This window comes from Schistocerca americana, chromosome X (assembly GCF_021461395.2).
Source record: "Schistocerca americana isolate TAMUIC-IGC-003095 chromosome X, iqSchAmer2.1, whole genome shotgun sequence".
Lineage (NCBI taxonomy): Eukaryota > Metazoa > Arthropoda > Insecta > Orthoptera > Acrididae > Schistocerca > Schistocerca americana.
In genome coordinates, this window is record NC_060130.1 from 377,149,575 (window position 1) to 377,293,753 (window position 144,179).

A 144,179-nucleotide genomic window follows, 5' to 3' on the forward strand; every position below is an offset into this window, starting at 1 on the left:
TCGGTGCAGTGACGGTGGATCATGCTGGCATGGGCCTAAGGACTGTAAGAGTTTTTGAGCTCCCCTTCGAGGTCCCGGAGGAAGTTGTCAAGGACGCCTTCCGACCATATGGCAATGTTATCAGCCACGTTGCAGAAAAGTGGCAAACTTTCTCGACGTATAAGGTCTACAATGGTGTGCGCCAAATTAAACTTGAGCTCAAGAAACATGTGCCGTCCTATTTGAACATCGGTGGCTGTCGTGCAATCATCATGTACGACGGTCAACCGCGTACCTGTTCCGGATGTGGGCAGGAAGGCCACGTTCGATCGAGCTGCTTACAACGTAGAATTACGCAGATACCAGTGGGAGACTCCGTTTCCCCGACGGGGACGGCAATCCTGCCCCTCACGTACGCTCAGACGACGATGCGCACCATAGTTGAGAACGAAACGGGCGATCAGCCACATCCATCGACGCCAGAAGTACCACGGGAGGAAGAGGAAGGACCCTCGGTGCCAACCCATATGTCGCCCCCTCCACAGCAACAACAGCAGCAACAGTCGCAAGGACTCCAGACGCAAGATAACATTCAGAACGCGATGGACGTGGACGCGAACATTGTCCCGACCGCGGCTTTCCTAGCGGAAGGTGATCCGACGCTGGATTGCCTCCCACATTCGGATACGGATGTCCACGTTCGAAAGCAACGTTCGCCCCGACGACGCAAGCGACGTCGGCGGACCCCTTCTGACGATTGCCTCCTACACACGGCCGGTCAAGAAGGTGACATCTCATCAGACAGCATGGATGCTGCGCCTGGTGAGGATCTAAGTGGTGTAGACGGTTCACTTGCCCATACTACGAGTGCCCAGTTACTTCTTGCACCACAAACGCGGCAGGTCGCGTCGATGGATGGCGATCCGTCTACCTCTACCAAAGACGACGTACGTGAGAGAGATTTAGGTGCCGATCAGCCACACAGCATCGTGTTGCACCCACTGTGGTCGGACGATGTTGAGGAACTTCCTGAAGAGGGCACGGGTGACAGGGGAGGGGGCGGCATTGGGGATGCCACTACTAGCGTGAACGACTCATAATTTGTAACGGGTTTGGTGGGTCCGGCATCTCTTGCGGTTAGCTTTTATTGCCATGGCGTCTACCCTAGGTGAAGAGGCTAGGCAGCACACCTTTCGCCTTGCCACAATCAATATCAACGCGATAAGGGCACCACACAAACTGACAATGCTACAACGCATGCTTGATGCGGCGGACATCGACGTGGCCCTCTTACAGGAAGTATGTGTCGCTAGTTTCCCTGACTTCTACGGATATACCGCCCACATCTCCCACGCCTCTTCTACCGATTGTGGTGTGGCTGTTCTGTTACGGGACGGTTTGGCGGCTACGGACGTACTGTACTTACCGAGTGCAAGAGCCATGGCGGTAACTGTCAACGGTGTACGACTCATCAATGTATATGCCCCTTCAGGATCAGGGAGACGGAGAGATCGGGCCCGCTTTTTTTCGGAAGATATTACGCGTCTATTTATGGGCCACATAGACGATATGGTGATCGGAGGAGATTTTAACTGTACATTATCTCCATATGATCAGCAGCCACATCACGTCCCGTGTGCGGAATTGGAAATGCTAGTGCGTGACCTCCACCTGATTGACACGTGGCGCCACATCCATGGCCCAGCTCCTGGTTACACCCATTATACAAGCCATTCATCAAGTCGGTTGGACAGGATTTACGTCACAAGCACCCTTTCGACGGCGACGAGAGGAGCAGAGCTCTGGCCCACTGCATTCACCGACCACACAGCCTATATTTGCACCATTGCCCTCCAACCTGCACGTGTGTGGCGCAGTAGGCCCCCCTGGAAAATGAACGTCGCCCATCTGGACGAGCCGGCATGTAAAGGTGCTGTCGAAGAGTCGTGGACCGCGTCCTTACGGCGTCGTGGTCGGTACCGATCGACCCTCAGTTGGTGGATTGAATGTGCGAAGCCTGCTCTTAGACGCACCTTCATGGCTTACGGCCGGGAAGCAGCGACATGGAGGAGGAGCACGGAAAACTTTTATTACACCGTCCTACGGGAATGTCTTGCTATGGAGCCCTCACCTGACAGGCAGATCATAGTCAATCGCGCGAAAGCGCAGCTCGTCTCCTTAGCACGCCATCATTTACAAGGCGCTGTTATAAGGTCGCGTGCTCCAGCCATGATACAATCAGAAAGGCCATCTATGCACCACGTGCTCATAGAACGCAGGAGGCGCCGCAGGGCACTGGTAACCGACATGATAACCGACGACGGTCGACATGTGGTAGAACAAGCAGATATAGCAGAAGCCTTCTATGGGCATTACGCTCAACTTTATTCAGCAGTGCTCCCTGATATGGCGACGGTAGACACCGTTTCAGCACATGTCCACGGTACAGTTCCACCAGACATGGTACCGAATTTACTGGGAGAAGTGACAGAAGAGGAAGTGCTCGACGCCATTGGTAAAGGTGCTCCCCATAAATCACCAGGAATCGATGGGTTACCATTAGAGTTCTATCGAGCCTATACACAACTGTTGCTACCGTGTTTCACTGAAATTTGCCAGGAATTGATGTCCCCGGATATAACATTGCCTGCACCATTCTTGGAAGGTCTGATTGTCCCCATCCATAAGCCGAAGGGACGGAATCATGTCCGCGACTATCGTCCCTTAACGTTATTGAACAGCGACTTCAAGATCTTTTCGAGGCTGCTATCAGAACGTATCCGCGGCACACTATCGCACGTCTTGTCCGGCGATCAGACGTCCTTGGGGGGACCCAACAACATCAGAACTGCGTTATGTCGTTACCGAGATCTCATCTCCCTTGCACGGGTGAGACGTTGGCCGGCAGCCCTCGCGTCTATCGACTTTAGCCAGGCTTTTGACCGTGTGGGCCACACTTTCCTCACGGCCGTTCTACGGCGCATGGAATACCCCGACCCCTTTATCACAGTGTTGACACGCCTACTACATGGTGCAACTTCTCGAGTTCTTGTCAATGGAAGACTGACAGCACCCATGCCGATCCGCCGATCAGTACGACAGGGATGTCCATTATCAACATTGTTATTTGCATTGGCCTTAGAACCCTTGTTGTGTGGTCTCCGAGACAGGCTCACTGGGATACAGTTCGGCGGCTCCATCTATCGCTGCACCGCCTATGCGGATGATTTGATGATCGTCATACGAGGAGCTGACGATATGGCCGCGGCTTTGGACTGGATTGCAACCTACGGTACAGCTTCTGGTAGCCAAATCAACGTTGACAAGTCCGTCGCCTTGAGCATCGGGATTGGGCTACCGCAGGAACACATTGCCCCCTTACGCTTCAGTGATACTGTACGCTGCTTGGGTTTAGATTTCATGAACGACATGCGACGCGCGACAACGCTCAATTATCGACGCCTTCTTAACCAAATTAGGGCCGGAATTGCAAATCAGCGCTTGCGATCCCTCAACATCGTTCAGCGGGCGTATTATGCCAATGTATACCTTGCGTCCCGTATACCGCATGTCGCCCAAACGCTACCCATTCCGAAGCCCTTGGCTCGTAGCATTATGGCAGCGCTGGGATACTTCGTCACCGCTGGTATGTTACTGAAGATCAGATACGTATCTCTTACCCTCCCCAAGGAAAAAGGTGGTCTCGGCCTAGTTAACGTCCATGATAGGGCCATTGCCCTCTATGTTAGCTCACATTTAAGTCTGCTGCGCCGTTGTTCTACGAGCCTCACGAGTCTGCTTCTGACGGCGCTACGTCCTGCTTCACTAAGAGCGCCGGTGCCACTACAGGACATCCCAGCGCCCCTCTTTTATATAGGACGTTTCTATTTAGAACAAAGTTATTGCAGTGTCGCGCTCACGACACCACAAATGGCCACAACTCGACGCCTATATCATGACATGCTGCAACGCCGCCCCCTAAATGTGGTCGAACTAAAATATCCTGACGTACGGTGGCGCGTGGTGTGGAAGACTGTACACGATGCCATGCTTGATTCCGATGTTGTTTCTCAATGGTACGTCGTCGTGAATGGGAAGCTCGTGACTCAAGAACGTCTCTACAATATCCACATGACAGAATCTCCCAATTGTGTGGGTTGTAATACAGTAGATTCTGACGAGCACCGCCTCAGCTGTGGAGAGGCGGAACCGGTTTGGCACCTAGTGCGGCAGATGCTGGCTTATCTCTTGCGAGTTAGGCCGGAGCATATATCTGCACGCACGTTATTGTTTCCGGATGAGACATTTTACCCCAAGACTCGAACCAACTCTGTCACCTGGATACGTGGACATGCCGTCCATTACCTCTGTCGTGACGGACACAAGGATTTCCTTGACTTCTGGCTCTATTTGCAAGAAAGACATCATGCTATTTCCGGGCATACCATATATCGACAGTGCTTCGCAAACTACCTATGGAGTGCCTTTCACAGCCCGCCGTGTAGCTGGAATGTTCCAGGCAGTGGCAGATGAGGTCAGAACGAACTGCAAACGACCATATATTGAACAATCTTATCAGTGGGCGCAGTCGCTGGGAAGCCTCACTACGACGTGGTAGCTTTCTTTTCATGCTATTTATGTCTCATATCTTCGATGGCGTCTTCATTCTGTTTTAGTTTTCCAGGCTTGGTGAACTGTGACTGTTCGCACATTGACGATAAAAAAAAAAAAAAAAACAAAAAAAAAAAAAAAACGTGGGCAGGAGACCTGCTTTCAAATCCAAATAAATACACAAGAACAAAATAAGAACAAAATGAACAACAAATAAAATTTAATAAAGTATTATACCCTTTCCTTTCTTCTTTTATTTTTTTTTTTTTTTTATACAAAGTTCAGAGGCATATTTAATTTTTGTTCGTTGGCGGAACCTGAAGTGGCGGCGAACGGCCGTCCTAGTTAGCTTCAGGATGAAAGTGGCGGTGGCACTAGTTTTGTTTTTGTTTTTAGGCTAGATAGGTTTTTGGGTGGTAGTATGGGTGATAGGGGCCAACGCCTGAAGTGGAAGAGGTAATTTTCTAAAGTGGAAGAGGTAATTTACTAAAAAAAAAAAAAAAAAAAAAAAAAAGGTTCAAATCTACCCTCGACTGAAAATTTTACTTTCTTTATTTTCGCAAAAAAAAAAAAAAAAAAAAAAACGTTGGAGCTCCCTATAACTGATAGGCCCGCCCTCTGTGACTGTCGGGACCTTGACAATGACTTGGATTGTTTATGCAGAGGAAATCAGTGTAGTCTAATAAAATACTAGGGTCACTCGAGAAGAAATTCAATCTATTTTTTTAAAATCCGTCTTTTATTCGATATGTTTGAAAGTTTTACAGTGTGTAGATACATCATTTAGGAACAATATAAAAAAAAAAAAAAAAAAAAAAAAAAAAAAAAAAAAAAAAAAGGAGATATCTAAAGCACTTACAAAACCCGATGAAGATGATGAATACAGTTTTGAAAACCCTGATGGAGCTAAAGGTAGCCACGAGAAAAGTAATCCCGGAATCATGAAGTAGACTGACAACATGATTTTTTAGTTAGCCAGTAGACAGGAAGCGTGATGCCATTTACTACATTAGATTTCAGTCAACATAAAGAGTACGGATGGTTGGTGATTTACCGATAGATGTGGAAGGACTTGATTTAATAATTCAAATATGAGACACCTGGGATAAAGAGGATTATACAATCTGTTGTGTAGAATTAGGCCTCCTAAAACGATATCTTCAAACCTACGGTAAAATACTCAAGGCTAGCAACACCCATCAGCATAGCTACCTCTCTCAAAAACAAATTGCAACTGAGGCCATAAAATCACTCAAATCGTTAAGCTTGCATTCATCAAAGTTTGTGGACCAGCAGTAAAAGTTGACGACATACATATCGGCAAGAGAGTGAAAATGCACTTGCAGTTCACCATTGATTGACAGCCCCCACTGAATCAGCAACAAATAACGATTTTATAGAATGAAACTTTAATTCTGCAGCGGAGGGTGTGGTGATATGAAACTTTGTGGTACATTACAACTGTGTGCCAGAACGAAACTCGAACTCGGGTTGTGAGACGCGCCTAGGTACTTCAGTTGGTAATCTGATCCTAGCGGCCGTCGGGAGAGTACGTACCGTACTTCTGCCTACGGAGCGCGTGAGCTCGTGTTTTTTACATTGCGACCTGGCGTGCACGCGGGCTTCGCGCACTGAGAGCATGGTAAATAAGTTCGGGAAACCTAATTTACGTTTCAACTTTTGCCCGGAATTTGCACGACCGAAAGCCTTACATGTGGAACGCCTCCTCTGTGAGGAGGCAAAGATTCCTCCATCGGCATTTCTGAGTATCTACCTCTCGACTCTCAGTAACACCGTTTACCTTAAAATGATCGATGAGGCTGCGTGTGAGCGCGTTTTAAGCGCGATAAAGCAGGGACTCCGTTTCTGTGATGCTGACGGTAACGTAGGCGTGACAAAGTCGAACATGCGGGATGAGGCATCAGAGCTATTCACATGTTCGAACTGGCATTTGAGGTACCTTCAGAGGACGTCATATGGGCTTTCCGGTCATACAGCACCGTTCATGATCATAAAGCAGAACGTTGGGCCCAGGTCCATACATATCGTATTCTTACCGGGATGGGTCAGATCAGAGATGATCTGCGCACCCATAGTCCGTTTTATGATGTGTACAGTTGATGGACAGTGTTCCGCTCCTTCCTGAACTGGATGTGGACGAGATGTCTGACGAAGCTACTTCAATTGTGGAGGTTGCCACGGCTTTGCTCGTGGCCGACGCTGATGTCAAACGTCAGTCCTCGGTCGACTCTCTGGTTGTCCTGACGGCGGCCTTTATGCCTGACCGGAGCAACTCCCTCTCGTCTTTGGACACTGAAGGATGTTTGCGTAAACAACGCTCCCCTAAGCGACCCAAAAGGAGGCACCCTACGACGTCGGAACCGGACTCTTTCCCTGTCCGGATGATACACTACCTGTTGAGCAAAATAACTTTTCAGCTTCTAAGACTGTGGACGACGGCGACATCAGTACGTCTGAGGAACGGCAGCCGTCAGTGGCTCTCTCCCCGACGAAACGCAATGTCTCTGGCTTTGAAGTTCCTACCGAAAAAGAAAGTACACCAGCCGACATGTCGCTATCGGCCGGCAGCGGAGTCACTCTGGCGTGTAGAGAAGATATTGAAGAAACAGCAGACTCTGTACAGGAATCTCCGCTGTTGAGGAGGCGACCTACTGATGTCAACTTCTGGGCTGTGCGAGAGGCGCCGGCAGCACCTGCAGCGGGGTGTTCCCGTCTCTTCACTGCAGCTACCTGTATTCCCCCACGGGCTCATCTCCACGCATACCGTATCGCGACATTGAATGTCGTGAGCCCGTCTAGATCGATTTTCTGAAAGAAATTATATAAGCTTTGTTACTAGATATTGCACTGCTGTAGCAGGTGCATTTAGCAGCGCTGCCGCGAGTATCAAGTTATGACTTCTGTCCCTCTCATGGCGTTCACGTTGGCCGTGGAGTGACGGTGCATGTACAAGAAAGTATCCTGATTGACGACATAATGTACCTCCCGTCTTCTAGGGGTATCAAGTATACGATTCACCCCACGCATATCATTAATGTCTATGGGCCTTCTGGTACTGGGCGTCGGCGTGAAAGGACACGATTTTATGCGGAGGAGATTGCCACATTGTTCTTAGGTCGACATGATCACCTAGTCTTTCGAAGGCATTTTAACTGCGTACTGTGTATGAAAGACCAATACCCGAAATATACCACGTACCAGGAGCTGCGTCTCATATTTCGCGAGCCAGCCCTATGCGACATATGGGAGGTCGACTCACAGACGATCCGGGATTCACGTTTCCGAGCCATTTGTCATGTCGGTTAGATCACCTTTATGTCTTCTGTGGGCTGGTTGATGCGGTGCTCGATGTAGAGCGCTGGCCATTGGTGTTCTCTGACCACTGCACGTACGAGCGTACACTGCGCCTTCCCCACCAGGAGGTTTGGAGGAGTCTGGCGCATGGAAATTCAACACTCAACATCTGCAGCATCCTGATTGTCACCAACGTATCACTCGGACCGAGACAAGGTGCAAACGTTGTCTCAGATCCTACACATCAACGGAGGACTGGTAGCTGTAATCTTTAAAACAGATACTCCGGCACACATTCATCATCTACACCAATATGGTGGTCGGCACAGGAACACAAGACTTCTACTTCAGCACCCTCCATGACCTTGATGGCAGGCCACCTTCCCCAGAAGCACAAACTGAACTCATCGTGGTTAAGGCGAAGCTACTAGCGATTGCTAGATGGAAACTACAGATGGCCATGGTGCGTGCACGCAGACCTGACGGGGTGTGGCGGGAGAATCCCTCAATGCATCATATTACCACGGCCACAGACACTGCAGAAAAACTTAGTCACCGACCTCGTGCGCAGAGGGTCACCTGCCAGTCGGACATAATCAATAGCTTTGTCGAACAATATCGACGAGTGTATGGTGCCATTGATGGGACTGTCCTGGACTTCGATCCTATCGCCGTGGACGTACCACGCCCCCTCTCGCTTTAAAGGGGGGGGAGGAGGGGGAAGGGGGTTACATTAATGGAACCTTTCACGTATGAGGACATCACTGCCGCTATCTTCAGGCGTGCGCTGTGCAGGTCGCCAGGCGTCGACGGACTCCCTACTGAATTTTATCGGGCATTTTGTGGTCTCATATCTACCCAATGGACAGAGAGATATAATGAACTAATCACGTCTGTAGCTGCGGACCCGCAAGCTTTTGTCAAGGGTATTATTGTTCCTGTTCAGAAACCGACATCCGTCATTACTACGGTCCACTACCGTCATATCACCTTCTTAAATACTGATTTATAGATTTTTGCGCCGTTATTAGCGGCGAGTTGCAGATCCCTCTTACCATGTGTCCTGTCCACCGACAAAATTACGCTAGATGGCACCGTTAACAACGAGACAGCCACTGGAGACTGTCGTGACGTGACTGCGCTGACAGAGGCGTGCAGACTTCGTGTGGCGATTGTAGCCATATATTTTGACAGCATGTTTGACAGTGCGCGCCATGTATTTCTATATTCTGTCTTACAACGAATGGGCTTCCCTGCCTGGTTCATCACTCTCCTTCGGCGGCTCCTTAGCGGCGCGCATCCGTTGGACCAGGTCAATGAGCGTGTGGCAGGTCTGATACCGATTCAATGGTCGGTCTGTCAAGGCTGCCCCTATTCGTGTACCTTTATGCAGTGGCGCTGGAGATGCTCATAGACCTGCTGTCGACGCAGTTGTAAGGACTCTCCTTACGGTGTTACGAGTATCGATATCGCGCATACGCAGATGGCCTCCTGCTGCTGGTTAGCTCTCGGGAGGAGATTGCACAGATCCTCGACACCATTACAGCTACTGTGAGGGCAGCTGGAAGTGTGATGAATGTGCGAAATCAACGCCTCTATTGGTCGCGGGCTACTCCCGGAAGATCTAGCACCCCTGTCCTATGTTCGACGTTTCTGATATCTTGGCATCACCTTTACGTCGTCAACGCACCGTACATTGGCGGTTAACTTCATCTAGTTTTGAGACTTACCCGTATGATGATCAGTCACAACTCCCCAAGCATCCTCGACACTTTGCAATGCTTTGTCTATCGGAATGCCTATGTGGGGTGCAAAATGGTTAATACTGCACGTGTTCTACCGATGCCGATTACAGTAGGAGGTTCTATTCCAGCAGAATTCTTCAACGTATTCTGTGACCTACTTACTTGCCCCCCACGTGCAGGAAGGCTTGGTCTTATGAACGTACTCTATCGTGCGGCGGAACTTCACATGACCAAGATGTATAAACAATGGTGCTGTATCGAGGGCTCTATTATAGACCATTGCCGTCGTTGTGCCAATGTCTTTTTCCCCTCCGGTCCCGAACGGAAGCATCATGCCCGCATCTGCACACATCGCGGTGTTCATTGCGGAGCTCAGTTATGCTCCGAACTCCCACGAAAGCGTTAGCAGCGGAAAGAGGATACCTATGTCCTTTTCCTGCGTAGTGTCACCTGTAACGCCGTAGAATGCAAGTTTCTATTGTTGCGGTGGACTATTATTTGGCGGGACATTTATCAGAGTTTCTTTCCGACACATATGGGATAGACCCGGTATTATGCGACCCGTGAGGAATATCGAACTGATCAGCGTCTCCATGCCATAGGACTGGCGGGCTCTCCCCTCTGCGCCACCTGTAGTAGTGTCGTCGATGATTATTACCGATTAAAACTGTGTAGCCATTGCAGATAGCTGGTTGTTGCAGCATCAAATGGTCTCGTGTTTTCTACGAGTAACGCCGCATGTTATTCACCAAAAGTTCTTTCTTTCCCCAGCTTTGGAATATTTCCCTGCTACAAAGTCTCGGACGTTTTGAATAAAGGGCTGGACTTTGGCGTATCTACACTCCTGGAAATGGAAAAAAGAACACATTGACACCGCTGTGTCAGACCCACCATACTTGCTCCGGACACTGCGAGAGGGCTGTACAAGCAATGATCACACGCACGGCACAGCGGACACACCAGGAACCGCGGTGTTGGCCGTCGAATGGCGCTAGCTGCGCAGCATTTATGCACCGCCGCCGTCAGTGTCAGCCAGTTTGCCGTGGCATACGGAGCTCCATCGCAGTCTTTAACACTGGTAGCATGCCGCGACAGCATGGACGTGAACCGTACGTGCAGTTGACGGACTTTGAGCGAGGGCATATAGTGGGCATGCGGGAGGCCGGGTGGACGTACCGCCGAATTGCTCAACACGTGGTGCGTGAGGTCTCCACAGTACATCGATGTTGTCGCCAGTGGTCGGCGGAAGGTGCACGTGCCCGTCGACCTGGGACCGGACCGCAGCGACGCACGGATGCACGCCAAGACCGTAGGATCCTACGCAGTGCCGTAGGGGACCGCACCGCCACTTCCCAGCAAATTAGGGACACTGCTGCTCCTGCGGTATCGGCGAGGACCATTCGCAACCGTCTCCATGAAGCTGGGCTACGGTCCCGCACACCGTTAGGCCATCTTCCGCTCACGCCCCAACATCGTGCAGCCCGCCTCCAGTGGTGTCGCGACAGGCGTGAATGGAGGGACGAATGGAGACGTGTCGTCTTCAGCGATGAGAGTCGCTTCTGCCTTGGTGCCAATGATGGTCGTATGCGTGTTTGGCGCCCTGCAGGTGAGCGCCACAATCAGGACTGCATACGACCGAGGCACACAGGGCCAACACCCGGCATCATGGTGTGGGGAGCGATCTCCTACACTGGCCGTACACCACTGGTGATCGTCGAGGGGACACTGAATAGTGCACGGTACATCCAAACTGTCATCGAACCCATCGTTCTACCATTCCTAGACCAGCAAGGGAACTTGCTGTTCCAACAGGACAATGCACGTCCGCATGTATCCCGTGCCACCCAACATGCTCTAGAAGGTGTAAGTCAACTACCCTGGCCAGCAAGATCTCCGGATCTGTCCCCCATTGAGCATGTTTGGGACTGGATGAAGCGTCGTCTCACGCGGTCTGCACGTCCAGCACGAACGCTGGTCCAACTGAGGCGCCAGGTGGAAATGCATGGCAAGCCGTTCTACAGGACTACATCCAGCATCTCTACGATCGTCTCCATGGGAGAATAGCAGCCTGTATTGCTGCGAAAGGTGGATATACACTGTACTAGTGCCGACAATGTGCATGCTCTGTTGCCTGTGTCTATGTGCCTGTGGTTCTGTCAGTGTGATCATGTGATGTATCTGACCCCAGGAATGTCTCAATTAAGTTTCCCCTTCCTGGGACAATGAATTCACGGTGTTCTTATTTCAATTTCCAGGAGTGTATATGGAGATGCTCATCACTAGCACCTTGAACTTTGGCAGTACTTGCAGACTGAACATGCAGAGATTGAGATCTGTTCCTGTTATCGTGCGTATTTTGCCAATTATTTTAACAGTGTTTCATCACGGTCCCACTAAGTTGACGTGTTCCGGCGTGGCAGGCGCCCGTCGTATTCGCAACGAAAGATGACACGCCTAAACTTGGACTCGGCCCGCCTGCCATCCTTCATCATCTTGCTCCCTGCCGCCGTTGGATAAGCAGCTGCAGCAGCAAGTCGTATACTCTTAGCTCACTTATTTGTTACATAGTATAATTCCTAATTTCTTTGTGTGTTTTTGGTATTTGCATTGTTTAATTCATAAATTTCGGGCGTATTATAGTATTTGAGAGTTGTAGCATCGCGTTTTAGTACCTGAATAGTTTAAAATCGCGTAGTCTCATTCCGCCGCCGAGCAGTGTGTCAGCAGTGCGCAAGTAGCAGCATTACTACATTTACTAGGCAATCTTGTATTTTAATAACCGTTTAAATTTTGTGTCAAATTGTTTGTGCTCTCTGTAGATTAGTTCAGACGTTCTTTGCACAACAGTTTTTAGCATGGATAGGGACTGCAACTGCTGTGTTCGAATGCGGGCTCAGTTGGCATCCCTTCGCTCCCAGCTTCAGGCAGTGTTGGCTTCGGTCACACAGCTTGAGGCTGTTGCCAATGGGCATCACTGTGGGGGTCCGGATGGGGGTTTGTCGGGGATGGCCAGCTCGTCCCACGCATCCCCCGATTGGACTACGACTGTGGCTGCCCGGGATACTGCCCACATTGAGGCTGATCCCTCACCTGTGGTAGAGTGGGAGGTCGTCTCGAGGTGTGGCAGGGGGCGAAAGACATTCCGGAGGGCTGAACGGAAGGCCTCTCCAGTTTGTCTGACGAACCGGTTTCGGGCTCTGTCTCAGGCTGATACTGATCTTCGGCCGGACATGGCTGCTTTTCCTGTTCCAGAGGTTGCCCCTCAGTCTGCAAGATCCGGGCGGTCGCAGACGGTGCGCTTACTGGTAGTTGGGAGCTCCAACGTCAGGCGCGTAATTGGGCCCCTTAGGGATATGGCAGTAAGAGAGGGGAAGAAAACCAATGTACACTCCGTGTGCATACCGGGGAGAGTCATTCCAGATGTGGAAAGGGTCCTTCCGGATGCCATGAAGGGTACAGGGTGCACCCATCTGCAGGTGGTCTCTCATGTCGGCACCAATGATGTGTGTCGCTATGGATCGGAGGAAATCCTCTCTGGCTTCCGGCGGCTATCTGATTTGGTGAATACTGCCAGTCTCGCTAGCGGGATGAAAGCAGAGCTCACCATCTGCAGCATCGTCGACAGGACTGACTGCGGACCTTTGGTACAGAGCCGAGTGAAGTGTCTGAATCAGAGGCTGAGACGGTTCTGCGACCGTGTGGGCTGCAGATTCCTCGACTTGCGCCATAGGGTGGTGGGGTTTCGGGTTCCGCTGGATAGACCAGGAGTCCACTACACGCAGCAAGCGGCTACACGGGTCGCAGGGGTTGTGTGGCGCGGAATGGGCGGTTTTTTAGGTTAGATGGCCTTGGGCAAGTACAGAAAGGGCAACAGCCTCAACGGGTGCAGGGCAAAGGCAGGACATGCGGGGGCCAATCAGCAATCGGTATTGTAATTGTAAACTGTCGAAGCTGCATTGGTAAAGTACCGGAACTTGAAGCGCTGATAGAAAGCACCGAAGCTGAAATCGTTATAGGTACAGAAAGCTGGCTGAAGCCAGAGATAAAATCTGCCGAAATTTTTACAAAGGCACAAACGGTGTTTAGAAAGGATAGATTGCATGCAACCGGTGGTGGCGTGTTTGTCGCAGTTAGTAGTAGTTTATCCTGTAGTGAAGTAGAAGTGGATAGTTCCTGTGAATTATTATGGGTGGAGGTTACACTCAACAACCGAGCTAGGTTAATAGTTGGCTCCTTTTACCGACCTCCCGACTCAGCAGCATTAGTGGCGGAACAACTGAGAGAAAATTTGGAATACATTTCACATAAATCTTCTCAGCATGTTATAGTCTTAGGTGGAGATTTCAATTTACCAGATATAGACTGGGACACTCAAATGTTTAGGACGGGTGGTAGGAACAAAGCATCGAGTGACATTATACTGAGTGCACTATCCGAAAATTACCTCGAGCAATTAAACAGAGAACCGACTCGTTGAGATAACATCTTGGACCTACTGATAACAAACAGACCCGAACTTTTCGACTCTGTAAGTGCAGAACAGGGAATCAGTGATCATAAGGCCGTTGCAGCATCCCTGAATATAGAAGTTAATAGGAATATAAAAAAAGGGAGGAAGGTTTATCTGTTCAGCAAGAGTAATAGAAGGCAGATTTCACACTACGTAAGAGATCAAAACGAAAATTTCTGTTCCGACACTGACAATGTTGAGTGTTTATGGAAAAAGTTCAAGGCAATCGTAAAATGCGTTTTAGACAGGTACGTGCCGAGTAAAACTGTGAGGGACGGGAAAAACCCACCGTTGTTCAACAGCAAAGTTAGGAAACTACTGCGAAAACAAAGAGAGCTTCACTCCAAGCGTAAACGCAGCCACAACCCCTCAGACAAACAGAAGCTAAACGATGTCAAAGTTAGCATAGGGAGGGCTATGCGTGAAGCGATCAGTGAATTCGAAAGTAAAATTCTATGTACCGACTTGACAGAAAATCCTAGGAAGTTCTGGTATTACGTTAAATCAGTAAGTGGCTCGAAACAGTATATCCAGACACTCCGGGATGATGATGGCATTGAAACAGAGGATGACACGCGTAAAGCTGAAATACTAAACACATTTTTCCAAAGCTGTTTCACAGAGGAAGACCGCACTGCAGCTCCTTCTCTAAATCCTCGCACAAACGAAAAAATGACTGACATCGAAATAAGTGTCCAAGGAATAGAAAAGCAATTGTAATCACTCAACAGAGGAAAGTCCACTGGACCTGAAGGGATACCAATTCGATTCTAGACAGAGTACGCGAAATAACTTGCCCCCCTTCTAACAGCCGTGTACCGCAAGTCTCTAGAGGAACGGAAGGTTCCAAATGATTGGAAAAGAGCACAGGTAGTCCCAATCTTCAAGAAGGGTCGTCGAGCAGATGCGCAAAACTATAGACCTATATCTCTGACGTCGATCTGTTGTAGAATTTTAGAACATGTTTTTTGCTCGCGTATCATGTCGTTTTTGGAAACCCAGAATCTGCTCTGTAGGAATCAACATGGATTCCGGAAACAGCGATCGTGTGAGACCCAACTCGCTTTATTTGTTCATGAGACCCAGAAAATATTAGATACGGGCTCCCAGGTAGATGCTATTTTTCTTGACTTCCGGAAGGCGTTCGATACAGTTCCGCACTGTCGCCTGATAAACAAAGTAAGAGCCTACGGAATATCAGACCAGCTGTGTGGCTGGATTGAAGAGTTTTTAGCAAACAGAACACAGCATGTTGTTATCAATGGAGAGACGTCTACAGACGTTAAAGTAACCTCTGGCGTGCCACAGGGGAGTGTTATGGGACCATTGTTTTTCACAATTTATATAAATGACCTAGTAGTTAGTGTCGGACGTTCCATGCGGCTTTTCGCGGATGATGCTGTAGTATACAGAGAAGTTGCAGCATTGGAAAATTGCAGCGAAATTCAGGAAGATCTGCAGCGGATAGGCACTTGGTGCAGGGAGTGGCAACTGACCCTTAACATAGACAAATGTAATGTATTGCGAATACATAGAAAGAAGGATCCTTTATTGTATGATTATATGATAGCGGAACAAACACTGCTAGCAGTCACTTCTGTAAAATATCTGGGAGTTGAGATTCACTGGGAGAGTCCTTAGAAAATGTAGTCCATCAACAAAGGAGGTAGCTTACAAAACACTCGTTCGACCTATACTTGAGTATTGCTCATCAGTGTGGGATCCGTACCAGATCGGGTAGACGGAGGAGATAGAGAAGATCCAAAGAAGAGCGGCGCGTTTCGCCACAGGGTTATTTGGTAACCGTGATAGCTTTACGGAGATGTTTATCAAACTCAAGTGGCAGACTCTGTAAGAGAGGCGCTCTGCATCGCGGTGTAGCTTGTTGTCCAGGTTTCGAGAGGGTGCGTTTCTGGATGAGGTATCGAATATATTGCTTCCCCCTACTTATACCTCCCGAGGAGATCACGAATGTAAAATTAGAGAGATTCGAGCGCGCACAGAGGCTTTCAGACAGTCGTTCTTCCCGCGAACCATACGCGACTGGAACAGAAAAGGGAGGTAATGACAGTGGCACGTAAAGTGCCCTCCGCCACACACCGTTGGGTGGCTTGTGGAGTATAAATGTAGATGTAGATGTAGATGTGGGGTTCCCAGGGTTCCAGGTGGGTCGATTAGTTTTTTAATTATTTTTCCACTCTACGTATGTACAGAAAATCACTAAATAAAAAAGTGAAATAGAAATGAGCAGTGAAAGGGTGCAACACAGCAATGGCGCACGAAAGTATTGCCAGTTGTCGGGATTCGACCCTTGCCCACCTTACCTCCACCAGCTTGTAGATGGCTGTGAGCCAAATAGAAAAACTTCAAAAATTAAAAAAAAATTAAAAATTAAAAATTAGTTAGAAAGACAGATGTTTTCTTTGTTTCAAAGCATTGAGAAATTGTAATGTATTTTTCAAATTAAAAAAATACAAGAAAGTTGCCAGCTTGTCTGACTGCCATGCAACGGAAGCAGGTTAAACAAAAAAAACTTACGAAGACAAAAAAGTGGCCAGAGCATTAAAAAGAAAAGTAGGTACAGCACTTGCTCGTAAAAGGCAAGGTTCCCGAGTTCGAACTTCGGTCCACCACATAGTTTTAATCTACCAGGAAGTTTCACATTACGATTTTGTTCACTAGAATAATCAAAATGAGTTGGTGGAGTGATTATTATGCTTATTAGTTTCGAAATGAGCGGGATATAATGTTATGATAATGAAATAGTATCTATTGAATGAGAATTTCAGAAAGCAATTATTATTGTCTAACAATTTACGAGGTCTGGCGAGAATAATAGAGTGAAAAACTAGATTCGTAAACAGATTACGTAATTACTGATTTTTTTGACTAAACAGCTCACACTGGATTATCGGCTTCTATAGAAGAATTTAAAAAAACTAGAGTTCGTAGTACTGAGAGTGAGCAAGCGAAAGAAACAAGTTCAGTCTAGAAAACTCTATGCAAGATAACAGTTACACAGAATCCTATTTCTCTTGCCAGGACGCTGCCTTGTCTACTGGCTTTGCTCGGACGTGAGCTGTAGCATGGAATCATTACGTGGAGAATTCTCCCTTAGTAGTATAAATAAATACTGACGTGGTTTGCATCACGATTATTTTTTAAAATGGAACATCTCCTATGGTTCTCTGGAACCTTGCAGTTCGGAGATGATAAATCTGAATGCCATGAGCCTTTCCTAGTCTGAGCTCACTTTTTACTGTCTCTCGCGGAGGAAAACATGTCTGTCGTATTGCTTGGGTACACTTATTCCCTGTGATTAGTAATTGCGGGAAACAAATGTTTCCGGAAATATTACCCAACAGTTCCGGAGTGAACGGACGAGAAATACCTCCTGACTCAGAAGGTAGGCATAGTATAAAAGATGGAAAAATCTTGCTAGGAGTCTATCAACTGATGCTAAACCTTTGGAATGTCAAAATCACAGTCGCTGACTTCGGAATAAAATATAAGTACAAGAAGAATATAATTTGATTCTCTAAATATCTGACTTACGGATTACTTGCAGTCCTACATGAAAGCAGGGATTCCACGTTACAGGACTTGATGAGGCTGGGGAGTGCAGAACGCACCATAAGACTGTCAACGTTCGTAAACTAGCTGTAGCATCTGACACTAAGCGCAAGATGCGTAACCATCAAATTTGGAGCAAAGCTGCTGGCTTATTTCAAGAGCTACAAGACTTCCGAGAGTCGTTCAGTAACTAATGCCCCATTTTTTTTTAAAGCCTTCATATACACTCCCGGATATTGAAATAAGAACACCGTGAATTCATTGTCCCAGGAAGGGGAAACTTTATTGACACATTCCTGGGGTCAGATACATCACATGATCACACTGACAGAACCACAGGCACATAGACACAGGCAACAGAGCATGCACAATGTCGGCACTAGTACAGTGTATATCCACCTTTCGCAGCAATGCAGGCTGCTATTCTCCCATGGAGACGATCGTAGAGATGCTGGATGTAGTCCTGTGGAACGGCTTGCCATGCCATTTCCACCTGGCGCCTCAGTTGGACCAGCGTTCGTGCTGGACGTGCAGACCGCGTGAGACGACGCTTCATCCAGTCCCAAACATGCTCAATGGGGGACAGATCCGGAGATCTTGCTGGCCAGGGTAGTTGACTTACACCTTGTAGAGCACGTTGGGTGGCACTGGATACATGCGGACGTGCATTGTCCTGTTGGAACAGCAAGTTCCCTTGCCGGTCTAGGAATGGTAGAACGATGGGTTCGATGACGGTTTGGATGTACCGTGCACTATTCAGTGACCCCTCGACGATCACCAGTGGTGTACGGCCAGTGTAGGAGATCGCTCCCCACACCATGATGCCGGGTGTTGGCCCTGTGTGCCTCGGTCGTATGCAGTCCTGATTGTGGCGCTCACCTGCACGGCGCCAAACACGCATACGACCATCATTGGCACCAAGGCAGAAGCGACTCTCGTCGCTGAAGACGACACGTCTCCATTCGTCCCTCCATTCACGCCTGTCGCGACACCACTGGAGGCGGGCTGCACGATGATGGGGCGTGAGCGGAAGACGGCCTAACGGTGTGCGGGACCGTAGCCCAGCTTCATGGAGACGGTTGCGAATGGTCCTCGCCGATACCCCAGGAGCAACAGTGTCCCTAATTTGCTGGGATGTGGCGGTGCGGTCCCCTACGGCACTGCGTAGGATCCTACGGTCTTGGCGTGCATCCGTGCGTCGCTGCGGTCCGGTCCCATGTCGACGGGCACGTGCACCTTCCGCCGACCACTGGCGACAACATCGATGTACTGTGGAGACTTCACGCCCCACGTGTTGAGCAATTCGGCGGTACGTCCACCCGGCCTCCCGCATGCCCACTATACGCCCTCGCTCAAAGTCCGTCAACTGCACATACGGTTCACGTCCACGCTGTCGCGGCATGCTCCCAGTGTTAAAGACTGCGATGGAGCTCCGTATGCCACGGCAAACTGGCTGACACTGACGGCGGCGGTGCACAAATGCTGCGCAGCCAGCGTCATTCGACAGCCAACACCGCGGTTCCTGGTGTGTCCGCTGTGCCGTGCGTTTGATCATTGCTTGTACAGCCCTCTCGCAGTGTCCGGAGCAAGTATGGTGGGTCTGACACACCGGTGTCAATGTGTTCTTTTTTCCATTTCCAGGAGTGTACATAGACAAACGTCCTTGTTGATGCTTCACATTTGATGTTTGTTCTGTGCGCCGGTGAAGTATCGAACCATACTGGCAAACGGCAGAGCCGTAGTACAGCTTCAAACTGGCGTCTATATACGACTCACGTATTAAGTAGCTTGCTGTTATTGAATTCTTGTCTGCAGAAAAAGAAAACGTGGCGAACAACCATAAAAGTATGTGTACAGTGTATGGTGATGCTGCAGCTGATAGGAGTACAGTTGGGCGATGGGTAAAGAAAGTTACACCCTCTGGAAAAGCAGAAACAGGGCTCTATGATCAGCCTCGGGCGGAACGTCCTGTCACAGCCACCTCTTCAGACACGCTGAATATGCGGATGCCATTATTCGCGCAGACCGGCGCATCACAACTCGACAGTTGGCTCTAAAGTTGTTGGTCAGCATTGAAAGTGCGTTCGCAATGATCGAGACTCTCGTATATTGAACGAGGTGCTCACGATGGGTTCCACGAATGCTCACAGCAGACCACAACATTCAAAGAAAGACCATTTCATCTGAATTGTTGGAGCCTTTTGAGATCGACGGAGAGGCCTTTCTGTCACGGATCGTTACTGGGGACGAAAGCTGGCTGCGCCATTTGGAGAGGGAAACAAAAAGGCAGTTCATATAGTGGCATCATCCTCATTCACCAGAAAAGAAGAAATTCAAGATAACCCTCTGATGTGATGCCAAGAGAGTCAATCATCACTTCAGAGACAAACGTCAAAACCCTGAATAAACTCAAGAACCGTTTCCGACTTGTTCAATCGGATGCCTCATACACCCTACAGTCCAGATCTGGCACCCTCGGACTTCCCTCTTTTTGGGCTGCTTAATAATTGTCTACGGGGAACACACTTTGAAGATGACGAGAGTGTCAGTCATGCAGTGAAAACATGGCTATGGCTACAGGACAAGACCTTTTTCCAGCAGGGAACACACGCTCTTCCACAAAGTTGGTGTACGGCCATAGAACGTGATGAAGACTACGTAGAAAAATAGGACAAGGACAAGACATGTTTATTTATATTAAAACCAAATTCTGACTCCTAACAATAAATATGTTCAGAGAGAAAAAAAAGGTGGGACATTACTTACTGAACGACCCTTGCTTCTACTGTAAAGATTCTTGGCCATCTATCCCACTGAACACCAATTCCTCAGAAATGATAAAGTGTTCATAACACGCCATGAAAGAGAGGCTAACACAGTTCATTTTAAAATTACTAATACGTTATTCTTTGTGTATATAAAAATGTCAGTTTCTACTCACAATGTATTACACAATGGAGGAATAAGAGATGTTAATATTAGGTCTATAAGAAAAGACTGCTGTGACTTCCTGTTTCATTTCCAAGAATCTTTAACTCTCACATATGCAGCCATTCATGATCTAAAATTTTTTACATAAGTCAATGAGCGAATAAAACAACCGCTTCAGAGAGAGTGCTTTACCTATTCCGAACACTTTGTGGTTTTTGAAGTGTGCGATATTCACGAACGTATTTAATACGCAAAGCTGTTTGCGATCAAGTACAAGTAAATGGTTGATTGGTACTTTAAAATGTATTATTTGTAACGGACACAGTTTGCCCTTAAAATGCTATATATCTACTCAAGTTGCAATAGACTACTGTTTGCAATAGATAATCCTGTAAAAATTGTTGAGAATGATGTAGAATGTACATTAAATTCGTATATTTTCACTGCGTTTTGACATTATGAAATGGAATCGTACGTCAGACGTTTGCGTATATGCAAATAATGTAACATGACACCATTTTAGTGCTGAAAACAGCAGATATTTGACTTCCAAAGAAATTATCAATATCTTCAACTTTTTAGTGCAAGTTACATATATTTCACTTGCATATATATTTAATTAGCATATCTGGCGCCATTTTTACATATCATTTAAGTAATACACCACGATTGGTTGGATAAAGAGGAGGCATGGCGTATAAAGCACACAACAGACAATTTGTTTGTTCCCAGCATCTTGTGATGTTTATTAATGTACTATGATAGGATCCTGATATGGAGGAGGGGTGGGGAGGGGAGAGAGAGATTTTACTTTTTTCTAATTTCCCAGGCTATTTTATAACACTGTTCTTTGAAGGCGACAGGGAGAGGGGGTTATAAAGCAGACTATTGATCTGTTTCCGTACAAAGAGGAAATACTTCTAAATTTTCCGTTAACACAATTGTGCTATTTCCGCCATCTTGATTTATAACACTGCACCATGACTGGACCGAGCGAGGTGGCGCAGTGGTTAGACACTGGACTCGCATTCGGGAGGACGACGGTTCAATCCCGCGTCCGGCCATCCTGATTTAGGTTTTCCGTGATTTCCCTAAATCATTCCAGGCAAATACCGGGATGGTTCCTCTGAAAGGGCACGGCCGACTTCCTTCCCCATCCTTCCCTAATCCGATGAAACCGATGATCCCGTTGTCTGGTCTCCTTCCCCAAACAATCAACCAACCATGAATGGCTGCAGATAAGGAGTACTGTACTGTGTAATTGGTAGACGATAAGGGGAGGGGTTTTTAATTTTCAATGGATGCAGTTGGACTGTTTCAGCCATCTTGGACACATAATTCTGTGCAATGTTTGCCTGGAGATAAGGAGAAGCTTGTGGCTTCCAACTGGTAAGGGTGATGACATCACCGATAACTGCAATGACATCAGTAATTGCGTCACTCATAAGGGATGATGATGTTATGAGGTTAATGACTTCGGTCACATAACCTCACAAATATAAATAAAGCGTGCCACATAGTACATAGTCATACTGAAAGTATTCGGCTACTTGGAGACTATTTGCAGCCATTCACGGATTTCGTTTTCCAAACAAACATGGAATTTTTACGGATAACAGTACGGCATGTCGCCAGGTCGCAATTGATCGTGATTTGTTTGAAGAACTTTCTGGACAATTCGTCCAAATGATTTGGTACTATCAAGTATTAATGCGGCATAAATCTTGCATCAGAATAACTTTCGCAGTTATGGACGGCTTTAACGGCAGCATGGCTCAGTATTTCTGCAGGGTCTTTCAAAGACTTGTTGAGTCCATGCTACGCCAAGTTCCTTCACTACACTCGGCACTACGCTGGGTCTTTGGAGGTATCCCATGATTATTGTCCACTCAGTGTATAAAGACTGCTCTTTCGGGAGAAGCAGGGTTAAAACCCATGTTCGACCTTCCTTAATTGTCTTCGTGACTGAAATCGACTAAGGCCAATGGAATAGTTCCTTTGAAAACGACACGACCGATTACCTCCCGATCTTTGTGCTACCTCAGAACGAGCACCGTCTTCAGTACCCTGTAAAGCAATGGGATGATTAATTCTGAGCTTTCTTTCTTACTCCTCTTTAATAACACAATGTAAAAATTACAGTATGTGAGATGTTGTATTTAGTATAGGTACAACAGGCTCGCCCGGTTAGCCGTGGTATCTAACGCACTGCTTTCCGGGCGGGAAGGCGTACCGGTGCCCGTCACGAATCCGCCCGGCGGATTAGTGTCGAGGTCCGGTGTGCCGGCCAGTGTGTGGATGGTTTTTAAGGCGGTTTTCTATCTTTCTCGGCGACTGCGGGCTGGTTCCCCTTATTCCGCCTCAGTTACACTATGTCGGCGATTGCTGCGCAAACACTTTCTCCACGTACGCGATCGCCATAATTACTCTATCTCGCAAACATTGGTGTTTCACTCGTAGGTCCATTGGGGGCCGTACCGGACAATAACCCTGGGTTCGGTGTGGGGTGGCGGTGGGGTGAGTGGACTGATGTCGCCTCTTGTGAGGTTGTGTACCACTGAGGCTGCGGCGGGGACGAAGCATCTCCGTCGTTTCTAGGTTCTCAGTTCAATACAATGCAATAGTTACAACATATAGGTCAATTAATGAACTGCTCCATCGTTTGTTAATTTATTTGCTATATATCTCTCAATAGCTGTCGAAACTATTTCTTTGAATTAAAGCAACATATGGTCTACACTTACATTGTAAATTTGGAAGGAGTGGAGATTGTCTCTCAGGAAGGAGTCAAGTGAATTTTTATCTGCTTTTATGAATAGATGCATTTTTCTTTTAGTTTTGGACGATTTGGAGGTTGCAATATTCAGTCTCGCTACGACAACCCTGTGGCCACTAATCACTGTATCCGTTTTGATGTTCGATATTAGGTCAGGATTATTTGTTGCTAAGAGGTCAAATGTGTTTTCATACCCGTTTAATATTCGCGTGGGGTCATGAACTAAATGCTCGAAATAATTATTAGAAAATGCCTTTACCAGATTTCGGATGATATTTTATGCATATCTCCGGATTTGAAAATGTCTTTTTGCCAACATATCGAGGGTAAATTAAAGTCACCACCAACTATAGTTCTATGAGTCGGGTACGTTTTTAAAATTACACTCAATTTTTCTTTGAGTCTTTTAATAATTATATCATAGGATCATAGGAATTGGGAGGTCGCTGAAGGATCGAATTGTTATTTTATTCCAGATGCCAAGAATGACCCCTCCCCTCACCCACTCACATGAACTATCTACTTCAATGTAGCTACAAGATAAACAACTTCTAACAGCAGCAAACACGCCACACCTATTGTGTTTAGCCTAGGTTTTAGGATCATCGTTCGGTTCTTCACAAAAATTTCGGCTGAACTTATATCCCGCTTTAACCAGATTTCAGTGCCTATAACGATTTGAGCATCACTGTTTTCTATTAGCGCTTGGGTCTCTGGTAGTTTTCCAACATAGCTACGACAGTTTTTATCTATTATACCGATGGTTCCCTGATCTACGTTCTTCCTCTGCTTGACCTGAACCCTTTGAGACTTAAGTCCTTTTCATGTTTCCCCAAGATCCTCTAACCTAGAAAACCGCCCAGCATGCGCCACACAGACCCTGCTACCTGCGTAGTCGCCTACTGCGTGTAGTGACCTATTCAGCGTGACCAGACCTACGGCTCAAGTCGATGAATCTACCGCCTACACGGTCGCAGAACAGTCTAAGCGTCTGATTCAGACACTCTCAGTACCACAGGCCCGCGATCGGTCTTGTCGACTATGCTGCAGTTTTTGAGGTCTGTTTTCATCTCGAAAGCAAGACTGGCAGCCTTTACCACTTCCGTTAGCCGCTCGAAGTCACAGAGAATCTCTTCCGATCCAAAGCGACACACATGAATGCTACCAACGTGTGCCACCACTTGCAGTTGGGTGCACCCTGTGCTCTTCACAGCATCCGGAAGGATCGGTTCGACGTCTGGAATGACTCCTACCCGGTATGCACACAGAGTCCGCTTTCGCTTTGTTACCCTCCCTGCCAGCAATGTCCCTAAGTAGCCCCATAACGCACCTAACATTGGGGCTCAGAACTACCAATAATCCCACGCTCTGTGATTGTCCGGATCTTGCAGGCTGACAGGTTTCCTCTGTCAATGAGTTCATACACGTTACTACTGGAGTAGACGTTTTCGAAGTTATAATGGATGTTCAGAATGGCTAGCAATTTGTTATTTAATCTAAATGAGGGCTGTCGCTATAATTAACATTAGGCCTGACTGGGCAGTTTCCTTAAGAATCTTTGGTTTTGAACTGAGTCGAGGTGCAGTTGGGATCATAGCGATGCAGTCACGCGTTTCCAACTTTGTCAGGAAGAATTTTTTTTTTTTTTTTTTGGTCATCAGTCTACTGACTTGTTTGATGCGGCCCGCCACGAATTCCTTTCCTGTGCTAACCTCTTCATCTCAGAGTATCACTTGCAACCTACGTCCTCAATTATTTGCTTGACGTATTCCAATCTCTGTCTTCCTCTACAGTTTTTGCCCTCTACAGCTCCCTCTAGTACCATGGAAGTCATTCCCTCATGTCTTAGCAGATGTCCTATCATCCTGTCCCTTCTCCTTATCAGTGTTTTCCACATATTCCTTTCCTCTCCGATTTTGCGTAGAACCTCCTCATTCCTTACCTTATCAGTCCACCTAATTTTCAACATTCATCTATAGCACCACATCTCAAAAGCTTCGATTCTCTTCTGTTCCGGTTTTCCCACAGTCCATGTTTCACTACCATACAATGCTGTACTCCAGACGTATATCGTCAGAAATTTCTTCCTCAAATTAAGGCCGGTATTTGAAATTAGTAGACTTCTCTTGGCCAGAAATGCCTTTTTTGCCACAACGAGTCTGCTTTTGATGTCCTCCTTGCTTCGTCCGTCATTGGTTATTTTACTGCCTAGGTAGCAGAATTCCTTAACTTCATTGACTTCGTGACCATCAATCCTGATGTTAAGTTTCTCGCTGTTCTCATTTCTACTACTTCTCATTACCTTCGTCTTTCTCCGATTTACCCTCAAACCATACTGTGTACTCATTAGACTGTTCATTCCGTTCAGCAGATCATTTAATTCTTCTTCACTTTCACTCAGGATAGCAATGTCATCAGCGAATCGTATCATTGATATCTTTTCACCTTGTATTTTAATTACACTCTTGAACCTTTCTTTTATTTCCATCATTGCTTCCTCGATGTACAGATTGAAGAGTAGGGGCGAAAGGCTACAGCCTTGTCTTACACCCTTCTTAATACGAGCACTTCGTTCTTGATCGTCCACTCTTATTATTCCCTCTCGGTTTTTGTACATATTGTATATGACCCGTCTCTCCCTATAGCTTACTCCTACATTTTTCAGAATCTCGAACAGCTTGCACCATTTTATATTGTCGAACGCTTTTTCCGGGTCGACAAATCCTATGAAAGTGTCTTGATTTTTCTTTAGCCTTGCTTCCATAATTAGCCGTAACGCCAGAATTGCCTCTCTCGTCCCTTTACTTTTCCTAAAGCCAAACTGATCGTCACCTAGCGCATTCTCAATTTTCTTTTCCATTCTTCTGTATATTATTCTTGCAAGCAGCTTCGATGCATGAGCTGTTAAGCTGATTGTGCGATAATTCTCGCACTTGTCAGCTCTTGCCGTCTTCGGAATTGTGTGGATGATGCTTTTCCGAAAGTCAGATGGTATATCGCCAGACTCATATATTCTACACACCAACGTGAATAGTCGTTTTGTTGCCACTTCCCCAATGATTTTAGAAATTCTGATGGAATGTTATCTATCCCTTCTGCCTTATTTGACCGTAAGTCCTCCAAAGCTCTTTTAAATTCCGATTCTAATACTGGATCCCCTATCTCTTCTAAATCGAATCCTGTTTCTTCTTCTATCACATCAGACCAATCTTCACCCTCATAGAGGCTTTCAATGTGGTCTTTCCACTTATCTGCTCTCTCCTCTGTATTTAAAAGTGGAATTCCCGTTGCACTTTTAATGTTACCACCGTTGCTTTTAATGTCACCAAAGGTTGTTTTGACTTTCCTGTATGCTGAGTCTGTCCTTCCGACAGTCATATCTTTTTTGATGTCTTCACATTTTTTCTGCAGCCATTTCGTCTTAGCTTCCCTGCACTTCCTATTTATTTCATTCCTCAGCGACTTGTATTTCTGTATTCCTGATTTTCCCGGAACATGTTTGCATTTCCTCCTTTCATCAATCAACTGAAGTAATTCTTCTGTTACCCATAGTTTCTTCGCAGCTACCTTCTTTGTACCTATGTTTTCCTTCCCAACTTCTGTGATGGCCTTTTTAGAGATGTCCATTCCTCTTCAACTGTACTTCCTACTGCGCTATTCCTTATTGCTGTATCTATAGCGTTAGAGAACTTCAAACGCATCTCGTCATTCCTTAGTACTTCCGTATCCCACTTCTTTGCGTATTGATTCTTCCTGACTAACGTCTTGAACTTCAGCCTACTCTTCATCACTACTATATTGTGATCTGAGTCTATATCTGCTCCTGGGTACGCCTTACAACCCAGTATCTGATTTCGGAATCTCTGTCTGACCATGATGTAATCTACACTCCTGGAAATTGAAATAAGAACACCGTGAATTCATTGTCCCAGGAAGGGGAAACTTTATTGACACATTCCTGGGGTGAGATACATCACATGATCACACTGACAGAACCACAGGCACATAGACACAGGCAACAGAGCATGCACAATGTCGGCACTAGTACAGTGTATATCCACCTTTCGCAGCAATGCAGGCTGCTATTCTCCCATGGAGACGATCGTAGAGATGCTGGATGTAGTCCTGTGGAACGGCTTGCCATGCCATTTCCACCTGGCGCCTCAGTTGGACCAGCGTTCGTGCTGGACGTGCAGACCGCGTGAGACGACGCTTCATCCAGTCCCAAACATGCTCAATGGGGGACAGATCCGGAGATCTTGCTGGCCAGGGTAGTTGACTTACACCTTCTAGAGCACGTTGGGTGGCACGGGATACATGCGGACGTGCATTGTCCTGTTGGAACAGCAAGTTCCCTTGCCGGTCTAGGAATGGTAGAACGATGGGTTCGATGACGGTTTCGATGTACCGTGCACTATTCAGTGTCCCCTCGACGATCACCAGTGGTGTACGGCCAGTGTAGGAGATCGCTCCCCACACCATGATGCTGGGTGTTGGCCCTGTGTGCCTCGGTCGTATGCAGTCCTGATTGTGGCGCTCACCTGCACGGCGCCAAACACGCATACGACCATCATTGGCACCAAGGCAGAAGCGACTCTCATCGCTGAAGACGACACGTCTCCATTCGTCCCTCCATTCACGCCTGTCGCGACACCACTGGAGGCGGGCTGCACGATGTTGGGGCGTGAGCGGAAGACGGCCTAACGGTGTGCTGCACCGTAGCCCAGCTTCATGGAGACGGTTGCGAATGGTCCTCGCCGATACCCCAGGAGCAACAGTGTCCCTAATTTGCTGGGAAGTGGCGGTGCGGTCCCCTACGGCACTGCGTAGGATCCTACGGTCTTGGCGTGCATCCGTGCGTCGCTGCGGTCCGGTCCCAGGTCGACGGGCACGTGCACCTTCCGCCGACCATTGGCGACAACATCGATGTACTGTGGAGACCTCACGCCCCACGTGTTGAGCAATTCGGCGGTACGTCCACCCGGCCTCCCGCATGCCCACTATACGCCCTCGCTCAAAGTCCGTCAACTGCACATACGGTTCACGTCCACGCTGTCGCGGCATGCTACCAGTGTTAAAGACGCGATGGAGCTCCGTATGCCACGGCAAACTGGCTGACACTGACGGCGGCGGTGCACAAATGCTGCGCAGCTAGCGCCATTCGACGGCCAACACCGCGTTTCCTGGTGTGTCCGCTGTGCCGTGCGTGTGATCATTGCTTGTACAGCCCTCTCGCAGTGTCCGGAGCAAGTATGGTGGGTCTGACACAGCGGTGTCAATGTGTTCTTTTTTCCATTTCCAGGAGTGTAATTGAAATCTTCCCGTATCTCCTGGCCTTTTCCAAGTATACCTCCTCCTCTTGTGATTCTTGAACAGAGTATTCGCTATTACTAGCTGAAACTTGTTACAGAAGTCAATTAGTCTTTCTTCTCTTTCATTCCTTGTCCCAAGCCCATATTCTCCTGTAACCTTTTCTTCTACTCCTTCCCCTACAACTGCATTCCAGTCGCCCATGACTATTAGATTTTCGTCCCCCTTTACATACTGCATTACCCTTTCAATATCCTCATACACTTTCTCTATCTGTTCATCTTCAGCTTGCGACGTCGGCATGTATACCTGAACTATCGTTGTCGGTGTTGGTCTGCTGTCGATTCTGATTAGAATAACCCGGTCACTGAACTGTTCACAGTAACACACCATCTACCCTACCTTCCTATTCATAACGAATCCTACACCTGTTATACCATTTTCTGCTGCTGTTGATATTACCCGATACTCATCTGCCCAGAAATCCTTGCCTTCCTTCCACTTCACTTCACTGACCCCTACTATATCTACACTCCTGGAAATGGAAAAAAGAACACATTGACACCGGTGTGTCAGACCCATCATACTTGCTCCGGACACTGCGAGAGGGCTGTACAAGCAATGATCACACGCACGGCACAGCGGACACACCAGGAACCGCGGTGTTGGCCGTCGAATGGCGCTAGCTGCGCAGCATTTGTGCACCGCCGCCGTCAGTGTCAGCCAGTTTGCCGTGGCATACGGAGCTCCATCGCAGTCTTTAACACTGGTAGCATGCCGCGACAGCGTGGACGTGAACCATATGTGCAGTTGACGGACTTTGAGCGAGGGCGTATAGTGGGCATGCGGGAGGCCGGGTGGACATACCGCCGAATTGCTCAACACGTGGGGCGTGAGGTCTCCACAGTACATCGATGTTGTCGCCAGTGGTCGGCGGAAGGTGCACGTGCCCGTCGACCTGGGACCGGACCGCAGCGACGCACGGATGCACGCCAAGACCGTAGGATCCTACGCAGTGCCGTAGGGGACCGCACCGCCACTTCCCAGCAAATTAGGGACACTGTTGCTCCTGGGGTATCGGCGAGGACCATTCGCAACCGTCTCCATGAAGCTGGGCTACGGTCCCGCACACCGTTAGGCCGTCTTCCGCTCACGCCCCAACATCGTGCAGCCCGCCTCCAGTGGTGTCGCGACAGGCGTGAATGGAGGGACGAATGGAGACGTGTCGTCTTCAGCGATGAGAGTCGCTTCTGCCTTGGTGCCAATGATGGTCGTATGCGTGTTTGGCGCCGTGCAGGTGAGCGCCACAATCAGGACTGTATACGACCGAGGCACACAGGGCCAACACCCGGCATCATGGTGTGGGGAGCGATCTCCTACACTGGCCGTACACCACTGGTGATCGTCGAGGGGTCACTGAATAGTGCACGGTACATCCAAACCGTCATCGAACCCATCGTTCTACCATTCCTAGACCGGCAAGGGAACTTGCTGTTCCAACAGGACAATGCACGTCCGCATGTATCCAGTGCCACCCAACGTGCTCTACAAGGTGTAAGTCAACTACCCTGGCCAGCAAGATCTCCGGATCTGTCCCCCATTGAGCATGTTTGGGACTGGATGAAGCGTCGTCTCACGCGGTCTGCACGTCCAGCACGAACGCTGGTCCAACTGAGGCGCCAGGTGGAAATGGCATGGCAAGCCGTTCCACAGGACTACGTCCAGCATTTCTACGATCGTCTCCATGGGAGAATAGCAGCCTGCATTGCTGCGAAAGGTGGATATACACTGTACTAGTGCCGACATTGTGCATGCTCTGTTGCCTGTGTCTATGTGCCTGTGGTTCTGTCAGTGTGATCATGTGATGTATCTGACCCGAGGAATGTGTCAATAAAGTTTCCCCTTCCTGGGACAATGAATTCACGGTGTTGTTATTTCAATTTCCAGGAGTGTAGATTGAGCCTTTGCATTTCCCTTTTCAGATTTTCTAGTTTTCCTACCACGTTCAAGCTTCTGACATTCCACTGACTCGTAGAACGTAGAACGTTATCCTTTCGTTGATTATTCACTCTTTTTCTCATGGTAACCTCCCCCTTGGCAGTCCCCTCCCGGAGATCCGAATGGGGGACTATTCCGGAAACTTTTGCCAATGGAGAGATCATCATGACACTTCTTCAATTACAGGCCACATGTCCTGTGGATACACGTTACGTGTCTTTAATGCAATGGTTTCCATTGCCTTCTGCATCCTCATGTCGTTGATCATTGCTGATTCTTCCGCCTTTAGGGGCAATTTCCCACCCCTAGGACAAGAGAGTGCCCTGAACCTCTATCCGCTCCTCCGCCCTCTTTGACAAGGCCGTTGGCAGAATGAGGCTTATGCCGGAAGTCTTCGGCCGCCAATGCTGATTATTTATCAAAATTTAGGCAGTGGCGGGGATCGAACCCGGGACCGAAGACGTTTTGATTATGAATCAAAGACGCTAACGGGTGCACTTGCCAGGAAGACTTACTCTTCTTAATTGTTTTCTTGAGTTTGGCCTAAAATTTATAAGTGAGATCAAAGTCTACTTCAGATATGTTATTAGTACTTAAAAATTTCATGGTTTTGTCAACACATTCACATTCATACATTACAGCTTCACGATTACCTGTGTCCATCTTGACCATTGGAGCTTTACTGTTAGGAAGTTTGGATTTGATACAGTTCAGTGTCTTTAGTTCATTGTTTTTATGTGAATTGTGGGTTTTTAGGTATTGTGTTATAATTTTATTGGCTTTGAAAGTTATTGCATTGGATTCATTGGAATTTAGTTTTGCTGCATCACATCCTCCCTTCCTGGATGCAATAAGACTCTTTGAGTTTTTGCCATAAAACTCTGACTCTAGGTTCATGCAGGTGCAGCAGCAGAAATGACAAAACAATGCAAACATTACTGGGTATAATACAGTCTGTGCCGTATACAGTCCCTTCAATGGCTTGAGATATTGCCGTCCATTACATACTGCACCGCACCGACTTAAACCAGACACATGGCTCTTGTCAAGGTCATATTCAATGGAGTATGTAAACCACTGGCGCAGACAAGGCGCAAATTTTGACTACTTTTGTGTAAAGTTCCTATAGGACCAAACTGCCGAGGTCATCGGGGTTGGGTTGTTTTTGTGGGAAGAGACCAAACTGCGAGGTCATCGGTCTCGTCGGATAAGGGAAGGACGGGGAAGGACGTCGGCCGTGCCCTTTCAAAGAAACCATCCCGGCATTTGCCTGGAGAGATTTAGGGAAATCACAGAAAACCTAAATCAGGATGGCCGGACGCGGGATTGAACCGTCGTCCTTCTAAATGCGAGTCCAGTGTGCTAACCACTGCGCCACCTCGCTCTGTCCGAGGTCATCGGTCCGTAGGCTTACACACTACTTAATCTAACTTAAACTAGATTTTGCTAAGGACAACACACAAACCTATGCCCGAAGGAGGACTCGAACCTCCGACGGGGGGAGCCACGCAAACCGTGGGAAGGCGTCCCAGACAACGCGGCTACCCCGTGCGGCACACGGCGCAAAAAGGCAACACCATACAAAAAGCAGTGAACACATCGTTGAAACTAAGTAGACCACGAGACGCTCAGATGGACACAGTCACTGACATCGAGAAAAAAAAATCTGAGGGGGGGTATTGAGCTAATGACATATCTCTTCCAGGACACACCAAAAAGAAACCATCCATCACTCCCAGTATCCGGTCGCGAATAGAGATCACCGATTTCAAAAATTATCAACAGTAGAATAAACGATAGATAACTTTGAAAGAGCTAAATGTCCCCATAAAAGTCGCCCTAGACGCATCCAGTCCTAGGGGCTCCAGTTCTGCATAGCATTATTTTCCAAAACTTAGGGAACGACGCACAAAGTGCATTCAGGATTTACAAAGAGGAATCATTGACACTGAAAATGAGAAGAAACCGCAACGAACGCGTGAATCCGACTGAAAGAGCAGTTAGACAGAAACGGTCCATTGGAACAAAAAACAAACCCGTTAAAGATAATTGCCAATCAAGTCATAAACGAAAGTAACATTAAAGGAACAGAATTAATGGTCGTAACGACAACACCAAAGGCAAGGAGTACTCACTGTAGGTAGATGATATAGGATGTTTTTTATAGGATATTAGAATTTCACAAATTGATGCCTTAGCTGTAATCAACTTAAATACATTATCTTCGTTTTCCAATCTTAAGTATTCAACCCTACATTTATGCGACAGTCTTAGATACAGTCATGTTACAAAAGGTGCTCGGCTACCTCACGGCAAGAAATTTGGTTTCTTAGCCTTCAATTATATTTCGATCTAACGAATTAAGTTCCAAATATATTCAAATTTAAATTCGTTGGCGTAGCTAGGGATAAATGAAACTAAGAGCCACAAAGTTTGAGTGTGTGAATGTAATGGCGCTAACAGTTTCAGTTCCTCACATAGTTTAAGAGCTGCGCGTAGGGAGGCCAAATTTCACAGATTGTTTCCGAGATACATATGGGAACCAGCATGAGACCCAGATTAGTGTAGAAAAGAAGCTGACGATGTACTTCATCTCATCAAACGCAAGCAGACATGCAGAATCAATCGTTTGGCCTTCTCTGACAGCGTTTTCTGATATCAACAATACAATTCTGGCAAGACAGAACCGGAATCTATTCATTGGTAAACTACTGATTAGCTGGAAGCCATGTTGCAATATGCGCTGCGAAACAAATCTACGGGCTCAACATCCTACAAGCAGAATTTTAGGTGAACGTAATATAAGTGCATATACTGTATAAGGTTAACAGCTCATGGATACCTGCAACGAACTCCCACAAGGCACGCGGCCAAGTCTCTGATTTCCAGAGGAAATTGAAGTGCTGGTTCAGTACACCACCCTCTTCTTAAAATACACTCCTGGAAATTGAAATAAGAACACCGTGAATTCATTGTCCCAGGAAGGGGAAACTTTATTGACACATTCCTGGGGTCAGATACATCACATGATCACACTGACAGAACCACAGGCACATAGACACAGGCAACAGAGCATGCACAATGTCGGCACTAGTACAGTGTATATCCACCTTTCGCAGCAATGCAGGCTGCTATTCTCCCATGGAGACGATCGTAGAGATGCTGGATGTAGTCCTGTGGAACGGCTTGCCATGCCATTTCCACCTGGCGCCTCAGTTGGACCAGCGTTCGTGCTGGACGTGCAGACCGCGTGAGACGACGCTTCATCCAGTCCCAAACATGCTCAATGGGGGACAGATCCGGAGATCTTGCTGGCCAGGGTAGTTGACTTACACCTTCTAGACCACGTTGGGTGGCACGGGATACATGCGGACGTGCATTGTCCTGTTGGAACAGCAAGTTCCCTTGCCGGTCTAGGAATGGTAGAACGATGGGTTCGATGACGGTTTCGATGTACCGTGCACTATTCAGTGTCCCCTCGACGATCACCAGTGGTGTACGGCCAGTGTAGGAGATCGCTCCCCACACCATGATGCCGGGTGTTGGCCCTGTGTGCCTCGGTCGTATGCAGTCTTGATTGTGGTGCTCACCTGCACGGCGCCAAACACGCATACGACCATCATTGGCACCAAGGCAGAAGCGACTCTCATCGCTGAAGACGACACGTCTCCATTCGTCCCTCCATTCACGCCTGTCGCGACACCACTGGAGGCGGGCTGCACGATGTTGGGGCGTGAGCGGAAGACGGCCTAACGGTGTGCGGGACCGTAGCCCAGCTTCATGGAGACGGTTGCGAATGGTCCTCGCCGACACCCCAGGAGCAACAGCGTCCCTAATTTGCTGGGAAGTGGCGGTGCGGTCCCCTACGGCACTGCGTAGGATCCTACGGTCTTGGCGTGCATCCGTGCGTCGCTGCGGTCCGGTCCCAGGTCGACGGGCACGTGCACCTTCCGCCGACCACTGGCGACAACATCGATGTACTGTGGAGACCTCACGCCCCACGTGTTGAGCAATTCGGCGGTACGTCCACCCGGCCTCCCGCATGCCCACTATACGCCCTCGCTCAAAGTCCGTCAACTGCACATACGGTTCACGTCCACGCTGTCGCGGCATGCTACCAGTGTTAAAGACTGTAATGGAGCTCCGTATGCCACGGCAAACTGGCTGACACTGACGGCGGCGGTACACAAATGCTGCGCAGCTAGCGCCATTCGACGGCCAACACCGCGGTTCCTGGTGTGTCCGCTGTGCCGTGCGTGTGATCATTGCTTGTACAGCCCTCTCGCAGTGTCCGGAGCAAATATGGTGGGTCTGACACACCGGTGTCAATGTGTTCTTTTTTCCATTTCCTGGAGTGTATAAAGGAAAATATAACGTCAGCTAACACTTTAAGGACAATGTACTCACTTAACAATGATTTCAGACTGCTGAAACACACCCTCAATGCACGAATGAAGCCGATATTTCACTTTATTCTAGGATCCTGTCCAATACATGTGATAGTGGGATGTGCTAAACTAGAATGTTTAGCTCAATATCGAAGCCTTACATTTTTAACTTATCTCCTCATCGCCATTTTTTATTCTAAAAACGTTAAGATAAAACAAAGTATGCTCAACTTTTAATGTCAATGGCGAACTTAGGTTTTACGGTAAAATTTGCTTCTATACTGAAACATAACAACCTATACGCTCGAAGTGTATCACAATTAACAATAAATTAATGCATTAGCAGGACTTAAAAAAGGAATATCCCCAGTCTTCAGCTTCATACCTGCCTACAAACAGCAAGGAGATGACGATCATATTTTTTAGTACCAACGCCATGAATGGTACACGGTCACGAGGACGATGCCAATCCCAAGATACCCCGCTCTAGTCCACCATCTACACTGTCCAGTCACGTTAATGTGAGTATCTATCAAAAGCCTGAATAACCACATTTTACAGCGTGGATCGCAGCGAGATTTGAAGAAAGAGAGTCAGTGAGGTATCTGACAGGTATGTGGAGTCATACGACTCCCGTGCCGTGGTCAGCTGCACTAGGTTTCTCGGTTGAAGATCCTTGGCGCGAACAGCCCGATCGAGGAGGCTCCACAGATTCTATATCGGATTTAAGTCCGAGGAGTATTATGGCCAGCGTAGTACTGTAAACTCATTCTGGTGCTCTTCGAGCCACACACGTATGCTGCAAGCTGTGTGACAAGTTGCATTGTCCTGCTGGTAGATGCCATCGTGTTGAGGAACAACAAACTGCATGTATGGCTGTGATCCCCAAGAATAGATGCATACTTGTGCTGAATTATTGTATGTTTTATAATGATATTATCACCCAGCGAATGCCGCAAAAACATTCCCCAGTCCTAACACTCCCCCCTCCGGCCTGGACCGATTTCTTTCAGACGTTTCACGGCGTGCACGCCAATAGCCACTTTTCCGATGGCGCGTGAAACGTCATTAATCTAAAAAGACCACCTGCCGCCACTCAGGGAACGTCCGGTTGTCGTATTGGCGTATGAATTCCAGTCTTCATCGCCGATAAACACCACAAACCGAATTGTATCACCAAACGAATACATAAATGTGCATATCAGAAAGTTCAATCATTTCCCAGATAAACACATAAAATCTCCAATAGATAGAACTTCCTACGATATGATACTAAACAGAAAACATCGCCTCACAACATATTTACGCAAGGAGAGTGTCAGTTTTATAGCCGGTCGCGGTGGCCTCGCGGTTCTAGGCGCTTCAGTCCGGAACCGCTCGACTGCTACGGTCGCAGGTTCGAATCCTGCCTCGGGCATGGATGTGTGTGATGTCCTTAGGTTAGTTAGGTTTAAGTAGTTCTGATGACCTCAGATGTTAAGTCCCATAGTGCTCAGAGCCATTTGAACCATTTTTTGTCAGTTTTATAGGGAAGCAACCATAACTCCTTTTTACAACTGCCAGGTCGTCTTGTTACTAAACACTGCTACTACTACCACTACGTGATCAGGCCAAGTGGACCGCACGCATCTACAAGTTTCCTCCTCCACTGTATTTATCCATTGCTGCTATCCGCCATCCGTTCACATCTATTGACACTTGGTTTAAATCTTCATGGAGTCCATCCCTCCAACGCTTCTTGGGTCTCCCTGGCGGTCTCTTTCCTGTAGGTGTGAAATCCAGGAGCTTCCGAGGCCATCTGTGATCCTCCATCCGGGCCACATGGCCGGCCCACTGCATTCGTTTGGCTTTGACAGTTCCTGCTATATTGGGCTGCTGGTATAATTCCTCAAGCTCTTGGTTGTATCTGATCCTCCATTGCCCTGTATCTATCTAGAACCGGACCGAAGACCGAAGATCTTCCGAAGTACTTTTCTCTCAAAAACCAGGAGCTTATGGAAGTCCTGTTTCCGGATAATCAATGTCTCACAGCCATATAGAACAACAGGCTGGATCAGGGTTTTGTGCAGTAGAATGTTGAACTGTCTGCTTTCAAGACTAAACAGATATAGAAAAAAAAAATGAAATGTGCAGTCGGAGATGTTTTGACCACTTTTTGTAAGAAAAAGAACTATTGCGAAAATATCATATCCGCTTTGAGATCCATTGACTACCAACTTTGTTGTGGACTGCGGCTACCAAATTCTTCGAATATTAGTCTCGATAGAAACTGTCCGCGATGGATATGTGAGCTCTTAACCTTCACATATATGATTTCATACACTCCTGGAAATTGAAATAAGAACACCGTGAATTCATTGTCCCATGAAGGGGAAACTTTATTGACACATTCCTGGGGTCACATACATCACATGATCACACTGACAGAACCACAGGCACATAGACACAGGCAACAGAGCATGCACAATGTCGGCACTAGTACAGTGTATATCCACCTTTCGCAGCAATGCAGGCTGCTATTCTCCCATGGAGACGATCGTAGAGATGCTGGATGTAGTCCTGTGGAACGGCTTGCCATGCCATTTCCACCTGGCGCCTCAGTTGGACCAGCGTTCGTGCTGGACGTGCAGACCGCGTGAGACGACGCTTCATCCAGTCCCAAACATGCTCAATGTGGGACAGATCCGGAGATCTTGCTGGCCAGGGTAGTTGACTTACACCTTCTAGAGCACGTTGGGTGGCACGGGATACATGCGGACGTGCATTGTCCTGTTGGAACAGCAAGTTCCCTTGCCGGTCTAGGAATGGTAGAACGATGGGTTCGATGACGGTTTGGATGTACCGTGCACTATTCAGTGACCCCTCGACGATCACCAGTGATGTACGGCCAGTGTAGGAGATCGCTCCCCACACCATGATGCCGGGTGTTGGCCCTGTGTGCCTCGGTCGTATGCAGTCCTGATTGTGGCGCTCACCTGCACGGCGCCAAACACGCATACGACCATCATTGGCACCAAGGCAGAAGCGACTCTCATCGCTGAAGACGACACGTCTCCATTCGTCCCTCCATTCACGCCTGTCGCGACACCACTGGAGGCGGGCTGCACGATGTTGGGGCGTGAGCGGAAGACGGCCTAACGGTGTGCGGGACCGTAGCCCAGCTTCATGGAGACGGTTGCGAATGGTCCTCGCCGATACCCCAGGAGCAACAGTGTCCCTAATTTGCTGGGAAGTGGCGGTGCGGTCCCCTACGGCACTGCGTAGGATCCTACGGTCTTGGCGTGCATCCGTGCGTCGCTGCGGTCCGGTCCCAGGTCGACGGGCACGTGCACCTTCCGCCGACCACTGGCGACAACATCGATGTACTGTGGAGACCTCACGCCCCACGTGTTGAGCAATTCGGCGGTACGTCCACCCGGCCTCCCGCATGCCCACTATACGCCCTCGCTCAAAGTCCGTCAACTGCACATACGGTTCACGTCCACGCTGTCGCGGCATGCTACCAGTGTTAAAGACTGCGATGGAGCTCCGCATGCCACGGCAAACTGGCTGACACTGACGGCGGCGGTGCACAAATGCTGCGCAGCTAGCGCCATTCGACGGCCAACACCGCGGTTCCTGGTGTGTCCGCTGTGCCGTGCGTGTGATCATTGCTTGTACAGCCCTCTCGCAGTGTCCGGAGCAAGTATGGTGGGTCTGACACACCGGTGTCAATGTGTTCTTTTTTCCATATCCAGGAGTGTATTATACTGGAAAATTTTCATCAAGTTTCTCATTTTATTTAAATTCCTTATAACGGTTTATTGAATATTCCACATGTCTTGTCGTCCTGACCCTTCTGTTTTATTCCAAGAAACTTACAACCTGATATGGTAGACATAGATTTCTTACTAGGTCTCTTCTTCCACAGAAAAGCCGAGTCTCCAGCTGTGGAAATTTAGCGTTACACTGCGGGTGTTCATGAAACTTGATGCTAACTACAATTGTCAGTAGAAAATTCTGATTGATGTCGTGGAATGTTCTCTTTTAGCAAGAACTACTCACTGAATTTGGTCTTTGACAGAGCATTATTCTATTCTAAATAAGGTATCGTTGAGTGTCTACGCCAAACAGTTTCAACTGTCCCCATAATAGTGAGGGAAAAGTTTGACAATCTCGTTTAGGCAAGTGCAGTTAACCTACTTGTTATGACAGAATTTTCCACGAGTGACTGCCTTATTTTGCATAGTGAGGTATACCACTTTCGAAATTGTTTCCACGCTGTATGACGGTGTACCTGCCTGCTCCTTTATAGGGGTGTGTAGTGCTTATAAACAACAAATATTTTCACGTAATGTTATGAATTTCAGGAAAAGACGGTTTGAATAAATAGTCTTTAATGTTCGAGTAATTTAACGTGAACGTCTGGAACGCCTCTTTCTCGCTGTGTCATACAAAAGTATTCTAATATGAACTGTGATGCTGATGTGGTCCGTCATCAGTGAGTTGCTGCTTTATGACCAAGTGCGAGATCACCCAAAATTCTGCGGGAGTGTAGGCCTAAAGATTTAAACGTAGCAGACAAAATGAAATGCTGGGTGTCAAGTAGTCGATTAACCACTGCTACAGCTGACTTATCTCTTTCAAAATAGAAACCGCAAAAGAATTATAAAGTTGCTACTTTGAGTTCACTCAAAGTAGTTATGTCTATATTAGTGTTATTCCTAAACTAGTAACAGAAGACTGAGAGTGCATCAAAGCAACAAGTACAAACAAAATGGAAAGTGGGATAAAAAATGTTCGAAACACAAAAAGATGCTTACGTTTCGTAAATGGAGCGGTAGTGCGACCTCTATGTGACCAGATCAGAGGAAACACCGTTGCCAACTAAAAACTCGAAGAAACCTCAGTAATCATTTATATAAAAAGTGATCAGTGAGCTGTTTTATTATCTATGAATAATACATATCAAAACAAAAGTGTATCATAACTGTATCATCATAGATCCCACTCATGATGCCTTAAAGTGAGAAAAGGCTAAACGTGTCTGGGAAAATAAAACATAGTGCAGCAACAGAAGGCGTTTTCATTTACAAAACAAATATTTCTGTGCTTCCTGCGGAGGATGACCACGCAAAGTAACTTGTTGATCAGAAATTGTCTGAGAAGATTGTAAGGGTGTTGCACGGAGGGATGTGGTGAAAAATAATGGTTAAGGAAAAAATTCGATACGTTGCGCCGTTTCCGAGTTAACTGTAGATATATCAAAGCATTTTCCGTAACATGCATTCCCAAGGGATTGTGAGGGGGGGGGGGGGGGTACTGTATGCACACCTAAGCGGTAGAAAAAATGCAGAATTCGTTAATTGTTGTTGAGTTATATAAACAGCACATTTTTAAAGAGGTACTGATATGTAAATTGGGGCCAAGAACCTGAGAATACCTTTTCGCACACTCTCAGCAATATCAGTGCATGTTTAATAATGTGTACTACCGACATTATGACCACCACGAACAATTCAAAAAATGTAAGTTTCATTCATTATTGTTCACTTTTAGTCTCAACATACTTCTTAAAGAGATACCGATGTGTGAGTAAGGCGCTGAACCTTAAGATATTGAATGCAATATTCAGTGGGAAAAGTGAAATCTGCTACTAAGACTTTAGCTTTTAGGTTAAGTTTAGCTGAACAATTTAAAACATATATGGACTCAGGTAGAAAAATTTGTTGAAAAATAATGAATATTTTATTCAAAATTTTAAAATATAAAGCAAATGACTAGATTATAATATTTTCAAAAGGTGGCCGCCCTAGTTATTGAAATGGTTAACTGATATAAAAGTTAGCCAATCAGTCGGTTGCGAGCTCATATTCAAGCGTTCCACCAGCTACATTTAGTGTCAAGCGTTCTCATACCGTAGATGATTGCACATGAGACTGCTCGTGCTCCATCCTTACTACCGTCGTTTGTCCAATTTTTGTGCCGCTTTCTAGTTCGGTTTTGGGAAACCGGACGAATAACACGTTCCACGACGCTGCCTCTGGCGGACAGCTTGAATCTCCGGGTGTAACGGCATGATTCGCTGTCTTCAACGCTTATTAAATCGGAAACGTCGTAACGTATCAAATTTTTTGCTTAACAATTACTTATGAGCACAACCTAACCTGCCACACCCTAACAAGATTTTCAGACTGTTTCTCACCACCCAAATTTTTTTCCTAACAGTTACTTATCAGCACAACCTAACTTGCAACACACTTACAAGATTTTCAGACTGTGTCTCACCGTCTTGTATAATTTTGATGGAGTGCAATGAAGTGATTGGCGCTTAGGTAACGGATTTTCAGTGTGTGTGAACTCCAAATCATAACCCACAAGGGTTCGCGAATTTAAGCGGCTTTACAACCGTCGTTGAGTGTCCCCATTCGCTACAAATTCTGGGTGTGCAGGACAGCTTGGTAGGACTGAGTCAGCAAGAGCTTTCAGAACACTGCAATGCAATATTTCAGACAACCCTTCATGTTAACGAGAGTGATGCAGAGGAAGAGAGTCGCACGGAGCCCTATCTGTCACTCGCGAAGGCGTAGTCAAATTACCTAGGACTGTGGCCTACGGTTGACGTTTCTTTGAAGTATGTGAGGTGATATACACTGAACATCCAGAATATAATGACCACCGAACCACTAAGAATATAAATCCGTTCACGCGATAGCAGCATGACGTGGTGAGGAACGACTGCTAGTCAGAAACACGTTGGTTGCATGTAGTATCCGCGAGCGTGCTGTCCGTGTGTAGGATGGAGAATGCTTGTAATCTATCTGAATTTGACCAAGGGCTGATTGTGACGGCTGGAGTCTCGGTTCAAGCATTTCAAATGGTTCAAATGGCTCGGAGCACTATGGGACTTAACATCTGAGGTCATCAGTCTCCTAGAACGTAGAACTACTTAAACCTAACTAACCTAAGGACATCACAGACAGCCATGCCTGAGGCAGGATTCGAACCGGTGAGCGTAGCAGTCGCGCGGTTCCAGACTGAAACGCCTAGAACCGCTCGGCCACACTGGCCGCCTTAAGCATTTCGGAAACTGCACGACTTGTCGCGTGCTCGATGAGTGCTGTGGTGAGTATCTTCTACAGGTGACACAACCAAGGTGAAACCAAGTCCTGAGACCTTTCATTACAAACGTCGGACGTCGTAGGTTGGGCAGACTGGTAAAACAGGACAGGCGGCGAACTGTGGCGGATCCAGTATCAGACTTGCGGAGAGTACAAGTGTCTCTTAACACACAGTGAACCGAATACTTCTAACGATGGGCCTCCGCAGCGACGACCCACGCATGCACCAATGTTAACACCACGACATTGGCAAGTACGAGGGAAATGGACAACTGACCATCGGCGCTAGATGTTGGCACTGTGGCAGAACGTTGCATGGTCTGGTCATTTCTAATACCTTCTTCATCACGGCGATGGGAGGGCGCGAATCAGTCGTCTTCCAGGGGAACAGCTCCTTGGCACTACGGGATGGTGACAAGCTGACGTCGGCTTCATCATGCTCTGGAAAAGATTCATGTGGGCCTCCGTGGGTCCAGTGGAGCCCTCGGAAGGTACCAAGACAGCCAAGGATTATCATACACCTTTTGCAGGCTACGTACACGCCTCCATGACGATAATATTTCCCGACGGTAGTGGCGTTTCTCAGCAAGGTAATGCGGCCGTGTGACAAGGCCAGGGGTGTGATGGGGTGGTTCGAGGAACCCAGTGGCGAGCTGCAGTTGATGTGCTGTCCCCAAACTTAACAGATCTGAACACGATCGAACACATCTGGGATGTGTTTGATCGTGGCGTCAAAGCTCGTGGATAGCACTACACGCTGACAGACAGATTGGGTACACAACTTCTGTCCCATGAGGCAGAGGGAGGGTATCGTGAGGGGGAGGTGGAGGGTGTTGGGAACGGGTACAGAACAAGGGCATCCAACCGCCCTCTACGACTGTCGTTGCCGAATCCAAAAAATTTACCTTCCGAATCTGTTGTTGCAACCCCCGAGCTCAGGGGTTGTAATATGTCAGAACAACGGGGAGGTATGGTTTTGCAGAGAGGGATGACTCAGGCCAAAGCGTTCAGAGGAAAACCGTCAAGTATGTAGTTGAATTTATTGCGTCGAAGATCCACAGTTGGCCCTTCGGTGATACCGTGAAGGCGCTGCGCAACGTGCGTGGCTCAGCGCCAATGCGAAAGCCGCGTTGCCAGAATCTGTTGCGTCTGAGTCCAGTAGCCCAGCCTTGCAGACGTAGCGCTCCTACTCACGGCACGGCTAAGTGGCCACAGAGTGCGTTGACTGCACCGGTAGCCCGCGGCACGGCTGACCACTCCCTCAAGCGCAACCCTTGGACCCCCTTTAGAGCGCTGAAGGGAAACAGCCGTCCGCTGTCGTTTTAATGAGCCTTAGCAGCTCCGTCCGACCGCCCAGGGCAGATCGGTCAACGGCCATACGCAACTCTACACGCAGGAGGCCGCTTATTCGCGCTGCAGCCTCGTCCCTGCGGACGGCACCTTGCAATCTGCTGGACGATGTCACTCAGAGAGCGCATGCCCGTAGCCCGCTCGCTCCTCGTGGCGGCGCAGCTCCAAGATGCGGCCCGCCCCATCTCAATTATGGCGCGTTTGTGCAGCGGAGGTAGGAGGTAGTTAAAACGGTTCAGTTGGCCGCCGATATTCATCACCAGAAGGTCGTCGTAGTGGACCTGCAACTTAAACAATCGTCATTCTCTCAGGTTCTAGACGCGGGAAGAATGGCAACACGACTGCCTGATTTGAGCCTACGGGCTGGCTTATTTACACGCCTTTTCCCTACGTCTCTGGAAAAAAGTGGATTTCTCTTTAATGATTACATTATCAGATTTCCTCTGTGCGCTTTGGCCCCTACGCGCAGGTTACCAGGCGCTGTTGTAACAGCAACGCATGGTATTCTTCACAGCATGCCAGAGTCATTGGCTGCCCTGATTACTTAACAACGGTATTCAGGCTGATGCCGTGTCTCTTGATTTGACACGGTCCCGCATAGCCGTTTACATGATAAAATTACGAATTTACACAGTATCGGAGAAGACCTGCGATTGGATTCAAAACTTTATTGCAGATAGAACTCAGCACGTCGCTCTTAACGGAACTAAATCGATAGATGCGAAGGTAATATACGGAGTAACGCAGGCATGTGTGATAGGAGCGTTGCTGTTTACAGTATATGTAAATTATCTAGTAGAAAGCGTCGGATGCTCTTTAAGGCCGTTCGCAGATGATGCAGTAGACTATACCAAAGTAGCAACGGAAGAAGATTCTAAGAATTTGCCGAACTACCTGCAGAGAATTGATGAATGGTGCAGACTCTGGCCGGCCGGGGGCCGAGCGGTTCTAGGCGCTACAGTCTGGACTCGCGCTACCACTACGGTCGCAGGTCCAAATCCTGCCTCGGGCATGGATGTGTGTGATGTACTTAGGTTAGTTAGGTTTAAGTAGTTCTAAGTTCTAGGGGACTGATGACCTCAGAAGTTAAGTCCCGTAGTGCTCAGAGCCATTTCAACCATTTTGCAGACTCTGGCAGTTGACCCAGAACGTAAATAAATGTAACATATTGCGACTATATAGGAAAAGAAATCCACTACTGTACAGCTACATTATTAATGACAAACAGCTGGAGACAGCGTCTGTCGTAAAATATCTAGGCATAACTATCCAGAGCGATCTTAAGTGGAATGACCATATAAAACAGATAGCGCGCAACGCGGACCCCAGATTCGGATTCATCGAAAGAATTTTAAGGAAATGTAACTCATCCAGTAAAGTAGTTGCTTATAAGACGCTTTTTCGCCAGATTCTTGGGTATTGTTCATCTATTTGGGATCCATATCAGGTAGGATTGATAGAGGAGATAAAGAAGATCCAACGAAGAGTGGCGCGTTTCGTCACGGGGTTGTTTAGCTGGCGAGAGAGCGTTACGGAGATGCTAAACAAACTCCGCAGGCAGATGTTACTTGAGAGTCGTTGTGCATCACGAAGGGATTTACTATCGAATTTCGGGACAGCACTTTTCAGGAGGAGTAGGAAAACATATTACTTGCCCCACGTACATCGCGCGTATTGACCACGAGCAGAAAATTCGAGAAATTAGAGCCTGTACAGAGGCTTACCGACAATCATTCTTCCCACGCACTATTCGCTAATGGAACGGGATTGGAGGGATCAGATATTTATACCAAAAGTACCCTCCGTCACACACTATTAGGTGGCTTGCGGAGTATGATGTAGATGTAAATTACTGAACACTTATACACAGTACACGCCGGACCTTGTCTTCTCACCTGAGAGCTGTGTCGTAAATCCTCCTCACAGAATCGTTTGCTAAATATCAACATCGCCCCTGTCTGCCATCCGATGTAACAATCGGTCCCTTGACGACTACCTTCCGGCCATAGATGAGCGAAATTTACAATAATTGCCCAAATACAGGGCTGTACTTATTCGTGGTGCTACACTGTGAAGATAGGGGATCAAGATCACGAAAAAGAAACTGCACCACAAAGAGCCATCTAAAAAAAATTTTTTGGTAGAGCTGCATTTCACTCATTTCTGACACTATACAGTCTCTTGTTTTTAATGGCTCATCAACTACAGAAAAAACGAAAAGCAGTGCTCGAGAAATTTGTTAAGAATCTGAAACAAATGGGGAAACAATTTCTAATTCCGACCTCCAACCACATATTCAATGAATGAAACTAAAACTAAGTTTTTTTGAATAATGAAATTACATGCTAGATGTTACATAACGCAACGTGATTTGAGAAACCATATTAGGATCATTAACAAAAAACCTTTTCCACTGGTGATACTGCCAATGTGTAGGAATGGGCTATCACTCTTCTTGGAAAATTTCACATTATCTGTGAATTGTTTGCAGTGTTAATGTTCAAACTGATTCTCGTATCAAAAAATGGCTGTAACGCAGCATTACATTTTTGAGCATTATATATCCAGAAAGAAGAGATCTAAGGAACCATAACTCAAAGTATCTATTGATGCACTAGCAACGAATGAATAAGCTTACTAAGAGATAACATGCACTGCAAGATGTGTTGTGATAAAATGCAGTAACTACTCCCACAAATAATGTTAGATATGGCCTGAAACTCCCAACCTATGAAAGTAACAACATTATTCTCGTGCCCCAAAAATTTATTTGTAAATGCTGCAAGATTCGTAAATGTGAATATAAAATGTCAAAAACTCACTTACATTCACAAACCTGCACAATTAAGAAATTGTGCTTGCATAACTAATATTTGAGTATTACACAGCCAGCACCGATTCCCAAATGCAGTGAACTAAACTGAACAAGCGGTAGCTTTCTGCTTATATCGTTCAGCTGTTCATTGAGGTTGTCTCCACAGTTTTACAAGCATTGACCTTCAAAGTAAATGACCAGTAAAAGAACTGAATGCACATATAAATCCGGAAAAATCATCTTTAAGCAACATTACAGATATGTGTATGATCAATTCGCACGATATAGAACAAAAAGGAGTCGCTGAATAAGCGTCCATTAACCGATTTGACTGGACCATATCAGATGCCAAATCTTTGATGCCTCGAGTACCATATAACAATGGTAAAATGTCGTTCCTTACCTCAAATAATGAGGTAGGTTCTGAAAAATGAAAATGCCACTTTCTTATTTTTCGCAAATCTAATCAAAATTATTTCTAATACATGCTATGTCTACATTGTCTGAAAGTAAAGGAACTGAATGGTAGAGCAAACCAATTAGTACATAAACATGGTTCAAAACTGGGTAAACAACCACTTATTGATCTTATTAATAATAATATTAACAAACCATGGGCTAAATCTAGCTCTTGCTGGCGCAATGAGTTGAATTAACTGTAAGATAGTGAAGAACAATACCTTCAAATGATTCACCTTATGTGTAAAAAGTAAAATTTTGAGCAATTATATGATGTGTATTTAACAAATGGAATATACAGAGATATAGTTGCTGCTTATATTAAAAAGGAAAACCTATTTAGTGAATGTCAATGGAAACAATGAATCTCGAGATTTAATAAGATACATGAAAAATTTCTGAGAGAATTTTATGACAAATTACATTGAGAATATATACTATATATGAGATCTACATATACTAAGAGGTCATGAAATGTCTGAAGATTTTATAATTTAAAGATAAATTAGACTGGAATAATATGTCAAGGCATCAAAATTATCTTAAGACATTATGTGAGAATTTCAAGATAAACTGAACTAATGTAATATATTTGTGTTCCAAAAACGTTATCTGAAGATTTTATAAGAGAATCTCATTATAATGTAATATGGTAATCTATCTCATTATATCACAAATTATCTGAAATTTTTATGAAAGAATTTCAAGCTAAACTGAAAATAAATTAAACTGGCATAATATATCTTATGAACTAAACTGTCTGAAGATTTTATGAGAGATTTTCAGCATAAATTAAATAAGGAAGGTATACCAGGTGACCAAAAATTATCAGAAGATTTTGTAATAGAGCTTAAAGATAAAGTTAACTGGGAAATCATTTATACAAAAAATAATTAAACCTTATGAAATACTGATGGAACAATCTAAAGCTTATGAGTGTTCCATATGCTTAAGTAATGAAAATCATCAATTTATACAAACAAGCTGTAATTATATTTTTCATAAAGAGTGTATTGATGAATGGCTAAAAGAACAAATTAAATGTTCAATGTGTAGAAGTGTTATTAAAAGATATAATGTAATAATAATTTGATGAAGATTTATTTCATGATGATGGTGATGAAAATGTAAATGTAAAAAATTACAACAATAATCAAATTAGTTGGGTACATGGAAAAAATATTTGTAAATTTTATTATAAAAATCATTTACAACTAATTCTGAGTGAAGAACATCAAAAAAGTATATTGTCGATGGAAAATGATGACCCTAAAAAAAAATTAATGCTTGTTACGAAATTAAATACTTAACTTGTTTGTATATAAATTCTTCACATAAAGATATACATAATAATAAATGTAAGAAATGTACTTTAGAATATATCAAAAATGAGAGAGTAAAATCACATTGTACTTAGTACTTAAATATCCATTAATAAGAAATTTCACATATCATAAAAATTTGAGTTTACAAACCTATTACATCTTGCTTTCTGAAAATACAAGGACTAAAATGGAGTGTTACACTATCATTGATCTTATTGTAGAAGAAGTAATTTCAGAGGATATAGTAAATTAAGTGAAGCTTATCTAATTACACTCCTGGAAATTGAAATAAGAACACCGTGAATTCATTGTCCCAGGAAGGGGAAACTTTATTGACACATTCCTGGGGTCAGATACATCACATGATCACACTGACAGAACCACAGGCACATAGACACAGGCAACAGAGCATGCACAATGTCGGCACTAGTACAGTGTATATCCACCCTTCGCAGCAATGCAGGCTGCTATTCTCCCATGGAGACGATCGTAGAGATGCTGGATGTAGTCCTGTGGAATGGCTTGCCATGCCATTTCCACCTGGCGCCTCAGTTGGACCAGCGTTCGTGCTGGACGTGCAGACCGCGTGAGACGACGCTTCATCCAGTCCCAAACATGCTCAATGGAGGACAGACCCGGAGATCTTGCTGGCCAGGGTAGTTGACTTACACCTTCTAGAGCACGTTGGGTGGCACGGGATACATGCGGACGTGCATTGTCCTGTTGGAACAGCAAGTTCCCTTGCCGGTCTAGGAATGGTAGAACGATGGGTTCGATGACGGTTTGGATGTACCGTGCACTATTCAGTGTCCCCTCGACGATCACCAGTGGTGTACGGCCAGTGTAGGAGATCGCTCCCCACACCATGATGCCGGGTGTTGGCCCTGTGTGCCTCAGTCGTATGCAGTCCTGATTGTGGCGCTCACCTGCACGGCGCCAAACACGCATACGACCATCATTGGCACCAAGGTAGAAGCGACTCTCATCGCTGAAGACGACACGTCTCCATTCGTCCCTCCATTCACGCCTGTCGCGACACCACTGGAGGCGGGCTGCACGATGTTGGGGCGTGAGCGGAAGATGGTCTAACGGTGTGCGGGACCGTAGCCCAGCTTCATGGCGACGGTTGCGAATGGTCCTCGCCGATACCCCAGGAGCAACAGAGTCCCTAATTTGCTGGGAAGTGGCGGTGCGGTCCCCTACGGCACTGCGTAGGATCCTACGGTCTTGGCGTGCATCCGTGCGTCGCTGTGGTCCGGTCCCAGGTCGACGGGCACGTGCACCTTCCGCCGACCACTGGCGACAACATCGATGTACTGTGGAGACCTCACGCCCCACGTGTTGAGCAATTCGGCGGTACGTCCACCCGGCCTCCCGCATGCCCACTATACGCCCTCGCTCTAAGTCCGTCAACTGCACATACGGTTCACGTCCACGCTGTCGCGGCATGCTACCAGTGTTAAAGACTGCGATGGAGCTCCGTATGCCACGGCAAACTGGCTGACACTGACGGCGGCGGTGCACAAATGGTGCGCAGCTAGCGCCATTCGACGGCCAACACCGCGGTTCCTGGTGTGTCCGCTGTGCCGTGCGTGTGATCATTGCTTGTACAGCCCTCTCGCAGTGTCCGGAGCAAGTATGGTGGGTCTGACACACCGGTGTCAATGTGTTCTTTTTTCCATTTCCAGGAGTGTAGATTGATTAAAATACATCAAGTAACAGAAGGAGGAATTCTTTGGAAACAATTGTCTTACCGAAAAATTAAAAGTGAAAAATTATTTCTTTTTTATACTAAATTGAGTTAGAAATACTGCTGAAGATTATGTAGTTAATACTGCATTTGCAGAAAGATCAGAGGCTGTAAATTTTGATAGTAATATAAACTCAGTTCAACATAATCATTTCTTGACTGCAATAAAACCAAAAATTATGCTAGTCGTAAAAGATAGTCTATAATTACATCAGTGACAGAAAGTAACTTTGAAACTTTTTAGTACCAAATACAGACAACTAGAAATATTACAGAATTTTAGTTCCAGACAGAAAACTATAGGATGACAAATGGAAGAGGGATAATTAAGAAATCGGTGATTGGGAAACGAAATGTTTTATCACGAATCAGTGATTTCAGAGCATATGGATCAGATTGGAAATTAAATAGCATTATTGGTTTACAACCACGATTTAACAGCTACGTTCAATTGAGAGGATCATCTTGCATCTAATTACCATATAAATTAAAAAATAAGAAAGCATGTATTAACTTAAAAAATTAAGATCAGATACATTTCCTGTGGGCTATAAAATCTGCATTACATCCTGTAAATAAAAATTCAGAAAGAACCACAAAATATAATAAAGTTGGTCTTGGTCTCTATCAGAAACTTTAAAATTTTGAGTTTCGTGTAGTGGTTGATCATATTCCAAAAATAGAAAATAAAATTAAAGTGTTTACCAACATTTATTCGCTAGATGAATAATATTAAGTGTATCCATTGAAAATTACGAAAAATAAGAAAAAGAAACATGTAATAATTCTTTATTTCAAGATAAGAAATAGTTTGCACTATTGTTACATAAGAAATTTATCTACACTTTGTTTCGACTCAGATTAATAAATATGAAGTTTCCTATCCATGTTTTAAAAATTATCAACATACACAGAAACTTCCATTCGTTAAATATGCTGATTTTGAAAGTTTATTATTGAAGATGGACAACTGTCATCCGAATCCAGAAAATTAATACCATACAATGAAATATCAAAAACATGAACCATGTGGATTCTGTTATTATATGAAATATGTAAATGGTCACTGTGAAGATCCTGTTGTTTATAGAGGACCAAATTGTCATAATAAATGTATTAAATATATAAAAAGGGGTTGAAGCAATTGGTAGAATTCTGAAATTGAAGAAATGAACCATTAACTCCTGAAGAACAATGAAGACTTAGAAGTTTCTATATCATATAAATGTCATTACTCACAGAAAAATAAAAAGGTTTGACTTCATGAACATTTGACTGGAAAATATATAAATCTGTCATGTAGTAAATCTGACTTACAGTTGGCACACCAGATTTTTGTACCAGTTTATTTTCATAATTTATTGGGATATCATTCACATTTGTTTGTAAAACAACTTGATTATTTTCTCAGAAATACTATTCAGTCTGACGATCAGAGAAGGTGTATACCCATATGATTAGATGGACTCTTGGAAGAAATTTGAAGAGACACAATTACCATTAAAAGAACATTTCTATAATTAACTGAATGGCTGTGAAATAAGTGATGAAGATTATAACCGTATAACATAAGTTTAGGAAAAATTTATATAAAAAATCTAGATGAACGTCATGATTTATATCTTAAAACTGATGTATCGTTATTGTGTAGTGCATCTGAAAATTTTAGAAAATACTGTATGAAATCTTATGGTTTAGATCCATCTAGGTATTTTACTGCACCATAATTGTCTTTGGATGCAACACTGAAAATGAATAAACAACCACTTGATTTACTACATGATTAGGATACGATTTTGATGGTTCAAAAGGGAATAAGAGGAGGAATATCACAGTGTTGTAAAAGGTATGTTACAGCAAACAATAAATATATGAAGTATCTTGAACGTAAAAAGTTATCAAATCATCAACCATATTTATATGTGCATTATGTGGTTATGCAATGACCAGAGGTTGAAAATACTGCTTCAGTTGTAAATTTCTTTTAGTACTATGACCGGTTTTGGGGTCTCATAAGCCCATTCTCAGGTGACGCTCTGAAAATAGTAAGAGGCAGGAAATATCTCTCATATGCCGCAATACATACAAAAACAAAATACTTTATAAAAAAGTTTTAAAGAATTTAAAAAACATTTCAGAACCGCCTGTCAGGCTAGAAGCTGTGAAACCCTTGTCAATGCATAAGTGATACTAGACAGTACTATGGACAACTGCCAGGGTAGGGAAATATACAAATAAGAGCAGGACACTTACACTGTGCTGTGGCCCCCGAGCACAGTGCTGTACATGTGCGGTATGCTAGCTATGAGCAGGAAACAGGAAGTGCAAGCGAGGTAGCAAATAGTTATACCAGAGTGGCAAAATTTCCTCCATCTATTGACTGAGAGAAGAATGTGGAGCCACTAGCCCAGCCGTTTGCAATTTGAGCTAAAGGTTTACATTTAAAATGAAGAAAAAGCAAAAAATTCCACAAAAAATACACAAAGTAAGTTAAAAGTGCATTAGGCTTAGTAAAGGGGGGTATTGAATAGCTCGGTACAGAACTGTGGTAAAAATAAGTGGATGCTGTAATATAATATTATTATACAAACCGTAAAGTGCAATGAAACTTTTCTTTTACATGAGCAGCAAACAAATTTTAAACTGAGTGTGGATGTGTAAGTGGCAAAGTGAAAAAATGCGACACCATCATCAGTTAAAAAAACATAAACATGTGCCACTCCTAGTTACAAGATGCCATTACTGATGAACAGGGAAAGTAGCGAAACCTTGCAGTCTACGAAGAAAAAGAAATACCTGTGTTTCTTGATGTAAACTGCATCTCAGTCTTATCTCATGTAAGCTTCAATTAGTTGTCGACTGTTGGTTTTAAGCTTACCCCACTTTTAATGTGTCCTGTTAGTGCTGTTGCTGCCTAGCTGTTAATTGGCATATTACTTTCTGACAGCATAGATTGCAAGGATTCGCTACTTTCCCTGTTGATCAGTACCGAGCTTTTGCTACCTCATTCACTTCTGCTACTCCCTGTTCTGCATTCATAGGTAGGACACTGCGCCTAGTACACGTCCACTGTGGCACCTGGGGGCCACAGCACAGTCTAAGTGTCCTGCTATTATCTGTATATTTCCCTACCCAAGCAGTCATCTGTACTACTGTCTGGTGTCACTATCGCACTGACATAGGTTTCACAGCACCTAGCGTGACCGGGAGCATCGAAATTTTTTATGAGTTTTTAATACTATTTTTATAAATCGTTTTGTTTTTTACATGCTTTGTGGTGTTATTTTCTGTGGGACACGTAAGGATACGCATATGAGAGCCTGAAACTGGTGGTGATGATATAAGAAATTTACAACTGAAGTGTTATTCTTAACCTCTGGTATAATGCTAATGTTCTTCCAACAGGATTGTGTGTCATGCTATGAGTCAGCATTTACTGTATGGTGGATTTGAATGGGATGAACCATACAATTTGACTGTACAAAGTGAGTGAAATATCAGATACAGCTAAAATTGGATATATTTATGAAGTAGATTTAGAATATCAAAAAGTATTACATGATTTACATAAAGATTTATCGTTAGCACCTCAGAATAGAATAGTGAATAAAATTAAATAAACCAAATTGTTCACTAATTTAAAAAACAAAAATAATGAAGTATTTCACTGTAGAAATGTTAAACAGTATCTGCTTCTAGGAATGAAATTAGCAAAAATACACAGAGTTTTAAAATTTAAAAAATCGGATTGGTTGAGGAAGTATGTAGATTTAAATACAGAAATGAGCACTAAATCCAAAAAAGATTTTGAAAACGATTTCTATAAATTTATGAGTAATTCAGTCTTCGACAAGACAATGGAAAATGTAAGAAACAGTGTGGATATAAAATTAGTCTCAGATGGAGAAAAATGTGATAAATTAATAGCAAAGCCAAACTTTAGGGCACTTAATGGAAATTAATGGAAATCTTACTGCTGTTTACATCAATAAGACAAAAATCACATTTAAAAATCCATCTATGGGTATGGGTATACATGATTTATTTAAAGAATAGATTTTCACTATAGAATAACGAAACCGAAATCTGGAGAAAATATTGAGTTGTGTTGTAAAGATACAGATAGTTATATCTACAATATAAATACTGAAAATTACTATGAAGTCATGAAAACAGTGATTCATAAATTTGATACCAGTTAATATCTTGAAAATAATATTTATGGTATGCCACAAGCAAGCAAGAAAGTAGTAGGAAAAATGAAAGATGAGTGCAATCGAAAAATATTGGAGGAATTTTGTAGCTTGAGAGCAAAAATGTATGCTTACAAAAATTGTTGATAAAATAGGCAAAATATTCCAAAGATTTAAGAAATTTACTGTCAAAAATAAAATAAGTTTAGAAGATTATAAAGATTGTTTGTCTGACAATAGAGAACAGTGCAGAAGATTTATTACAATTCAATCTGAAATACACGAAATGTACACAGCTGAAATAAACCAGAAAGCATTGAGTCCTCATGGCGATGAAAGCTATATTTTGTAAAATAAATACATCATCATATGGCCATTAGAAGTTATAAAAAATTTAATAACATTTTTCTGAGTAAATGGAGACTTTAATCAAGAAACTCGCTTGAAAGAGATTAAAATATCTGAGTTAAGGATAAATGTTTTATATAATATTACTGGATTTGAATATTTATACACAGGATATGGAGAAAGCAGTGGTATGGAGCTATATAATGTGTTTAAGATCATTTTACCTGATAGATATTGTAAATTAATGACCAATTACGGTTTTAAATTAATTGCAAAAGAACAGATCAAACTGAAGTATAAAAGAATGAAGAAACTTAAAAATAGAAATAATAAATTTCATGATATTGTATTCATTCTGTGAACATTTTAGATTTTTTGATATTTATTTAATTTGTTACATTTACAATAATTCATTTATTTAATTTCTCACATTCACTTTTTACAAGAAAAGTATTAAATTTATTTTTTATGTCACCTTTTGTGAATGATTTTATCAATGGTGAATGTGATAGGAAAAAATTTTCATTTTTATTAATTCTTCTGAGTAATTTAATGCATAATAGACTTTTTAAAATCAAATTTTGCGAGTCATACATGAAAATTGGATTATAGTAGGATAATTGAGTAGGTTCTAGGTAAGTTTTGCGAGCTAGTGAAGGAGCGAGTGAAACAAGAGTGTGAGCTAGCTTATGAAAACTGAACTACAACCTACTGAATTATCTTAATTACAGAGCATGTTATTTAGGCTTCTCCAGAGCATGTTGTGGCGTTAGTAATGCCAATGTGAAGCCAGTGAATAGCAGATGGTCGACCACTGTGACAAGCAAGTTCTGCAGTATGACTAGAGCTTGCGATAAACGCCGTGTTGGCCAGATGACCGTAAAATATCGTACAATGCACCATGTGTGAATGTACTGGTATCCAGAACGCGACGCTGTTGGTTGCAGGCTGGACTACTATCATGCCATTACATCGGATTCGATTCTCCAGAAGTCACAGACGTCTTCAGACGGCCTGAAATCATGTATGCCATGCAACGACAGAAGTTATAGTAATATTTGTTGTAAATAGTGTATCACGTATTGTCAAGCAGAGTATGAGTAAATTATGAAGGGCGCTCAATAAGTAATGCTACACATTTTTTGTGGGCCAATGTCGGTTGGAAAGATATGGAATCTTCTGTGGGACATGGTGAAATATTTTCACCTCACCCAAAAATTTCATAATGTAGTTATAGGTGGCGCAGCTATAAGTAGGCTTCAAAATGGCGTCTGCAACGTAGGTGCGTTCCAAGCAGAGACCAGTCACAGAAATTCTCTTTGTGGAAAACGAGAGCCTAGCAGATATTCATAGCCGCCTGCAGAATGTCTACGGAGACCTGTCAGTGAACCAAAGCTCGGTGAGTCGTTGAGCGAGAAGTCTTTCATCATCGCAAGAAGGTAACTCATGCCTGTTTGGTCTCCTTCGTGCTGGACGGCCTCACACAGCTGTGACTTCTGCAATTTTGGAACGTTCAGACACTCTCATTCGAGGTGATCCACTAATTACAATCAGACACTTGGCTGTCCAACTAGACATCACAGTTGATACCCTCGTCCACCATTTGGGATACTCAATGATGTGGCCCACTGGGTTCCTCGACGCTTAACAAATGAGCATAAAAAGCAACGAAGGACCGTAAGTCCGGAACTGCTTGTGGGTTGTGGGGCTGATTATGCCAATTTTGGTCAAATTTCGTCACGGGCGATGTCACGTGGGCTCATCACTTCGAACCAGGAACGAAATGCCACACCCCCTCTCCTTCGAAGAAAGAGTTTGAAGCCGTACCATTTGCAGATAAAGATATGGTGACTGTTTTCTGGAACTCTGAAGGGGCAGTACCTTGACGATGGGGAAGTTACCGATGCAGAAAGACGTTGTCTTCTGCGTCGACCACTGAAGCGGCATCGTGCGGGCGTACTGGATCCCACAGTAAGGTTGCGTAAGGATGTCATGTTAAAAAACAGGGTTTTGTAGCCAGAAGAGTGGGGATTGATATAGTGTATTCGAATTCTGAGTAAAACCAACCTATTTAAAAAATGTTGTGCATTACTTATGCAATGACCCTTGTACATAGATTTCAATGCTGGGGTGATGTTTCTGTGGAAGACAAACAATGCCAGGCAGATACGTCATTATTTCGTGTAAATGCGTTTTTAATTTATACTTAAGAGATGATAACATTCTACGGCTGCTGAATGACTCAGAAAACCCCTTCTCTCCATTTTTAGCTAAACTGACGGAAACCTATAAATTTTGGTGCAGCAAAATGAAAAGCGCGCCCTTTTTTTCAATCGAATTTAAAAACGAATACCATTACAGGCAGGGCATGAAGGTATTTACAGCAGTCGTCAAAGTATTACTAATAAAACTGAAATGCTTTCTAAAAATCTCACCTGTATAATCTGAGAAGCCACAATTGTTGATGTCACAGTGAACATTAAGTTGGCGTACATACAATAACTTTGATGGGAATTGTTTAAAAATCCGAGCGTTGCTTAAACTCAATCATTTTATTCTTCTGTAACACTGCCACTAGTTTCTGGCTCAAATAGAAGGAATAATGATGCTGCCATGGCTGAGGCTAAAGACCATGGAAGCGGTAGGACCAGAGCCAACCAGACGCAGTTATATCTGGAACAGCCTGCTGATCCAACAACGACTGCTGCTATGAATCCTGGCTGTTACCACGAGTACTTCAGGCCCAATTCTTAGGCTCTGTTGGGACTACGAGGGGCGAATCGCTGACTTGGCAAAACAAGTACGCATCAAGCTCATAAATATAAAAATGGTTCAAATGGCCCTGAGCACTGTGGGACTTAACATCTGAGGTCATCAGTCCCCTAGAACTTAGAACTACTTAAAGATAATTAACCTAAGGACATCACACACATCCACGCCCGAGGCATGATTCGAACCTGCGACCGTAAAAGTCCCGCGGTTCCGGACTGAAGCGCCTAGAACCGCTCGGCCACCGCGGCCGGCCAATAAATATACGCCTATCTTTAGGTTGTTGCACACAGTTTGGCAGCAGCAACCTTTGAGAAGAGATCCACGCCATTCTATGAGTCCACATGAATCTACAATCTGTCTCCACAAATCGCATGCCTACTGCTGGCTCTGAGTGCAATGTTGTGGACTTAGCGCCCTACAGCCTTTGGGTCACCTCCTGGTCCTGCCATTAATTTGCATCCAGTCGTTGCGCGCGCCGCCCGGTCGTCACACGCACTTTTCAGCGTACCTGCTGTGTCACTGGTGTCACCGTTTATCCAGGCGAACAACACAGCTGGCTGCCAGAGACCACATCAAATCAGATGTATCGACCCCACATCCACTGTCTTTGGTAAGTTCCCCAGAGGACGTTGCTACCGCAAAACATTGTTAGAATATTGTAATGTGATTAACCAATGATTTTTTTCATGTTTATACGCCGGTCAGCTACCAGGCTACTACCTACCACTCCAATGCTACCTTACCCAGGGTGGTGAGTTGTTGGCTCCTTACAATAACCATTCCAGTCCACTACCCACAGTAGAGGCCATCCATCCCCAACCATAACATTTCATAAAAGCAACTGACAATCAAACGGTTATGAAATTCCACGAAATTATGTCCTTCGACCAGACCTTACTTTGGCGTAAATAATAACATACTGTCTGCAACTTCACTGTTCCAATAGGTAGTCTGGTGCGGGACACAGTCGTCTGTGATCTCTGGCTATCGAGAGTCTGCTTCGAGACAATGCAAAGTAAGCAGCCCACATCTACATATATAAAAGTTGTTGACACTAATACTAATTTCCAGGAGCGACACTGCTTAATCAATAACTGTGAAGTTTCGTCTTCTCTATGGCAGCCAGTCCCTTTATCAACTAAGGATTCGAAGAATTTCTCAAAGGCTTATTACTTGATATAGAAGTAATGCAACAAATGCACCGAAAATATTACAGAGCGTGCAAACGGTAAGTGTTGACAATGTACCACAGAGGAGTAATGGAAGTCGAGACGAACAATTTGATATGGGACACTTGTGACCTATCAAGCCGAAAAATAGCCTTTAATTTGCCTACAAAATTCTTCTTAGCTACAAAGCTTCCGCACCGTGACACATTTCGAATATCCTGTCGCCCTCTTAGGCTGCCTGCTTTATTGGTCAATTTTTTAAATTTTTTCATTAACATTAGTAAAAATGGTTCAAATGGCTCTGAGCACTATGGGACTTAACATCTAAGGTCATCAGTCCCCTAGAACTTTTAAACCTAACTAACCTAAGGGTATCTCATACACCCATGCCCAAGGCAGGATTCGAACCTGCTACCGTAGAGGTCGTGCGGTTCCAGACTGAAGCGCCTAGAACCGTTCGGCAACACCGGCTGACCACATTAGTAATTTACACAGTCTGTTAAGTATAATGAAAGAATAAAGAATCTGTGACAATTATGAAAAAGGTAATAAAGTTTACAATTCGATCTAACTGTAACCCTTACAAGGACAGATGTGTCATAGGAAAAACGCAATAGAAACAAAACGATTAGACTGTTACTTTTTCCTTGTTAAAATTCACAAAACCTTGAGTTAATGTTCATACCATAGTTAATTTTACAATTTGTAACTGCAAGAAAAAGACGTATTTCTATTTGTGAGTCAGAACATTACGACAACCTAGCTAACAGCCGGTATATCCAGCTTCGGCACTGACAAAAGCGGCGACGCGTCGTGCCATGGAAGCAGTGAGGCCTTGGTAGGTCTCTGGACGGAGCTGGGACCACAACAGCACACACAAGTCACCCAATCCCGAAAATTTCGTGGAGGGGGCGATGAGCTTTGACGCCAAATTCAATCATATCCCAGATGTGTTTTATCGCATTCAGATTTGGTGAGTTGGGGGCCAGCACATCAAATGGAACTCGCCATTATGTTCCTCGAACCACTCCATCACACGCCTGGCCTTGTGACACGGTCCCATTATCTTGTTGAAAAATATCAGTGCCGAGGGAAGCCTGATCGTCATGAAGAGGTGTACATGGTCTGTAACCAGTGTACGATAACCCTTGGCCGTCATGGTACTTTGCACGAGCTCCATTGGACCCATGTATGCCCACGTGAATGTTCGCTAGAGCGTAATGGAGCCGCCCACAGGTAGTCTCAGTCCTGCAGTACAGGTGTCAAGGAGCTGTTCTCCTGGAAGACGACGGATTCGTGCCCTCCCGTCGGCGTGATGAAGAAGGTATCGGAATCGATCAGACCATACAACGCTCTGCTACTGCGCCAACGTTCAGTGTCGATGGTCATGTGCCCATTTCAGTAGTTACTGCCAATGTCATGGTGGTAAAATTTGCACACACGTAGGTCGTCGGCTGTGGAGTTACATCGTTACGAGTGTTCGGTGTACTGTGTGTTCAGACACACTTGTACTCTGTCCAGCAGTAAGGCTGACGTTAGTTCCACAACAGTTTGCCATCTGCCCTGTTTTACCAGTTTGCTCAGCTTGCGACGCCCGACATCTGTAATGTGTGATGGCCGCCAAACTCCACAATGTGTGGACGTGGTTTCCGCTTGGATTCGTCATATGTTGAAGACACTCACCATAGAACTCCTCGAATAGCCAAAAAGTCATGCAGTTTCCGAAATGCTTGTGCCGCGCCTCCAGGCCATCACCGTCTGCCCTTGGTCAAACTCAGATAGTTTGCGCGCCTTCCCCATTCCACACACAGCACGCTCACTGTTACTTCATGCACCATGTGTGTGTGTGACTAGCAGTCATTCCTGATATCGCCCGGACATGTTTATATCGATACGAGGTAGGTGGTCATTATGTTCTGGCTGGTGAGCATAATATTCTAGGCCAGTTATAGGGATAAAAGGAGAAGCTTCTAACGGACAAAACCAACTAAGTCGGTGGCGTAAGAATGCGAGAGGATACTGACAATATCGCTTGGCCTGCGTACACTCTAGCTTAGATGGCTTTTGTAGGAAAACTTGCGGCTATTTCTCGGCTTAATGGACCACAAGTGTGCCATATCAAATTGTTCGTTTTGACTTCTCCTTCACCACTATGGTATGTTGCAAACAGTTATCGTTTACACTATGTATGCACAAATTCGTAGTGAAATATTTGTAGTTATAGTATGTCGGCATATTTCCTAAGTTACTCAAAAATGGTGTCATTTAGTAGCCATTTCTACTGGTTAGCCGGCCGCGGTGACCGAGCGGTTCTAGACGCTTCAGTCCGGGACCGCGCGATTGCTACGGTCGCAGGTTCGAACCCTGCCTCGGACATAGATGTGTGTGAAGTCCTTAGGTTAGTTAGGTTTAAGTAGTTCTAAGTTCTAGGGGATTGATGACCTCAGATGTTAAGTCCCATAGTGCTCAGAGCCATTTGAACCATTTCTTCTGGTTACACTCATCGGTACTTTTTCAGCTGTATTTACATAATGAGTTTACCAACAGACAAAGGGAGAAAGAATTGTATAGGCAGACGAGAAAAAATCCAGAGAATGATGATCTCGGAAGTTCTGTCACAGGATAATATTCCCTAATTTTCTTCCCTTTTATTTCTTTTCCGGTATGAATATTGTCTGTATTTCCTGCATTCATGTATTTAGGTTGTCGTTTACAATCGTTTCCCCCTCTAACATAGACCTCGTACTACAGATTTTACACAACGGAAGAAACTAACAATATTTACCAGGGTTTGTCCGCAGTTCTCGGGCTAGTGGTTAACGTTGCAGCCTGTGGGTAGTAGTGTTCCGAGTTCGATTCTTGGCCGTGTCGGCAACTTTCTTCGCCTGCGGAAAGATGTTTGCGATTTCCAGATATTTCCATCTCATTTTCATCGAAGCGCAAATCGCCGAAGTTGCTTCAAATAGAAGTACTTACAGCTGGAGGACGAACAATTCCTGACCGGATCTCCCAGGAAAATAATCGCATACCATTATTTGATTACGGAGTGTTGGACGAGCCTGAAACAGGTAATACCCGAATTGTGAAGCACGTATAGTGAAAGGCACGTGACCGTGCACGACCATGAACGACCAAGCTCAAATGGAAAGCCTAAACTGTATATAGTTCAATAATACAGTTAAAATTAGTAACAATTTATGGTTTGTGACACATTTCCATGAAAACAGTGTCCACGATTATACATAATCGTGTCTTCCTACAGGAAGACTGCAGGAGAGCTTCAGACTCGTTTCGGGCACCGCTATAATAATTGTCACTTGAGGGAGATATATAGGTCATCATAAAGGGACAGAGTTATCAGTTTTTCTTCTTTAAAAGACTGCTATTCCTTATCCTGATCCCATAAGAAATGTGAATGGCAAGACAGTATTAACTGTTTAAGAAAGGCGTAACAACCTAGTTAACTGCTGGTAGGCGTATCACGAACGTTCGCAGTCGCTGGCACATTCTGTATATAGCTTTCGCTTTGGATGACTCCATCACCTGTAAAACCATGTCATAGCAAGTTAACAGCCCACAAGGAGACATGTACAGCGTATTTAAGTATTAGGCACGTCATTTCTACAGTTTTCTTTTTTACTTACATAACTCAGACGGATTTCACCATTGCGCTCTTCAATAACACTCTAATGAGTCTACTCTACTTCGATCGTCTCACGTTCTTGTCACGTCTTGCTGCTGCAGACCTGAGGACACCCACTTTTTGGCACCGTCTGAGAACTCCCACTTTTTGGCACTGCATAGTCGCTGTCATAGAAACACGATTCACTATCGATTTAACTGTGTGCTTTTGCGCTATTTGACACCATTTGATACTTATCGTCCTCTAGATACAACGAAGATCCCAGATTCTCTGCTCTATGTCTGTATTTTCTTCTCTGTCAAATATAAACGTAAAGAAGTTCATTGTGTCGTTTGGAAATTAGATATTCTACCATTATCTCTTGGTGTTTGGCATCAGTCTCTAATAATTCAGCAGTGTTAATTAAAAAAATAAAAACTAGGTGGTTACAAGTACGTTTATAAAATTTGTCACTCATTTAAATTTATGTCTGACTGTTTTAAACTGATTTCTCCGACATTTGGTGTTGTATTGTATAGAAACTATTCCTACACCTCTTCATTCACTCTCAGTTTAAGCGTTGAATTTCCTAATAGCAAAGCTACTTAGAAAAGCGGCAAAGCGCTGCCAGAACGAGGACAAGTATTTTCCAGTAGCCAAAGAGACTATATTGCCCTCTTCTGGTTGGGCATCACAGCGTCGACAAACTGGAAGAATGGAAGAACGTCGTGTCCACAGATGTAAAAGCGTCATTCTCAAAACAGACTATTGTAAAAAAGCGACGAGCAAAACAAAATTGAACATGTATGGTGTGAATATGAATCTCAGTGTAGAAAGGTATTTCACAAAGATATTTCCTGCATTGATTAGAGAAGCGGGAGATGCCAGCTAGCAGCTTTATGAACATATCTCACTCAATGATGGGTCGCCCTTTTCAAGCACACGCTGTCACGCTTTTTTTCTTTTCGTTGCGTTACTCGGAGCGCAATTTATTTCTGTCTGAGCAGAAGCGGATCTGCGAATTCAGCTTTACTCGTAATTGAAAGTGACAGAAACATTTGTCAATTTGATATTCTCTTTGGTAGCTCCGCGCACCAGTTTTGCACCAAAAGTGTAGCATCCTTTTTAACGGATACGTCCCGCTCCCGTATGTATGCAGCGCATGCAGAACTCTAGAATCCTTTAGTTGGTAGTAATGTTTTTCTTTCGCCTTATAGACTATCTCGGATAACGGCTAAGCCTCTGCGTTCTAGCTCAATCAACCTCTCGCAAATGGAACTGGCAGTTGAGCTTCTTAATAATGTATTGTTTCTATTATTTATAGTGTCTTTATTAATGCTGGCAACTGTCTTGACTGTGCAAGTGAGTGTTCAAGGATTGATGTTTTGGCTTGACAGTGAACCAAACTACAGTTTACTAATGAGCCATGACTGTACATCAAACTAGTATAAGAACACATTAAAATATATTACCAACTGTTGTTAAGAATGATTATACGTTTTCTTTTACGAATAAACCTACGACATAAAATTAGCAAGGTTTACGTGCACTCGACTGCATTAAAAATTTCATGAGTCAACGAAGTTAATAAGATAAATTGTTCAGTTACTATTATAGCAACTATCTGAGCCGACTTGCTCCACGTGGATCGCAAAAACGTACCAATTTTCGAACAACGGCATCCCAAACATAGAAGCTTTACCGAAATATGTTCGACATATAAAGATAGTGAACTGCTTGGGCACTGTCCTTGGGAAGAGTATGCATTTACTAATCTTGACACATGATCTACTTGGTTTCCCTAAAACATTCAAAGAAAGTCTCGATATGATTCCATAAAAGGGACCCCCGAAGACTTTTCTGCTTGACACTGTCCAATGAAAATAGTGCTTTATAAATAACAATTCTTAAATACCCTCTCACTCACTCCCTTTGTTCCTGGCAAGGTCTGCAAACCGCGACCAGTAAAAACGTAGAACATCACCTTCACAATTCCTGACGACAGTCATATCAACTTATTGAGTGCTACGAACGCAAATATACGTCTAACTTATAATTCAAGTACATAAACATACTGTTCTGAGGGGTAATCACATCAAATTGCAACACTGCTCCAAGTGAGGGCTGCTTTGCCTATTGTAAAATGAAACAAAGCGTCCACCAATAGCAGCAATCCTTACCATGCACTACTACGTAATCATCTGCACCAATTACTAATGTACGTAATGTTCGCACATGCATTGACAATGCGCTGAGGCATATTGTCAGGCGTTGTCGGTGGATCACGATAGCAAATGTCCTTCAACTTCCCCCACAGAAAGAAATCCGGGGACGTCAGATGCGGTGAACGTGTGGGCCATGGTATGGTGCTTCGACGACCAATCCTCCTGTCATGAAATATACTATTCAATACCACTTCAACCGCACGCGAGCTATGCGCCGGACATCAATCACGTTGCAAGTACATCGCCATTCTGTCATGCAGTGAAACATCTTGTAGTAACATCGGTAGAATATTACGTAGGAAATCAGCATACATTGCACCATTTGGATTGTCATCGATAAAATTGGGATGAATTATCCTTTCTCCCATAATGCCGCACCATACATCAACCCGCCCAGGCCGCTAATGTTCCACTTGTCGCAGCCATCGTGGATTTTCCGTTGCCAAATAGTACATATTATGCAGGTTTACGTTACCGCTGTTGGTGAATGACACTTCGTCGCTAAATAGAACCCGTGCAGAAAACCTGTCATCGCCCAGTAATTTGTCTTCTTCCCAGTGTCAGAACTGTACACGACGTTCAAAGTCGTCACCATGCAATTGCTGGTGCATAGAAATATGGTACGGGTGCAACCGATGTTGATGTAGCATTATCAACACCGTCGTTTCTGATATTCCCGATTCTCGCACAATTTGTCTGCTACTGATGTGCGGATTAGCCGCGACAGCAGCTAAAACACCTACATGGGCATCATAATTTGTTGCAGGTCATGGTTGACGTGTCACATGTGGCTGAACACTTCCTGTTTCCTTAAATAACGTAACTATCCGGTGAACGGTCAGGACACTTGGATGATGTCGTCCAGGATACCGAGCATCATACATAGCATACGCCCGTTGGGCATTTTAATCGCCATAGCCATACATCAACACGATATGGACCTTTTCCGCAACTGGTAAACGGTCCATTTTAACATGGGCAATGTATCACCAAGCAAATACCGTCCGCACTGGCGGAATATTACGTGATACCACGTACTTATACGTTTGTGACTATTACAGCGCCATCTATCACAAAGCGAAAAAAGTGGTTCATCTAAAACATTCATATTTCTTTACGTACTACACGAATGTGTAATACAAAATGGGGGTTCCTATTTAAAAAAAACCGCAGTTAATATCCGTTTGACCTATGGCAGCGCCATCTAGCCGGCCAACCATAGCGCCATCTGGATTCCCCCTTCAAGCTAGACGAGTTTCGTTCTTTGTAGTTTTTTCTTTTGATGCTTATTTCGTGAGATATTTGGCCCGTTCACTATCAATGGACCACCCTGTGTAGCTATGTTGGTTCTGGGCCACCCATAAACAGTGGGTTCGGATATACTGATCCTGGTTTCAGGAGACAGTGACGGTATTTTGCTAATGTGCAGTCTGAAACCATCGACTGGACACTGACAAGTGCAGAGCTGCGAAACGGCATCAAGAAGGCGCTGATCCGCGCCAATGAAAAGAGCGGGTAGCGCCACTCCTCCAGGAAGACATGGTTCTGTGCCCCCTGTCAACGTTGATATGACCAGCCACCCATTGTTGGTCGGCTCCTGTTCAGTCGCAGACTTCGAGAGCATTAGTACTGACTAATATGAAGCAGTTACTTTTCCGCGTTCTGCGAGTGGTAACAGTGAAAAGTACTTGCATGCAGGAGGCACAGGAGCCATGTTAAGTTGTATATGTTTTCTTTTTAGAAATAAACTGCAGCACTGTTCGACCTAGAGCTAATATTTGCGTGTTGCTCATATGCAAGGCAATGACGTCATACTCTAAGATTTCAGCGGTACGAAATTTAGAAATGAAGGCAGCGGTGGCTGTAAATTAAAAAAAAAGGAAGCTGACACTGACAGGCAATTTAAAAATTTAGCAGCTCTTAAAATGAAACAGGCAATCACATCACAGTATTTTGTTGGTCCTTAAAACGAAACAACGAGCGAGGTGGTGCAGTGGTTAACACAATGGACTCGTATTTGGGAGGACGACGGTTCAAACCTGTGTCCAGCCATCCAGAGTTAGGTTTTCCGTGATTTCCGTAAATCGCTCTAGGCAGATGCAAGGATGGTCCCTTTGAAAGGTTGCGACTGATTTTCTTCCCTATCCTTGACACAATCCTAGCTTGTGCTCTGTCTCTAATTACCTCGATGTCGACGAGGCGATAAACCAAATATCCCCCCCCCCCCCCTGGTTTTAAAACGAAAAAACCAATCACTATGTAGCTGCGATTTTAAAAGAATATGATTTTTTTTTGACACTGTGTTCCTAAGTATTCGATTATTTATCAAAAATATTCACAATACTACAATCTTCCCGTGCCAAAAAATCACGTAAGCTTCCCCTTATTTGTATAAATTGGCGTCATGTTCAAAATTATCCGGATAATCTGAGTTTTCTATGAAAAACATCTGGGCGCCCACCCACCCACACCCACCAACCCACCCACTCACCCTCCCACACACACACACACACACAAACACACACACACACACACACATACGAACACGTTGCATAACGTTCCACCCCTTTATTTCATATTAATCTCTCTCTCTCTCTCTCTCTCTCTCTCTCTCTCTCTCTCTCTCTCTCTCTCTAGTAGTTACTGGGTAGGCACTGGTATGAGGTGTCAACCATAAAATATATTACAGAAGTAAATATAAAAAAGACAACTCAAAATATAAGGATTTTCACTTTTCTTACACATACATTAAAATCACCTCAAACTTCTAATTGCAGCATAAGTGGTTTATTATCTTATACTGTCACACAGTGAAAATATATGAATTTAATATACCTTCTTATTCATCTTCTACACTTTCTAGAATATCGTCTATTACAAACGGTAGACCTTAACAATTTCAGTAAATGTGTGAAACATCTCCAGAAATTAACCAAGTTTTCACAGCTATATACACTCCTGGAAATTAAAATAAGAACACCGTGAATTCATTGTCCCAGGAAGGGGAAACTCTATTGACACATTCCTGGGGTCAGATACATCACATGATCGCACTGACAGAACCACAGGCACATAGACACAGGCAACAGAGCATGCACAATGTCGACACTAGTACAGTGTATATTCACTTTTCGCAGCAATGCAGGCTGCTATTCTCCCATGGAGACGATCGTAGAGATGCTGGATGTAGTCCTGTGGAACGGCTTGCCATGCCATTTCCACCTGGCGCCTCAGTTGGACCAGCGTTCGTGCTGGACGTGCAGACCGCGTGAGACGACGCTTCATCCAGTCCCAAACATGCTCAATGGGGGACAGATCCGGAGATCTTGCTGGCCAGGGTAGTTGACTTACACCTTGTAGAGCACGTTGGGTGGCACGGGATACATGCGGACGTGCATTGTCCTGTTGGAACAGCAAGTTCCCTTGCCGGTCTAGGAATGGTAGAACGATGGGTTCGATGACGGTTTGGATGTACCGTGCACTATTCAGTGTCCCCTCGACGATCACCAGTGGTGTACGGCCAGTGTAGGAGATCGCTCCCCACACCATGATGCCGGGCGTTGGCCCTGTGTGCCTCGGTCGTATGCAGTCCTGATTGTGGCGCTCACCTGCACGGCGCCAAACACGCATACTACCATCATTGGCACCAAGGCAGAAGCGACTCTCATCGCTGAAGACGACACGTCTCCATTCGTCCCTCCATTCACGCCTGTCGCGACACCACTGGAGGCGGGCTGCACGATGTTGGGGCGTGAGCGGAAGACGGCCTAACGGTGTGCGGGACCGTAGCCCAGCTTCATGGAGACGGTTGCGAATGGTCCTCGCCGATACCCCAGGAGCAACAGTGTCCCTAATTTGCTGGGAAGTGGCGATGCGGTCCCCTACGGCACTGCGTAGGATCCTACGGTCTTGGCGTTTATCCGTGCGTCGCTGCGGTCCGGTCCCAGGTCGACGGGCACGTGCACCTTCCGCCGACTACTGGCGACAACATCGATGTACTGTGGAGACCTCACGCCCCACGTGTTGAGCAATTCGGCGGTACGTCCACCCGGCCTCCCGCATGCCCACTATACGCCCTCGTTCAAAGTCCGTCAATTGCACATACGGTTCACGTCCACGCTGTCGCGGCATGCTACCAGTGTTAAGGACTGCGATGGAGCTCCGTATGCCACGGGAAACTGGCTGACACTGACGGCGGCGGTGCACAAATGCTGCACAGTTAGCGCCATTCGACGGCCAACACCGCGGTTCCTGGTGTGTCCGCTGTGCCGTGCGTGTGATCATTGCTTGTACAGCCCTCTCGCAGTGTCCGGAACAAGTATGGTGGGTCTGACACACCGGTGTCAATGTGTCCTTTTTTCCATTTCCAGGAGTGTATGTGCTAATAAAACTGCGTTTCAAGGGCAAACAATATACAGTGTAAATAATATTTCCTTAAGGTACCTATTGTTCACTGTAATAAATACCTTCATAATCATCATAGTCTTAAGATCCTGTAAAGCTTAGCAACAGTATTATATTCAAAGTGTCTAGTGAAAAGGGATTTGGATCGTGACCAAAACCATTAACCTTGTATGTGAAAACTTTACTGCCACGCGGGACGAAGCCGTGCACCTGTAGCTGTTCAAGGTTAATGGAATAATATTTTTCATATATACCACCTATCTTGCTGAATCCTCCAGTGATAGCCTCCTGTCTCCCTCGCCAGCTACATGAACCCGGATGCCAAGTAGGGAGAGCCAAACGCCTCCTCACTAACTCAAAGAACGGCTATTCCAATCGTCTGTAGTGGTCATTGCACCCCCTGATGCTACGTACTGGTGTCAGACGCGGAATGGCGCAGATGGTGAAAGAGTGCTGACGGTAACTCCAATGGTGATACTTCGTTTGCCACAGCATCGAATATAAGTAGCAGCAAATGCATGTCTTATACCTCTCATAGGGCTCTTATATCACTGGGTTTGTCCTCTTCCCGCCATTTGTTCCCATCACGAAATTGATAGAACCAGTCATGGTACCTCAGAGAGGCGCGAGGGCGAACCGATGATACTGGTTTAGAGTACCCAATGAAATGCATCTGGGCACGCAGTTCGCAACATCAAACTACACAATTATAGTATTCTCGGTATGTCGATAGAAGTGACATAACGCCAGGCAATATAGAGAAAACGGATGGCTAAGGCTAGTAAGGTCCTAGGTACCGGAGAAACATAGTTTGATGTAAATAATAGAGAAATATCAGCATGGGTTATTGCAAATAGTGAAGTAAGAATTCAAGAGCTGTACCAGTGTATGTGATGTGTCTGTACCTAGTAGAGAGAGAGTTATAAATAGTTTAAGTTCGTGCTAGGAATTACGATAACTATTAGTAGAGGAATATCTGTAATCACGTAGTGTGCCGACCACCAGAGCAACAGTTGGAAGGTGTTAATTAGCTCTAATAAGGTAGATGTAAACAGTGGTACAGCACTGACAAAGAAAAACTTGGAACTTACGTCGCAACAGTTTCGAAAGGTTGGGGTTTCCTATCAGTACGTCATGCGGCACCGTGTCAAAACAGCAAGGGATTGAGATATGTTAGGGCTGTCGGACAAGTCATCGGCCATGACGTCGTCAGTTAAACCGCTGCAGGTTCCTCGAGATACAGTGAGAATAATAGCATAAAAGCCACCTAAGGGACCACTCAAAGTTAGAAGAGAAAGTATCAGGTAATGACTAAAATATTGTGAATTACTCGTATCATTGGTGTGCACAGTAGGGTACCTGAAAAGCGACTTAGCCCCGGAAATAAGTTAGTGATATCGAGGAATTCATACGCTTGATACGCAGGACAACTCTCTCGAGGTGAGAGGAAACTATGAATAGGAGTATTAAGGTTCATCACGAAATACTGAGGACTTATTAAGAGGTGGTATCGTTACACTGTGGTGAGAAAATACTGGAATACTTAACTAACATCGTGTCGGATCTACTTTTACCCGAGGAAGTGCAGCAACTCGACATGGCATGGACTCAACAAGTCGTTGGAAGTCTCCTGGAAAAAAAGAAAAAAAAAGCCGTTTACCTCTATAGCCGTACATAACTGCGAATGTGTTGCCGGTGCAGGACTGTGTGCACAAACTGATCTTTCGATTATGTCCCATAAATGTTCCATGGAATTGATGTGGGGGTATCTGGGTGACCATATCATTCACACAAACAGTTCAGAATAATCTTCAAACCAACCGTGAACAATTGTGGCCCGCTGACACGGCGTATTATTGTTTAGGAACATGAAGTCAATGAATGGATGCAAATGGCCTCCCATTAGACAAAAAATGATTTACAGTCAATGATCGGCTCAGTCAAGACCAGAGAACCCATTATATTTCACGTAAACACGGCCCACACCATTATGGAGTCACCACCAGCTTGTTGGCAAACAGGGTCCATAGTTTCGTGGGTTCTGCGCCACACTCCAACCCTACCATCAGCCCTTACCAACTGAAATCGGGACTCTTCTGACGAGGCCGCGGTTATCCAGTCCTCTAGGATCCAATCGATATGGTCACACGAGTCCAGGTGAAAAGCTGCCTGATATTTGATATTCTCGGGACAACCTTAACAATGTGAATCTCCGAATATTAAATTCCGTAACGATTTCCGAACTGGAATGCCTCATGCATCTAGCTTCACCTACTATTCCGCGTTAAAAGTCTGTTACTTCCCGTCGAGCGGGCATAGCCCATCGGAAACCTTTTCACAAGAATAACGTGAGTACAAATGATAGCTCTGCAAATGCACTGCCATTTTATACCTTGTGTACATGATACTACCGTCGTCTGTATGTGTGTACATCGCTATCCTATGAATTTTCTCACCGCAGCGCATGATTATATGTTACAGTCATGACAGTGCTGTATCATTCTGAGATATCATGTATATTATTGAAATATCATGAGGGATATGATTGTGATGTTAGTGTCAAGGACTGGAATGTAGAGGACTGTGCTCATTGAGTACAAGGAGTTTCAATAGTTTTCAGTCAATATGTCTCAGAATGTGTCCATAGAAATGTTATCATAGACTCTTTTCTTTTGTAAGTAATTACCCTTATTTGTTATGGCGTAGTAATAACGCAAAAAATGTAGTAAGGGTGTAGATAATTGGGTGCAGGTGCAGAATTGCCTGGTTTGCCATCTAACGCTGGAAGAACGCCTAGAAGCGTTTTCCAAGAATAACACAGGGCGTGGCGTTATGGTTCATGCACATTACACGTGTGTTATTAGTAGTTACTCGATGACCGTGATGTCGAGAAAGTAGGTGCAAAAGTCTGTAAGTTTAATGAGGTTATAGTGATAGGATGTTTCCTGGTCCCCATCCCCACTTCCTATGCGGCGGGATGACGCAGATACTTATTGGAATAAAAAGTGAGAGAGTGAACATAATGTAAATACAGCGATGGAATAATAACAACAGAAGGTGTAGGTATTTTAGGAATGTTCACTCCAATTGCGAGCAGGAGGATGGTAAGTTACACAACTCTAAATATATTGGTGCTTCTGATACAGCAAGTTTCTCAAACAGTAATCTGCCTGAAGGAAGGTGGAAATACAGCAACATGGGTCAATTCAGGAGCCCAGTGCCATATCCAAGGTATAAGTCGCAGCCTGCGGACGCAGTATTTCGCCATAGTGGGAGCTTTCTAAATAGCAGTCCAGTTCTCCGATAACTGACCAGCCTTCAGGAAGTTTTTACGGCACTGAACTATGCAGTAGTACCTGTTTCAGCATTATCAGGCCCGCTTTGACCGTATACATAGTGGTGAGAAAAACTTTGTAAAATTTGTAAGGGTGTTACAGCGTAGCTTGTGCTGAAAAATAACTGTTATGAAACAGATTCGATACGTTGCACTGTTTGCGAGTGATGTAGCATTGAAGTTATTCAATGAGAACTTGGCTCGTACCAATTAAAGAGGCTCGTGAGATACAGTTACTGTCAGTTTTTCTCATAGCGTAGATGATAGTGCACAAGACTGCTCACCCATTGTCTCGGGTTCGATCATCACTACCGTCCCATGTTCAATTGTTGTCTCGCTCTCTTTACCGGCTTTAGGAAACCAAACGAAGAACACGTTTGGCGACAGCGTCTCTGCCGGGCTGCTTGACTTTGCTAGCGCAACGGCCTGATTCGCTAACTTAAATGCTAATTAACTGGAAATAATGCAACGTATCGTATTTTTTCTTAACAATTCTATCTCAGAGCAACATACCGTGCAACACCCTTACATGTTTTCAGACTGTTTCTGACCACTCTGTATACAAACCAGAGCCAGGAAAGCGGGTCATCGGCTTCACCGGGCTATACAGCAATGCCCTCCGAGTGTCAGTCTCCGCCGAGGGGTCCGCGACTCTGTTCTGATGCAGTTATCATCACTGCAGATGTGCAGCAAAACCATCAGGTCACTTTCCCTCTGCCACCGTTTCCACGAGACTGCGAGGAATCCTGCTGTAATTTGATTGACCCGCGCGCGAATTGACACACTACCAGATCCTAGGTGTTTGCGTGTGGCACAGCCAGTTGCAGAACTCCAGCCATCAGTCTGGGATATCTTCATGTGCAAAACTGCCGACCGCCACGTAACTGATGCACTGGGCCACCATGCCAGAAACCTTCGTATATACGATGACGAGCCAAAATATTACGACCACCTGCTTAATAGGTTGTTGGGCCGCCTTGTAAAACAATACATCACCGATTCTGCGTTACATTGACTCTACAGTTCATTGATAGATTTGAGGAGCTGTGTTGCACTAGATGTCTACGCACAAGTAATTTAATTTCCGTAAATGACTGACTGCTTGTTTGTGTACGCATTGATGGCGCTCAATAGCGACCCAGATGGGAACCATCGGATTCACATCAGGCGAATTTGGTGGCCAAGAAATTAAGGTGATTTCACTATCACGCTCCTCGAGCTACTGTTGCACGATTCTAGCTTCGAGACACGGACAGTTATACAGCCGAAAGACGACATTGACGTCATGGAAGAGATCAATCATGAAGGGATGCTGGTGGTCTGCAGCTGACATGGTGTCTCCGATTTCTACAAGGCCCACGCAAGCGCAGGAGAATGTCTACCATAGCATAATACTCCTCCCACCAACCTGCGTCCGTGGCTGAATAGCGTACTCTGAAACACATGTGCGTACATTGGCATTGTGCTCTTTGGGCAGAGACACCACAGTTCGCCACCTATCCTACTTTACAGAGCATGCTAGCCTCCAAACCCCACGTTCTGTGAAGAGTCGTAGATGTCAAACCACTTAGCGCCTAGTGGTAGTTTCGCTGCACTTCTACCACTTTCCGCAGATGCTCACGACAGTAGCAAGTGAACATTCGACGAGATTCGCCGTTTTCGAGATATTCGTTCGTAGGCTCTGCGTAATAATAATCTACCATTTGACAAAGTCGCTTATCCCAGTAGATCTCTCCGTCCGCAAAGCATATATTCGCTGGGGTAGTCTTCCATCCGTCACTGCTCGGCTTACATCGTTTCGGAGCACTGTGCATAAACACAGTAAAAAAAAAGGAAGGAAATATGATTAGCGTTTAACGTCCTTTAGGCAATGAGGTCATTAGAGACGGAGCACAAGCTGGGTTTGTGGGAAGGGTGGGTGAAGTAATCCGCGTGCCCTTTCAAAGGAATTAGCACAGCAGTTGCCTGGGGCTGTTTAGGGAAATCACGGAAAACCTAAATCTGCGTGGTTGGACGTGGATTGTAAATATTGTCCTCCGGAATGTTAGTGCATTGTACAAACCACTGCGCTACCTCATTTGGTGCATAAATTCCGGGAGCGTCTGCCACATCTCTTGTACTGATGTGGGAACATCATGGATCGATCCCAATTTGTGCCCAGTAGGAGGGCATGCCCTGTTGCACTTCAGGTTTAATGGGTGTGTCATGTATTGCCAATTCATGAGAAAGCTGAATTTTCTCTCCATCTGGCAGGTGGCGTCAGCATGCCTATGGTGTTCATGTCGCTGCTGGAGGCACATGTACTGCTCAATTCTGTGGATGCAGTGCCACACTGAAGTGACGTGCCGGCCGTTGTGGCCAAGCGGTTCTAGGCGCTTCAGTCTGGAACCGTGAGACCGTTACGGTCTCAGGTTCGAATCCTGCCTCGGGCATGGATGTGTGATGTCCTTAGGTTAGTTAGGTTTAAGTAGTTCTAAGTTATAGGGGACTGATGACCTCAGATGTTAAGTCCCATGGTGCTCAGAGCCATTTGAACCATTTTTGAGGTGACGTGTAGGCACAGTGGAGGGCAGACTGTTGACTGAAACTGCGGTGGCAACAACATGTTCAACATGTTGGAGCAACGTCTGAAGGCCATGGACAACGGCAGACTAGTAGTTGGTACAGCTCTAGGGTAACCTTAGTGTGCCAGCTGAACTTGTTTCTGTATGAGCGTGGCTGGCTCAGGGAGTTTCCTGCGTAACTGTGGCTCCGTGTTGATGGAGGACGAGGTGGTCACTGTCGCCATACGATATGGATGGCCTTTGTAAAGTGTAGGAATTCGAAAGGGCCAGTGAAGATCGCTACTAAACACAGCCCTCCGAAATTCTTTCACCACACAAAACGAAGTAAATATTTCAGAATTCGAATCGAGAACAGCTGCCAACATAATTAACTTAGAAGTGCGTGTTCTCGGAGTAGTGAAGCAACTTAAAGCACTTAATAAAAGCAAGTAATCCAACTTAATAAAAGCAAGTAGTCCAATCCATATTCTATAAGAATTAGGGTCCTTTCAGAGTATGCTCAGTCAATAGCTCCATATGTAACAATCATATACAACCGTTCGCTCCACTAAAGATCCATACCCAAAGACTGGAAAGTTGCACACATCACATCAATAATCAAGCACGTCAATAAGAGTAATCCACTAAATTACAGGCTCAAAGCATTAACGTCGATATGCAGCAAGATTTTGGAACATATATTGTGTTCAAACATTATGAAGTACCTCGAAGACAACGGTTTGCTGACACACAGTCAACAAGGATTTAGAGAACATCGTTCCCGTGAAACACAACTTACTCACACGAAGTATTGAGTGACATCGACAAGGGATTTCAGATTGATTCCGTACTTCTAGATTTCCAGAAATCTTTTCACACTGTTCCTCTCAAGCGGCTTGTAATCAAATTACGCGCTAATAGAATATCGTCTCAAATATGCAACTGGATTCGTGATTTCCTGTTAGAGATGTCACAGTTCGTAGTAACTGAGGGAAAGGCATAGGGTAAAAGAGAAGCGATTTCTGGCGATCTCGAAGACAGTGTTATAGGCTCTCTGTTGTTCCTTATCTATACAAACGACTTAAGACTGTCTGCAAAAGACTCTGTCGTTTATCGTCTAGTAAATTCATCAGAAGATCAAAACAAACTGAAAAACGATTTAGATAAGATGTCTGTACGGTCTGAAAATTGGCAGTTGACCCTAAATAATGATAAGTGTGAGGTCATCCACGTGAATTGTCAAAGTAATCCGTTAAACTTCGGTTACACGATAAAGAATCAGTTTTAAAGGCCATAAATCCAACAAAATACCTAGGATCTACAAATACGAACAAGTTAAATTGGAAAATGTCGTGGGGAATACGAATCAAAGATCGCGTTTTATAGGAAGGAATGTTAGAAGATGCAACAGTTCTACGAAAGAGACTGCTTACACTACGTTTGTCCGTCCTCTTTCGTAGTAATTGAAGGGTATGGCATCCTTACCAGATAGGATTAACAGAGTACATTGAGAAAGTTCAAAAAAGGACAACACGTTCTGTATTATAGAGAAATAGGGGAGAGAGTGTCACGAACACGATACAAGATTTGGGGTAGGTATAAGTTAGGCTTTCCTCGTTGAGGCTGGACCAACTTTCTCCTCCGAATGGAAAAATATTTTGTTGACGTCGATCTACATAGGGAGGAACTATGTTCGTAATAAAATAAGGGGAATCAAAGCTCGCAAAGAAAGATATAGCTGTTCGTTTCTTTCCGCGCGCTCTTCTACAGTGGAATAACGGAGGATTATGAACCTTCTGCCAGGTACTGAAGTGTGATTTGCAGAATAGACAAGTAGATATAGATGTAGAAGGAGAACACTACTGACGACTTGGTGTATGAGAATAGTTGCCTGAAGTGATGAAGCGGGAAGCGTGGGGCAGAGCAACGAGGCAGCCTTGTGCACGGATAGCCGAGGCTGGGGTGGCTGACTGCCAACGTAGGGCATCGTTCCGGCCGTAGCAGTTAACAGTGCACGGCTTCACAGTTTCACGGAACACGGCGCAGGGGTGAAGATTTGGTTGTTGTGTAGTGTTTTCGGATGCGACAGTTAGCAGTGTGTGTGTTTGGTGTGACAGAGCTAGCTTGTAGAGCATTTTGTTTAATCAGATTTGTTCCTACTTCACTCGCCTATGGATTACGTGTAAAACACAACACAAACCCTGTTGGGCCCAATGATTAAACTGAAAAGACTTTATTAGTGCCTAAATAGGTCTATTGAGATATTTTTTCATAGTTGTTGGAATTAATTGTTTTACTGTCCTTATCTTCGGATTGCAACGGTGTATACACATGACTGGTGTCACTATGGAATTTGCCTGTCTTGTATTGCCCGTCTACTGTTAAGTGTCGGCTTTGGTTGTGTTCATTTTAGGATTTGGTTCTGAGGAAGAACATTTAATGGACATTCTCTTATTTTGATTTTACCATGAGCTGTTATTTGTGTATATTAATTCATGCACCTTTTACTGTACTGCTGAATGATCGCGCAGGGACTGATTTAGGGACGCTCTATTCTGTTTTATTAGTGTTAGTGTGCTGTTATGCGGTAAGTTAACTTGGGCTCTTTTATCGTTAGGTGATTGATTCCAGTGGAGAAAGTTATTTCAAAGTGAAACTTCCTGGCAGATTAAAACTGTGTGCCGGACCGAGACTTGAACTGCCTTTCGAGGGCAAGTGCTCTACCAACTGAGCTACCCAAGCACGACTCACGCCCCGTCCTCACAGCTATACTTCCGCCAGTACCTCGCCTCCCACCTTCCAAGCTGAGGACGGGGCGTGAGTCGTGCTTGGGTAGCTCAGTTGGTAGAGCACTTGCCCACGAAAGGCAAAGGTCCCGAGTTCGAGTCTCGGTCCGGTACACAGTTTTAATCTGCCAGGAAGTTCCATGTCAGCGCACACTCCGCTGCAGAGTGAACATCTCATTCTTTTTTCAAAGTGTTTTAACTTGTAGTGAATCTTAATAAATATTATGTTAATTGGATTCCTGAGTTTTAGAGTGGTCTATTATTCTGTAATTGCTTTGGGTTGTTTATACTTATCAACAAACTGAACTACACTTCCTCAAGTGCTTACGCGCACACAAACCCCCAGCCACTTTCCACAACCCTCGCGTGTAGCGCCACATGAGATAGTAAAAAATTTCCATTTCCATCGATTGTCTTGGTTCAATTACCCACAACGGACTCCTGTCTCCTTCGACAGCTATACTAACCCGGGGCACCTAGGTGGGAGAGTGAAATTCCTCCTGGTAAAACCGATGAATCACGCTTTCACTCCTGCATATGTGTCATTCCTCATAAGGCCGTTATAGCTACCAACGATCTCCGAAATCAAATACGCGGCAACATTATACTTAGGGCTGAAACTAAACTGTATCCTACTACAAAAAATAAGATAACACTGAAATTCGGTTACTGGGAAATTACACCAGTTAAATAATTAATACCAGAGGAATGATACATTTACGAACCTCATTACGTGCATGGATAATGTCTACTGGAAAACCAAGTGGATCGGTAGTCTAAGAGGAATATTCGACAACAAGCTGGAAATAACATTCGAGAAACTATATATTATGACCCGTAGGAGAACTAAAATGAGACAGGGAAAAAATACCTTACATTGAACTAGAAAATTTAAGTATGAAAAAAAAAGTTATAACACTTAATAATTTATCACTTAAGTGGCTACTTTGGTTGAGAAAATATTAACTGAGGAAGACATGTTTCAAAAACAAAATGCATACTAATTATAGAAGGTAAATATACAGTTCAAATAGGGTACCTGATTTCGGCAGCAACTTCATAAACATCCTTCAAAGTTTTGACAGGTCCCTATTGGTCAATACTGCAACAAGGGTTACTACAATGGCTGCATCAGTAATTGACCATGTGGCCACAAATATGGACAGGGAAAATATGATGTAGCTGTAAAAGATCTCGGACTATCAGACCATCTCCGTCAAATAACAATACTAAAATAAGGCATTGAATCATTCCCTAAACTACGAGCCTACAAACGACATCTATCAGAAGTCAAAATAAAAATTTTTTCAAAAGAACTAAAAGAGCAAAGCTGGGATACAGTGTATAAGGAAACCACTGTGAATATGAAATTCTCTAAATTCTCCACATTGTTTAAACTGAACTATGAAAAGGCGTTTCCAAAAGTATGCATGTCTGTATCAATATCTAACAAAAACAGATGAATAACAGCACGTATTAAGAAGTCCTCCCAAACACTTTAACACCTCAATTAAACGAGAAAGTTTAGCAACGATCCAGAATACTTAGATTTTTGACATAGATACAAAAAGATATATAGGAAGGGGCTGCTTGCTGCAAAAAAAGTCATTTAAGACAAAATAATATATAATGCAGAGAATAAAAGCAAAGCAGTCTGTGATGTTACAAAAAAAGAACACGGGGAGAGGCCAACAAACGTAGAATAAAGGGATGGGGATAAGGTAATAAATGATCCACAACACTTAGCAAACTACGTAAACGAGCATTTATTCAAGTATTGCAGAGAAGTTCCAGCAAAAATTCCCCAAAACAAATATAACACCAGTAAATAATGTTGCACTAAATACAATGATGTTACTTCCAACCACAGAGAATGAAGACAATAAAACTGTTCAAAAACTAAAAAATAAAAAGTCAGCAAGCTTAGATGAGGTACCAATTTGTGTACTGAAACAATGCATAAGGATTATACAAGGTCCCTTAACAAATATAATAAATGAATCCTTCACATCAGGGACATTTCCAGAGCAGTTAAAACAGGCAAAAGTTGTACCTTTGTTTAAGAAAGGTAGTGCAGAAGACACAGAAAGTTGACAGCCCATTTCCCTGCTGTCAGCATTCTCAAAAATAATACAAGCAATTATGAAAGACAGATTAATGAATTACCTGAATAAATCCAATCTTCTGAGCTAATCACAGTTTGATTTCCGAAGTGGCAAAAATGCAGAGTCAGCCACAGTAGAATTCACAAAAGTAGTACTTGATGCTCTTGATAAAGATGAGTGTGTCACAGGCATATTTTTGTATCGTTCCAAGGCGCTTGATACAGTCGACCACAAGATTCTATTAAATAAATTAGAAGCATTAGGAATAAGAGGGATAGCTAACGACTGGTTTCGATCATACCTAGCATACAGTGTACAAAGAGAAGAGATAATACATACTTCAAATATATTTAAACACTTAATAAAACACTTATCAGAACCAAAATACATTAACATAGGGGTTCCGCAAGATAGCATATTAGGACCAATAGTATTCCTGATATACATCAATGACGTTCCCAGTAGTTTTACTCATGGTGAAAAAACTCTCTACGTTAATGACAGCAATATTATAGTCACTTCAATATGGAGAGAAAAATTACAATATTAAATTAAATATCGATGGCACCCCTGTAGATTGTGTAACAAATCCAAAATTTCTAGGAATGAAAATTGATTCTCAGTTGAAGTGGTGTGAACACACAAAGGTACTTGCAAACAGAATGTCATCAGCATGTTATGCTCTTAGAATCCTATCATCTGTGTGTAACATGCAGTGCCTTTTAGTTACACATTATTCATATGTACACTCAATTCTTAGTTATGGCATTGTTTTTTGGGGAACAAATGCACAAAATATGAACACAGTTTTCAAACTCCAGAACAGAGCCATGAAAATAATAACCAAAAATACTAGTCAAGCTCATTGTAAAGATCTGTTCAAAACACTGGGGATTTTAACAGCTCCATGTGAATACATTTACCAGTCAGTTGTACATATCAAAAATAGACTCACCTTACATTTACCAAGAAAAAATAAAGATAAAATTCAAAACAGCATTTCCTACCAAGGAAATAAAGATTAAAGAAATTGCAAAAATACACCTATTTAAAAAGTCAGCTAAATATATCTGTTACGCAATATATTTTATAACATTGAAGGATTATTTAGATAAACAGACTAGGGGTTCGATAAAAAATGTTATACAAATAAATAACAATAATAATAATTATACAACATCCAATATTCCCCAGAACACGTTCACTTTATGTTTTTCCCTTCTTTTTTCCTTTCTAGAAATACTTACCACCGGGCTATGCTTAGCACAATACAAACACCTCTTCCTCTTTCTGAGCTCAACGTCTCATTCACTATGGAGGGATCCTGACTCAGTTTTTCAGGATAGCAAATCGGAAGTTGCTGTACAGAAAATGGTCCAGAGATCACCAGTGTGTGTGTGTGTGTGTGTGTGTGTGTGTGTGTGTGTGTGCCCGTGTATTGAGTGTGGCATTACATTATTTAATAAGTAATTTGTACAAAAGTATTGTATACCAGGAGTAAATATAATGACTGCTTGTAACTAGAAGTATGTAAATATATGTGTATACGAATAAGCTTATTTTAAATTGGTCTAAACTTGTAAATACTTTTACGTGTCCTATATCCTTGTAAAAGCAGATCTACGGATGAGTAGAACTACCACTACTACTATATGGGGTGTGTCACGTAAGACGTAACACCACTATTATATCGTGAACTATCACACTGAACGAAACGCCGTTTCCGGCAAATGTTAGATCGTCGAGGGGCACGTATGTTTTTGTTTGGTTAATGCTTCCAGGGCTGGTATCAACGGATATATTGATGCAAGTTTTTTCTTTTAAATGGAACTGTGTAACTTTAATAAAAGGTTTCGATAGGAGTTGAGATGACAATTACAATGATATAGCGTTTGTTGACGATGAAATTCTCGTAAAACATTCAAGAAATGTCCTGGAATTTGAGAACACGGTTGCCATAATCGGCATTAGTGGTCCAAACACCGCCAAGTAGAGCTCTCTTGCTACGCTGTGTCAAAATGTCAACACATTTGCTTGTTTACTTGTCTGCACTGCAGGCCGCTCATTTCTGCTTCAACATTCATTGCGCGCAGGCATGTACACCAATGAGGAGAAGTTGTATATACTACTTTTATATAGTGAATGTAAGAGAAATTCTGTAAAAACGGTACTGCGGTATCTGCCTATCTATCCGGATCGCCAATGTCTGACGCGCCAGGCAATTTCACAATGATTAAGACACTAGTGCGGACAGGCTGCTTCAACGACAAAAACAGGACAAGAAATAAGACCAAAGTGGCAGAGAACAAGAAGAACCTGTTCTGGCTACGGTGCGAATGAATCTGCACAGTGATATGAGACATACTGCCAAAGAATGTGGAACCAACAAGACCATTCGCTTACCGCGTCGAAAGAATATCCATCCCCATCATCTGTCACTGCATCAGGCACTCGACAACCGTGATTTCGAGCGCCCTACAGAACTTTTTCGTTTCCCGTGTGTGCTCTTTACCGATGAAGCAACGTTTACTCACCACACTAATGTAAATTTGCACAACATGCACTACTGGGCAGCCGCAAGTTCACACTGACTTCGTCAGGTGCAACATCAACGGCTGTGGAGCGTAATCGAACGGTGCGGCACCATAGGAAATTACACTGTGGGACCTTAGTTCATCTCAGGCGTTCTAAATGGACATACGTATGCACACTTACTGAAACGTCCCCTTTGAACAATTTTACATGACTGTGCTTAACCTGACACACAATATTTTTAGCGCAACGCAATCTGACTTTCAAAACTCCCTACTAAAGAATGGCCCTGACTAACATTAAACTATACCTTTCACAAATCACTTACCTCACAAAAATCTTCGCTGCTCAAGCTACTGCAATACAGCGAGCGCCACTACTGCCAGCTAAATAAAAGATTCAAACTATGGAAGGCACTAACTACTGATAGGGATAGTTAGCAAATCAAAGATATTAATAGAGAACGAACAATGTATTTACCTTAATATCATCACAAATCATAATATATATATATCAGTTCATGACAAACTGCAAACCTCCGCCATCTCTCTCCCCACATCCACCACTGCTGGCGGCTCACCTCCAACTGCGCAACGCTACGCGCTGTTCACAGCCAGCTGCCTAACACTACAATGGCGAGTATTACAACAATGCAAAGCAGCCACAGACTGCACACAGCACAGCCAGTGATTTTCATATTGAGCGCTACGTAACGTTGCCAATAAGAAAACATAAACAGCCTACTTACATAGAGAAAACATAAACAGCCTACTTACATAGAGAAAACATAAACAGCCTACTTACATAGCCCCCATGCTCCCCACAAAAATTTTTACAAATTGGATGGGGCAGTGGCCAATACAGATTTGAAAAAATTTTTCATAATTACAATAACAAAGAAATCAAATGCACACACTTATTGATATTATGTTGGTCAAAAGCTAAAATTGTCTCACAGTCCATAAAGACAGTCCTAATCGTACATCATAACAGTAATTACAGGTTTTTTTTCACAAAGTCTCATTAGTAAAAGAAATTGCACACAGAAGTAGTGGATTTCCATGCAGTCTTGAAGAAGTAGTGTTGTCCTTCCAACGGAAAGACAGTGCTGACTCTTGACATGCTGACAGATAACGGGCCACAACAGAGCAAACCCACAGCAGAGTCAGTCGTAGTTTGGAAGAATATTGGTAGGTAGGTCATCACAGAGCAGACCCACTGTAGTCCTGGTAGAGAGTATGGTATTGGTGGGCCACCAGAGGTGCAGACCCACTGTAGTCCTTGTAGAGATAATGGTATTGATGGATCATCAAAGATGTAGACCCACTGTAGTCCTTGTAGAGATAGCCAGCAGCCATCTGTTGTGACTGTGCAGGTGCACAATCACCATTGAAGAGTCTTGCGGATAATATAGCAAGTCCATAAACCATCACTTGTGCACTCACAAAGTTTTTGGAATTGTCCTTAGAACCAGCAATGCTGTTATCCAGTCCCTTGCAGAATTATTAACAAACGTGCAAACACTAACAGTCCCTACTTCTCACATATTGTCCATGTACTATGACCAACAGAAACGTGTGCAGTGAAATGTAACTTACATGTTAATAATATCATGAACTGGTGACAATTACAATTTTATAACATAAGAATACAATAACAAAGGTACAAAATACATTATTAAAAACATAACAATACAGATAACATTTGTAGTAAAACAGGCTTTACAAAAGAATAGAAATAAACATATACATCAATGTTACAGGAATTATGACATAAGTACATACATAGATCAGAATAATTATTGAAACATCAACTTTACACATGAGCATTAAAACAAAACAATAAACAATGTCTAAACATCTTTACAAAGTAAATAACACATTATTAATGCCAATTGTATTTGAGGATAACAGTATTCCTCATCATAGTGAATGTAGCTTAATATTAAAAGAAAAAATTCTATGAAATTACACAGAGACAGGAAGAAAACAAATACACAAGGGTACACACACACATAGTGGGATAACACCAATAGGAAAGGACAGGGTTCGTTTTCAGTGTAACATTTGGTACTGCAGTCCAACCCAAAACTTCATATATCTTTCCTCTTATTTCATCCTTTGTTTCCACCAAAAAAATCCTATCCAAGCATGCTTTCTGTATTCTGTTCATATTTCTTTCAAAATAATTATTTCTGATTGTACAATACTCATTTGGGCCCAAATCCTTTTTATATAACTTCGCAATGCATTCTTTACCTATTCTCCATAGTCAGTTTCTCATATAGTCTACCCCCTCTTAAGCAAACTTAAATCTACTGAGCTCAGATGCTAAACTAAGGAACGAGGCAATGCAGCAGCACAAAACAATTAATATAAACAGCAATGAAAAAAATGGAAAATTGCAAAGCAAGCTACAGTATAAATTAGCAAAAGTCAAATTCAATAACACTATGCCTGGCAAACAGCAGCAACTTATACCTAAACATGACATAGCGCAAGCAGAAAAAATATTACAGTAAAAACAACAATGCAGATAAGGGAAATGTGTATTCACATCTTAATATCTATGTAATTAAAGTGGTGCACCACAACAACTGATTGTAAAAAGAAATATTACCATGTACTTGAAAAGAAAATTATGTGTTACTGTTACTAGATCCTTCTTATTGTTCTTTCCTTTCCAAGTGCTCCTTTTTTAAAGAATTAATATCTTTGATTTGCTAACTATCCCTATCAGTAGTTAGTGCCTTCCATAGTTTGAATCTTTTATTTAGCTGGCAGTAGTGGCGCTCGCTGTATTGCAGTAGCTTGAGCAGCGAAGATTTTTGTGAGGTAAGTGATTTGTGAAAGGTATAGTTTAATGTTAGTCAGGGCCATTCTTTAGTAGGGAGTTTTGAAAGTCAGATTGCGTTGCGCTAAAAATATTGTGTGTCAGGTTAAGCACAGTCATGTAAAATTGTTCAAAGGGGACGTTTCATATGTCGACCCTTAGCCTAGGATACCTCACTGGAATCTTCTGATTTTTTCTTGTAGTTTGTGTATTTAGTGTAGATTTTGTTTATTGCTAGCGCGTAATTGTAGAGAGAATTTCCTTTGTAGTTGCAGTCTTTCATTGTTGTATAGTAAAACAGTTGTGGCATGCATGTAGATTTGCAGCAAGTATTTCGCAGCTGCGCTTGCAATTAACTAGATATTATTTTCAGTGCTATGTTAATGTGTTCTCTTATTTTTGATCTTCAAATTGTGTTTTTCTGTGTTGTCGTGTGAAATACTGTGACAATAATGGCGTGTGAAAAACGTAATACTAGGCTCCAAAGTAAACTGAGAAATGACAGTGAAGACGAAGGCAGTGTGTTAGCGCCGCAGAGTAATGAATTAACTGATGTTCAAAGTAGTAATTTGGTAATTGTGAATAGGGAAATGGAGCGGGCTGCAAACAATGGTGTAGACAGTGAAACAGGTAGTGAACAGGGAAGCATTATCGATCGATCGGTCGGCAACAGCTCGCCTCTGGAATCCGAAATGACAGGACACAATTTCGCAAATACTGTAGATTCAGGTTTTGGGTTATCACCGTTTTCTCAAATAAGTCAAGACGCATTTTCTGCTTGTCAAAATGTGAATGTTGCCGGTGCAAATGCACTGCCGAAAAGCGTAGAGAAACAGATTCCAGACACTAATACATTATTATTGCAATTAATGCAACAAATGGAACAAAATCAGAGACAAACACAGCAAAAGCTTGAAAAGTTAGACACAATGGAACAACACCAGAGACAAACACAGCAACAGTTAGACACAATGGAACAACACCAGAGACAAACACAGCAACAGTTAGACACAGTGGAACAAAATCTCAAAAAGTTAGACTCATTGGAACAAACTCTCGAACAAACACGTGAGGATTTAACTGCTGAGTTACATAACATTGAATCGAAATGTCAAAAAGTCTGTAATGACGTAAAAACTCAAATTTGTGAGCATTTTCAACCTATTTTTTCGCGTCATGAAAATGCATTACAGAATCACGAAGCAGCCATAAAAGAACTGCAAACTATTGTTCATGAAAATCACAACACCTTGCAAGCTAAAATTGACTCAGTTGCATCTACCGATTCGGTTACGCAACTTGCAAAAACTCAGGATAACTTAAAGGACACAGTAGATTCGATTTCAACACAAATGGACACTCTGAAACTTGGTTCAGAAAAACACACTGAGGAAATGTGTTCATTATCAGAGAAAGTAGTTGAACTTTCGGATCAGCTAAATAATTTATCTGCGAAGGTAGATGATAATCTGAATGACGCAAAACCGGTAGTCTTTAATGACACAGAACAGAACGCACAAATTAGGAAACTGAAACAAAATCTGAATCAAATTGATACGCAACACCAAAGAGAAATCCGGGAAGTACAAGATCAGCTGACACAGGTAATACAAGAATTACGTATTTCAGAAGACACTCGCGCTCCAACACGGGAAGAGGGACTTAGAAACACGGAAAAGCCGCAAAATAATAACACAGGGCATTTCGGAAGTTATGAAAGAAATTGGCAATGTGCACCGAATTTTGAGATGGAACGGCCGACACGACCTAACAATGACCGATATGCGACTCGCCGACATGATGATTTTGACTATAAGCTGTTCATTACTACACGTAAATTCAAAACATTTAAGAATTCTGGCAACGACATTCATCCACAAGCATGGCTCCATCAATTCTCTCATTGTTTTCCTCCCAACTGGTCGTTAGAACACAGATTAGAATTTATGTGTGGCTACTTGGAGAATGAACCAGCTGTAAGAATGCGATCGGTAATTCACGATTGCCACAGTGCAGGAGAGTTTTACCATGCCGTCCTCTCAGCATATTGGTCTCAAGCTACACAAGACCATGTAAAACATAACATCATAATGATGAAACACTTCGAACAATCTGAATTTTCCAGTCTTGTGAAATATTTTGAAGACATGTTGCACAAGAATCAATACCTGTCAAACCCATACAGCCCCTCAGAACTCATCCGCATTTGCTTAATCAAACTGCCTGAACATTTACGACATATTATTTTAGCAGGACGTTGCAAAGACGACATTGAAGCTTTTCAGGGACTGTTACAAGAATTAGAAATTGACACTGACAATTGCGGAACGCGAAACCAGGAACACAACAATTACAGGTCACATCCGTCGCAAATCCGCGATGAAAGAAGTAATAACTGGACACGACAAGGCTATTCTCACAACACAAATCGTGACCAAAATAGACACCACCCGTATGACAACCGTTGGCAGAGTAGTAATAACTACAGGGAAAGATCACCTCTCCGTGGTAATGACTATCACAGAGACAATAAGAGAAACAGACAATATGGGAACCAGAATAATTATTATCAAGGGAGGCAGAATAAATTCAGGCGCAACAGTTCGACGCACAGTTACGATTCAGGGAGAAATTCTCCACCACGTGACCGACACGAAAGAAACTATGTAAACTACCGACAAAACGACAGACGTGAATTTCATCAGAACTGGCGGGATTCTAACAGAGCTGGGGCCCTCTCGGAAAGGCGAATTTGTAGAAGTTAGGTCTCCTAATCCCAATAACAACGCGCGCCAACAAAGAGACAGACAATGACTCGCACAGCAGGCAGCCGCGTGCGCCAGGTGGCTCAGAGAAAAATAACATAGACGCTAACCTTGAGAAAAATTCCAGTATTCTTTACGGACGTATACCGCCTGACAATTGCATTCACGTTCAAACTACGAGTATTATGAAGAGTAAAGGATTGCACCACACATCACATGTAAAACCGTTTATTGAAAGATAATCTACTTTTTAACTTAGTCTTTGTCATAAAATTTTTCGCTTCACATTACTAATATGCTTTGTCAGATTTAGAATCTGTTAACATGTAACAATGTTTGAAGTGAAATATCCAGTCAAGAACCAAGAGAACTTATTTAAACAGAAATGACGAATGCATTGTTATAGTGAACAGACGTCACAGTGTTATTGTGTGTACATTCTTGCTTGTTTGTTGCACGATTATGGAACGACTATAAGGCTTACATACTTAGAACATTTACCAGTATTGCTAATGAGATTTTAATGCAACATTTTGGTTTATTTGAAAATACATTCTGAATTTAAAGTGCTTTCTGAGAGATACCAGATGACACAGAGGTTAGTTTATGTGACAGCTACACGATTTTTATCACGACGCTACTAATGAGTGACAATTTACAATGTTGCTTTTGCGGTGTATCTGTTTTATATCTGCACAGTTTTCTGAATTCTTCTGGAAATCAAAACATGTTTTATTAGTAACTTTTGTGGTATAGCTACAAGGAGACAGCCTTTTCCATAGCACAACAATACGTTACAGCACAGTACTTTCATCATCACAACAATAAGCGTAATAACTAAGATATCTCTACGCAAAGCATTTCACTTTTGTTTATCATGAGGTAAGTACATTGGCTTCTGCAGAACTTAGCTTTCAGAGGACGATAACTACGACACTTCCACACAGATTATGTTGCAACAAGACGCACATTTAGCGCTACAGTACACGTATTTGAGTGATTAATTTTGTACTTGAAACATTTATTTTTAAAGATTTTTTAATTACAAAGAAAGTTTTCCGTGATACATTTCATTCCATTGCTGTAATTTGTAACACCTGAGGGCATAATTACATTTATCCTCAGGGGGGTACACGCTTACTTTGTGTACCATGTGTGTGGCAACCACAAGGAACCCTAGCTAATATGGTATTTGCTTATACAACTTTACACATCGGTACCATATTTCTCCAACACATAATTACACAGCTATCTGATCATTTAACTGAGACAGACAAACGTTTTTACTATATCAGTGACAGATGTTTACGTAATTACACAGCTGGATAACTTCACACTTATGAAACTGTATTTTGTCTGTACTTTGTGAAACTGTTCATATTTTTTTGGAACCATTGTGATACTATGAGAGCTTTGAATGATGTATTTGGTATGGATTCATGATTTTTAAAGTACGTTTGAGGTAGATGACATTATTTAAATGAGCAGAGAATTCTTTTTAGGCTTAGAAATTATTGGAGGAAGTTACGACGATTTTGAGATTTGACTGAAGTTTTATGATATTATTACGACGATGATGTGTATTATGTTGTTGAGGAATGTTTATTATGCTACGTATTTCTCACGATGAAATATTGAAGAAGTGTCGACGAATATGTATGTGTATAATGAGGTAAGGAGTAATGAATAGTGGGTAGGGACTCTTGACTTGTGAAAAAGGATGTTGGAAACCAAGAATCGTACTTTAAGAGTTATGACATGTGTGAATCATGTGTGAATGTATCACAATGCCACTGAACATTTTTTGGACACTGTTATATTCATAGGATTTTGTTTCTACAGATTTGCAACGCTAATTCTTGACCTGTGAAGTATTTTTATGTGAGACTGTCACTTTAGCGAAAATTGCTGTCGTAAATATTTCCGTACGAAAGTTAAGTGACCACCTGCACGTAATGCGTCGCGGGCACCCAGCTGTGTCAGACGCCTGGAGAAAAAGTCATTAGCGCGTGCCTTTCAGAGCACAGGAAGAAAGAAAAAAAAAGAAAGGGAAGGCCATTATCCTGGCCATTGTCATCCCTTTAGAGAAAGCATCGCAAAAACGACACGGTCGAACTTGAAAACATATGATTACACTAGCTCTTAATTTACGATATTTACTGAAATGCCTAATAAAATGACAAGAAATATTTTTTACATCTGCACACCTGATTACGACAAGCGTCTTTCTACGAGAGTTGAGAGCTACTAACTTATGAAATGTCCCATGACTACTGAATGATATTTTTATGCTTTGCTTTTCATAGTTGCTTATTTCATTTGACATCTGTTTTCCAGCTGTGTTGCAGCATTGCTTTTATAAAATAAAATGCATTTGCTAATGTGAACACTTTCTGTCAACAGATCTATTAAATAATTATTTTATGATCCACATTCTTTAAAAAAGGGGGACGTTTCATTACTGACGAAGATTCTGCCGATTCTTCCAGAAGAAGTGTCACTGGATAATGGACAGTGTATGTGGCTGCAACACGACGGTTGTTCAAAAATGGTTCAAATGGCTCTAAGCACTATGGGACTTAACACCTGAGGTCATCAGTCCCCTAGAATTAGAACTACTTAAATCTAACTTACCTAAGGACATCACATACATCCATGCCCGAGGCAGGATTTGAACCTGCGACCGTAGCAGCCACGTGGTTCCGGACTGAAGCGCCTAGAACCGATCGACCACAGCGGCCGGCACGACGGTTGCCCAGCTCACTCGTCCCGTGTTGCTGAGCAAATACTGAATGAGAACTTTCCTGGACGTTCGATAGGACGAAATTCTGTTGTCAAACGACCTGCGAGGGCCTTCGATTTGACACCTCTTGATTTATTTCTTTGGAGAGTACTCAAAGATGTAGTCTATGATCAAACCCCAGCTACGCCAGCCGATATGTGTCGTGGACTCGGCAATGCATGCTCTACCATATCATCCACTGTAATTACATCTGTTGACGGTCCTTTCTAAGGGCTGTTACAAATGTGACTTTCGGTCCATGGGAAACAGTTTTAACACATGCTGAAATAAAGGATAAAGTCATTCTCTTGGAAGACAAATTCTATGGTATGCTATTTTGGTGGTTACCAAATCATTGTTGTTTGTTGTTGTTGTTGTTGTCTTCAGTCCTGAGACTGGTTTGATGCAGCTCTCCATGCTACTCTATCCTGCGCAAGCTTCTTCATCTCCCAGTACCTACTGCAACCTACATCCTTCTGAATCTGCTTAGTGTATGTGGTGTCACTGCCAGACACCACACTTGCTAGGTGGTAGCTTTAAATCGGCCGCGGTCCATTAGTACATGTCGGACCCGCGTGTCGCCACTGTCAGTGATCGCAGACCGAGCGCCACCACACGACAGGTCTCGAGAGACTTACTAGCACTCGCCCCAGTTGTACGGACGACTTAGCTAGCGATGCAACACTGACGAAGCCTCGTTTATTTGCAGAGAAGATAGTTAGAATAGCCTTCAGCTAAGTCAATGGCTACGACCTAGCAAGGCGCCATAGCAATTGATAGTTATCGTATGAAGCATGTCTCATCAAGAACGATACCACACGCCATCCTGCGTGAGCTTATAGCGTGCATTTCGGCCTTCCCTAGCTATATAACAGTGTATTCATCTCTTGGTCTCCCTCTACGATTTTTACCCTCCACGCTGCCCTCCAATGCTAAATTTGTGATCCCTTGATGCCTCAAAACATGTCCTACCAACCGATCTCTTCTTCTAGTCAAGTTGTGCCACAAACTTCTCTTCTCCCCAGTCCTATTCAATACCTCCTCATTAGTTACGTGACCTACCCACCTTATCTTCAGCATTCATCATTCATTCGGTTTCATCATTGTTAATAAACTGTTGATATCATATACGTCGCTGGTAACACTGTCATTAAGTGCTTAAGTTCAGGCCGAGACGTCGTTTCGTTAAGAATAATATTTATTTTGCGGTGTACAAGTGGTCACCAAAGTATTTTCAATGAAATGTTTAGTTCAACGAATGTATCCTGTGTGATAAAATTTTGAGCAATGCAGGTAGACACTGTTGTCTTACAGCATGTAGAGGTATTTTACCTCTAAGAAGCACACAGCCACGAACAGGAATAGATAGATCAAATATCACTTCTAACATTTAGATGCTTACCACATTAGTTGCTTTTTGCACCATTTATGATTTCTTTATTTTTGAAGAATGAATAGTTGATACCTCTGTTTCAGCTCACGTAAATCTTGTGGAATACACAATGTGAAATAATTCTCCGGAGCCCTTTGCGATACACTACATTTTAGCCTATGTCGTATTCTCATATACAACATTCGTAGGTGATCCTGCATCTTAGCTAGTTCAAGGCGAAATAAAACTGCATTCTTGTAGCACAAGCCTTCCTTACGATACGAAACTTTGCAGCCTTGTCCGAGACGTCTGCTTGGCGGTATTTGGACAGCAAATGCCGTATCCGGCCGCCATGCTGTCACATTCAAGAAAATTTCTCGAATTTTTTTACCACAGGTTTCAATGTCAACATTACCAAACGCTATTTCACTATTTTTGTCTTCTGCAGACTTATCGAATGCTGTTTTAAAAAGTATACGGATCCATTTAAAAAAAAGTACTTGCTTCAGTATCTCTATTGATACCAGTGCTAAAAACAAAAACATAATTGCCCCTCGACGCTCTAACATTTGCCGAAAATCGCATTTCGATATGTGTAACCGTTCAAGAAACACACATATCAAAAAAAACTTTTCCATCACCTCGGTTCCCAGAACTCCTGAGGGCAGATGTTGACTGTGGGCATTGTATCACAAACAAAGTCCCTTCGACTGTTCAGAGATGTCACTAAACCCGCCTAAAGATGTAAACAACCATTAACAACCATTCATGAGCAGCACCTAATAGGCGGGGGGGGGGGGGGGGGGGGGGGCTACAGCCGATCAGTTCCAGTCATTCCAACAGGAAGGAGATACAAGGCTTGTATTGTCTGTAGTTCAAAGTTCAACCACTACCGTCCGCATTGTTACTTTGTGTCAGGAAGGGCTCTCAACAAGTGAAGTGTCCTGGCATCTCTGAGTAAACCAAAGTGATGTTGTTCGGACACGCAGGAGATAGAAACAGGAAGTGTAGATGACATGCTTCGGACAGGCCCCCCAAGAGCCACTACTGCAGTGGATGACCGCTACCTACGAATCTTGGCTCAGAGGGACCATGGCAGCAACGTCACCATGTTGAACAATGTTCTTCGTGCAGCCATAGGACATCGTGTTACACCTCAAACTGTGCGCAACAGTCTGCATGATGCTTAAATTCACTCCCGACGTCCATGGCGAGGTCCATCTTTGCAACCACGTCACCATGCAGAGCATTACAGATGGGCCCAAAAACACGCCGAATGGACCGCTCAGGATTGGCATCACGTTCTCTTCACTGATGAGTGTCGCATATGCCTTCAACCAGACAATCGTCGGAGACGTGTTTGGAGGCAACCCGGTCACGATGAACGCCTTAGACACACTGTCCAGCGAGTGCAGCAAGATGAAGGTTTCCTGATGTTTTGGGGTGGCTTTATGTGGCGCCGACGTACGCCGCTGGTGGTCACGGAAGGCACCGTAACGGCTGTACGATACGCGAATGCCATCCTCCGAACGATACTGCGCCCATATCGGCAGCATATTGGCGAGGCATTCGTCTCCATGGACGAAATTTGCATCCCCATCGTGCACGTCTTCCTTCAGGATAACGACATTGCTCGACTAGGGTGGGTAGCATGTTCTCCAGACGTGAATCCTATCGATCATACCTGGGATAGATTCAAAAGGTCTGTTTATGGACGACCTGACCCACCAACGACTCTGAGGGATCTACGCCGAATCGCCGTTGAGGAGTGGGACAATCTGGACCAACAGTGCCTTGATGAACGTGTGGATAATATGCCACGACGAATACAGGCATGCATCAATACAAGAGGACGTGCTACTGGGTATTAGAGGTACCGATGTGTACAGCAATTTGGACCACCGCCTCTACAGGTCTCGCTGTATGGTGGTACAACATGCAATGTGTGGTTTTCATGAGCAATAAAAATGGCGGAAATGATGTTTATGTTGATCTCTATTCCACTTTCTGTACAGGTTCCGTAACTCTCGGAACCGAGCAGATGCATAACTTTTTTTATGTGTGTAAGAGGAGTTTTACGTCTTACGTGACACCCTGTATATTAGAAGAAAATTATCTTTGGTGAAGAAGAAAATGGGGGAAAAGTGGTAAATGCCGGGGCAGTGTAAACGGAAAGCTAACATACTGAGCATACGCCTTCCTAAATTTCTGAAATCGCTTTTCAACATAATTTCGTAAGCAAAGTGTAGTGACTAGTGCCCTTGGAGACTATTCCGTGAAGAAAATTGAAGTGTGCAAACTACCATTTGGGGAAAAATTTATTTGAGAATAGTGAGTTGGTACAGACGACACTGGAGATTAGATTTTGTCCGAGTGTTGTCACACAGGTTGCTGTATGTGCATTTACCAATAACAAGTTTGTTTGCGTGGCCATCCTCCACAGCAAGCATGGAAGTACTTGTTTTCTAAATAAAACCGCATTTTCCTGTTGCCACTTAATTTATTTATCCCAAAACATTTCGTCTTTTCCTTGCTCTAAGGCACCATCAGTGTGATCTACAACGATACAGTTTTGTTATTTTTAGATTATTGAACAGTTCACGTTGCGATTTTTTATGTAAAAAAGTAATTACGATTTGCTGATATGCGTTTCCTCTCATCTGGTCTGAAGGATCCACTGCCACATTATTACTGACATACAAGCACAACTTTGCGTTTTGACCTTCTTCACACTGTTCACCATGTTTGCCACTCGCTGCAACAATTTAGTTTTAAAACATGCGACTTTCTGTTGGGTGAATCAACAAATGAGGATTTCTTGGTTTAATCGTGGGGTCAAGGGCGAAGCCATTAGAGAAGAAACCGAAGCAGGAATAGGAAAAGTGCACCAGTAAACTGGCTGTGCATTTTCAAACGACGGATTGCAGCATTTGCCTTGATTGATTTAAGGAAATGACGAAGTATTTAAATGAGAATCGTCAGACAAGGACTGACCCACTGTATCGCAAATTCTTAACAAGAAAATAATGGTTGCGGCCTATCAAAAATATTTCAAGCAAAGGAAAGTGAGAGTCTAGAAACAATAATGTTAATTTCTCTCTTATGTTTATCTGCTTCATTCAAAATACTAACTAGAGAAACGGTATGATATATACAGTGTACTGATGAATTAATACGTATCACAGTAACCTAATGGCGAAAGACTATTTTAATGAAACATAAAGTATCTGTCACACGAATGTGATAAATCGTCACGAATCAGTAGGGTATTACGAACTTTTGACCTCGAAACGGTCTGCACTGTCCTATCTCGTACTAGAGCAGCATTAGAGGAATATCAGTAAGTATGGATCTATGACAGTGGATGCACACACATAAATATCCCCAAATAAGAAATTATCTATGCCACAAGTAAATCAGAAAATTTTCGTTTAAAAAAGAATTAAAATCTGTGTCTTTATGATAAGATAAATGTAAGTTTTAACAAGGGTCCAAAGTCATAATTGCCTCAGCTTTAAATCTAGAAGATGATAAATATAGTTTGCAAGAAAAATTAAGATATAGTAGTAGAGGCTTGCACCTCTCTTCCGATCTGACAGCTTGTACCTCGCTAAGAGGCCTACAGCTGGCACAGTATCAAGGTAATCAATAAGCAATGCAGTTCTGCTTTAAAATGAGAGCGTGTATTCACTTAAAAAACTAGCGAGGTGGTGTTGCCTGAACACCACACTCATTATCATAGTGATTGCGAACACAGGTAATTCGAACGTAAGATATGACTGTGGTGTCACCGCCAGACACCACACTTGCTAGGTGGTAGCTTAAATCGGCCGCGGTCCATTTAGTACATGTCGGACCCGCGTGTCGCCACTGTGTGATCGCAGACCTAGCGCCACCACAAGGCAGGTCTCGATATACGATAGAGCACTCGCCCCAGTTGTACGGACGACATTGCTAGCGACAATACGGACGAAGCCTTCCTCTCATTTGCCGAGAGTCAGTTAGAATAGCCTTCTGCTAAGTCCATGGCTACGACCTAGCAAGGCGCCAATTGTAACAGTGCATGTATCTTACGAGTCTCATTTGTATAGTCAAGAGAGATGTATCACAAGGAGTGAATAAAGTTAAGTATATTCCAGCTACGTACTTTTCTTGCTACCATCCAATAGTTATCCTGTTCCAGACTTCACGCCCGTCTGCGTTAGATAGCGTGCCTATCGGCCCCCTCAAAATAACACTGTGTCGGCACTTCTGTCGACACATCATATGGCGACGAGGATGGGATACTCAGGCTTGTGGACCTTCGCCCATGGACATTCATGTCGTTACTTCCACCCCGTCCAGTGCTACTTTCTCAAACAGTGACTGTGTTCGTCCCACAAAAACTGTGCGTCGACGTCGCCGGAAATCACGTCAATTAGCAAGTCATTCTGTACCAGTGTCTGTTCAAATTGCACAAAACAGTCGCTCTTGTCGTCAGCAGGACAATAAACTTTTTGTAGATTTGGACTTTAATAGCAAGGTCATACCATTCCAGCTCGATACCGGAGCTGCAGTTTCATTGCTTACTCACGACACGTACAAACAACTGGGCGCACCTCCGTTGCGTGCCGCAAATGTTAAGTTACATAGTTACTCAGGACAGAATATACCTGTGTTAGGACAGTGCACTCTTCTTGCAACGTATAAAGGACAAACGAAACTTGTGTCATTTTACGTTCTTCGTTCTTCTTCTGCAGTGAACTTGTTTGGTTTAGATTTATTTCAGTTGTTTAACATGTCTATTGTAAATCAGGTCCTATTAGTGAATCAAACTGTGCCTTCAGACAGTGTTTCTCGCTTATGTGAAGAATTTGCAGACATTTTTGCACCGGGCTTAGGTTGCGCTAAAAACTATGCAGCACATTTGGAACTGAAAGTAAATGCGCAACCGAAATTTTTCAGAGCGCGCAATGTTCCCCACGCATTGCGTGATGAAGTCGCAAGAACATTAAACGATCTAGAATCACAGGGTGTAATTGAACGTGTGCAAGCGTCTCTCTGGGCCTCACCCTTAGTAATTTTGCCAAAACCTTCCGGAAAATTGAGACTTTGCGTGGACTTCAAGGCCACAGTGAATCCACAACTAGTGCCTGCTACTTTTCCTTTGCCCCACCCGGAAGATCTTTTTGCTAAACTGTGCCCGGGAAAATATTTTTCAAAGTTGGATCTAGCCGATGCGTACTTGCAAATACCGGTGGACGACGAATCCCAGCGCGTATTGGTGGTTAACACGCATCTTGGATTGTACAGGTTCAAAAGACTGCAATTCGGGTGTGCATCCGCCCCTGCATTGTTTCAGCAGTATTTACAAACTATTTGTGCGTCGGTCCCTACTGCAGCAAACTATCTGGACGATATAGTGATCTCCGGACAGACAGAAGAAGATCATCTTGCGAACCTACGAACATTATTTCAGGTCTTGCGACAAAATGGTCTTCGCTTGCGGAAGGACGAATGTGTGTTTTTTGCCCGTGACTTACCATACCTGGGCCATGTCATTAATGCCCAAGGCATACATCCGAGTCCAGAGCACCTCCGTGCCATACAAGAATTGCCTTCCCCTCAAAATGTGAAGCAGCTGCAAAGTGTGTTGGGTAAAATTACCTACTATCATCGCTTTCTGCGCAATGCCTCTTCCATTTCAGCTCCGCTTCATCGCTTACGCCGTAAGGGTGTTCCGTTCGTCTGGACGACGGAATGCGAACGCGCCTTTCGCCAGTTGAAATCGGCGTTGCTTTCTAATACTTGCCTTACGCCATTCGATCCCCAGAAACCCCTTTTGTTGATGGTAGATGCATCGGATTTCGGGATCGGTGCTGTGCTTGCGCACAAAGTTGGCTCCCATGATCGCCCTATTGCCTTTGCGTCCAAATTGCTCTCGTCTGCGCAAAGAAATTATTCCCAGATAGAGAAAGAAGCTTTGGCTCTCGTCTTTGGTGTTACTAAGTTCCATGATTTCTTGTATGGTCGTCACTTCACCATCATCACAGACCACAAACCTTTGACACCGCTTTTTCATCCGACCAAGCCTGTACCTCCGCGTACAGCGCAGAAATTCATTCGCTGGTCTATTTTCCTCTCGCAGTACCGCTACGATATCTTGTATCGGTCCACTGCTAAGCACGGAAACGCCGATGCGTTGTCCCGTTTGCCTGTTGCTGAGGATAAAGCATTCGATTCTTCCGAACTTGCTTGCCTGTTCATTGATTCGGAAACCGATGAAGTGGTCGAATCGTTTCCGATTGATTTTCGTCGTGTAGCTACAGCCACAGCTGCTGACCCTGTCCTTGCTACCGCTTTGCGTTTTGTTGCTACGCAATGGCCTTTGTCAAAGTCTCGGATCGAGGATCCGTTGGTTCGCAGATTTTTTGCTCACAAGGAGACTTTTTGTTCGACGTGGTGTTTTGTTGTTGCGTTCTGATAATGATCAGTTCAGAGTCGTGGTCCCACGTTCGTTACAGTCCTCTGTTTTACGGCTTCTTCACCAAGGACATTGGGGTATAGTGCGAACGAAACAACTTGCTCGTCGGCACTGTACTTGGTTCGGCATAGATGCTGCGATTACGAATATGTGTTCTTCTTGCATGGCGTGTGCCGAACAACAATCAGCACCGCCGCGAAAAGTCTTTGCATGGCCAAAAGCCACTTCCCCTTGGCAACGCTTGCACATTGATTTTGCTGGTCCATTCTGGAATGCTCGATGGTTGGTTCTGGTCGATGCCTTCAGTAATTTTCCTTTTGTTGTCAGGATGTCTTCCACGACGTCCTCCGCCGCCATCCAAGCGTTGTCTGCTATCTTTTGCATTGAAGGTCTTCCGCAGACTATTGTTTCCGACAATGGCCCACCATTCATGTCCGCAGAATTTCAGTCATTCTGCCAGGCCAATGGTATTCAACATCTGACGTCCGCGCCGTTTTCGCCTCAGTCAAACGGTGCCGCTGAACGGTTGGTCCGGACTTTCAAGTCACAGATGTTGAAATTGAAAGAGTCGCATTCTCGGGAGGACGCATTGTTGCTCTTTTTGTCTTCGTATCGCTCTCAGCCCCGAGATGGTCGCTCGCCGGCTGAGTTGCTCCACGGTCGTCCTCATCGCACCTTGATGTCTTTGCTGCATCCGCCGCATCAGGTTCCTGTGCAGCGGCAGACTCCTGCTTTTGCTCCAGGCGCCGTTGTATTCTATCGCAACTATCGCGGTTCACGGCGTTGGCTCGCAGGGCGCATTCTTCGCTGCCTTGGCCGCGCGATGTATTTGGTTTTGGGGGCCTCTGGTGAGGTGCGTCGGCATCTCAATCAGCTGCGCCTCTGTCGTCGCAAGGGTTCTGCCGCTCCCCGTCTGCTTTCAGCGACGGTGCCGTCCGGTCAGCGCCCTGGGGACCCATCTACTGGCTGGCCTCATCCCCAGGTGTTACCGACGATGCCTTCCATTTTGCCCCATGGCGACGCGCCGCCGCAGCAGCCGCCGCCGCCGCCGCCGCCGCCGCCGCCGCCGCCTGTTCTCCCGCTGGCGCCGCCCGCATTCGACGCTTCGCTGCAGCCGCCAAGCGCCTCCCTGGGTCACGCGCCGCCGATCGCTTCCCGTGACCAGCCGTCCTCCGCCATGGACCTCTTGCCCGCTCCGGACCACATGACGTCATCGCGCGTCGGGTACCCCGACGCAATGGAGGGCGACCCTTCGGCCCCTCCTGTCTCATTACGGGCGCATACACCGCATGTTGACGTGCACCCTGGACTAGGTTTTCAGGCGTTTCCTAGATCCCCTCGGACCGAATGGCCGGGTGCGGGTGGCACAGCCTCGCCTGTTGTTAGGCTCCCCACCTCATCGCATACGTCAACATGGGGTCCTCCCCACGGCGGGCGGAAGCCTTATCCCACGACCGTTCGCCGATTTGCGGGGGAGGAATGTGGTGTCACCGCCAGACACCACACTTGCTAGGTGGTAGCTTAAATCGGCCGCGGTCCATTTAGTACATGTCGGACCCGCGTGTCGCCACTGTGTGATCGCAGACCTAGCGCCACCACAAGGCAGGTCTCGATATACGATAGAGCACACGCCCCAGTTGTACGGACGACATTGCTAGCGACAATACGGACGAAGCCTTCCTCTCATTTGCCGAGAGTCAGTTAGAATAGCCTTCTGCTAAGTCCATGGCTACGACCTAGCAAGGCGCCAATTGTAACAGTGCATGTATCTTACGAGTCTCATTTGTATAGTCAAGAGAGATGTATCACAAGGAGTGAATAAAGTTAAGTATATTCCAGCTACGTACTTTTCTTGCTACCATTCAATAGTTATCCTGTTCCAGACTTCACGCCCGTCTGCGTTAGATAGCGTGCCTATCGGCCCCCTCAAAATAACACTGTGTCGGCACTTCTGTCGACACATCAATGACATTAATTGTAGACTCTGCATGGGACGACCCTCCTGGAAGCAAAATCATAAATTCAATAAACCAACGTTACGTCTTATGTGAGACTCATTCTGGTTATTTAGTGGAAATGAAAGAAAATTACTAGGGAATTTACAGGATAATCTGTGCCAATCCAGGAAGTAAATTCCGATCACATAGTTTCCAAATATATTCTACGAAGTTGTCAAATCTCATTTACACCAGTGGCAAGTGGAATACACTTTCACAGCTGATATTTTTTTGAACTGGCTCACACTTGGGACACTTTCACTTCAAAGGCGCCGGTGCGCCAGGTGTCTCTGTGTTGACTCGGGCCTGAAATACATAATGTATACTCCAATGAGTTTTTTTCCTATTCCAGTAACAAGGATGTGGGTCTAAAGAATAATTACAAATAATATCCAGATGCACTGACTCTAACCTGAACATCATAAATAAAGAGCAGGGTGAATTATTTGAGCGGATTTTCTTTTCAGTAGTGCCGCAACTATTTCTGATTTTCTATCTTACGTGTGAAGCAAAATAAAATGGTTATTCACCAAAGGCGATTCGTTTCTTTTATCATCATCAAATGCTTTGCAGCTAGCATTATGAGTAAGTGAAACTTAAAAACAGTTTATCGTAAGAGTGATTTCATGGGCGCTAGCTCAAAAACTCGTACGTTCAGTTCCGTACAGGAAGACACAGGTGAAATCATGAGTTGGAACAAGGAATTCAAGGCTCTGTCTGTGATGCCTAGAATATGCCATCCGAAAGAAAAACTGTCATTCGATCTAACAAGGTAGGTGTTCCAACTGCATGAGTCGTATTTGGAGGAAACATATATACTGACTTCGTTGTGTGTCGCTGATTGCATTGGTCTTAGACCGTTGTTGAGGAAATGTCATGTTTCAGAAACACGTCACTGTACAGAGTGGTGTACTGTACGTTCATTCAGGCAGTTTCCACTGCTGTTGTGCCGAAGGAACTAATCGTAGTGCACTAGTGCGTACTTGTACATCCTAGATCAGTCTGGCATCATGCTGTTAAATATTCAAGTATGTTTAAAGTATAACAGGGATGCAGTTACGATCGTACTATAGATACATTTATTCTTCTACTTGAAAGATTTCACATGAATACGACAAACATTTGGTTTTCAGTCAACATGCGTATCATCAGTTCAATTCATGTAGTAGAACTACGTGGCACAGTCACCTGTGTAACGTTATCCGATAATGGAACTGAAGATCTATTCGAACTCATTAACAATGAGTTCTTTGGAGACAGATCTCGGATTGAAATGATACGTTAGATGCTGAGGATGAGAACACTTTTAAGGATGGCTGTGTTTTCGCAGCCGCAGCACTTGAAAGTGAGAATGGAAAAGGTTATTCTAAAGTGTGTATGAACCGTCATCGCCAGACAGAGCTATACGAAACAAATTGACAAACCCCTAGAGAGAGGTATAAGAAAATACCGGAAAGTTAAAACCGAAGTGTAATAAGAAATATGTATCGGTGACCGCTAACAAGTTTAATTGTACAAATAATGTAGTTAATAACGTGGAAAGATTTCGCAAAACCCTCCAATATCATGTTAACATTCTTTAATAAAACAAAGAAATGTTCGAAAACTCTAGAGAATACAGAGGTCGTGGTCTGATTGTCCATGCGTACAATTGAAGAAACTGGGCTATTATTTATGTCAAAAAACGCAGTTGTGGGTGCCATGCATCATAAACTCCTGTAGACAGATTTAGAAGAAAAACTGCATATTTTCCCGAAAAATAACAAGTTTCGTCTGTACGAAAGGAATAAAGGACGAAAAACACATTCTGCTTCACTACCTGCACATAAGGGCAGCGCCTCAACCGCAGGCAAAGGGTAGAGTGGCAAAGTACTTTCAGTGCAAAATATGAAATGGTAAGTGGACGAACATAATAGAATGTAGGAGAAAAGCCCATGTATGCTGTGGTGACGTATGTGTCATCTGTAACACATTATTATATTGTCTAACATCAAATGTCATTTGCTAGATTCTCGGTATAATTATGTACATTTTCTTCAGGCAACATAAACTTATTCGCAGGCCTGAAGACTGCATTAGAAATAAATTTATTTCAAAGGAATTAGATGACCGAGTATTAATAATGAAACTTTATTCAAATTTTTATTAGCATATTAGGATACGATCAGTTATGCGTCGAAGTCCTGTGGATTTGTGACAGAGAAAACTGTAACGAATGTCAATAGCATACAAGAATCAGGGTTACGGGTAGGAAATAGTGATTGTGGTATCCAACAAACATCGTGAAGGCGATGCAGTAGTTAACTGTTTGTGCTCTTCTCAAAAGTTCTGCACGGGACATTTTGTAATAAGAACTCATTAGCACTTACAAGTGCCCGCCCGGTTAGCCGAGCGATCTAACGCACGGCTTTCCGGAGCGGGAAGGAGCGCCTGGCCCCGGCACGAATCCGCCCGGCGGACTTGTGTCGAGGTCCGGTGAGCCGGCCAGTCCGTGGATGGTTTTTAGGCGGTTTTCTGTCTGCCTCGCTGAATGCGGGCTGGCTCCCCCTATTCCGCCTCAGCTACAATACGTCGCCGATTTCTACGCAAACAAGTTCTCCACGTACGCGTATACCACCATTACTCTACCACACAAACATAGGGGTTACACTCGTCTGGTGTGAGACTTTCCTCTTTCCTGTGTGTGTGTGTGAGGGGGGGGGGGGGGCATTGGAGATTGGAGGCCGAACCGCACAATAACCCTGGGTTCGGTGTGGGGTGGCGGAGGGGTGAAGTGGACTGCGGTAGTCGACGTGGGGTTGTGGACCACTGCGGCTGCACCGGGCACGGAGCCTCTCCGTCGTTTCTAGGTCCCCGGTTAACATACAACATACGTTACTTACACTCGTTATCGTATGATGCAGCAAAATGTACCAATATAGAAATCCACATCGCATAGGAAAATTAAAAGTCTATATTTGTAGAAATTTTATACCTTATTCTGACTGCGAATGCATTGAACATTCGCACGAAAAATCAGCATACATTTATGTACATTTGTATGAATGTACGCACGTTAAAGTACGAAAATAAATGTGTTCGTTAGCGCTTAAACAGTATTTTCCGTTTCCTACAGTACAGTATAATACGGAATTTAGATTCGTTAGGGTATAACAGGGCCGTTTAACTATAAAACAGACATATGGCTCATGAATGCTAGGCTTTATTGCTCCCCTAGTAGGGGATCTTCACTACTGCGTTCACCGACTCGAAATCAGCCTAATATATGAGTTTCAACGAAATAAGACTCATAGAGTTGAAACACCTACCTTGTAAATTTTTTCTGCTAACACCGACACAAACCTTAGATTTTATGAATATACGAATTTACTGACTTATTTGTAGGCCACTGTTTCGTACTGTAGAGGTCCGCTTGCTGGGTGTGGGACAGAGTGACTGAAAAGATACTACGAGTATATTGCTTTCGATTACACGTTTCTCCAACTTCAATAAGGGAAAGTTGCGACCCAATGTGGCGTAGCAGGCCAACGATGGTCAGCACGTGGCTGGCCTCAACCCCAGATGGATGGTTCTTGCGTCGATACTCAGCGATGCTACAGTCACACCTGGGAAGCAAATCAGTGACTCGACGTAGGCCAAGGCTCTGACGTCATTGCTGCGCTCCTTCACACTGCGTTGGGCCTCTGATGTCGAACGCACATGCCCTGGTGACCAAAGTGTGGCTGGCATCTTACGCGGTGACGAGGTACGATTGCAATGTAGCGGGCATGACCCAGTGCCCCCTGGCAGAGGTCGGCGGCGGGCGTAGGCGGCGGCTGGCGTAGACAGCAGGTCCGCTGCGCTGCGGCACCAAGTCCCCAAGGGTAGAGTTGGTGCGAGAGGCTAGTGCTCCGTCCCAGTTTTGAATCCGTGGCTGCAGCTGACGGTGCTCAGTCGCCTTGTCGTCTGGCGTAGTCCGATTGTCGTGATAGTGCTGTTAGGCTTCGAATCCTTCTGTCTCAAAATTCACATTTATATCGCTCCGAACAAGAGAAATTTGCTAACATCGAGTATAGATTTAAGTGTCAGGAAGTAGTTTCTGAAATTTTTTGTATGGAGTGTAGCTACGTATCGAAGTGAAACATGGACGATAAATAGTTTAGACAAGAAGATGAAATGGTGGAAACAAGAAGATGGAAGAACCTTCCGAAACGTAGTGCTACAGAAGACTGCTCAAGATTAGATGGGTAGATCGCGTAAGTAATGAACAGGTACTGAATAGAATTGGGGAAAAGAGAAATTTGTGGCACAACTTGATTAGAAGAATGGAATGGTTGTAGTACACGTTATGAGGCATCAAGGGATCACCAGTTTAGTACAGGAGGGAATCGTAGAGGGTAAACATCGTAGAGGGAGTCCAAGAGATGAATAAACTGAGCAGATTCAGAAAGATGTAGGTTGCAGTACTTACACGGAGGTGAAGAGGTTTGCGCAGGATAGAGTAGCAAGGAGAGCTGCATCAGATCAGTCTGGACAGAAGAGCAGAACAACAGGCGCTCTAGAGCGCATTTGTTGCACTATTGCCCACTTACCAGTCACACAGCTCATAACATAGATAGCCCTGGTGTGGTGACACTGTCCGGCCCGTTCCAACTATTACAGTTAAGCGGTGCAGGTTTCATAGAGCATGGCTAAACCTAAATGTCACCACTCTGTGATTACCGGCCAGCAGTAGCTAATGCATCTCTCCGCAGCAACGTCTTACAAATTTCACCTAAGACTAGGTAATGGCGCTTCATTGCCCTCTCCAGTGTGAAGACCTAGCCCTCGGGTCTTGTTCGCAACCAGTTATCCACCTTGAACTGCTTCTGCCATCGAATTACAAAGCAAGTGACACACTTCCAAGAATATACTAGGCCAGTAATCTTAAATACTACACACTTCTTATACCAAATTAAACTTTGTGGCTGCTTGTTTTTAACTGTAAGGTACCCCTTATTTTCACACCACATTTATTTTCCTAATTTTCCAGTATTACGTTTTATATCGCCTCTGCAGCATTCAATCAGGTTAGGCAGTGGTGCAGAACGCGTAGCAGGGTGTAAGAATTCCGTTCCCACGCTGGCTGAAATAGCCACTGGACGATCTGGCGTTGCCAGTAGACGGTGAGGTGTGGCGCTGTGGCTAGCTGTGAGACAGTTATGTCAGCGCATGTTACATAGGGAAACCACAACAAATCTGGATCGAATAAAGTGATTTTGTTTAAAAAATAATTACAAATAAAAGTCACTTATTCCGCTACAGATATTAGGAGGTGCTTAGTGGTCCTAAGCACTTTCTTACAATAATATTACCACGCAACACAGCATTCGTTTCTGTAGCAAATGAACAATGTTAGTGGTAACGAAATTCAACGAACAGCTACAATGTTTCACGATTTTGAATACGGGGTCTAGACTGCATCCCATAGTCTCCAGTCGCCAATAGGATGCCTTCCAAATTATTTCTTTCGTAAGACCACGCTCTCAGGAAATTACTCGTTTCCATTTAGAAAATTATATGTTGTCTCATCATTATCAGATTACGGTGGTTTCGTTAATAAACACATCATATGGACACCCACAAATATTATTACAAGTAATATAACTTCCACCGGCCGGTGTGGCCGTGCGGTTCTAGGCGCTTCAGTCTGGAACCACGTGACCACTACGGTCACAGGTTCGAATCCTGCGTCGGGCATGGATGTGTGTGATGTCCTTAGGTTAGTTCGGTTTAAGTAGTTCTAAGTTCTAGGGGACTGATGACCACAGATGTTAAGTCCCATAGTGCTCAGAGCCATTTGAACCATTTGAACCAATATAACTTCCGGAATCATTGCTTTGAATTAGAGTACAGAACTGCACTTTCCATAGAATTCGATGGCACTGACACTGCTGTAGAGAGGGACATAAACCACGAGAGCTCTGTGGCAAAACAGGTAGGAAGAAATCATACGCGGCCACTCACTAGCATAATCTTAGGACGGGTTGTCTTAAACTATGCAAATGTCGGATGGAAATGCACGCCTCTTATGCCATCTTCTACGGAAGCGCTAACTAAACTGAGACACTTTATGAGGTTTGGACAAAGTGGGCGGGGGGGGGGGGGGGGGGAACTTACATTTGGCATCTCTTGAATTGGAAAATCCGATTGCAATTGGATTAATTGCAGCGGATGTATTTGATATTCTTTGAGTAGGAAACTGAGATCGCATTTGTATAACTGGCGGTGAAAGGTCCTGCTTATTGATTATTTTCATTTAGAATAGGAAGTGCTTTTCGACGGGAAGTGCAACGGAAAAGGAAGCAGGATGTGAAGATTTAATCGATAAGGTAAATGAAATTGGCGATTTGCGGGTAGCCACAATAAAACAGTGCACCTCGCGGACTGCAAGAACTGTGTCGCGAATCCTAAGAAGTCTGCGTAGTAGAAAATACAGATCGCGTCCAAGGATTACGAACATTTCGCGAGTGAAACTTAACGAACGATCATCGAGAGAACATCTCGGTAGAGAACAAAAATGATGACGGCATTAACCGTAGTTAGGATAGCCACGTAACCAGAGGCAGCATCGCAACGCACCGGAATGTCGCAGGAAGCAGGTCGTCTCAGCGCAGCGATGGAGGAGGGGTGCGCTGGAGGGGCACACGCAGAGCTCCGTAGTTCGACGCACGGCGAGAAATCTCGGTCTTACGTGAACCACAGAATACTGAAACCTACCTCAAGTAAGTTAAATTTCATTTCGTGTGCATAAAGATGGCATTAATGATATTTAATGTTGCTTAGAAGTGCTAGAGTAGGTCATGACAACTAGAATGAGTAACCTAAGTAATAGTAGAGAGCAAAATCGGGATAAAGCAAACATAGATTTACCAGAGAATGGTGATATGTTTCCGTTTGCTAAATCTATGGAAGGATCAGGAATTAAATGAGTAATATAGTAGGAAACAAAAAGCAGGCAATGCCATTAGGGATTTTAGAACCATCAGAAAACATAAAGAAAGGCACATAATTTAACATGCGGAAAATGTTTTCTGCTCTGATAAATGAACTAGATGCGACGAACAAGAAAATAGAAAAACCTGCTAGGAGTACTAGCCAACAGCAAATAAAAGTCATTCAGGAAACCAAGAAGCCTGTGATGGGTAAAATGAATGCATCAGGAGACTAGAAAAAGATTTAGAGAAGTGTATTAGAGAATAGGTGATGTAATAAAGGGACAGAGGGCTATATCTAATGATTTGTGGAAAAGAATAACTATTGGAGAAGGCACAGTGGTAATTCATAGTAGACTTATTAATGAACTGCAACCGAATATTAAAATTCTGGACGAAAATTTCACTGAAGAGACTGAAAATCATGATGTGTCAATCTACAATATAAAAAAAATCGATGAAACTGGTTCAGCACTGTCTAAAAGAATAGATTCTGCACATAACTTCGTATAAACCAATACTAAAGAGATGCTTAACAGTGTAGCTGGTATTCAGCAGGTATTCAGTGATTTTACTGCGAAGAAGCAATGATATCGTTGCTGAGACGACAGACAAACAGGTTCAAAATTTTAAGAAAAGCTTAGTGCAGCGGATAATAACAGTGGGAACAGTGGCAGTGAGAGCGACTGTTTAAAGGTGTGTAGGTTCCGTAAATCCGTAACAAAATCGAGACTACATTCCAAGGCGTTTGTAAAACATTTTTAAGGTATATCAACTGAGAAATGTGACGACAGGAAAATAAGAGCATGCGTCACCATTAGAATGGAAAGGGATGCCCTGTCATGGTAAATGAGCACAGGAGTATCTTGCCAGACATACGAGGAGTTTATTAAAAAATTGTAACCGCATGAAATAGTATTTTTCAGGGGAGGAATCTCTTGGGCAGTGGGTGTGACTCAAAGATTACGCCCAAAGTTTCTGTGAAAGAATTAGTACCTAGAATACCCACTCAGTGAAGAAGATCCCACTACAGTATTAGCCAAGCTAATAGTGAGTGTACAGGAAAAGTTAGTAGAAATTTCTAAACAGACAACTGAAGGTATTAAGCAAGCGTTAGATCAGTTAGATGCTTTGTCAGGAGAAGAGGCAACCAGTGAAGGTTGGAGAGGTGTGAATTGGAGGTCAAGAGAAAATGGAAACATGTGGGGTCGTAATGGCACCTGCAACAGGCAGAAGATGTGCTTTGTAGGTGCTGCACATTCTTCTAGATTTTGACGGAGATAAATTAACGCTGCACGGTACGCTAGTGTAGAAGTTAGCATAGGAACAACTAAGTAAGAAATCTGTGAAATTCGTATGTTTTTTTTTAGTGTAAAATCCTAGTTCGGAATTTCTCTTTATGCGGGACCGCTTGTGCAAGATTCCTGCCCAGATTTGAAATTCAATATTCGCATATTTTACCGTTCGCATCGCTTCTGCAGTATCTTTCACCGGCTATATCAATAATCGTTTGTCCTCTGATATATTGTGAAATTTCGAACATTTGCGAGAGCCACTATAAACAACTGCTGTTATCCTCAACTGTAGGCTTAAACTTATTTGTGCTCTTCTAACATTTTTGATAACACTAAGTCTGTCCTCATTCAAAGCAGTCGTTCTCTAATTTCCTTGTATAATTACGTGAGAATTAGGTTATTTAAGAGAATTTTCGAACGCTTTCAAACTTTATTTTAGTATGTTATCGGTACGAGTGTTTTGAGATAACGTATTTCGTAGAATATCAGCGTTTGTGAGTCACAGCTTCTGCCAAAGAATATATCACCCAGAATTTCATTGTCTATCAGAGCAAATAAAGCTGCATTTTGAGACTATTCAGAAGTTACCATTGCTCTGTGCATAATCTTATTTGCAGTAAATAAGAGTTTCATTTTTTACTGTAGCAGATATTCTAACCAACATATTGAGTTACATACAGTTTTCCCTTAAAGAGAAGTATATATTATCTACAGTTACCGTAAATTAACTCTGTTTTAGAGTTTGCTAGTAACTATAATTAACCCGAAAAATGTTTAGAAAATCAGTAATTTTTACCACAGGCCTTTCTGTTGAATTAATCTAAATCTGGTTTTACGTATTTGGTTCAATTCTTATAGTGTATTAGTAATTTGCTTAGCTCAAAAAACGTAAAAGATAATCAGCAGGCTGAGTTTAAAATTGTTTGTACACTGTCCTGTGACCCATGGCACTAACCAAAATGGAACCCCACTGTGAATGCTGTTCTCGAATACGCAATGAGATGGTTGATGTTCGGATGTTCGTTCGTAGCAGGAAATAGTCCGGACTACTGTCAAACAATTGCAGCTGCGGCGCGGCGAATTGGTGTACTGGAAGAGCTCCCGAGAGTCATATACATCTACATCTACATCTACATTTATACTCCGCAAGCCACCCAACGGTGTGTGGCGGAGGGCACTTTACGTGCCACTGTCATTACCTCCCTTTCCTGTTCCAGTCGCGTATGGTTCGCGGGAAGAACGACTGTCTGAAAGCCTCCGTGCGCGCTCTAATCTCTCTAATTTTACATTCGTGATCTCCTCGGGAGGTATAAGTAGGGGGAAGCAATATATTCGATACCTCATCCAGAAACGCACCCTCTCGAAACCTGGCGAGCAAGCTACACCGCGATGCAGAGCGCCTCTCATGCAGAGTCTGCCACTTGAGTTTATTAAACATCTCCGTAACGCTATCACGGTTACCAAATAACCCTGTGACGAAACGCGCCGCTCTTCTTTGGATCTTCTCTATCTCCTATGGTACTGGTGCCAAATAAACAGTCTCAGACAAAAAAAAAGTCGGAGTCGATCACTCAAGGTGGCCAATGAAGTCGATCGCCCTTAGGATTTTAAGTGGGCCATATGCACGATGTGATAACACTATGGAATGAGGAAATGTCTGGATGAAGTGTTGTCGTTTCCTTGAGAAACTGCAAGGCTGTAACTGTTCGTGGACTAGTGGTAAACGTCGCGTAACGGAGCCAGGAAATATAATGATCGAACACATTTCATTTTTTTAATCGGATTTCGATTGCCTGCGAAAGTAGTCACTCGGATGCAGCTCAAAAATAACAATCTTTACTTTTTCAATCCACATCTAACTCCAGAATTTTCCAAGACAATTCATCCACACAGGTCGCGGCTATCTCAAGACCAAGTTTACGCTAGGGAGTTTCCTCGCCCTACAGCGGCCGCTAGCAGCCGGCTACCGGCCGCACACCACTCGCTAGCTTCGTCAGGTGTAGTATGGCTAAGTGAAACCGGCGATATGATTGTCTTTATCAACTGTTATTTTCTAATTTGAAGTTCTTTTATCTTGCTGTTACATGTTGGACTTTGCGTACCCGAAACTTACGAACGTTGTTCAAGAGTTGGAAAATAGAGTCCCAAGTGGAAAAAGTTTGACACTTGCAACATATTGTTTTCCCTGGGTTTACCAAAAAAGACAGCAAGGCAGGTCTGAACACTTGCACTGTGTGTGGAGCGAGTAATTTATGGCTGAGCCGTAAGGAAAGACATCTCCCTGGCCAAGATTTTGCAGGTGGCGGCATAAAAAGGATGTTGTGCCATACGAAACCCTCCCCAGGGCCGTGTCTATCGCTGCCGGTGTTTGTTTCAAACAACTAAGAACTGCGATTCATCCTACCGTGGTAACCTGACCACGAAAGCCCATTTTAATAAAACATAACGTACTGTAGCACGAGGATGCTTATAATAGCTCGAATGATTTAGATATCACTCATTCTAGACTACGAAACAGTCTGTGTTTATTTGCTGTCCTATGTCAAACTGAAACAATACGCAAATTTAGTATTCCGTAGCTATAATTTGTTTACTGATTTTGGGTCTCACTGCTTGCGACTCTTTTCATGAAGCGGCTAAAAAATTTGGCCTCACAGTGAGACAGGAAGCTTGATTGAAACCACCCAGCACTTACGGAGCGAGCACGTTACGTAACTACAACTTAAGCGCTGCTAGGGTTGCCGCTAAGAGATTACGCCCAGTTTCCACTTGAAATGACGTCCCTGGACTTAAAAGCACAACGTGAAACACCGATGTCACGCCTTTAAAGAAAATAACTCAGATTATTCAATCCAACCAACAAGAAAATATCAACTGAATTTGTCAGCAGTTTGCTATGTCATCAAGAAAGTAACTCGGCAGTTACACCGCTACTAGACATATTTTACGTTGTTGCCAATTTTCAGTCATATTACGAGCAGGAAGAATTCGTTCCATCACATGATGTGAAGCATGAAGCGGGAGTGTGCATCTCTTGTGTCTGAAAGACACTGTGGATGGCGGCCTGAATACCACAAGTAAATGTCAACGGATATTACAGCCTTCTTACTAATAATACTCAGCTGCTCAGACTGCATATGAAATATCATAAATCATATCTGTTACACTTATTTCTGTTTTCCTGTCTTAAGCACATTGGAAACTTAAAAGCTAATTAACCAAAGGCAGTCCGGAAGTCTGGAGCGTTTCAAGTTTGATATACTGCATAAGGTACGAGAAAGTAACAAGTCTTTTGGTCAATGCAAACTATGGAAATGTTTTCCTTAATAAATCTGTTATAGGCATGGTTTCCGAAACAGAATAGAGCAAATGAAAGTACAGCTCAGCTTCCATTTCACAACGTGAACTTCCAAGGAGAGGCTTCTTAGGCCACGAATAACGTTACTTTTCAAGCGAAGAATTAGCTGAAGTGTGGGCTCAGAAAACTATCCCTGGAGCTGGAGCGTGGCGGCATAGAGTGCCGCCAAATTTGTTTTCGTTCAATAATTACGTCAGCGCGCCGAGCACACAACAGAGGTGCTAGATATGTTTCGATTGTTTAGTCACGCGCCAAACTGCGTTACTGCGCCGTCATTGTACCCACCATAACAGCTGTGACTCACCTGTGAAGTGGACGACTGCACCGAGACGTCACTGCGTACCGCAAGCGCCCGGTAATGTAAGTACATGTAGCCGTACCTCTGTCGAATGTTTTGATGATTAGAAGCCTTGTTTTACAACTCTGAGGGTGAATGATGATTTAGTTATTAACATTGCTTTGGTATTAGAATTATTTTATTGCCTGCCAGGTCGGCACAAAGGAAAGGACTAACACCAGAAGAAATTGAGCGTCTTCTTCTGCAATCATCTGACGAAGAAGATTACGCAAATTTCTCTGATAGCGATGAGGAAGCAGAAAGAATTGAAACTGCAGATCATTCCAGCGAATCTGAGCAGTCATGCATTGACGGGAATGAAGTGAAAGGAATGCCACATGATGATTGCCATTTTTTATTGGTAAGGACCAAGAAACTTTGTGGATAAATAATCCGTTAGGACTACCAGGGAAACCAAAACGTAGGAATATAATCAAAGTCCCACCTGGCCCGAAACGCAACGGTAGAGTGGCTAAAACTGAAACTGAAAGTTTTCTCAAATTGTTTGATCCTGAGATAATTGATTATGTCGTTGCAAACACAAGCAAGTACATAAATAACAAGAGATCATCTATGAATTACTAAAGGGCTAGAGATTGCAAAACTACTTCTGCTTCTGAAATAACGTCTCTTTTAGGAGCACTGTTTCTCATTGCTGTACAGAAAGGAGGACGCACAAATGTGTTAGAGCTGTGGGCATCAAATGGAACAGGAATGATTATTCCAAGGGCAGCATTTAGCTACAAGCGCTTTCTGTTCTTGCTCCGGTCACTCAGGTTTGACGATACTTCTACAAGAAAAGAGTGACTAGCAACTGATAAACTTGCTGCCATCCGCAATCTCCACTCAGCATTTCTGAACAACTGCACAAATAACTACAGTCCAGGGTAGTTCACAACCATAGACGAAATGCTTGTCCCATTTCGCAGACGTTGTGGTTTTGTTCAGTACATGACTAATAAGCCCGCTAAGTATGGATTGAAGTTGTATGCATTGTGCGATAGTAACACATTTTATATTTTTAATTTTGAAGTATACTGCGGCAGGCAGAATCCTGGACCATATGTCGCATCTAACCAGCCAATGGATATTGTGAAGAGATTGGTTGAGCCAATCAAGGGAACTCTCAGGAATGTAACTAAGGACAACTATTACAGTAGTTACCCTGTAGTCTAGCATCTTTTAGAAAATGCGCTAACGTTCATTGGAACATTGAAAAAGAACAAGAAGGAAATTCCTCCGGAATTTTTGCCCAACAAATCGCGAGAAACTGGAAATGGTCTTTTCGGATTTCAAGATGACTTCTGTCTTGCTTCATGCTAAACAAAAAGGAACAAGGCTGTGCTTTTCCTGTCGTCAATGCATGAAACTGCTGAAATCGACACCGCTACAGGCAAAGACCACAAGAAGATGGCCCTTAGCATTGTTTTTTCGTTATCAGGATATTGCTGGGATAAATTCCCAAGTCTTCTTTTTTGCAAACAATCCAGAGAAATATTCAGAAGAAGAACCTACCTAACAAACCTGGCCCTGGCTCTGATGGACTGCCATTTGAAAGAAAGGGCTCAGCTCTCTACTCTACCATGAGATATTCAAGGATTTCTGTCACCTCATCAATCAATTTCCGCCAATCACGATGAGATTGAAAGATGGTGTGGGAGGTGCCATCTTTGTGGCGGGAAAAAGTAATAAAACTACTGTCACTTGCAGTAGCTGCAAAAGATTCGTTTGCAAGCAACATTGCCACAATGTTGTCACATATAATGATTAAAGAGCTTCTCCTGAGGAAGAAAGTGTGTAATACTTGATATGTATTTACTGACTGCGTTATTCTTTATTATTGCTACAAAGTTTTTATACATATTACATGTTTTTATAAGACTTGCTTTAACAATGGTAAACAATCGAATCATATGTGTGGTTATAATTTATTTAGAATTTGTTATTAAAGTAGCGCTTAGGAAATATCCTGGAAACGTATGTCAGATGTTCTTTAACAATTTTAATTTTCCCATGCACCTTGGATATATGTATACAGATCATATTAAAAGTTGCTGTTAAGAATGATGTTATAAACAATAAATAATTAATTCCACCAAAAAATTAAAAAAAAACTCCTTCTTCATGTATTTAAATGTAGGCGGCACGGAGTGCCGCACGCGCCAGCTGACGCAACGATCTTATGCGCGCCTGCCGCAGGGCTGTATAAAAATTGACACTAGCGAATATGTGCAGTGTTAGTTTGATTCGAGCTGCTGCTAACGTCAAAGAAGAAGCAGTAATCATCAGAAAAAGGAAAAAGAAACGAAAAATGCACACAGTGATGTTTAGAATAAGTCACCCCTAATGCAGCCTGCCATCAAGCCTGTAATAGTGAAAGAATGGCAAGTATCTACTTATAATGATTGCAGCAGAATCACTGCGAATGTATTTTGAGTAAAAGCGAAAAGATTCCCAGATAACAATGGGTTCACGATGCTGAGTGCTGTGATAATTTTCTATGTAGTGCTTCACAGGCGGTGCACGGTGTTATTAACTGAGTCCTGATGGTATCATTATGAACGAGGCCTCTATCATGCCACAATATTCAGATGAGAATTATCAGGGTGTAATCGACGGCACAAATGGACAGACAGTGCTAATAATTGCCGAGATTATCTATACGCTGCTGATTAATGACGCTAACCTACCACTATGTCGGATTCTAGCTCAGACTTATTTTCTGCTTATGAAAAAGTTGATCAGCAGCGAGTGAGTAGCATCCACACATTGGTACCACCTCACACGTAACATAGTCCAATACAATACCAGTTTTTCGCAGTGAAATGCCGTATGCTCGCGTCATTCTGGCAGCATCTTTTTTCCCTTTAGTCTTTTTTTCCTTTTGTTGCTGGAGACTGTCACTTCGTTTTAGAAGCAATAAATAACTCTTACAGTCTACCACACTATAATTAACACCCGCTCCCTCCATGGCCAACCACAATAATCGTGGATGTATCTTAAATCGTGACACTGGAACAGTTTCATGCCTAGCTTATGAGCTTCTTGTTGTCGGCTTCTTTGAGTGGTTATTCTATGTTACTCTGAAGATAACGACGTAATGTAAATACTAATATTTTATTGTGGTGCACATCCGATGTCTCTATTCATCCACTGTCACCATAAAAAATGCAGGAAAATGAGCGATTTCAATGCTCCTATTATTCGTAAACGATGTTATAAATGTAACTGGCAGTGAAGTTTGGCAAACTCCATCAGTCATCTAACGACTATAAATTCAAGTGTTTCATAGGATTCCCCTCGATAATTTCGTTGTGGTGGTTTTCAATTAAAACAGAGGATGAGAAAAAACATCTGGCTCTACAGATACGTTTGTAGTGGGATCTGATTTTATGGGTACAGTTGTAGCAATACATCGTATCGTCGAGAAAGTGAACATTCTCTCATTGCTTTAGTACAGGCTAAAGCAGATCTTACCTCTTCCAAAAATTTATTTTACGTTTAATTTAATGTATTCCAACCCATTTCGAGCACGGTTTGCTCATCGTCAGGCGTTTATGCATACTGAAGTTTGTTACTTAAATATAAATTGCCTTAGCATAGAACTGTTTTTTCCACGGTTCGCCGCTGGAGTGGCTATAGGAGTATTCGAGTGGGAGCAATGTCAGGGAGTGGCCAGAAATCTATTGCCAGCAGTGCCTTCTGCTAGCGTGGAGCAGTGTCTCGTCATTTGACGTAATTGAAATCACGGACTGTATGCTTTGCGAATAATGTTTCTCCCATCTTTGAGTTGCGATAACGTGTGACATCCCTTTTATAAGTTAGTTGTTCATTTACTTTTTTGGCATCCCACGCTCCATGTGCATCCTTGGCATTCTGGTTGAGTGCTTTATGACTTTACATTAATGCAACGCTTAATCTGACACTGATTTGGCACTAATTATTCCACCAATTTGCGGTCGTTAAACTTAGGCAGAACTGAAACAATGACTTAAGAAAAAAGAAGGTATCCATACAGTAAATAACGAGAGACATTGTAATTTACTCGTAAAATGATCACCCTCTAGGCTAAACGGAAACGTTAATTTTCCAACGCTCTATTGCTTTATATCCACAGATTATTCAGGCATTAAAATTCCAAACAAATATATAATTAACTACCGTAACTCAGCTCCAGTGCTAAAAGTCCATCGACTATCGTTGGGTTTCCAAACACTTCTCAGACAGCTCTTTGTATGTAACTGTTTTACAGATAATGTATGTAATGGGACTTTAACGGCATCTTTTCGTTGGTCATTGCCTTGTCATGCACCTATAAAATGTTAAATACGTGTAACTCGAATTTAAACATTTATTGATTCAACTTATTGTAAAACAAAGAACCCATGTAATGACTGTCATTACAGTTGTGTTACAGTTATATGCAGAATTAATGCGTTTATCATAAGAATTAATTGTGTTTGTTTAGAACTAATGAGATAGGTGCTTCACACATTGGATTGAGCAGCTTGACGGGTGTTTCCTTTCAGACGTTAAGGGTCTTTGGTTCTATTCTCTGTTTGTTCTTGATGGAAACGTGAGGCGGTATAGTAGCGAAGGTGTTCGTAATCACACAGCAGGGCATAGATTGTGGAGCACGATGATACAGGCAGAGCCTCATAAGAGCTGCTAGTCGTAAGAAGGGAAGACAACAGCACGCTCACTTTATTTAAGTAGTCAGCGCTAGATGAAGGACATTAACACTAATGTCATGGATGGCTGGTGGAGAGCGTGACGTCAACTGATTTTCTGAGCAGCGGTACCATACTAATTGTACAGTTGCCACTGTCTTCTATTGGCGATTGTTTCAATAAAACTGCTGCTGATTCTTTGCCAAGAAACATGAGAGCAGTTTATAGATGAGAATTTATATTTGAAGTATGCCTCGATTCTTACGTTTGATCTGAATAAATTCCCGACGGTTTCAAACTAACGGGTCCTTTCGGCTATTAAATCTTTCGTATATGATTTATCTAAGTATAATTACTGTAACACTCGACTGCTTTGTGTAATGTTCCATTTTGAGATGAATAAGACTCGGAAAGTGACATTAATTTGATTTTAAGTCCATTTTCTGTCGACTTACTGAATGCTGTTTGAATGAGCTGACAGCTGGGTTGCCTCTTGTATGATTTCCGTATTATGTTATGGTGACAGCGACTCATTGCGATTGCACACATGCCCAAAGATGTTCACTGCAGTAAGAGGGACGGGGTGTTACTCTTCATCCTCACTTGTCCCCGTACCTTAATGAGTAAGGTAACACAGGATTCATTCATAAGAAAAGGTCGATGGCTGCAAATCCATAAATAAGAATTTGTGAGTGGTAGTTATGCATGAAAGGAAAGAGCCCCCTTGGCTTTAGAATGTTTCCGATCTGGACTGAAATTTGAATCGAGTGTCGTATTATGCTTCACAACCCTAAAATGCTCATTTTCGTATTTAATACTGTAAGAAATGCTGTGATACGAGGGAAGGAAATGAAGTATGTGCTTCTCAGAGACGCTATTTACTTGTGTACTACTATTTAGTATAGAAGTCTCTGTAGTTCCTTTTGTGTGTATTGCATTAATTTTAATGTTACCTCATCTTACTTTGAGAGTGAATTCACTTCCTATTATGGTAAGAAGAGAGTCGACAATCACTGGTTAGTTATTCTGATGACTGATGACGTGATATCTTTTCCACATGCACCGTCGTATAAGGGAACAGAGTTTCACATTGACTACACGAAAAAGTGCAGATAATGATGTCGGAATACTGCGTTCAGAACCAAAACGATGTCTTCCGGTTTGTTCAAATGGTTCAAATGGCTCTGAGCACTATGACACTTAACATCTGAGGTCATCAGTTCCATAGAACTTAGTACTACTTAAACCTAACTAACCTAAGGACATCACAAACATCCATGCCCGAGGCCGGATTCGAGCCTGCGGTCGTAGCGGACGCGCGGTTCCAGACTGAAACGCCTAGAACCGCTAAGCCACAGCGGCCGGCTTCCGGTTTGTATCTTAGCGTGTACTGGTGTATAATACATTACCCACGAATTTATTTAACGTATGTACTGGACACGGGTAGGGTAAATATTAATTTTGTAGCTTGCTGTCGCAATAAAATACTTCACACTGATATTTATTGTCATTTGTAGTGTCTCATTAATTTGACTTCATAATAATATTGATATATATGCAATATTGTACCACCACGATTTCACTTATCATTAAATACCACATAAACCTTTAATTTTTATTCAGTAAATTTGTGTTCCTACTGACAGCGGTAAAAGGTCTTCCGTTTATGTGAGGCTGCAGGCGTCCTCAACAGACGCTATATAATGGTGACATTACACGACATAGGTTTCAATCATCATGGCAGCTCATTGGAATCACGAGACGAGAATTCGAGTCGTCGCACTGATCGCGGACGGGATGAGATGAGTTAGAGTTGCAGCGTCCCAAAAGTGGCTGCGAGGCATTGGTAGAGATAATATGTCGCCACTGGGCTTACGGGGCGTAAATGTGGGAGTGTACGATCCTGTGTGTCCAGTGAGAGAGTCGACAGACGTCTGTTCGACAACGTAGACACGAATCCGTTCCCCAGCTGCCGGCACCTAGGAGAGATTTCTGAGTTTCCTGGCAGTGCAAGAACTGTGAGGAGGAGTTCGATAGATAATAGACTTCTATGGTAAAGAGCTGCTATAAAGCAACGCTTGATTATGTATCAGAAGATGTACCGCGTGACTTCTGCCGAAGAACTCATTGCCTTAGACTGGAGTCATATTTTATGACGATAAAATATTTTCTGCAGAGAGTAATGCCCCAATTGAGGTGAGATATCAATAAAGGGATTGTGTATAGTTACATATATGCAAGTATTTTATGTAAAACTGTCTTTACGTTGTTGCAGTACAGAACATCCTAAAACCTGTTTTCCTTCTATTATAGTTACACTTTTATGATGCAGCATTTGTTCAATAAATTTTTTCTTTGAATCAGTGACCGGTTTGATAAAAATCAAACTGTTTTGCTATTACTAGGTGTACCGTCCGCGAGGAGAGCGGTGTAGACCGAGGTGTTTCATGAAAAGAGAAAGAAGTAGATGTCATTCTGTTGCCGATTGGGGATATTTCTAGGCTAGGGGAACAGACCACCTGTGGCAGATTGAGGGCATTATCAACGTAGAAGCCTACGTTAATACCCTGGCGAATATAATGAATCCAAGCTTTGAGATGCTGCGTCCTCTTGGCGACGTCTGTTTTATGCAGGTATGGACAGCAAATAACGTAAAATAGTGTATTAATAGTTTTCCAATGTTCATATTTTATTATTATTATAATAAATTTTGTATTTACCAACTAGGATCACGTAACAACGCCAGTTCCTCTTCTTTATTTAATTCTGATCCCTGTTTTTAAAGTTTTCAGTTATTTTATCCCATGTTGCCTTATCCTTCCTCTGTCCATGTCGTTTCCAATTTCTTACTTCTTCTGCTTTGAAAGCCTTCTAAATTCAGCATTTTATTCTTAAAAATGGTTATTTCCGTTAGTCCCAACTCTCTGATGTTGTTTCTTTCCAGTTATTTGCTTACTTCTTAAAAAAATGGCTCTGAGCACTATGGGACTTAACTTCTAAGGTCATCAGTCCCCTAGAACTTAGAACTACTTAAACCTAACTAAACAAAGGACATCACACACATCCATGCCCGAGACAGGATTCGAACCTGCGACCGTAGCGGTCGCTCGGTTCCAGACTGTAGCGCCTAGAACCTCTCGGCCACCCCGGCTGTAAGAGTACGAGGGGATGGAAATCTCTTCTGAACAGCTCGTTGCAAAGCATCCCAGATATGCTCAAAAATGTTCATGTCTGCAGAGAGATATTAACAAATGTTTCGTAGACAGTTCCTTGCCACTAAGGCCGAGCGGTTCTAGGCGCTACAGTCTGGATCCGCGCGACCGCTACGGTCGCAGGTTCGAATCCTGCCTCGGGCATGGATGTGTGTGATGTCTTTAGGTTAGTTAGGTTTAAGTAGTTCTAAGTTCTAGGGGACTGGTGACCTCAGATTTTGCGTCCCATAGTGCTCAGAGCCATTTTTATTATAATAGTGACTATTATTATTATTGTTTTTATATCGTCCACAAATCTAATACGGTTTCATTTGCAACACACTAGTCGTATTGCTCAATTTGCTTTGTGCAGCTGCTACCTGTTACGCTATCGACGCAATGTTGCTGCAGACGCGGAAGTTCAAATTGTCTTCTGGTTTCCGAATCTCACAAGAAGACCATTAGACCCGTAAATCAGAAATTTTGATAAGTCTTAGGTATGTTGTAGAGGGACCTTTTCTGAGCACGTGGCTTGCAGCTTTTCATCCAAAGGCTCCTAGTTTCCGAGGAAATCGATTTAGTAAATTTTTGCGTACTTCCTACACCATTAGCGTTAGCTTTGTTCTAAGGTAGTGGGAGTAGCGCAGTGGCTATAGTTCACGATTGTCATGCAGAAGGTACAGGTTCATATCCGGTCTGTGTACTTTCCTGTTCAGTTTCTTCGTACAGAATATCATTAAATAGTATATGTTACGCAAAATTATTTCAAAGTAGCCGTTTTTACCGTAGTAATTTCAGTAATAAAATATCTGTACCTGAAACGTTCTTCAAACGTGAATTCTATTTGTGGTACGTATTTAAAATTCGAAATATTTGGATACGTTCGCCTCATTCATGGGGAGCGCAGACAGACCAGGCACTTTCCGATTAAATCTTTGTAGATGAAAGAAGAGCAGGCACTTTCACTGTACAAAATATCGCTCGAACATGTACTCCACTGTCCCAACAAACCTCTGATATTTATTTTTGCAGGCAAATTAAAAGTTTCGCAAAATTCAAAATGCAACAAACACGCTAAAGGCTGATAGAGAAATAGTTTCTGGGGAATTTTCCATAAAAATTCATCCTTCGGTTCTGCATCATTTTAGTGCTTCTGCTTTCACAATAATGATCAGATATGCGTGGTTCATATCGAAGTTGATTACAGTAATTTAAATGAACTATGTTTCCCGGTATCACTTCTGAAAGACCCGTATGCCTGGGAAGCATTAGCTTTCATTAAATTTGCCTGGTACTCTACGGATTTATCTTTTACTTGCCTCTACGACAAACACTATTGGTAATTCTGTTCTAGTGCAGCAAGCGATAAAGAGTAAAAATATTCTGTAATCCATCCCGTAACAAACGGACTACACATCTGAAGAAACTTTGCTGTAATGATTGGTTTGTTAATGAAATTACTACGTGTAAATGATTGTTTTTGAATAATTTTGCATTACATATACTATTTAATGATATTCTGTACGATTCAATTGGAGAAAAGGGGCACGGGCAGGATTTGAAACTGTACAGTCCGCATGATAAGCTCGAACTACAGCCACTGCGCCTCTCTCAGTTGCATCACACAGGGATGACGTTACTGTTATAGACGCTGCGCAAAATACTTAAACTGGAAGCCATTGGATGAAACGCTGCTAGATAGGTATTCAGGACAGGATCCTCCACAACGTACCGGAGACTCAGCAATATACGTGATTAACAGTTCCGATCGTCTCTTTGTCAGTTCCATACCACATCGTTCGATCTGATTCAGACAATCTCTCTCGATCTGGTTTTCAGGCTATGATTCTCATCACATAGTGGACACGGTAACATAAGCTCTCTTTCGAGAAATTTAACTTACAATAGAGCTCTCAGATATGACTCGAGCTGAGTTTCTAGACACTACATAAATAAAGCCTTAATATAGTGTGTAAATTACAACTACGTTCTTAAAATACAAACAGATGAAATTCCTAGATAACTATTTATTTATAGGACCACAGCCCCAGTCATCGAAACAGAGCCGTTCGGAAAATGGTTTCACGACCGACACAAAATCAAAGTAACGGCGTTCATTTCACGGTCACCGGACTTCAACCCTAATGAGAACATGTGGGCGGGGGTATCGAGGTCACTGACAGTTGTGTCTAAAAATGCAAGCGACCTTTGGAAGAAGTAGAAAACACGTGGTGGGAAATAAACCATCTCGAAACACTGTCAAGGCAATTAGCTGAATCAGTTCCAAGACGCGTTCGAGAAACCCTACGCAATGATTGTGGATGGGTTAGCTACTAGAAGTACATTCTTCCCTAAAATCCATGAAATCGCTGTTCTCATATTCAGTCAAGGGTTGCTTTACAGCAGGTCTTCGTTATAAAACTCTTATATTCTCCAACCTCCTTCACCCAATTCATGCCCTGCCAGGAAACTGTTGATCTTTGGAACACAACCTGCGACCAGCTTAGAGACAGAAGTGATGACATTTTCTTCAGGGTCTGACCATCATTTTGCAGAACAGTGCTCAAGCACGTACAGTGCAAGCTGTTACTGACTTGTTTGACTGATGGGGCTTCTAAGTGCTATGCCACCTACTGCACTCCCCTGACTTAAGCCCTCGTGAGTTCTACTCGATTTCTAAACTGAAGGAAACACTTCACGGCTTTCGCTTCAGAACTGCTACAAATTCGTCGGGCAATAGACCGCGCTGCTCGAACTGTCAACACAAATGGCACTGCTAAGAGTGTCTTACGACTTCCAAATCCCGCGCTATGGGAAGTCTCTTGTTATCAAATGCGGGCAGCTCGTTTCAACCTCGCGCTGTGCATTGCGACCGCGAGCATAACCCAGGTTCGCATACAGCTACGTAAATTTGAAAACTGGAATTTTGTGGTAAGATCTTATGGGGCCAAACTGCTTAGGTCATCGGTCCCTACGCTTACACACTACTTAATCTAACTGAAACTAATTTACGCTATGGACAACACACACACCCATGCCCGAAGGAGGATTCGAACCTCGCGCCGCATACTGCTATGTCTACTTGATACTGCTCATTTTCAACACACTCAGCAAACACAAACACACCATCCGTACACCTGACATCACACCCCAAGAAGTTAACGTGTGCTAATAATTACACTGCCCCACATCGGGAGCAAATAATTGAATGACATCAATAATTAAATGGAATAAAACAGCAAAAGGTTATCAGATTAAGGGAGTGATAAGCAAATGTAATAGGTTGTTTAGTTGAATAAAACGTGAAATGAGTGCATTTATTTCAGTGCCTTGTAAACGCAATAAAATTACGAATGTCTGGGTAGATTTGACTGGGCGTGGACATAACTCAGTTATTAACGGAAAGGAATACCGCAGTGAAGCTTCTCGCCATTCTTCATAGTCATTTTTCGTGTGGTGATGATGGCGACAGACGCTGAATCGGTACGGCGGTCACCTCGGAGCTGTGTGGTGGCAAGCCGGCTGCTCTCCTACGTGTCCCGGTTTTGCGGCGAGACCCGGACTCGTCCCCACCTTGAGGGTTTGTTCGGGGTTGCGTGGCCGAAGCTGCGATATCATAATGTCGTAAGGCAGGTGATAGGCAAGGGAATTGCAGCTCTCGCTTGAGTTCTTCATTCCCGAGCACCGGACCACAAACATCAGGAAATTTTACATGGATCAGGAAAAGATTAAACTAGAAAACTATAGTGAACATTAGAGTGGGATGAAGGATCAGATTCAAATTCAGCAGAGTAAGTAGGCGATGGATCGAAGAGCCACCAAGTCCTCTTCCTTCTGTGCAGTCTCTCCGACTTCCACCATTCTGCTAAGCTCACCAACTTCTCGAAATTTTCTCCTTTCGGTGTTGTTATTGATCGAATAAATTTGCAATGCCTTCCAAAGACTCTTCTCCGTTTCATGATCATGCCTCCCAATGCAGGGTCGAATTCTCCTCTCTTGCGTGTGCTGGTGTGTGATTCGAGAATTAAGGCGTTTCACACATTTCACGGTCAACACTGTCCCCAGAACTGGTTGTACATTGTCCCGATGTCCTTCTGTATTTACAAGTTTCTGTTGAATCAGCCACACAACACTTTTTTGTAACGGCTATCTCAGCATGAGACCTGTACAGTCTAATATTAGCGCTTAATCTAAGAATCTGCTGGCCTTCGTGATTTATAAGCAACCGCCTTACTGCCTAGAAAACCTTTCTTTGTTTGTTTCAAGTAGCCTGACATCTTCCGAATTTCTTTCGTTTCACATGCCTCCCTGTGCAAAGTCTTGGCGCCTCGTGTCTACGCTTCGTTCCGATGCCTCCCAGTGTACGTGATTTTTCAACAGTTTCTCGCTTTCAAGCAGGGAAAACGGTTGCTGCTAGTCGTAAGATTAACCGGCTTCCACCTGTGTGTTTCTCACGCTTTTGGGTCTGTGCTTTATCTTAGTGCCTGCAGCCGTCCACAATTACCTGTGGGTTCTACATTCCCACAAGGCTCTTCGTACGGTGTCCATTCTCTAAGCGAGGCGAGGTTATCAGCGAGGTTACCAACCCCTGTGTATTTGCAGAATCCATCTGTGGCCCTCCCTTTATGTAGCTAGATTTTCCCATGGTCCTGGTCCGCTAGTGCAGTGAGCTGCGGAAAGTGGCCACCAGCAGAAGTATCACAGTATATTATTAACTATGTAATACAGACATATATACACAGGCAAAATACGGCGCTGCGGTCGGCAACGCCCACATAGAACAACAAGTGTCTGGCGCGGTTGTTAGATCTGTTACTGCTGCTGCAATGGCCCATTATCCAGATTTAAGTGAGTTTGAACGTGCTGTTGTAGTAGGCTCACGAGTGATGGGACACAGCATCTCCGAGGTAGCGATCAAGTGGTGGAAATTCCCGAGCAACCATATCACATTTGTACCGTGAATATCACGAACCACTAAAAAATCAAATCTCAGACATCGCTGTGGCCGGAAAAAGATCCTGCAAGAACGGGACTAACGACGACTGAAGGGAATCGTTTAATGTGACGGAAGTGTAACCCTCACACATATTGCACCAGATTTAAGGCTTGGGCATCAACAAGTGTCAGCCTACGAACCATTCAACGAAACGCCATCGTCTGAGCTTTTGAAGCCGAAGTTCCACATTTTACCCTTGATAAATGCACGACACAAAGCTTTACGCCTCACCTGGCCCCGTCACCACCGACATTGGATTTTTGATGACTGGAAACATGTTGCCTAATCGTACGAGTCTCGTTTCAAATTGTATCTAGTGGATTTACGTCTACGGGCATGGAGACAACCTCATGAAATCATGGACCTTGAATGTCAGCTGTGGACTGTTGAAGCCGATGCAGGCTCTGTAACGGTACGGGGTGTGAGCAGTTGGCGTGTTATGGGACCTCTGGTACGTCTAGATACGACTTTGACAGGTGACACATATGAAGCATCCTGTCTGATCACCTGCATCCTTTCGTGTCCATTGGGCGTTCCGACGCACTTGGGCAAATCCAGCAGGACAATTCAACACCTCACACGTACAGAATCGTTACAGAATGGCTCCTTGAACACTCTTCTGAGTTTAAGCAATTCCGCTGGTCACCAAACTCCCTACACATGAACATAATTGAGCATATCTGGGAGGCCTTGGAACTTGCTGTTCAGAAGACATCACCAGCCACATCTCATCTACATCTACATCCATACTCCACAAGCCACCCGACAGTGTGTGGCGGACGGTACCTTGAGTACCACTATCGGTTCTCCCTTCTATTCCAGTCTCGTACTGTTCGTGGAAAGAAGGATTGTCGGTATGCCACTGTGTGGGCTCTAATCTCTCCGATTTCAACCTCATGGTCTCTTCGCGAGATATACGTAGGAGGGAGCAATATACTGCTTGACTCCTCGGTGAAGGTGTGTTCACGAAACTTCAACAAAAGCCCTTACCGAGCTACTGAGCGTCTCTCCTGCAGAGTCTTCCACTGGAGTTTATCTATCATCTCTGTAACGCTTTCGCGATTACTAAATGATCCTGTAACGAAGCGCGCTGCTCTCCATTGGGTCTTCTCTATCTCTTCCATCAACCCTATCTGGTACGGATCCCACACTGCTGAGCAGTGTTCAAGCAGCGTAAGAACAAGCGTACTGTAACCAACTTCCTTTGTTTTCGGACTGAATTTCCTTAGGATTCTTCCAATGAATCTCAGTCTGGCATCTGCTTTACCGACGATCAACTTTCTATGATTATTTCATTTTAAATCACTCCTAATGCGTACTCCCAGATAATTTATGGAATTAACTGCTTCCAGTTGCTGATCTGCTATATTTTAGCTAAATGATAACGGATCTTTCTTTCTATGTATTCGCAGCACATTACATTTGTCTACATTGAGATTCAATTGCCATTCCCTGCACCATGTGCCAATTCACTGCGGATCCTCCTGCATTTCATTACAATTTTCCATTGTTACAGCCTCTCGATATACCACAGCATCATCGGCAAAAAGCCTCAGTGAACTTCCGATGTCATCGACATGGTCATTTATGGATATTGTGAATAGCAACGGTCCTACGACACTCCCCTGCGGCACACTTGAAATCACTCTTACTTCGGAAGACTTCTCTCCATTGATAATGACATGCTGCGTTCTGCTATCTAGGAACTCTTCAGTCCAATCACACAATTGGTCTGGTAATCCATATGCTCTTACTTTGTTCATTAAACGACTGTGGGGAACTGTATCGAACACCTTGCGGTAGTCAAGAAACACGGCATCTACCTGGGAACCCGTGTCTATGGCCCTCTGAGTCTCGTGGACGAATAGCGCGAGCTGGGTTTCACACGATCGTCTTTTTCGAAACCCATGCTGATTCCTACAGAGTAGATTTCTAGTCTCCAGAAAAGTCATTATATTCGAACATAATACGTGTTCCAAAATTCTTCAACTGATCGGCGTTAGAGATATAGGTCTATTTGTTCTGCACATCTGCTCGACGTCCCTTCTTGAAAACGGGGATGAGCTGTGCCCTTTTCAAATCCTTTGGAACGCTATGCTCTTCTAGAGACCTACGGTACACAGCTGCAAGAAGGGGGGCAACTTCCTTCGCGTACTCTGTGTAAAATCGAACTGGTATCCCATCAGGTCCAGCGGCCTTTCCTCTTTTGAGCTATTTTAATTGTTTCTCTATCCCTCTGTCGTCTATTTCGATATCTACCATTTTGTCATCTGCGCGAAAATCTAGAGAAGGAACTACAGTGCAGTCTTCCTCTGTGAAACAGCTTTGGAAAAAGACATTTAGTATTGCGGCCATTAGTCTGTCATCCTGTGTTTCAGTACCATTTTAGTCACAGAGTGTCTGGACATTTTGTTTTGATCCACCTACCGCTTTGACATAAAACCAAAATTTCTTAGGATTTTCTGCCAAGTCAGTACATAGAACTTTACTTTCGAATTCATTGAACACCTCTCGCATAGCCCTCCTCACACTACATTTCAGTTCGCGTAATTTTTGGTTGTCTGCAAGGCTTTGGCTATGTTTATGTTTGCTGTGAAGTTCCCTTTGCTTCCGTAGCAGTTTTCGAACTCGGTTGTTTTACCACGGTGGCTCTTTTCCATCTCTTACGATCTTGCTTGGCACATGCTCATCTAACGCATATTGTACGATGGTTTTGAACTTTATCCACTGATCCTCAACACTATCTGTACTTGAGACAAACTTTTGTGTTGAGCCATCAGGTACTCTGAAATCTGCTTTTTGTCACTTTTGCTAAACAGAAAAATCTTCCTACCTTTTTTAATATTTCTATTTACGGCTGAAATCATCGATGCAGTAACCGCTTTATGATCGCTGATTCCCTGTTCTGCGTTAACTATTTCAAATAGTTCGGATCTGTTTGTCACCAGAAGGTCTAATATGTTATCGCCACGAGTCGGTTCTCTGTTTAACTGCTCAAGGTAGTTTTCAGATAAAGCACTTTTAAAAAATTCACTGGATTCTTTGTCCCTGCCACCAGTTATGAACGTTTGAGTCCCCCAGTCCATATCTGGCAAATTAAAATCTCCACCCAGAACTATAACATGGTGGGGAAATCTACTCGAAATATTTTCCAAATTATCCTTCAGGTGCTCAGTCACAACAGTTGCTGAGCCAGGGGGCCTATAGAGACATCCAATTACCATGTCTGAGCCTGCTTTAACCGTGACCTTCACCCAAATTAATTCACATTTCGGATCTCCGTCAATTTCCTTCGATACTATTGCACTTCTTATCGCTATAAACATGCCGCCCCCTTCACTGTCCAGCCTGTCTCTGCGGTACACATTCCAATCTGAGTTTAGAATTTCATTACTGTTTACATCTGGTTTCAGCCAACTTTCTGTCCGTAGTACTATGTGGGCATTGTACCCTCACGGATTTATGGACATCCCTGCAGGATTCAAGGTGTGAATTCTCTCCAACACTACCTCAGACATTAGTCGAGTCCATGCCACGTCGTGCTGCGCCATTTCAGCGTGCTCGCGGGGTAGGTGTACCAGTTTCTTTGGCTCCTCAGTGTAAATCACACGGTGCAGGAAAGACCGCTACAACCCTGATGCTGATAAATCACCCTCAGTCTCTATCAGTCTCAGATGGGTCTCTACTTACATGTCCCAATAATACACTTCTTCCGACATAAACTGAAATTTCTTGGTACTCAATGATAAATCTGCAACCAGTTAGATAACTTAATGTTAAATGTGCAGCCCGCATCTCCTGAATACCTTTCTTAATTGCTGCTATATGTAGCACATCTCTTAGAAAAACGATTATGACATCCAAATTTGCCTACAAAATCTGGAATATTGATGGTGAATTCTCCATACTAGGTGACGTTTTTCCCATGTGATAATGTCCTCAAGCAACGAAAACGCTGTCTTTCTCGTGTTTTCTGGTATCGGCTCCATCTGAAGGTAAACACTTCTCAAATGCATGATCGAGAAGCACTGACACTGCCCAAGATTATCAATCCTTTCTGTTCTGTTTGGAATTATGTAATTACCCATCATTGTTGTATTGCTCAAGTGGCGATAGTTGCAACAATACTGACACTTCCTTGAACTGGGTAAAATTACAATTCCTGTCCCCCATTGGCTACTACTGTCTTCTGTTATACCATCAGCTATCTTCTGAATGATAGATTCTTTAGAAGTCAGTTTCAAGTAGTGTGGTCTTCTGCATGGTTTCTGGTACAGTGAAGGTTCGTTCCATGTGCTAATCCTGTGGTGCATTACGGGCACTGCAGGCAATGATCCCTGTAGAAAGAAAGAAATCCTGAAACTTCAAAAACAGTTTGTCCATAGATGCTACCTCTGCTCTCCTCAAATGATTGATTGTCTCACATAATACACTTTTAGCAGTGTCCTGTCACTTTCAAGAGCTCTCACCTTCCTTGCAGCAATCTTCCTCTTCTGGTATTTGTAACACTGCTCGTGCGGTAGCGTTCTCGCTTCCCGCGCCCGGGTTCCCGGGTTCGAATCCCGGCGGGTCAGGAATTTTCTCTGCCTCGTGATGACTGGGTGTTGTGTGATGTCCTTAGGTTAGTTAGGTTTAAGTAGTTCTAAGTTCTAGGGGACAGATGTCCATAGCTGTTAAGTCCCATACTGCTCAGAGCCATTTGAACCATTTTTAACACTGCTACTAACGTTCCCTACAACAAATCAAAATCTTAGGTGCAAAATTATCGTTATTGAGGGCTATTACATTGTCTCCATCATTTTTCTGTGGACATAAACCGGTTTTTTGTCACTAAATGACACGCTGCATGTAATAAATCATTATCCTCCAACTGTTCCCATAAACACATGATACCGACTGGAAAGTCAGGCTCCACGTTGACCCACATTGACTTCCAGGTGACACTTGACACACACTCACGTGAATTAAGCCTTACTTGATTGCGGTTTAAGTGGACTACCTACTACGGTAGATGGGACTCGCAACAGGTCAACACTAACGATTGAATAGTAGCAAGGGGCTCGCCGACGATATCGTCCTAATCTATAGACGCTACACCATCAACTCTGTCACATAACCTCAGCCCACAGCACATAGTGAAAAATATGGCTTAATGGTCTAGAGTCTGGTGACCAAAGGTTTTAAGGCCGCAAAACAGCATGGGAATGGTAATCACTGAACCGAGCGAGGTGGCGCAGTGGTTAGGACACTGGACTCGCATTCGGGAGGACGACGGTTCAATCCCGCGTCCGGCCATCCTGATTTAGGCTCTCCGTGATTTCCCTAAATCGCTCCAGGCAAATGCCAGGATGGTGCCTTTGAAAGGGCACGGCCGACTTCCTTCCCTAATCCGATGAGACCGATGACCTCGCTGTTAGGTCTCTTCCCCCAACCAATCCAATGCAATCCAATGGTAATCACTGTTTTCGAAACGACTTGTTGGTTGGTTGGTTGGTTGGTTTGGGGAAGGAGACCAGACAGCGTGGTCATCGGTCTCATCGGTTTAGGGAAGGATGGGGAAGGAAGTCGGCCGTGCCCTTTCAGAGGAACCATCCCGGCATTTGCCTGGACTGATTTAAGGAATTTACGGAAAACCTAAATCAGGATGGCCGGACGCGGGATCGAACCGTCGTCCTTCCGAATGCGAGTCCAGTGTCTAACCACTGCGCCACCTCGCTCGGTAAACGACTTGTACTAAAGATCATTTTTATCACGAACTATAAATTCATTTTCACAGGCGAAACCAGGTGAGGTGTCGGCAACAGTAATCAGTAATATAATTCTTTATCGTTGTATGAAACGGCGTCGTCATTGACCTGCAGACCTCATATATCTTTACTGTAAAAACAGCCACATATGCGAAACTTACGTTGATTTTTTGTTTATGGAACAGACTTTCAAAGCCTGAATTCACTCATAGCATATTGTTACATAGATGGAAATACGTTACAAATACTTCTGACATTAGACAGTTTTTAATAATAATGTCCGTGTTCCCCTCAGAATCCACACATATTACAAAAACGGATGTAAGTAAATACGAGGATGTAGGTATGTATGTTTCATGTCTCCTCCTAAACCACTGGGACAACTTCAACAAAACTTGGTACACAAATCAATCACTGTCTTGAAATCAGCTCTGTGAGGTCAAGAACCACCTACCTACCAAAGGAGTGGAGATGGGGGAGAAAAGGAGTGTAGCTTATGACTGGCAAATAATTTTACTTGAGTCATCCAGTATTTGAGAATGAGAGTACACAGTGACTTGCAACAAACCTTACGCGTAGTTTCATAGCTTTATGAAACATTTCTCGGTGACAACCACCACAAATGATGAAAGGAAAAACGAATTGTCGCGTACTACATTTTCGCTTTTCACTTAGGAAACTGCCCCACGAAGCACGACGTTTCAATTTATTACATCTTCCCTAACTGTGTTCGTGACACTATTTCAAACAATATTAACATATACTACTGAATGTAAATGTACCAGCTAAATGATATCATCCCACGACACATTGTGCAGAACATGCGACGTCACAAACATTAAGCGTCTTGAAAATGAAACTCTAGGTCAAAAGTCTTTAGAGATACACACAAAATATATTTTAAATACACTGTCGGGAAAAAAATACTGACACCAAAAAATAATTAATGTAGAGTAACGGAATTTCCTGAATACATACTTCTAGGTGACATATTTGATTGCAAGATCATTGTAATGCAAGTTGGAGATACGCCATTGAGAACGTGAAATGCTGGTATAAAAATAACCGGTGTAACAGCCGAAATGACGAATTTACGCAAGCAAATTTGTATCATTGTATTGTACAGGTGACAGTTGTCAGTTTGTTGGATGGAATTCCACTACTGTTGCACTTCATTGGGCAATACAAAGACGGTTAATACTTTTTGTAGATGACACTGGAGTTGTCGTCAGATGATGTCCCATATGTGCTAGATGGGAGACAGATCAGGTGCTCGAGCAGGGCAAGGCAACATGTCGACACTCTGTAAAGCATGTTGACTTACAACAACGGTATGTGAGCGATCGTTATCCTGTCGTAAAACACCCACTGGAATGCTACTAATGAATGGCAGCGCAACAATGCGAATCACCAGATTGAGGTATAAATTTACAGTTAGGGTGCGTGGGTGCTCCTGCTGTCATACGAAATCGTGCACCAAACCGTAATTTCAGGTGTACGCACAGTGTGTCTTGTACACTGACAGGTCAGTCGCAGAGCCTCAGCTGACTTTCTCCTAATCAACATACGGCCATCACTGGCAACGAGGCAGAACCAGCTTCCATCAGAAAACGCAACAGATCTACATCTGTCCTCCAATGAGCACTCGTTTGACACCACTGAAGTCGCAAACGGCGGTGATTTTGGTACAGTGGAAATCACGCTACAGGATGTCTGGCTCGGAACTGTCCTGTTAGCAACCGTTCCGTAACGGTTCGTTGTGTCACTGCGGTGCCAATTGGGGCTCAAATTTCAGACGCCTTACGATGGGCCAGAGCCATACGCCGACCACGATGGTCTTCCCTCTTGGCAGTGGCACGCATCCGTCCGGAGCCTGGTCTTCTTGCGACTGTACGTTGTCTTGACTACCGCATCCAGCGGTCATGTACAGTTACTACATACCTGCTAAGTCGTTCTGCACTATCACAAAAAGAACGTGCAGCTTCTCGTAGTCCAATTACACAACCTCTTCCAAACTCACTGAGGTGTTGATAGTGGTGTCTTTGTCGCCTCAAAGGCATTCATGACTAATATCAACTCACCATGTCCAATATCAAGGGTAACCAACGTCACGACGGTTACAGCTTGTATTTAAAGCAAATATAATTTGCGTTTTCATAGTACAAAGTTAGCGCCATTATTACGCGACTATCTCGAAATCTGAGTAGAAATCACGTTTTAAATGTAGCAAATTTCCATTATGTCTGATAACTTCATATTGGTGTTGCAACTTTTTCCGTCAGCGTATGTTTGACATATGCGCACACGCGCAAAGCTATGGGTAAAAAGCTGATCCTAAGCCCTTGGTACAATTTCAACCTTTTTTTGATACAAATTTTAATTACACTCAAGAAAGAAATAATATGGGGGTAACAACCATCAGCTTCGTGTTGGGGTGAATGTTTAAACATGGATAAAGAAGTGGGAGGAGAAGATGGAGAAAGAGAGGGAGAGAAGCAAACGGACAGAGAGAGGGGACAAGATGAACAGAGAAAGGAAAAAGGAGAAACTGGACAGTGACAGGGAGAGGAAGAGATATTGAGTGAGAGGGGGAGGAGGAGATGAAAGACAAAAGGGGATGAGGCAATGTGCATAGAAATGGAAGAGGAGGAGACGGACAGGAAGAGGGGAAAAAGAGAGGGACAGAGATAGGGGGACGAGGAGACGAACGGAGGGAGGAGGAGGAGATGATGCAAGAGGATAGTGATGGAGGAGAAGGATTAGAGGGGGGAGGATGAGATGGGCAGAGGAGGGAGGAGCAGATCGATAGAGAGAATAGGGAGGAGTAGATGGGCTGAGGCGTAGGAGGAGACGGACAGAGAGAAGAGTGGAAGGGGCTGCAAAGAGAGTTGGAATGGAGGATATGGGGTGGAGGAGATGGAAAGAAAGTGGGTGAAGGAGGAGATGGACAGAGGGAGGAAAAAGGAGGAGATGGACGAATTGAATAACGCCAGGTTCTCAGATAGTAATTCGTATTTTTATCTCAATATCTAGCAGACGTCTCGAGAATATTCTGAGCTCAAACATAATCACCCAGAGTGAATAACGAAGATGTATTACAAGACGACCAGTCTTGAGTTCGACAACATCGATCTCAACGTCTTCGCGCATCGTATTAACGCTGCAGATTGAGGTAAACGGATGGATTCCTAGTTTCAAGACTTTCGAACGTCTTTCAATTCAGTCCCATTCAATTTTCTACTGAGTAAAGCATTTTCGGACGCTATATCCATCCCGATTTCCAACTAACTTTAAACTTTTATAGATAGACACAGGAGTAGTTTTTAGAAGTGCAACTATACTTTATATTAAAAGACTTAATTTATAGCATCAGCTACTATCGCAGTTTTTTGAATTTTATGTGTGTATTCCCTGAGAAGTTATCTCTCAGAAAAAACGTGCTACTAAATAAGGAATCCGGAGAGAGAGCTTTAGTTTTAATATGCAGAAATATGAAATAGTGCGTTTTACTAAGCGTACAACTGTAGTAGCTTTCCACAATACGATTAAGTGCAGTCATTTTTGAGTCTTTCCCACACACTGGAGTAACGAAAGGCGGAAAATATCTCCGGAAATCCAGGTTAGGAAACTCTAAGGAATGTTTTTCAGGCCCCCTTTTATATCACTCCGATAAAGGCTGTAGATAAAATCAAGCTAATAAGTGCGCGCACAGCCACATGTACACATTCATACATCCTAGTTCTAGATGTGAACAGAAATTTTACTGCATTGTACTATAAAAAGCAGTCTAGCCTCTCACTCAATGGCGACTCGTAGAGTACAAGTTACGGCATTCCCCGTAGTTCACAAAGAGGTATAGAATGGCCAGCCAGCCCAACTCAAAAGAGCTATAGTATGTTCCGGAGGGGTGGCGTGTGGTCGGGTTATACAGAGCAGCAGCGGCCGGCGCGTGCAGTTCGCTGTGCGCAGGCCCGCGGCAGGGCGCCAGGTCACGACCTCTGTTTAATGTTACACCGTGTCGCGTACATCCAAATGTCAACGTAACCCTGCTCTTCCACACGTTCTAGCAGCTGGCCTCACGCTATCTCCTGTTTGCAGTCTGTATTAATCAACATGACACAGAATATTAAATCGCGTTCCCACTGTGGACCGCGCGGAATCTGGCCCACATATCCACATTTGTGAGCGGGCTAGATAACTGAGGGATGCCGGAGTGAACCGCACGGCGGGCGTTGTCGTCGTTCTGCGTCTGCAGAACAGTCATCTCCTGTGATGACAAGAGCCTGGCCATCTTTTTGTTTGCCGCACAGTTTTTAATCTCGATGTAGATCATTGTCATCTCAGCACGAGTGGCAGCGAATTCTAACAACAGATAGGAGGAACCATCCTTTGCATTGGTCTTGACCGACGTCGGAATCCATCTGTTGTATAACAGCATTCTGATGCCGCGTCGCAGATGTATTTTTCTCTGCAGGCAGTCTGCTACAGCTTCCCCTTTCGTATTTTGCTGGTTTGTTGTCACTAAATCTCATTTTTCGTTTCTTTCGGATGTGGGACTGACTCTCATCTATACAAGCACTGCTTTCCTTGTCGTACTTCTCAAGAGTTCGTACTCGTTGCTGTTCTGTGTGGTTTGATATGACGGCATTCTGTAGTGCGCACGGGAGTGCGGTGTCAACACTGCCTATACATATTGATGTTCAAGAGCTGCCTGTAAGTTCGTCAATGCGACGTCCTGCGATGATGGATAATTCGTTCTGTGATCGCCAGTTTCATTACAGTTAAAACACGTTCCTACATGTCCACTGTAAATAGCATGCACTTCGTACACACAGATAATGCGATGTGTAACAGTATTCTGCTTGACATGCATTTCATCCGACCTGACACCGCTGATACATTCCAATTTATGCGGGCTGGATAGACGTTTTTTATTGGTTTGTTTCACCTCCACATGATTGATTAAAGCCCCTTTTAACGAACAGGTCCCAACCTCAGAGGCAGGTTAAAAACGCGTACGTTTTTATAGTACACATCATCGTTAGAATATATGGGAGTAGTCACAGATCATCACGGTGACGAAACTCAGCCTTCCCTCCAGGTCTTAACAGAATCCTTTCCAGCAACACCAACGGCCTTGCCAGATTGGTAACACCGGTTCTCGTCAGATCACCGAAGCTAGGCGCTGTCGGGCTTGTGCAGTACTTCACCGAAGAAGACGAAGTGAATATTCCAGCCGGCCGAGATGGCCGAGCAATTCTAGGCGCTACAGTCTTGAGCCGCGTGACCGCTACTGTCGCAGGTTCGAGTCCTGCCTCGGGAATGGAGGTGTGTGATGTCCTTAGGTAAGTTAGGTTTAAGTAGTTCTAAGTTCTAGCGGACTGATGATCTCAGAAGTTAATTTCCCATAGTGCTCAGAGCCATTTTTTTAATATTCCAGAACTGGAATCAAGAACAGCTGCCAACGTATGTATCCTCGAAGTGGTGAAGAACCTTAAATAGCTTTACAGAGCAAGTCTTCGGGTCCACATGTACACCAGTTAGATTCCTTACACAGTATGCTGACGCCACAGCTTCATACTTAAGAATGTTATATAACAGCTCGCTCGACGAAAGATCGGTGCCTAAAGTTTGGAAAGTTGCAAATGCCACACCAATATTCAAGAAAGGCAACAGAAGTGATTAACTAAATTACAGGCCCATATCATTAACGTTGATATGCAACAGGATTTTGGAATATATACTGTGTTTTAACATTGTGAATTACCTCGAAGAGAACGGTGTATTGACACACATTCAACACGCATTTAGAAAACATCGTTCTCGTGAAACATAGTTAGGTCTTTATTCAAACGAAGTGTTGAGTGCTATCGACAATACATTTGAAATTGATTCCGTATTCCTAGATTTTCAGAAGGCTTTTGACACCGTACCTCGCAAGTGACTTCTAATCAAATTGCGTGCTTATTTAATATTGTCTGAATAATGCGACTGGATACGCGATTTCCTGTCGGAGGGGTCACAATTCGTAGTAACAGACGGAAACTCATCAAATAAAACAGAAGTGATTTCTGGCGTTCCCCAAGGTAGTGTTAGAGACCCTCTGCTGTTCGTTACCTTTGCGAACGATTTAGGAGATAATCTGAGGAGCCGCCTTTCAAATGTTCAAATGTGTGTCAAATCTTATGGGACTTAACTGCTAAGGTCATCAGTCCCTAAGCTTACACAGTACTTAACCTAAATTATCCTAAGGACAAACACACCCACCCATGGTCGAGGGAGGACTCGAACCTCCGCCGGGACCAGCCGCACAAGAAAAAAAAGGTTCAAATGGCTCTGAGCACTATGGGACTTAACTGCTGAGGTCATTAGTCCCCTAGAACTTAGAACTACTTAAACCTAACTAACCTAAGGACATCACACATCCATGCCCGAGGCAGGATTGGAGATTGCGACCGTAGCGGTCGCGCGGTTCCAGACTGTAGCGCCTAGAACCGCTCGGCCACCCCGGCCGGCCTAGCCGCACAGCGAGCCGTCTTTGATTGTTTGCATATGACACTATTGTTATATTGTTTATCGTCTAGTAAGGTCATCAGAAGATAAAAACCAACTGCAAGACGATTTGTGTAAGAGATCGGTATGGTGCGAAAATAGGTAGTTGACCCTAAATACTTAAAAGTGTGAGGCTATCCACATGAGTGCTAAACGGAATTCGTTAAACTCCGATTACGCAGTAAATCAATCAAATCTAAAGACCGTAATTTCAACTAAATACCTAGTAATTGAAATCATGAACAACTTAAACTGCTGACAACACATAGAAAATATTGTGGGGAAGGAGGACCGAAGACTGCTTTTTATTGGCAGAATACTAAGAAGATACAATAGATTTACCAAGGAGACTGCCTACACCACGCTTGCTTACTCTCTCGTGCAGTACTGCTGCGCAGTGTGCGATCCTTACCAGATAGGATTAATGGAATACATCGAGAAAGTTCAAACGAGGGCAGCACGTTTTGTATTATAGAGATTTGGGGAAGGAGTGTCACAGACGTGATACAAGATTTGGGTTGTAAATCGTTATAACAAAGGCGTATTTCATTGCGTCTGGATCTTCTCACGAAATTTTATTCATCAGCTTTCTCCTTCACATGCGAAAATATTTTGTTCAAGACGACCTACATAGGGAGATACAATTGTCATAATAAAATTAGGGAAATCAGAGCTATAATGGGAAGATATAGGTGTTCTTTTTTCTGCGCACAGTTCGAGAGTGAAATAATAGAGAATTAGAGTGAAGATGTCTCCATGAACCCTCTGCGAGGCACTTAAGTGCGATTTGCAGAGTAGCCATGTAGATGAAGATGTAGATGGGTGTGTGACCATTTGGGTCTACCTAGCGCTGTTGGCGAGCGGGATGTGAGGCCAATTGCGGAGCTACTTGCAGAGAAGTAGCAGCTTCGGTGACGAAAACTGACAACGGCTGGTAGAGCAGTGTGCTGACCACATGCCCCTCTATATCCACATTAAGTGACGCTTATGCGCTGAGGATGACACGGCGGTCGGTCGGTACCGTTGGGACTTTTAAGGCCTGTTCGGACGAATTAGTGTCCAGCAACACAGGACTTAACAAAATGGCTCTGAGCACTATGGGACTCAACTTCTGAGGTCATCACTCCCCTAGAACTTAGAACTATTTAAACCTAACTAACCTAAGGACATCACACACATCCATGCCTGAGGCAGGATTCGAACCTGCAACCGTAGCGGTCGCGCGGTACCAGACTGTAGCGCCTAGAACCGCTTGGCCACTCTGGCCGGCCCAGGACTTAACAGATTCACGAAAAACATAGGAGCTCCGTGACACTGTAATCAGTATGAATTTGATCTAATGTCATTCCTGTACCATCCACGATCCAGTCGTGCACCTTTAATGAAGTTGGTTGAACATCTCTTGTTGTCGTGTCGAATTTGAAACAGAGTTTGCATTTACTATGAAGCATTCTTGACATAATTACAGCTATAAAGTGGTCTAAGCCTCTGACAAAGAAGAATACAAAACACTGTAACACAGAATGAGCATACACTGAACGTTTTCACGGAACACCGAAAAACAGCTACTACTCCCGGCTAGAAAACTCTACTGCAGAGAGGAGGTATAACAAGTCCGGGCTAACCATCCTCAAGCGGGACTAAAAGGCACTAGGCCACAGTGCTTACCAGTTGCATTAGCGGCTTTCATCTCAGAGTTAAACTTTAAAACCTGAAAATTGGTTATCTATTTATTTCTTTATATTCCTATCAAGCCAACGACATTTACAGTGAACTACTATGGATTGAGAATCTCCTTGCTAAAATTTATTATTACCCAGCAAATTACCCGATAACGTCATATTTCTGTTGTTTCATACCTTTTTCTCGTACCTTCAAGAGAATTTAAATTGCTGACGATCTTAGCTGTGAAAACATAAATCGGTTAAAAGATATAGTAAATCATATGAACCATTTATAGCAGTGTCCTTGTACATGCCACATTGTTATTATGTATAGCTGCCTGTTTTTAAACTGAGGGATGTGATGTTTCAGAGTAATTGTGGATAGTTTCGTTACTGCAGTGCCTGTTTTGGTAAGAAATACTATGCAATATTTCTTCGGACGTGCCTGCACTACAGCGAGTATAGGCGTCATGTAATACATGAAATGTATTCGCATTTGCAAATACTCAGTCACCAGTTGTGTAATGGAATGACGATTAGGAAAATTTGTGCCGGACCAGGACCTCAACCTGTGTCCCCCTTTGCGCGAGCGGTCACCTCACCCGCCTTCACTAGCCGCTTATGACGCATGGCCAGCCCCAAACTTCGATAGATCGTCTTTCATGCTTGACAACCTGCACACGTACTCATTGTATAATTCCTGTACAGGGGGGGCACATGTTAACTGAAGTTGCTATCTAGTATCGGCGGATAAGTACGATACTGCAGTCCCCGTGTTGCTAAAAAGTCCTTTGCAGTGATCCTTCGGACATGCATGCATGCAATTTGACCGTTCTCTGTGACTTCCCCTCACTTTTACATGGCCAGTGTGGGACGGCCAACACGGCTGCAATAGGCCGCTTCGCATACCTCTTTCTTCCGTGCACTTCGTCTGTCGTCTCACACTACAAAATTTCGGGAGAGAAGAATCTAGCAATATGTACAAATAAGTCGAATACTGAAGTGTTTGTTCCCACATCTAAAGAACTTCATGTCGATCAACGCTAATATTTTAGAAGTAAACAACTGTTTGTCGTGTGAAATGTTGAAGTAGTTTGGCTGTGTAGAAGAAAATTTCGGGTTCGCATCGAGCACAATTATGATTCACGATTCAAGAAAATACATTATCAGAATATACACTGAAGGAAAATAAATCGGGGCACCAACATTATTTAATGCAGAACAACGAAAATTAGGGATTATATTTGTGCATGTAGTTTGTGGATGATGCTGGAGTTGTCCGATGATGTCCCATATGTGTAAGATTGGTGACAGATCTTGTGATCGAGCAAGCCAAGGCAACACGTCGACACTTTGTAGAGGATGTTGAGTTACAACAGTGGTTTGTGGGTGAACGCTATCCTGTTAGAAAACACCCGCTGTACTTCTGTTTATGAATAACAGCACAACAGGTCGTATCAACCGATTCATGTAGAAATTTGCAATAGGAGTGCGTGACATACCCACGAGAGTGCTCCTGGCGTCATACGAAATCGTACCCCATTCTAATTAACACACGACCATCACTGACACCGAGGTAGAACCAGATTTCATCGGAAAATACAGCAGACATCCACCTGCCTTCCAATGAGCTCTCGCTTTATACCACTGAAGTCGCAAATGGCGGTGGTTTGGGGTCTGTGGAATGCACGCTACAACAAGTGTGACTCGGAGCTGTCCTTGAAGTAACCGATTTGTAACAGTTCGCTGCATCACTGTGGTGCCAACTTCTGCTCAGACTGTATTGCTGCTGCAGATTCAATACGGTGCGCCAGAGCCATACGCCGAATAGCATGGTCTTCCCTCCCGCTAGTCCAACGTTGACATCAGGAGCCCGGTCGTTTTTCGACAGTACAATCTCGTGACCACCGCTGCCAGTGTTCATGTACAGTGACTGCATTCCTGCCACGTCTTTCTGCAGTATCGCAGAAGAAACATCAATCTTCTCACAGCTCTATTACACGACGTCGTTCTAACTCAGTGAGGTATTGATAATGGCGTCTTTGTTGCCTTAAAGGCATTCTTGACTATCATCAACACACCAAGTCCAGTCTCAAAGGTAACCAACGCTCAAGACGGTTACAGCGAATAATTAAACTAAATGTCATTTGCATCCTCATAGTGGCACTACTAGAGTCAATCCGATGCGACTGGCGCGAAATTTGAATACGCATCATCTTTCAGATGTAGAAACACACCTACCAACTTTCGTTTATGTCGCACAATTCCTTTTTCATGTCGTGATTTTTTTTCCGCCAGTACACTAGCGTATATCATAGCAAGTAGTCAACACTAAAGTCTTCCAAGTGTAGCAAACATTTGTGGAGATCCGAAGAAGAGTAAAATCGCTTGGTTCCTGGATAACGTATAAGGGGCTGAGTCATGGACGATAATAGAGACCTAATGATTAATCAGAGTTATGTTTGTACTTATTAATGCCAGTGATCTCTCAGATACAAATTTCTCCACAAGAGGTGGGGAGAGGGAGGGGGAGATAAGATAGTTTTCGACTAATTATACATATATTTACTCTACAAGGTAACTTAAGTTTCTTGTGAAGGTATTTTTTTTTTAAAAAAAGAGAAAATCTGGAGCTACAATCATATGACAATGACTCGAGTATTCTAGTTAACACTTAGAAAACTTAATATTAGTATGTACCGTACCAGAAGCAATTTCATTAAAGTAGATATGAATTCTCAGTGCAAAAATTGTAGGACATATAGCAATGACACGTGTGTGTAGCATGCAGTTTGATTCAAGGCCTTTACTTTTGTTGGGTTTGGAATATTTTCCTTTATTCCTGACAGTGGTTAGCAAAATTTGGTTCACGCAAACCTGACACAGTTTTCATAATTCGACTTTTATTCTACTTAAATTCTTTCGTGTTAAAAAAGCCGAAAAATACGACATTATCGTATATCGATGAAAACCTAGATACTGACATTGACACCAAATATTGTATCGAATCTGCTTTAGGTTCATTGTTGGCAATTATTCTGTGCAAACGAGCAAAACTGGCAGAATCCTTAAAAAAGGTCGCTGTTTCATGTGTGTACATCAGGAGGCATGTTCTCAGTTTTACTAATGACGAATAACATCAACTGCTAACATAAGTTACACCGAATACTGCGTAGGACGTTATGTTGACATCAACGACGATTCCTGAATGGCAGATATATTCAAGATAAGAAATATAAATTTGTCTATACTGATCTTTTCTGCTGATAATGTATTGGCTGGTTTAGGTAGTAAAATTTGTAGAGAATAAGAAAATAAACCGTAAATAGCAATATTGAAATAATCCTGGCAAAATGTAGCAAATAAATGTTTCCGGTGTAAAATATGAATAAGTTAGCTCATTCTTAACCATTGTTTTCCGCGATCCCTCAAAATCAAATCTGGTCCCAGAAACCGATTCAACCGTCAACAAAAGGAGGCAGCAGATCAAAGCGACAGAAATATCTTCCCGCATCATAATTTCTACGAGAAAATGAAAATACATTCTCGGTTAAAATGCAGTTATCAATCTAAACAGACACTGGTGAACGTAATAAGGAAGAGTCGGTATTTCTTGAATTTTAATAACATTTCCAGTCAATATCGTACCAATGTCAACTAAAAATAAATTACATAACATAGCTAGACATATCTGCAACGACTGATAATATGAAAATGCGTCTTCACAATCTTAATAATGGACAGATAATGGCATAAACTCTGTTTTTTAACTCCAATACATCTCTCCTCGATGTCTTACGTTCAGTAATAGAACTGTTTTGCAGGTGTGACATAAGAACATATTAGTAGCGTGTTTAAAATCAGAATTCTACGATTATTCTTGCGAAATGTTGAATTTCCCACCTTAAAAAAATATTTTCCACCACTAATGGATATATGCGCTTCTGTGTAAAACAGTTTTCAATAAAATGCCACTACTACGTGGTACAGGTTGTGAACTACACTGTTTGTGACAAAAAAATGGTTCAAATGGCTCTGAGCACTATGGGACTCAACTGCTGAGGTCATTAGTCCCCTAGAACTTAGAACTAGTTAAACCTAACTAACCTAAGGACATCACAAACATCCATGCCCGAGGCAGGATTCGAACCTGCGACCGTAGCGGTCTTGCGGTTCCAAGCTGCAGCGCCTTTAACCGCACGGCCACTTCGGCCGGCTCTTTGTGACAACAATGTTGTGGTCTGCTTCGGCATCATCTCGATAATTCATAACATTAGTGCTCTATGAGGTGCTTCATACAATCGATGAAGTGTTCTATAGGATCTCAGGGAACGTCTTTAAACACACACTGGCTGACATAAAAAAATATACCATAGTGAAAACATAATGAGCAGATTTATGGTAAAGCCATGGGAAGTCCTATTTCTCAAGTTGTGGCTAATAGCTTCATGGGTAATTTTGTAGAGGAGTCACCGAGGTTGATGGTACTGAAGCCAGTTGGGTTCTTTACGTATGCGGGACAGATAACAACTGTCCCCGTAACTGTCTCTACTGTAGTTCTAAGCCCACAAGGGGAACGGAGAAAGATGGTGAATTAGCATTACTGAACGCCGTGGTCCGTAGGCGACCTGCCAGGTCCCTTGGACCCACAGTTTCCAGCAGACAAATAAACACAGATTTTAATACGCAAGTATCCTCGCGCTGCAACTCAGCGACAAGTGTGGAGAAATAAATGTAACTCAACGTTTTCCAGAAGCACCGCGCAGCCATTTCCAGAGAAACACATTGCATGTAAATTTGTTGGAAGTGGCAGCACGCCTGGTGATTTCTACAGAAATGATTTCTCAGTACAAGTTCACCCGAAACCGGATACGCGCGCATCCTGAGTGCCACCTATACGCAATGAGTGCTGAAGAGCTCCTATCCATGTCAGTCCAATCTCTGTCGAAGCATCATTCCTGAGACGATCAGTACATGGTAATAGTGCCGAAGCTAGTAAGAGCTCCCGCTTGGAGGAGAGGGGTTGATAATGATGGGAGTCCGTCACAATCCCTTCTCGATTATGCAGAATTAATGGAGGATGAGGATATTGCACGTAAGTAGCAGTTATTTCACTTCAATGTCTATTTTGTTCATTATTCATTGACTTCAATGTACTTTTTGGTTTCATTGCTAATTTTTCGATGAGTCCCACAGATATGAGCCAGGGACATGGCGTAACTATTCCTAGTATGTAT